The 132,888-nt window shown below is 37.3% G+C and overlaps 1 protein-coding gene across 3 annotated transcripts; it reads left to right on the forward strand.

Moving 5' to 3' along the window:
* Positions 1-16,156: 16,156 nt before the first annotated feature.
* On the forward strand, positions 16,157-98,974 carry SLC30A9 (solute carrier family 30 member 9). Of its 3 annotated transcripts, none has more exons than XM_039226988.1 (18): positions 16,157-16,429; positions 34,935-35,102; positions 47,386-47,448; positions 49,508-49,607; positions 51,558-51,650; positions 52,019-52,101; positions 56,850-56,908; positions 62,852-62,919; positions 65,579-65,681; positions 76,452-76,507; positions 78,719-78,854; positions 81,690-81,729; positions 82,583-82,654; positions 83,120-83,227; positions 85,397-85,562; positions 88,231-88,360; positions 90,170-90,283; positions 97,537-98,974. In XM_039226988.1, the coding sequence occupies exons 1-18, from the start codon at positions 16,318-16,320 to the stop codon at positions 97,579-97,581; spliced, it is 1,716 nt and encodes a 571-aa protein (XP_039082919.1). In that variant the 5' UTR covers positions 16,157-16,317; the 3' UTR covers positions 97,582-98,974. The 3 variants fall into 3 exon arrangements, with proteins under 3 accessions (XP_039082919.1, XP_039082920.1, XP_039082921.1); XM_039226989.1 differs by having other exon boundaries at positions 47,389-47,448; XM_039226990.1 differs by lacking the exon at positions 16,157-16,429 and adding an exon at positions 28,170-28,237.
* The last annotated feature ends 33,914 nt before the right edge of the window (positions 98,975-132,888 follow it).

A 132,888-nucleotide genomic window follows, 5' to 3' on the forward strand; every position in this document is an offset into this window, starting at 1 on the left:
AAAATTATTTTTACTCTGTCATCTATATACTGGGAGTTACCAGATTCTCAAATTTTGAAACATTAGAATCTTACTTTGATTACAAGCAACTGCCCCCTAGTGGCAAATTTTCTGCAAAACTCTAATGGCTCTCATTTTGCATATAATAAAAACACGGGGGAGGCATAACTTGACTCCTGATTTTATTTCCAGTTGGTTTTTACATTAAACACTAATTAAGATTATAAAGGGCTTCTTACAAATGAATTCAACCTTTCAACGCTGTAAAGAGTTTGTAGACTGTTAATCATTGGTTAATAATTACTATAATTACTATTTCAAGATGTCTAAGTGAGCTAATGAATTTTTTCACTATATTTATGAGACAATAGAGACACTACTGTTTAAGTAGTGAGAAACTAAAATTCCTGACTGGTAATTTGTGAAGGAAATCATTAGAATACAACCTTATTCAGACCATGCTCTCTGAATGTGCATTTTTATAGTCTTTATAGTGTAAGAAAGCGCAGCCCATGGCTGTACCATTGTAACGGTTATTCATATAGTTCTTTCTGTTTTAAAATTTGTAGAATAAATCATTCAATACTTAGGAGGTACCTCCATGCATTTGCTATTTGCCCTACCTCAGAAGGTCATTATAGACACTTGTCACAGGTCTTCAGAGTTTTGAGCAGGCATAACAGGAGATATACTTCTAGTGAATGAACATTTTTTTGGGTTATCAGTAATGATTCTCTTACAAATGGATCTCCTGCCATGCCAAAAGAAAAAAGAAAGCATTACATAACCATTTATACCAGATACTCAAGTTTTTTTCCTTGAAATAATGTTATCACTGCCAGACATCAGTAGAACTTAGCACTGGTTATGTATTTTAGTGTCATTTTGTATAATCTTATTGATAAGATTAGCCCATCCCCTGTATTGTTACATTTTGTTGTCATCACCATTACTGGAATATACAAAAAGCCCTTTGAAAATACAAAGCCAGTTTGGGTTGTAATTAACTACTTAGTAAATCTGGTTGTAAATTATGGGGCAAAGTCACATAGAATCTTTTGAAGATTTTTTTTTCCCTGAATGTTGAACAAGGCTCTTAAAAAGAAACAAATGTCCAGGATCCCAGGTTTTCAACAAAGTATTTACTATTCCCCAAAGAAAATACACTGCAAGGATAATGCCACGCATGCCAACATATATAGGAGTTCTGACGAGTTGATGAAGTCGGTGAAGGACTGCTGGGAGAAATGGGAAGACTACACTGAGCAGGAAGGCACCTGGTTCCCCTCAAGGCATTCAAGCTGAAACATTTTAACACTCCCAGTCTTACACTGTGGACCCAGTTCAGCAATAGGCAACCAGCTTGTGGTCTTCTTGGCCAGTACACTCTTTAATAGTGAAAGGCTCTGTCCCAGACCTTCTTAGACTTCCTGCCCTGTGAAATAGGGCCGGATCACATTAACCCCAAGAACTCTTTTTTTTTTTTTTTTTTTTTTTTGCTGAGATCCTTCTCCATCTCTTTCTCCTTTGTTTCATCCTTGTTACAGACCTTGTCCATGATCCACATCCCTTTTGGTAGAGAAAATACTAAACTTTGAGCCATGTGAGACTCATACTCTCTTGCCAACAGTTTTCAGTTTTGACCAGAGTTAGGAAGGGAAAGGAGAATGGGCACCTCTCGAGCAGGGAGAAAAAGAACCTCAGGCCCCTTGTGGCCTAAGGCTTCGTTCCTTCCCCACTAGTCTAAGGTACAAAAAGACAAACCAGGAGGAAGAACTGCTCCCCGAGGCCTAGAGCTCAGCTTAAGTGAAAATCCCCCAGCACCTTTGGAAGCCATATGGATGAACCATCATTCCTCAGATGCTCCTGTTTTTTCCTGTATTCTGAACTTAGTCTTGTCTTAATTTCCATTTTTCTCTAAGTACCTCGAGACCCTTCATGAACCTTTCTTTTGGCAGTGGCCTCATTGTTCTGTTGCATTTACCCTGCAAAACCTCACCCTCCAAAAGTAATACCTCCCCCACTTCTCTCTCATAGCGTTCTCTATTTTGCCTTTACACAGTGTTTCATCTTGTAAACTCTTACTCCCTTCTCTCAAACTAAAAAAAGTAAGTAAAAAGATAGGAACCTAATGGGATGCAGGGGACAGGAAAAGATTGAGGAGAAGGGATGGTTAGAGTGAAGAAGAGGTGGAGAGGCGAGGACCCTTAGAAACGGGATGACTGTCTATCCAGTTTCTTTCTGGTTGATGGATTCAACCAATATACCAGCTCAGTGTTAAAGCATGATCAAGGAGGTGCAAATGTATACATCAGGAATAATGTCAGAAAGTCCACAAGTGTTTATAATCTTTAGATATTCTCTTCGTTTCCCTGGGCCTCTGTTTCCTCATTTGTAGAATGTGACCAACAGAATCGTTTCGAGGATTGAAGTGAGCATATTTGTACACTGTAACAGTTTGTACACATAGCTACATTGTATATGCTTCTCATTTTACTTTTTACTTTTAAGAGACTCTGGGACTCTTAGAATTTAAAAAACTTCCTTCAAGATCCTTCTTGGTGAGTCCGTGTTTAGTTAAAACTTGCCTTATTCTGTTTTAAGTCAACACCTTTCTGGGCAAAAAAGAAGGTGGACCTGTTAGGAGAATCCCCCCACCCCCATCCCATTAAAATACAAAGTCTTATATTGACATTTAGATTATTATTATTATTATTTTTAGTCTTACAATTCCAGGGATATAAAGGCTCTATGCATGGTACAGAAAGTAAAAATGCTGTGACTAGGCAAATTAGATCAGCTTCTGGAATTGTGAGAGCTCTCTCCACAAGTACATCTCCAAAATCAGTAAATGATTAAAAGTTCTCTCTAAAACATGCTCTTTGTAAACTATACCAAATGAATGCACAAGAAGGATGCAAAAATAGCCTAAGAAATGTTCAAAACTAAATTTATCTGTAATATGTAGAGAATGAGGCCCAGAATTACAATTCTTTAAGGAATCTGCCAGAAATTGGGAATGACTTCATTCTTTTATCCCAAGGGAGACACCTAGAAGTCGTGGAGATGAGACCATTATCGTTGGAAGGCAGTAGAGCATGGCCAAGCTCTAGGCCTCTGAAAGCCTGACAGACCTGGTTTCAGTCAATTCTTAGCCCTGTGATTGGTTTCTCTTATAAAATGGGGTTCCTGGGGTCACTGGGTGGCTCAGTTGGTTGAGTGTCTGACTTTGGCTCAGGTCATGATCTCCCAGTCCATGAGCTCGAGCCTCGTGTTGGGCTCTGTGCTGACAGCTCAGGCTCTGGAGCCTTCTTGGAATTGTGTCACCCTCTCTGCCCCTCCCCCGCCTATGCGCACGCGCACGCTCTCTCTTTCTCTCTCTCTTTCTCTTTCTCTCTCCCTTCCCCTCTCTCTCTCTCTTAAAAATAAACATTAAAAGATGTATTTTTTAATGGGGTTACTAAGACCCCATACATTGTGAGATGGTAGAGTGAGCTCCAGCATAGTGTTTAGCACAGTGCTTCACATGTGAGGGCTTAAAACATTTTTGCCATCATTGTCATCATCATCTAGAATTCAGAATAGTTCTGTGGAGTACTTCATTGAATAACTTGAGTAGGTAACAAGATTTCCCACTTAACTATATCCCAGACAGAAAATAACTATAATAATTTTCCAAGTAGTGTTTAGTAATCATTGGTGTTTGTATTAATGACCACCTCCCATTTTCTCACCTACCCAGGTTCTATAAAATTTTCAGTTGTCAAGAGGTTACATGAATTGTGACAAAATGGTACGAGCACATAATCTGGCCAGAACTCAGATTTCAGTAGTAACTGCTTCATACAGATCTTTGACCTTGGGTAATATATTTAACTATACTTGACATCTTCTTTCTTTTGAAAAATAGGGAGTAATACAGGACATAAATCATTAATGTATGTATGATGGGGTAGAGTTTTCTTCCCTGCCGTTCCCTTCCATTTTCTAGAATGTTTTAATTTTTTAAATGTTTATTTTTGAGAGAGAGAGAAAGAGGGAGTGGGCGAGGGGCAGAGAGAGTGGGAGACAGAATCTGAAGTAGGCTCCAGGCTCTGAACTGTCAGCACAGAGCCTGTTGTGGGGCTTGAGCTCATGAACTGTGAGATTGTGACCTGACCTGAAGTCGGACACTTAACCGACTGAATCACCCAGTTGCCCCTAGATTGTTGTATTTTTAGGATACGTTATTAGAAGGGTGTTTTAAAAATAATGTTACCTAACATAGTGAAGGAGAAAAAGTATCAGTGCATTGATGAAAGATCTGATTGTGTTCAATATTTTATCTGGGAGTCAAACACCCATAAGGTCTTTCTCCTTCTGCCTCTTGCACACTCAAGTTCTGAAATCTGCCTTCAATAATAGTAGAAGTAGTTGGAGCAGGAAAGACTGACAGCATCCTTTGGAGGCAGGACCTAAGAAAAACTGGATGGAGCGGAGATTCTAAGGAAAGAGCGAGTATGTAAAAAAGAGTAGGAGGGGTACCTGGGTGATCCAGTCAGTTAAGCAACTCTTGATCTCGGCTCAGGTCTTAATCTCAGGGTTTTGAGTTCAAGCCCTGTAACGGGCTCCATGCTGGGTGTGCTGCCTGCTTTAAAAAGAAAAAAAAAAGACTAAGACTCTATGGAGAAGCCATGGAAATACAATGCAAAGTACAAATGTAAGCCACATATGTAATTTTAAATTTTCTAGCAGCACATTAAAAACAGTAAAAAGAAACGTGAAATTAATTTTTTAATGTTTTATTTAACCCCTCTATATCCAAAATAATATTCAACTATTAATAATTATTAATATATTTTATATTCTTTTTTTCATATGAAGTCTTTGAAATCCAGTATATATTTTATTCTCATAGCACATTTCAATTCAGAATAGCCATATATCAAATACTTACTTTCCATATGTGACTAGTGCCCAGTTTATTGGACAACACAGGTATTGAGGGGATGAAGGAGACTGTAAGGGATTCACTGGTGAACTTGGCATTGGCACATCTTGCTCCCCCAGAGTCTTGGAGTATCACTCCATGCCTGTGAATGGAGCTTGAGGGCCAGCTGAATAGGGTATAAAACAATGACTCTTATCTCTGCTGGCATGTGGACTTTGTGTGATTTGGATTACATGGCCTGAAAATAAAGTTGGGATTGAACATTCTTTGAGGTTTTGTGTGTATGTTAAGTTGGCCAGCATTAAGACTGTTCTAGATTAAATGACCCTTCTTTTCCATAATAGGATGTATTAGTTTAGTCAGGCTGCCATAACAAAATACCATTGACTGGATGACTTAACAAAATTTCTCAGATTTCTGGAGGCTGGGAAGTCCAAGATTAAGGTGCCAGCAAGGTAGATTTCATTCTGAGGCCTTTCCTCTTGGCTTGTAGGTAACCACCATCTCACTGTATGTTCAGATGTGTGTATGTGTAGAAAGCGAGAGATATCTTTGTCTTCCTCTTATAAGCCCACCAGTCCTTTTGGCTTAGGGCTTGCCCTTATAATTTAACCTTAATTGTCTCCTAAGGGTTCTGTCTTCTAATAGAGTCACATTGGGGGTTAGGACTGCAACATAAGAATTTGGGGTGTTAGGGGGCAGGGGAAACACAATTCTATCCACAGCATATGAACTTAGTATTTTGTGCTTTGTAAACTCTAGTGCTATGTAAGTTTTTGGTGATGTTATCAAATTACCATGTCCTACATACAGTAAGCACTGAAACAAAAATTTTTTTGAGCTTTTTAAGTAATCTCTGTACCCAAAGTGGGCCTTGAATTTATAACTCTTGAGATCAAGAGTTGCGTGCTGATCAAGAGATCAGCCAGGCATCGCCACTGAAAGCATGGTTTAAGTGACTTCAGCATAGTAATGATGACGTACATCATTACATCTATCAGATAGTGTTAATGCTAAAGCTCTGTATTAATGTTAGAGGGTTTACACTACTACTACAGTTGAGAACACATATATTTCTGCCTTTTGGTTTCTTAGAACACACATTAAAAGTTATATATGCTAGTTATGTATGTCAGAAGCATTAAGTCATCAGAATATTCCCAAACCAACCTGTCAATAAATGGTGTCAGTTACACCTTCAAAATATGTCCAGAATCAGACTGTTTCTCTTTACCCGTCTCAGTTACCTCCATGGACCAAACCATCTTCATCTCTCACCTCGTTTGTTACAGTAGCTTTCTCACTTTTCTCTTGTTTTCTGCTTTTACCTACCCCGTTCCCATATGTCTGTTTTCAGTGCAGCAAACAATCGTACAGGTCTCCTCTGCTCAAAACCCTGCAGTGTTTCCCCTGCAGTAACCTGCCAGCACCTACTGGATCGCCGTCCTCTCGGTCCTCACCTGCTGCTGCTTTCCCCTTGGTCAGTGTTCCAGCCACACTGGTTTCTTTCTCTTCCTGGAATGTGCCAAGTACTCCCCTGCTCATGGGCACAAGTACCCCTTGTGTCCCTTCTACTTAGAATGCTGACCTAGATACCCATTTGATTCCTTTCTTTACCCCTTCAGATCTTTATTCAAATGTCATCTTGGTCAGACCTTTCCTGACCGCCCTATTTAAATGTGCCACGCCTCACCGCTGGCATTTCTTCTCCTTACCTGCTTTACTTTTCTCAAGGTTACTTCTCATCTTGTGATGCCTATCATGTGGCATATAGCATTATCATATATTTATTTTATCATCTGTCCTACCAGAGTGTGAGCTTTATTAGGATAAGAATCTGTTCTTGTTTGTTTTATTGCTAAGAGCCAGTTTCTAGAACATAGATTGTACTCAGTAAGTACACGCTGAATGTTTGAAACAAAATCTACCCTAGTTAAACATAAAAAGGATCCTTTTTCAAAGGATATTGGATAACCAAAAAATCTGGAAGTGGAGAATCAAGCTTGGAAGCTATAGACCCAGGAATGATGCAGTTTCCATGGGAGACAGTCTTCACTATTGTGTGGTCACTCACCAGAACATCTGTCCCTGCTACCTCTGAAAGCTGCATGTATCTTGGCCTCACATCTCTTCCCTTGCCCCTAATGTATTCCATGAGATGCTTTGCTTTTCCCGTCACTTTTTTCAAATGGACGTCTCTGTCACATCTTTGGCTTCTAGCTGCAAGGGAGCCTGGGAAAGCAAATTCCAGCTTTCTATCCTGGGGAGGTGGACTCACAAGTTTGGAATAATCCCAGATACTGGAATTACATCCACGATATGCTGAGCAAACAGAAAGTATGATAAATGTCTTTTACTAGCACTGAACTCTATCTACCTTAAAAAAATTCCAGGGACACCTGGCTGACTCAGGAGAGTGTGTGACTCTTGATCCTGGTGTCATGGGTTTGAGCCTCACAGTGGGTATAGAGATTACTAAAAACAAAAAACCAAAAAACCAAAAAAACCCTTAAAAATTGCAGAAGAATTTAATAAAAATATTTCCATGTCAAGAGAACTGAATTTAGACAGAAACTTTTATCTTTAATCTAGAATTTGTTTCTTTTCTTTCTTTTTTTAATTAGAAGTAATTCCTAAAACTGCCCCAGCATGGCAAGTAACTGTTCTGTACAAACACACACATATACTTGGAAGGAGCAATCCAGCAAAGAGGTAGGTGTGCTCTAGCAAGGAAGGTCAGGGCCACTGTCAGCACCCCTTCTCCCCTCCCCCCAACCCCCCCGACAGCCCAGGGACCTGTGGGCAGAGCAGGCCAGTGGGCATAGGAACCCTGGGGGTGGGGGTGCTCAGCCAATGACTTTGGGATGGCTGGAATTTAGCAACTGCTAAACGATCTGTTTTCAAATTTATTTTTCTTCATTCCCGATTTTGTTTCTAAGCTGATAGTTGCATATTTTCTCATTTCTCATTTCACATCTTGGTAAATAACAGCCAAAACCCATTGCCTGGAGGATGGTTTCCATCATGAACTTGTACTTCTTGGCTGGAGGCTGTACTTCTTGGAGTGAGTAAACAATCTGATGCTCTACTTATGGAAAAGACAAGATGTGAGCCCCATTATCAGGAAAAACAGTGAGAGCATAAAATCCTGGGCTGCCTCAGAGCTTTTCCTTTGTAACCAGAACTGCTGTCTTCGGCCAGTAGTTTAGGTAGCAGCCTGCTGTCGTGCCCAATTCAAATATATTAGGTTCTAGGACTAGGCTTGATTCCAGTTAACCACTCTTCTTCAAACCACTTTTTTTAAAAATTACTATTTTTTGCAAGTATGGGACAGGAGTGACACTGCCACATTATTAGATATTTAAGTGTAGAATTCACTGTCCTTAGCGCACAATTCAGTTGGTGAACTAACATGTAGCAGAGCCTACACTCCAGGTTAATGAATAATTATGTTTTGTACTCTGGCCTCTGATTGCAGCTCATTTGTCCCAGCTGTGTGGGGCTTGGTAATTATTTTTTTGACACTTTGTAAAATGCTGTTAGCTTTTTAAAAAATTTTTTTGCTGCTTAATTTTTATTTCATTTTTTTTTCAATTTCTTAAATTCTTCCATTTGACTCAGTTCTTTAGAAAGTCTCCTGGCTCTTTATAATCTATTTCTGTTTAAGTATGTAGAAGAATATCAGGGGCGCCTGGGTGGCTTAGTCGGTTAAGCATCCGACTTTCGCTTGGGTCATGATCTCGCGGTTCGTGGGTTCGAGCCCCGCGTCGGGCTCTGTGCTGACTGCCAGCTCAGAGCCTGGAGCCTGTTTCAGTCTGTGACTCCCTCTCTCTCTGACCCTCCCCTGCTCACGCTCTCTCTCTCTCTCTCTCTCCTAGAAATAAATAAAACATTAAAAAAAGAGTATGTAGAAGAATGTGAAAGAATTATTTCTTATTGTGAAGAAGGCAGAGCCACAGTCAAGCTTGTTTACCATTTTATGGGCACAGCTTAGGCCTCGGCTCCCAAGGGCATATTTTCAGCTTGTTACAGAGCATGCTGTGGCTCCCCTTCTCCAAAGTCTGCTCCTCTCTAACCAGAAAACAGGGCAGGGACTGGATTCTCCTCTTCCTTTTTCAATTTCTCTGTAGCTGCTTATGCTCTGATGTGGCATAGCCAAAATGCCAGAATTGATTCAATTCAACTCCTTTTTTTAGGGCTAAAAAACCATCAAGGTCTGGATATTTTTAGAAAGGGCAAATAATCAATGTAAAGTTTCATAGAAATCTGATTTCTCTTTCTCTCTCTCTCTCTAGCTATATAGATATCTATATAGATCTATAGATAGATACCTATAGAGATAGATATACAGAGAGATATATAGATATATAGAGAGATAGATGTCTATATAGATAGAGAGAGATGTCAGACAAAAGTACTTTCGGCAAGCTATCCAAGGACAAGAAAAGAATGTTGGCGGTATTAGGAGAAAGTGTATGACAGCTGGGGAGGACGAAGAAGCTCTAATGAAGCATGTCCATGCTAAGGAAACGTTTGGTGAAAGACGGTTTCACAACAGGCTAAGAATAAAAACAGAGCAAGACTTTGGCCCTTTTCATCTTTTCAGCTTCCTGTCCCCACTTGTATAGCTATTTGAGGCCAGAAGGTAGGAAATATTGTCTCCCATTCCTCTCTCCCTGATTCCCCAAAGTGATGCTGAAGTGGGGAAGTGGCTTCAGACGTGGACAGAGCTGGTACACGGTAAGGCCAGAGTTAGGAGAGTATTTATGGTGAAATGGGAGGAGATGGATGAGGAAATGGAGTGGAGTGCTGGGGACAGAACACGTAGTTCCTAAAAGAGAGGGAAGGGACTCTAGAGGCTAACAGAGCCTTTCAGTAATGTAGCTCAAAGTCACGTAACATTTAAGGGGAAAAAACTTACTTCTCCTAGAAGAATTATGTATATGTTTATTGAGAGGGAAGGAGAGCTGATTAGAAACAGAAGTGGACTGAAAGTTCTCTCTGTGGGGTGGAAGTTGTAGAGATTTTATAGAAATAACCTTAATTCCTTATTTCTCTGAAGAAGCCTATGAACTAAAGGAGAATTAAAAGTTATGTAGTTCTTAAAGTTTGCGTTCACTCACTCACATGCATTATATGTCCCATGCCCTATATTGTACACTAGACACCAAAGCTTGAAGGTGAGTAAGAAACAATCCCTGTCTAAAGATACTAGGGAGACAAACCTGTGTAACCGGTTTGAGAATCTCAACTCAAGAGGCATGTGCCTGAAAGTTTCATATTTTCTGCGCTTGGTACTCTGTCGAACTTCATTGTTTTGAGGTAGAAAAAAATTTAAAAACCCTATTTATTAGACCCTGAATTCCAGGTACTGAGATTTAGTCCTATTCATTTAAAACATCAGTCTCCTAATTTAATTTAAAAACACTCACGCCTCTCCTGGGTAGACTAGACTGTGGTTCCAACTCTGTTTACACACACCTGTTTCGTGTGCTTCCTCCTGTGGTGGTGCGGTCAGGAGCTCAACAAGGAAAACAGGTAATACCTTAAGTGCATGAATGTGGCAAGGTTGCTGTCCCCTTTCTGTAGGTCACGGTGACTCGTCTAGTTCCTTGTCAGTGAGTACACATGGGGATTCCCAACAGGCCCCATTGAGGAGAAATTAAATCCCAAGCAACTTCCTGTGTTTTGATAGCTCTTTCTAAGACTTGCTGTATCCATCAGCTGACTCGGGGCTGGCAGTGGTGAAGTACATTCATCTGATATACTCATATCTGTTGCCCCATGTTCTCTGACAGGTCTACAGGTCTCAATCTCGTTTACTCTCTGTGGTCCCAACTTGAGGTCTGTAGGATCAGACAGGATCCAACTCTATATATTGGAATTCTCTCTGCTCCATGTACCATCTCCTCACCCTCCGCCCAACCTGTGCGCAAAATTGCCTCCAAATTTATAGCACTGGGATAGATCACCAGGCTTGCTGGTTAAGCAAACATCCAAATGGGGATGGAGATATCACTTTCTTTGTCTTGAAGACACTACAAAACTTTACAAGTACCGTAGCATAAGTACAAATTTCTAAAATAGAACACAAAAGATATTAACTACTAATTTGGACAAACTGATAATTTAACATTAAGAACTTGCTTTCCCCAAAGACACCACTAAAAAATGGTAAGACAACTCACAGAGTGGAAGATGATATTTGTAATACATATATCCAACAAGGGACTTGTTTCCAGAATATATATATCAAGAGTTCATACAAATCAGTAAGAAAAACACAGACAACCTAAAATAAAGGTGGGTAATAATCATCTTGAATAGGATATGAACAGGATATCTAAATAGCCAATGTACATTTGAAAATGTATCCAGCTTCATTTATCATCAAGAAATGCAAATTAAAACTACAGTGCTATATCACTCCATACCTCCCATGAGATTAAAAAAAAAAAGTAGATGTTGGTACAGTCATGAGCAAACAGAACTTACCCACACTGTTACTGGGAGTCTGTATCGGTAATTGGTAGAACTGTTTTGGCAAATTGCTAGTAAGTGCTAAAGCTGGAAGTTTGTGTACTGTGTGACCCTGTAATTTTAGTCCTGGGTATATATCCATCAGAAATGCATACGCATGTCTGTGATAATTTGGAATAGTTCCAAACTGAAACTACCAAAATGCTAACCTGGAGTAAAATGAGTAAATGGTAGGCTGTTCACACAATGGGATGTTATATAGCAGTGAGAATGAACATAACACTATTAATCCCACAAACGTAATATTGAGGTAAAGAAACTAGACACTTTCACCTGCAGTATGAAAGAATACATAGTGTACAACATATAAAGTCCCCAAACATGGAAAATTAATCTCTGTTGTTAGGATTCACACCACCTTGAGGGGTGGGAGGATAGTGACTAGGAGAGAAGTTTCTGGGAATAAGGTAATGTTGTGTGCTGGTAATACAGCTTTGTTCCCTAGTTAAAAGCCTTAGAGTCGTGCCCTTAGGATTTGTGCTTTCTTCTGTGTATTATACCTAAATAAAACGTTAAAATTTTAAAAGCCTAATGAGATTTTTCTTTTGGTGAAAATCTGTGGCTTTGGGGAAGAAGTTTACTCTCTCCACCCATGCTGCCCTCCCCAAAAGTACCAAGTCTACAAACTCTCAGTCCCCAGCTTATTTTTCTCAAGGATAAAGATTATCAAACATTTCAGTCTCCTCTGTCCCCAGGAGTATTTAGTAATTTGATTTTCCTAACAAGAATATCTATAATCCCCTGATCACTAACCTCAGGAAAGGAGCCAGGATTCCATGGCGGAAGGTAAGGACTAGGAAGAGAAGAGGGCCCAGGAATGTGGTCAACATTGGAGAAATTCTTATTTCTGGATGGAAGTAGTAAAGGGTGAATCTATTGAATGCAAATGGAGTACTCTATGGTTATTTCATGTAATAATTGTTATTACAATGCTCACACACATACAGATTTGGAGTCAGAGGACTGAGTCTGATTTCCATGTTCAAGCTCATTCTTGCTGAGTGATCTTGGGAAAATCACTCAGCAGCTCTGAAAAATGGTGATGGGGATTAGCAGCCTGGTCAGAAATCTATGAACCTCACATTTTGCTTTCTTATGCAAGTGTTTGCTATACATGCAAAATATATGCAGACTCACATTGCTTCTGACCATGCTTGTACAGCAGGGAATGACACCCTTGGGTGTGGCCAGACAGTCTTCCTTTTATCCACATGTAAAACATTTTCATTTTTAAGTGTCAAGTGGGCAAGCTCCCTCCTCCCTCAATCCTGCAGGCAAAAAGCAACATGATGCCAATAAATATATGTGTTCAAAATTAAACTTGTGTTCTTGGTATGCCTCATGATAGAACCACTCGCTTTATCTTCTAATGGATTATCTAAGTCAATTTTCCACATAAACGGTCAAGTTTGTTTCAGATCACTGTTTCCTAAAGCTATAGGCAAGATGAAACCAAGGAACAGTCGCTTAGTTACAACAAATTTCTGAAGGATGTAGGAACTTCTTCAGAGTTAATGGAAAACCTTGCAGGCGTTGTGTATGGTAATAATCAAATGACACTTCTTTCCTATATCTGTTTCCATCTATCTGACTTAACAGTTACCTATATTTAGGCGTCTACTTATATCTCAAATTCTCATGAAAAAATTTTTTTAAAATGCCTACTTTTGAGAGAGTGTGAGTGGGGGAGGGGCAGAGAGAGAGGGAGACAGGATCTGAAGTGGGATCTGCGCTGACAGCAGAGCAGGGCTCAGACTCAGAAACCATGAGATCATGACCTGAGCCGAAGTCGGACATTCAACCGACTGAGCCACCCAGGCAGCCCAAAACTCACAGTTTATTTTTTTGAAACTTAATACCATGTTGGTCATACATAAAACCTGGGGAGATGCTCTCAACTTATATTTCAGAAAACAAAAGACAATGTTGACATTCATAGCTTGAAAGACCTTGTATTTTCTTCCAAAGGAGAAAACTCATTGACTTAGAAAGTAAAGTGTGGTGCTTAAAAGCAAGATCTCTGGGGCGCCTGGGTGGCTTAGTCAGTTAAGCATCCGACTTTCGCTTAGGTCATGATCTCCCGGTTCATGGGTTCGAGCCCCGCGTCAGGCTCTGCGCTGACTGCCAGCTCAGACCCTGGAACCTGTTTCAGTCTGTGACTCCCTCTCTCTCTGACCCTCCCCTGCTCACGCTGTCTCCCTCTCTCTCCTAGAGATAAATAAAACATTAAAAAAATTAAAAAAAAAATAAGCAAGATCTGTGCCTTAGTTTCCTCATCTACAGCTTACTTAGGTGTTATGAATAAGATAGTGCACACAGAGGGTGTGGCAATTAGCAAATGATTGATATTACCACTCTTATTTAAAAATAAACTCTACCCCCAATGTGAGGCTTGAACTCAACCCTGAGATCAAGAGTCACATGCTGTACCAACTGAGCCAGTCAGGCATCTCTACTAATATCACTATTTGAAATTACATGTTTATTTTAAAACTTTCTATCTCCTCAGATAGGAAATAAGCTCCATGGTGTTGGAGTCTTACCCCGTTTAGTACATATAGGCAGCTGTCGAATGTGTCTGAGGTGCAGCAGTAAGGCAAAGTCTCTTGGTAGCCCTTCGTACTTTGCCTTCCTACTGCAGAGTCTGCAAAGCATGGGATTTCTCAAAGAACTTAGGGTCAGGGGCGCCTGGGTGGCTTAGTTGGTTAGGCGACCAACTTTCGCTTAGGTCACGATCTCGCTGTTCGTGGGTTCGAGCCCCGCGTCGGGCTCTGTGCTGACTGCCAGCTCAGAGCCTGGAGCCTGTTTCGGAGTCTGTGTCTCCCTCTCTCTCTGACCCTCCCCTGCTCGCGCGCGCTCTCTCTCTCTCTCCTAGAAATGAATAATAACAAAAAAAGAACTTAGGGTCAAAGGAGATTCCAGTAAGGAACTCTAAAACTGACATTTCCACAATTTTCAGCACTTGGGGAAATTTTGAAGAGTGTCCAGCAGGACAAGTATGTGATGAAAACGTATCATTGTATATAACACCAAGGTGTAAACACTAAGACAGCTGCAGAAGTATTTTATTTTTTAAGTTAACTTATTTTGAGAGAGAGAGAGAGCCAGTGAGAGTGCACACATGTGCTTGGGCAGGGAGGGGCAGAGAGAGGAGAATCCCAAGCTGTCAGCAAAGTGCCCCTCTCAGTCTCATGAACTGAGTGGAAATCAAGAACTGGAAGCCCAACCGACTGAGCCACCCAGGCACTGCTACGCAAGTACCTTAATCCAAGTCCACGGAGACCTTATTTGATCCAGCACTGTGAGGGTTAAACAAGATAACACAGCAAGATCTGCTTTATTCTTCAAACTTATTTGGCAAGTCAAGGTTTTGGAGGCTTATCAAAATTAATACAGTACCCACGTTAAGAAACCAGGGGCTACTTCATGAAATCCAAAGCAGGTTAGCATTATAGCAAAGGTGAATGGATATTTACATACAATTACTATAAAGTTAGAGTTAAGCCTTTATGTATTTTGTATCATGGAGTTGAATGTTAAAATCTATCGACAAAGAGATAAGAACTTTCCAGTAATCTGATTTTTTAGTAATCTTAAAGTTGTGAATATTTAACCTTAATATATTAAACTATGTTTGCCATAGAATTTAAATTTGCTTATCTTGTGATAAATTACTCACTGTGACCTTTTACTAATCTAGTTATATTTATCTCATTTAGTATAAAAGACTGTAGATTCTCTCAAAATTAGGAACAAACTAATTTACTTCCCTTGGAGAGAGCTATTTTGCAGGAACATAGTTAAGCTACTCAGATTGATTTCGAAACAAACGACCATACTCTTGTTTGCTGTGCCAGCTGTTGTTTTACCCCCTTGGAAACAGCAAGGTAGAAAACCCAAGAATCCATGATGCTTATTTTCTATTCTGATAAATAATTTAAAAAAATAACTTTACAGATACTTTCAAATAGTGATAAGCGTTTTTAAGAAAAGTATACAAGGCAACCGGATAGAGAATAACCAGCCCTACCCCAGCCAGCGTAGTCAAGGAAAGCCTCTCTTGAGTTTGAGCTAAGATCTGAATGAGCACCTCAGAGGTTAACACCGTGGTGAATACTGTTCCGGTCTCTCTAGAAGCCGACTGACTCCTGTTCCCATGTCTGCACATCTCCCTTTACCCATCGTGAACATATGAAAGTCTTTTATTACACTGCACACGAGAATCCGAGGTTCAGAGATTGGTAAGGCAAGTACCTGCCTTCATGTGCTCTGGCTACACAGTGGTGTGTTCGAAGAGAACGACGTACTCGGGCAAGGTTTAAAGTAATGAGTTCGGCACCTTAGCCGCGGCTCGGGCACATCCAAGGCTCCAGAGAGGTTAAACAGGCCACCATCCTTCCTTCCCCCCTCTCTTCCCACGTCCAACAGCATGGCCCAGGTTTGGAGGCTCAGAAAATAGAAGCAGGCAGACGCCTGAAAAGGTCCTGTCACTTCTCCCAACGCTTTCCTAGCTGTTAAGATGCAAACGACTCGCGTTAACTTCCAGCTGACGCGTCTGTAGACGGAGGAGAAACGGGAGGATACCGAAGCCCCGCCCCGCCCCGCCCCGGCCGTTGCGTCACCGTCCACGAAGCCCCGGCCTCTGGATTCGCGCTCCGCTAGACGTCACTTCCGCTGCCTGCGCGATCCGCGACGCTAAATGAGGTTACCATTTCCCGGTCATTGGGGCCGCCTGTGGCGGCGCAGGCGTGGCTATTAGCAGGTGTCCGGTCTATGGAGTCAGTTGTTGCTGGAGGCGTCGCGGAGGCAGGAGGTGGTGTCCGAATAGGGGCCTTCGCCCCGCCAGGATGTTGCCGGGCTTGGCCGCCGCCACTGCGGCCCACAGATGTAGCTGGTCTTCCCTGTGCCGGCTCCGTCTGCGCTGCAGGGCGGCGGCCCACGGCTGCAACGAGCGCCAGGGTGAGTGTACCGGCCCGGCCGCCGGCTCCGCGGCAGCCGGCCTGGAGGACCAGGCCGGGCTCGGCGCTTCGCCTCGGGCACTTCGCCCGCTTGCCCTTCCCCAGCCCCATCGGCTTCTTCCGCGTCGCCGCTTTTGCAGTTAAGCGGCTCGCGGGGGCCCTGGACGGGTCTCCCAGACCCTGGTTTCGCCTATGCCTCTAGCACGGCCCCCGCCGAAACTTGCGGGGGGCGCTCGGGCCCGGTCGCATCCATGAAGCCAGCCACTTTGTACCAAATAAAACGCTCCGTGTGCATCGCGGCGTCCCCCGGCGACAATCTCTTTCCCTTCAGGCAGTGAGAAATTGCTGACTCCCCAGCGTGCCAAGGTTTTTCGAGCTCACCCGTTCCCTTTCATTGAGCGCTTTTGGCCGACTAGATTTTCTTGCCCTGTTCTTTTTCCCAAATTCCCAACTCTTTTTCTTAAATTTCCTGAAAGTAGGCAGGGCTGGTGTGTGTGTGTGTGTGTGTGTGTGTGTCCTCATTATTTACGAATCGTTCTTAAATATGAGCGTATGACCGTGCCACAGTCATTGAATGAGCCCAGTTTGAGACTGAAAAGGAAAAGAACCCTTCAATTCCGTTGAACAACCTTTTTGGTGAAAACGTGTGTACCGGAACTGTAACTCGGAAAAATGTGGTTGACGCGAATTTTTATCCCTCTATTTCGGCACTCATTTCGGACTCAAATTTAAATGGTCCCCCAGTTTCCAAAATAGCATTGAACCTGTAAGTTTTAGTGAGGCTTGTTTTTGCCATAGCTTGACATGCTCCAGCTTGAGAACTGATAGGAACGAAGAGGGAAATCACAGAACCGTATCCACCCCTAGTCTCATTCCTCAGATTCTTGAGTATGCAGAGGACCTACAGAAACATTTCCCAAAAATTCATGTTTGAAGAACTTTGTAGCATGTTTGTGACCTCAGAGAAATTAGAACTTGAGTCCAGTTATTCAGGTTTGTAAGAGTATACCTTAAAGCCATACCTATGCTGTGCAGGTAAATTAGAATATATTAGTATCTTTTATTTGCAATGAATGTATAAGTTGTCTCTTAAAATTTCAGAAGAGTTAATTTTAACATCACTGTTCTTGGGGCTTTTTGGTGGTGATAGAGAAGTTGAGTTTTTCTATATTGGCAATAAAGCTGGTTCCCTAACGAACGAAATGAATCACCTGATTACACCCTTACGCCACAATCCCCAAGTAAGCCTTCTAGCATTAGTTGATTCTATTTGCCAAGCAATTTTGGCATTTTACACTTAAATTAGGTATATTGGCTATTAAATTTAGTCTAAACTGCCCTTTAAGTGTTGGTGGAAAGGATTTGCAGTTGTGTAATTTGTACTCCCTATTCTCTGTAACTGTCATCATGTCCAAAATTATGTATTCTTTGTCTCATCCATCTTTGAACCACAGATAATAATACCTATTTAATCAGTTAGAATGAGTTTGCAAAGTTCTTTGGATGTTTATCACCAGGAAATTAAAATGTGTTTTCACACTTAAAAAATTGTATAAAGGTTTTAAAAATAGCCTTCTTTGTGAAAATTTAGTTCCAGAAATACTGAAACAATTTTTAAAAGGACAATCATTATGGTAAAATTAAAAAAAAAACACATTTAGAAAAAGGGTACTATTTAAGTTGGATGCATGTAAGAATAAAAGGATATTTGAAGAATTTTTGGGAAAAAATTCTAAAAACGTATTTTTCTTTGTCAAGAAAGTTTATGCTTCTAAAATTCCTGTGTGGCGGAGGAAAAACTTACAGAGGATACAGAGAGAAGGAAGCCTTAAGGGAAACAGTTGCCTTATGTGTATACTTAAAAGTGAGAAATGCCTGTATACTGAAGGCTCAGTTTAAAGGTGAAAAGGAAAACAATATTCTGGAGCAGCACTGTCTAAAAGAAAGATAATTGAGCCATGTATCTAATCTTGATTTGTCTCATAGCCATATGTGAAACAGTAAAAAACAGTGTTAATTTTAATATATTTTAGTTCTTGTTTTTTTTTTAATGTTTGAGAGAGAGTGTGTGTGTGGGGGGGAAGGGCAGAGAGAGAAAACAGAGGATTCGAAACAGGGCTCTGCTGCTAGCAGAGAACCCAATGAGGTCCTCAAACCCACAAACCATGAGATCATGACTTGAGCTGAAGTCAGACGCTTAACCAACTGAGCTACCCAGGCACCCCAATTTTAATATATTTTATCCAGGATTTTCAAAATATTTTAATATGTAATCAAGATAAAAATTGAGGTATTTTACATTATTTTTCTGTACTGAATCTTTGAAGTCCAGTGTGCATTTTAAATTTAGCACATCTTAGTTCAGAATAGCCACATTTCAAGTGCGCAATGAACAATGACTACTGTGTTGAACACTGCAATTATAAAGTTAGTATCCCTAATTTATAAAGAATTTTTACAAACCAGTGTATCTTGCAGTAAAGAAAGTGGGCAAAGTAAATGAATGAAGAGTTCATAAAGGAGTTCAGGTGGCCAATAAAAGTGCCAAAATGTACCATACTTACCAATAAGCATAGATATATAAGTTTAAGAATTTGCTACTCATGGCCTGTCACAAATTGACTAAGTTTTTCATAATGATGTCTCATACTGAGGGTACAGGAAAGCAGGAACTCTCTTACTACTGATTGGGACATACAGTTGAACAGTGTTTTGGAAGTTAGTTATTCTTTGTATAAAAAGAATACAAAGGGGGCACCTGGGTGGCTCGGTTAAGCATCTGAAAAGTCTCAGGTCATGAGTTTGTGAGTTCTAGCCCCACATCAGGCTCTCTGCTGTCAGCACAGAGCCTGCTTCAGATCCTCGGTCTCCCTCTCTCTCTGCCTTTCCCCTGCTCATGCTCTCTCAAAAATAGATAAACACTGGGGTGCCTGGGTGGCTCAGTTGGTTAGGTGTCCGACTTCAGTTCAGGTCATGATCTCACGGTTCGTGGGTTCGAGCCCTGCCTTGAGCCCTGTGCTGACAACTAGTTCAGAGCCTGGAGGCTATCTTCGAATTCTGTGTCTCTCTCTCTGACCCTCCCCTGCTCATTCTCTCTCTCTCTCTCTCTTTCTCTCTCTCAAAAATAATAAAAACATTAAAAAAATAAACACTTAAAAAAAAACACTAAGGGTGCCTTTGTGGCTCAGTCTAGTAAGTGTCCAACTTCGGCTCAGGTCATGATCTTGTGCTTCCTGAGTTTGAGACCCTTGTTGGACTCTGTTCTGACAGCTTTGAGCCTCAAGCCTGCTTCAGATTCTGTGTCTCCTTCTCTGCTCCTCCCCTGCTCATGCTGTCTCTCAAAAATAAATAAACATTAAAAAAAAAACAAAACTTTAGGGTTGCTTGGGTGGCTCAGTTGGTTGAGCATCCAGGTCATGGTCTTAAGGTTCATCAGATCCAGCCCCATGTCTTGGGATTCTTTTTTTTGTACTTAAAAAAATTTTTTTATGTTTATTTATTTTTGAGAGAGAGAGAGAGAAACTGAGCATTAGTTGGGGGGGGGGGGGAGAGAGAGAGAAGGAGACACAGAATCTGAAACAGGCTCCAGGCTCTGAGCTGTCAGCACAGAGCCCTATGCGGGGCTCAAACCCACAAATAGTAAGATCATGACCTGAGCCAAAGTTGGACACATAACTGACTGAGCCACCCAGGTGCCTCATTGGGATTCTCTCTTTCCCTCTCTCTGCCCCTCCTCTGCTTTTGCTCCCTGTCTCTCTCAAAATAAACATTAAAAAAAAAAGAACTTTTTATACTTTCTGACTGATTCTATTTAAAATGATTTACTTTAAAGAAAAAAGCAGACAGGTATAAACAGTGTGTACAGAAATTCATTATACATTGTAATAAATTGGTAACATTTTTAGTTATGAAGAGTTGGAAACAAATATATTGGTGCCTTTATTATGCACTGATGATATATACAACATTAAAAAAATCCATTTTGAATGATATTTAGTGATCTGACTACTCTTGTACTACTAGGTAAAGCTAGAAAAAAAGTACAGTAAGAGTATATGCCACTCCCGTGAGTGGGGACAGGAGAGTGGCAAAGACAGATGGAGACAGAATCTCGAGCAGGCTCTGTGTTCTGCATTGGGCTCCATGTGGGGGCTCCATCTCACGCACCATGAGATCATGACCTGAGCTGAAATCAAGAGTTGAATGATCCACCAACTGAGCCACCCAGCCACCCCAAACATAACCCTTTTAAATAATAAAAATGTGACATAGTGTGTATAGTTAATATTTCCTTTTTTGAAAGTTCATCTGACTTTGCATAGAGCACAGAATCTGAAGCAGGCTCCAGGCTCTCAGCCTGACACGGGGCTCGAACTCACAGACCATGAGATCATGACCTGAGCTGAAGTCAGACGCTTAACCAACTGAGCCACCCAGGCGCCCCAATAGCAGTGTAGTTTTAAATAAAAAATTAAATTTTGTATTTTATTCCTGTCTCTAATCTGGTAGGATTTATTACCCTAAGGAAAACAGTGGAAGTTTAACTTATGTTGTGTCCCCTCTCCCGCCTTGAATGTTACAGGAACATTGCCAGCTATAGAAGACCATTTTGGCAGGATGACAACATGGGTCTGTATAGTTCAAGTTTATGAGAGGATGTTTTTAACTGTAAGATGATGCTAATCATACTCTGTGCTTCATAGGTTTTTGTGAGTGAGGTTCAGTTCAGCAAAGAGGTGCCAGGCATTGTAGTTGCTGGCGCTGTAGTGCTGAACAAGACAGATGTTCACTGGGCAGAGTGAGAAAACATATCTCAGTGCTGCAAAAGAAATAAACAGGGTGATGGGCTAAAAAGTAGCTTGCAGAGGCCATTTAGATCTGCCAAGGAAGTGGTGGCTGAGTCAAGGCATGTGACGATCTGGGGTAAAGAGTAATCCGGGTGGAGCAAATAGGAATGCTAAAGCACTGTACTATGTTAAGTAACAGTGAGAGTGGACATCCCTGTCTTGTTCCTGATTGTAGAGGAAAAACCCTTAGGTTTCTCCATTGAGGATGATCTTAGCTGTGGGTCTTTCAGATATGGTCTTTGTGATTCTGAGGTATGTTCCCTCTACCCCTGCTTTGTTAAGAGCAGAATGGATGCTATATATTTTGTCAAATGGTTTTTCTGCATCTGTTGAAAGTATCATATGGTTCTTATCCTTTCTTTTATTAATGTGCTGCATCACATTGATTTGTGAATATTGAACCACCTTGCAGGCCAGGAACATCTCCCACTTGATTGTGGTGATTGCGGAGAATAATTCTTTTAATATTTAGCTGTTGGATTTGATTTGGTAGTATCTCTTTGAGAATTTTTGGATACATGTTCATCAGGGACATTGACCTGTAATTCTCCCTTATAGTGGGGTCTTTGGTTTTGGAATCAAGCTACTTCCTGCTTGTAGAATGAATTTGGAAGTTTTGCATCTATATCTTTTTTTTGGGCCAATTTGAGAAGAATAGGTATTAAGTCTTCTTTAAATGTTTGGTGGGATTCCTGGGGCACCTGGATGGTTCAGTTAGTTAAGTGTCCAGTTTTGGCTCAGGTCATGATCTCGTGGTTCGTGACTTCAAGCCCCATGTCAGGTTCTATGGTGATAGCTCAGAGCCTGTTTCAGATTCTGTGTCTCCTCTCTCTGCCTCTCCCCCGCTCATGCTCTGTCTCTCTCAAAATTAAATAAATATTAGAAAATGTTTGGTAGGATTCCCCCAGGAAGCCATTTGGCCTTAGACTTTTGTTTGTTGGAAGGTTTTTGGTTACTAATTCAATTTCTTTGTTGGTTATGGGTCTGTTCAAATTTTCAGTTTTGGCCATTTATACATTTCTAGGAATTTATCCATTTCTTTCCCATTGCCCAATTTGTTGGCATATCATTTTTCATAATATTCTCTTTTTTAAAATTAATTTTTATTTAAATTTAAGGTAATTAACATACAGTGTAGTATTGCTTTCAAGACTGGAACTCAGTGATTAATCACTTCCATATAACACCCAGGGCTCATCCCAACAACTGCCTTCCTTTAATGACCATTATCCATTTAGCCCATCCCCCCATCCACCTCTCCTTCAGTGACCCTCAGTTTGTTTCTGTATTGAAGAGTCTCTTATGGTTTGCATTCCTCTCTTTTTATCTTATTTTTCCTTCCCTTCTCCTCTGTTCATCATTTTGTTTCTTAAATTCCACATCGGAGTGAAATGACATTTTCTTTCTCTGATTTTGCTTAGCAATGCACTCTGGTTCCATCCATGTTGTTGCAAATGGCAAGATTTCATTCTTTTTGATCACCAAGTATTCCATTCATCGTCTTTATCCATTCATCAGTTGATGGACATTTGGGCTCTTTCTGTAATTTGGCTATTGTTTTTCTTTTTAATTTTGTTTAATATTTTCTTTCTGAGAGAGAGAGAGAGAGAGAGAGAGAGTGTGAGCAGGGGAGGGTCAGAGAGAGAGGGAGATACAGAATCTGAAACAGACCCCAGGCTCTGAGCTAGCTGTCAGCACAGAGCCTGATGTGGGGCTCAAACCCACAGACCGTGAGATCATGACCTGAGCTGAAGTCAGAGACTTAACCCACTGAACCAACCAGGCACCCCATGGCTGTTGTTGATAGTGCTATTAACATTGGGGGGTGTGTGCCCTTTGAATCAGCATTTTTGTATCCTTTGGATAAATACCTACTAGTGCAATTGCTGGCTTGTAGGGTAGTTCTATTTTTAATTTTTTTCAGAAAAAAAGAACTAAAAGGCATCCAAATTCAGCAAGGAAGAAGTCAAGCTTTCACTCTGTGTAGATGATATGATACTCTACATGGAAAACCTGAATGATCCACCAAAAAACTGCTAGAACTGATCTGTGAAGTTAGCAAAGTCACAGGATATAAAATCAGTCTACAGAAATCAGTTGCATTTTTTTAATTAAAAACTTAAAAAAAAATTTTTTTTACATACATTTATTTTTGAGAGACAGAGCCCAGGTTGGGGAGGAGCAGAGAGAGGGAGACAGAATCCAAAGCAGGCTTCTGGCTCTGAGCTGTCAGCACAGAGCCCTACATGGGGCTTGAACCCATGAACTGGGAGATCATGACCTGAGCTGAAGTCAGATGCTTAACCGGCTGGCACCCCCCCCCAATTTTTTTTTTAATGTTTAATCATTTTTGATAGAGACAGAGTGTGAGCAGGGGAAGGAGCAAAGAGAAAGGGAGATGCAGAATCTGAAGCAGGCTCCAGGCACTGAGCTGTCAGCACAGAGCCTGACATGTGCCCAAACCAGTGAACCGTGAGATCATGACCTGAGCTGAAGTTGAACACTCAACCAACTGAGCCACTCAGTCACCCCTCAGTTGAATTTCTCAACACCAGTAGTGAAGCAGTAGAAGGAGAAATCAAGGAATTGATCCCACTTACAGTTACACCAAAAACCATAAGATACCTAGGAATCAACCTAACCAAAGAAGTAAACGGTCTGTAGGCTGAAAACTATAGAAAGCTTTTGTAAGAAACTGAAGAAGACACAAAGAAATGATAAAACATTCCATGCTCATGGTTTGAAAGAAAAAATATTTTAAAAATGTCTATACTATCCAAAGCAGTCTACACTTTCAGTGCAACTCCTATGAAAATAACACTAGCATTCTTCACAGAGCTAGAACAAACAATCTTAAAAATTTGTATGGAACCACAAAATACCCCAAATAGCCCAAGAAATCCTGAAAAAGAAAAGCAAAGCAGGAAGCGTCACAATTCTGGACTTCAAGCTGTATTACAAAGCTGTAATCACCAAGACAATATGGTACCGGCACAAGAACAGACCTGTAGGTCAGTGGAATGGAATAAAAAACCCAGAAATGGACCCACCAACTAATATTCAACAAAGCAGGGAAGAATATCCAGTGGAAAAAAGACAGTTTTTTTTTTTCAGGAAATTGTACTGGGAAAACTGGCTAGTTACATGCAGAAGAATGAACCTGCACCACTTTCTTACACCATACACAAAAATAAATTCAAAATGGATGAAAGAGCTAAATGTGAGACCGGAAAACATCAGAATCCCACAGGAGAAAACAGGCAGCAACCTCTTTGACTTTGGCCACAGCACCTTCTTTCTAGACATGTCTCTGAAGGCACGGGAACCAAAAGCAAAAATGAATTAATTGGGACCTCATCAAGATAAAAAGCATCTGCGTAGTGAAGGAAACAGTCAATAAAACTAAAAGGCAAACTATGGAATGGGAGAAGATATTTACAAATGACATATTGGATAAAGGTTAGTATCCAAAATCTATAAAGAACTTACGAAACTCAGCACCCAAAAAACAATCCGGTGAAGAAATGGGCAGAAGACCTGAATAGACATTCTTGTAAAGAAGGCATCCAGATGACTAATAGACACATGAAAAGATATTCAACATCGTTCATCATCAGAGAAATACAAATCAGAACCAGTGAGGTACCAACTCATATCTGTCAGAATCGCTAAAATTAACAACACAGGAAACAACAGACATTGGTGAGGATGTGGAGAAATGGGAACATTTTTGTACTGTTGGTGGGAGTACAAACTGGTGCAGTGACTCTGGAAAACCGTATGGAGGTTCTTCAAAAATTTAAAAATAACATAATATTCTCTTTTAATTGTATTTCTGTGATATTAGTTGTAATCTCTCCTCTTTCATTTGTGATTTTATTTATTTGGGTCATTCCTCTTTTCTTTTTGATAAATCTAGCCAGGGGTATACCAGTTATATTCATTCTTTCAAAGAACCAGTTCTAGTTTCACTGATCTGCTCTACTGGGTTTTTGTTTGTTTGTTTCTGTACCATGTATTTCTGTACTAATTATGTTTTTTCTTTTCTGCTGGCTTTAGGCTTTATTTGTTGTTCCTTTTTTTAGCTCTTACAGGTGAAGGTTAGGTTGTATATTTGAGACTTTTTTTCTTTTTGAGGTAGACCTATATTGCTGTATGCTTCCTTCTTACGACTGATTTTGCTGCATCTCAAAGGTTTTGGACTGCTGTGTTCTCATTTTCATTTGCTTCTAGATACATTTCAATTTCTTTAATTTCCTGGTTAACCCTTTCATTTTTTAGTTGGTTGATTTTTTTTTTTTTTTACCATAACACACTTTGTATTAACTTCTTTTAGACAGAAGTCTTATAATCCTGAAACAATCTTGCAGTCATTTCAACTCAAGCTGTATGTTACTGTCCTTTAAATTTTTAAGTGTATTTTCCACTTGAGGTTTTTTAAATAATGTATTTATTTTTAAATTTATATCCAAGTTAGTTAACATATGGTGTAACAATAATTTTAGGAGTAGATTCCTTAATGCCCCTTCCCCATATAGCTTATCCCCTCCTCCCCACAACCCCTCCAGCAACCCTTCGTTCTCTGTGTTTGAGAGTTTCTTATGTTCTGCTCCCTCCCTGTTTTTATATTATTTTTGCTTACCTTCCCTCTTTTCATCTGTTCTGTATCTTAAAGTCCTCATATGAGTGAAGTCATATGATATTTGTCTTTGACTGATTTTTGCTTAGCATGATACTCCCTAGTTTCATCCACGTAGTTGCAAATGGCAAGATTTCATTCTTTTTGATTGCCGAGTAATACTTAATTGTGTATATATATATACCACATCTTCTTTATCCATTCATCTGTCAGTGGACATTTGGGCTCTTTCCATACTTTGGCTATTGTTGATAGTGCTGCTATGAACATTGGGGTGCATGTGCCCCTTCGAAGCAGCATAGCTGTATCCCTCGGATAAATACTTAGTAGTGCAATTGCTGGGTCTTAGGGTAGTTCTATTTTTAATTTTTTGAGGAATCTCCATACTGTTTTCTAGAGTGGCTGCACCAGTTTCCATTCCCATTTTAGTATGATGATCTTAACCTCCATGTATTTGTGGTCTTTCCAAATGTTTTCTTGTGCTTGACTTTAAGTTTCATAGCATTGTGGTCTGAAAATATGCATGGTATGATCCCAGTTTTTATACTTGTTGAAGCCTGATTTGCGACCCAATATGTGATCTACTCTGGAGAATGTTTCATGTGCACTGGAAAAGAATATGTATTCTGCTGCTTTAGGATGCACTGGTCTGAATGTATCTGTTAAGTTTATCTGGTCAGAGCCTTTGTTTCCTTGTTGAATTTCTGCTTAGATGATCTGTCCATTGCTGTAAGTAGTGTGTTTAAGTCCCTACTATTATTGTATTGTTATCAACGAGTTTCTTTGTCATTAATTGATTTATGTATTTGGTTTCTCCCAACTTGAGGGCATAAATATCTGTAGTTGTTAGATGATCTTGTTGGATAGATCTCTTTATTATCATATAGTACCTTTCTTCATCTCTTGTTATAGCCTTTGGTTTAAAGTCTAGTTTGTGTGATATAAAAGTATGGCTACTGCAGCTTTCATTTGATAACCATTAGCATAATAAATGGTTTTCTGTTCCCTCAGTTTTCATGTCTTTAGGTCTAAAATAAGTCTCTTGTAGGTAGCATATAGATAGGTCTTAGGTTTTTTCTTTTTCTTTTTTCTTTTGTCCATTCTGATACCCTCTGTCTTTTGATTGGAACAGTTAGTCCATTTACATTCCAAGTGATTATTGATATGAATTTAGTGCCTGTAAATATAATATGAATTGTATTACCTATAATGTCAGTGTTTCTGGAGATTTTCTTTGTTCCTTTCTAGTCTTTGTTGCTTTTGGTCTGTCCTTCCTGCTCAAAGAGTCCCCTTAATAGTTCCTGCAGGACTGGTTTAGTGGTCATGAACTCCTTTAGTTTTTGTTCAGAAGCTCTTTATCTCTCCTGTCCTGAGTAGTAGCCTTGCTGGATAAAGTATTCTTGGCCGCATATTGAATATATCATGCCTCTCCCTTCTGGTCTGCCAAGTTTTTGTGGAGAGATCTGCTACTAACTTTGTCTTTTCTTATTAGGTCAGGGATATCTTCTCCTTTGCTGCTTTTAGGATTCTTATCTTTGTATTTTGTAAATTTTATTATGATTATATCTTGTTGTTGGCCTGCTTTTCTTGATTTTGATGGAAGTTCTCAGTGCCTCTTGGATTTGGGTGTCTGTTTCCTTTCCCAGATTAGGGAAGTTTTCAGCTATTATTTGCTGAAAATTTCCTTCTTATTCTGGAACTCCTATGATACGAATGTAATTATGCTTTATGGAGTTGCTGTGTACCCTACATCTACATATGTGATCTGATATTTTCCTTTCCCTCTTATTTTCAGCTGTATTATTCTCTGTCATTTTACCTTCTGGATCACTTACTTGTTCCTTTGCTTCTTCCATCCAGTCATTTTGCATATCAGTTATAGCATTTTTGTTTCAGCCTGACTAGCTTTTAGGTCTTTTACCTTTGTGGTAAGGGACTTACTGGTTTTATATGCCTTTCTCAGGCCCGGCAAGTATCCTTATGATTGTTGTTTTTAAAGTCTGCTTCAGGCATATATGTGTTTTGATTAGATCCCTGTCTGTGACCTCTTGTGCTTTCTTTCAGGATGAATTCCTCCATCTTGCCATTTTGTCTAGGTCTCTGTTTTCTGTGTGTTAGAAGAGCCTGTTATGTTTCCTGCTCCTGAGAGCAATGGCTGTAGTAAGAAGTCATACTGTCTAGGGCCTGATGCTTCAGGAAATGTTTCTGGTGTATGCTTTGTGTACTTTGCTGTTGTGTTTTAGCTGTTTTTTCCCTCAGGTCAGTCTTCCACACAGTTTCTCTGTGCTGCACTGGGGAGTGTTTTGACCTTGTCTACCATGTGGTAAGTTTTAACTAGGTATGTTTTGGTTGGCTCATTGTTAAAGGAGGCTGGATCCTATTTCCCCTAGAATGAATGAAGCTTTGTAGCACTCTGTGATCAGTAGATTTGTTGTGTGTGGGGGGTGAGAGGTTGTGCTGGTCTTCTGGGAGAGTGGCCCACTGCTGCTCTATCAGGCACACTTGTCCACATTGAGAAGCACTGCAGAGCACAGAGGGGAGGGGCTTGGTGAAAGTGGCTCAAACCTCCACTGTGGGCGCTTTGCTGCTCACTGAAGTCCCTTTGTGCTGAAGGGGGGAGCGGCTCTCTAGTCCCCAGAGAGGGGAGTTCATGCCTTTAGCTGTTCAGGAAACCCTCCCACAAGAGCAAACATTCTCCCCTCGTTTGTCCCAGGCTTCCCTCAGATCTCTGCCTTCACCGTGTCTGGGCTCTCTGTCCACCAGGTGCAGTGTTCCTATCTTTTATGTCAGGTGCACTGGCTGGGTTTCAAAACTCCAAATTTTAGGGACCCAGCAGGGCTGTTGTATGAATGCTCAGAAGCTTGGAGTTTATGGTGAAGTGCAGCAGAAAGCCAGTGTCCATCATAGGTGCCCTGAGCAGCTGCCTCTGCTCTTAGGCTAATGAACAAGGCAGCTCAGTGGTGTCTGCTGACTTTTTTGTCCCCGGAGAGGCAGTGCCACCTCTCCCAAATGCACTCCAAGAGGGGGAACGGTCTCTCTCAGTGTGACCCACGCTGTCTGCACCCAGCTCTGTCCTCCTGCACGGGAGCACCTCTGTGATCCCCAGGCTCCACCCCAGCAGTGGTGAGGACTTCTAAAACCTCAGACTTTAAGCTCTGCTGCTTGTAAAAACTTGGGATTATCAGCCCTTGTCGTTTTCCCCATCAGTGGTTTTGGGGAAGTATTTTTCTTGTGCAGTGTCCTGTGCCCTGCTCACTCTCACTTGCATGTTCTCTCCCTCCCTCCCTCCTCTCCCTCCGTGTCTCTTTTCCTCCTCTACTCCCTCTCCTTGATCAGGGCTCCCTCCCATCCACAGTACCACTCATTCTTTTCTCCCGCAAATCCCATCTCTTCATCTCCTGCCTTCCACAATTTGGCTTCTTTTCTCCCTCTAGTTGCAGGTTGTTCTCTTAGTTCTCACATAGATTTCCTGGGTGTTCAGAAAATCAGGTCCTGCTACTACACTGCCATCTTAACAGCCCCCCTCCCCAATCACATTTTTATTTTTGTTTATTTTGTTATTTTTTTAAAAGTAGGCTTCATGCCCAGCATGGATCCCAATGCGGGGCTTGAACTCATGACCCTGACATCAAGACCTACAGTGCAATCAAGAGACAGGCTCTTAACTGACTGAGCCACCCAGGTGCCCACCCCTAGTCAAATTTTTAAAATGTTTGTTTATTTTAAGAGAGAGAACAAGAGTGGGGTAAGCACAGAGAGAGGGAGAGAATCAATCCCAAGCAGGCTCTGCACTGTCAGCTTGGAGCCTGATGTGAGGATTGAACTTGAGAACTGTGAGATCATGACCTGAGCCGAAATCAAGAGTGAGTGCTTAACTGATGGAGCCCCCCTGGCACCCCTAGTCACATATTTTAAAAGTTGAAATCCTGTGTTATTTTGCTTTTTTAATGTAATATTGTCTATTATTCCACATTCATAATCGTTTTTAATGTATACACAATAAAAATACAGGGGTATTATAATTTAATTTTTGTCTGTTAGGAAACATTTAGGTTTCCAGTTTTTGCCATGATAAATATTATCATGAAGAACTTTTTTTGCAGTCTGTATTGTGTATTTTATGAGCCCAGAATGCTTCTGCTGTTATTGTGTATTTTAAGTTCACACTAACCTCTTTAGAATTCAGTGTAACAATTACTTAGTTTTTGGTACATCAGCCCTTTAAGAATATGGGGGAGAAACTACTGAAATAGTCTCTTAAAGAGACTGATTTCTGGAAGACTTAGGCTACAAGTTTAACTCTATTCCTTAAACTAGCCAGTAAGAAAACATGACAAATTGCAAGAAATTTTTTTTGTTTGTGTTTAGTTATGGTTGTTGCAGAAGCAGCATACACAGTAGACAGAAATGTCAGTTTGCATGAGATCAAAAGAGTGTCTTGTGCTGTGTTGTAGTCTGAAAAAGAAGGCTGATTTCTCTGAAAGCCAGAGCAAGTGCTGGGTGACAAATCAGGTTGAAGAGAGAGGACTAGTAGTTATCGGCAGTGGTTGTTACTATCTTTCTGCCTCTTAGAATTAATGAATTCGATAATTTATTTAAAAATGGTTGTTTATTTTATTTTTTTTAATATTTTTTTTTTTTTTATTTCTAGGAGAGAGAGAGAGACAGCGTGAGCAGGGGAGGGTCAGAGAGAGAGGGAGACACAGACTCTGAAATAGGCTCCAGGCTCCGAGCTGGCAGTCAGCACAGAGCCCGACGCGGGGCTCGAACCCATGAACCGCGAGATCATGACCTAAGCGAAAGTGGGACACTCAACCAACTAAGCCACCCAGGCGCCCCTGTTTATTTTTATTTTTAATATTTATTTATTTTTGGGAGCGAGAGAGACAGAAGTGAGTGGGAGAGGCAGAGAGGGAGACATAGAATCTGAAGCAGGCTCCAGGCTCTGAGCTGTCAGCACAGAGCCCGATGCGGGGCTTGAACTCATAAACCATGAGATCATGACCTGAGCCAAAGTCGGATGCTTAATCCACAGAGCCACTCAGGCACCCCTATTTATTTATTTTAAAAAGGTTGTGTTGCTATTGCTTTGTGTTAGATAAAACTTCCTTTCTTGAATAAAATGTGGTCCTGTATATTTTTTAGAGTATAAAATGTTAAAAGGTGGTAGTGTACTCTGCACATTTTGTGCAGTTTTTGATCTTGTGTTAATGCCAAATGTGTACTTTTAAAGTTGCTGATACCTGAAATTTTTCTGAAGTTAAAAATTAAGGATTTTTCAAGAACAGCTAGCAAGGAAGCTATCAAAGATTATTACTAAGAAACTGTCAGGACACAGGAATCAATTTGAAGAGACCCCTACTGGTCAGAAATGGGACAGCTTAACTATTAATCAGAGTGACTGAAATGGATTGAAATATATCAAATAATACTTAATCTATGAAATAATAATGTTATATACACAAATTAATATGTCACTACTTCAGGATGGTAGGTAGTGAACTCTTTATTGTGAGAACTGATAAAGAGAGAATTAAGCATTTAGCCTGATTTTCCTTTGTGAAATATACTGTTGAATAACCAGTATTTTCTTTTTGTAGAAATATTCTGACTAACAAATGAAGAAGTGATAAATTTGAATATCGCCATTTGTAACCACCTAATGGATAAGTGGTTATGGGCATTGAACAAAGCTGACACTACACAAATAAAGAGTCAACCAAATATTATGTGGCTCCTGATGAAAGAACTCATCACTGCATAATAAGTGGTAGCATCCTAATAGAAAGCAGAATTTAGGGGTGCATGTGTGGCTCAGTCGGTTAAGTGTCCAACTTTGGCTCAGGTCATGATCTCATGGCTCAGGAGTTTGAGCCGCGTGTTGTGGTCTGTGCTAACAGCTCAAAGCCTGAATGAAGCCTGTTTCAGATTCTGTGTCTCACTCTTGCTCTCTGCCCCTTCCTTGCTCATACTCTGTCTCTCTCTCTCTCAAAAATAATAAAATAAAATAAAATAAAATAATAAAATAAACATTAAAAACATTAAAAAAAAGAATCAGAATTAGATAAAGCCTTTATAGCCTTCGATTTATGGAACAGATTAAGCAACACCATGAGAATGAAGTCTGCAAAATTCAGACTGGAAAAATACCGGGACAAAAATTTAGGACAAAACTTTGCTTCTTCAATTTAAAAATTTAAAAATTGCTCTTAGAGGTGCCTGGGTGGCTCAGTCAGGTGTGTGGGCGCCTCTTGATTTTGGCTCAGGTTATGATCTCATGACTCCATGATGACAGTGCAAAGCCTGCTTAGGATTCTCTCCCCTCCTCCCTCTCTCTGTCCCCGCCCCACTTGGGCATGCTCGCTCTTGCGCTCGCTCTTTCTCTCTCTCTCTCTCAAAAATAAATAAACTTTAAGAAACAATAAGGTTTAAAAAAGACATCTTGTAGCTTAAAAGAGACTTAAAAGACATCTGCATCAACCCTAGTATGTGGATCTTATTAGGATCTGTTCATACACACAAAGGTTGTAACAGTTGGAAATTGAAGAAGATATTTGATGATATACAGCATTGTTTGTTTGTTTTTTTTTGTAATGGTAGTTTGGCTGTGTTTTTAAAAAGTTCTTGTCTCTTAGAATACATACAGAAATATTTACGAGTGAAATTATTTTGTCTCAGATTTTCATCAAATTAACATAGAGGTGAAAAGATATAGGTGCAGGTAAGGAATAAGACAAGGTTGACTATGAGCTGATAATTGCTGAAGGTGAGCAATGAATATGTGGACATATATTGTACTGCTTTTTTCTACCTTTGCACATGTTTGAAATTTTCTTTAATGTTTGAGAAACTAAGGAGAAACTTGAAAAACATCTAGGATCAATCACAGAAACATTGTCATCTTCTGAGGATGGATATTTAGACTGTGGAATATTCCCTGTTTAAACATTTTGGTACCATTCCTATAAAAGCATCTGACCACTGGGTGGAAAAAAAAAGTATTGGTGGCATATTGCCTTTGTTAGGTAATAATCACAAGAGATACTTTGAATCAGACTGAGAAATCCAAATACAAGTGGCCTTGGTAATAAACAAGATGCCTTCCTTGAGGGTGAGTTTTTTACGTTTTGCTTTAGCCCTTGCTTCACTAATTTTACTGGTAGACTACATATTTTATTTTTAAATTGTATTTCTTTTAAGAATTTATTTTTTTTTAATTTGTTCTTAAAAATTTTGTTTAACTTTATTTATTTTGAGAGTGTGTGAGGGGGGAGTGGCAGCCAGAGCAGGGGAGAGAGAACCCCAAGCAGGCTCCACACTGCCAGCACAGAGCCTGATGCAGGGTTTGATGCCACAAACTGTGTGATCATGACGTGGGCTGAAAGAGTCTGACGCTTAACCGACTGAGCCATCCAGGTGCCCCTAATTTTTATTTTAGAGAGAGAGAGAGAGAGACAGACAGACAGACAGCATGAGACCGGGGAGAGAGGCAGAGAATCTTAAGCAGGCTCCATGTGTGGAGTCTGATGGGGGGCTTGGCCGCACTACCCTGGCATCATGACCTGAGCCGAAATCAAGAGTCAGATGCTCAACCAACTGAGTCACCCAAGCTCCCTGCTAGTAGAGTACATATTTTAATGTGCAAGAAGATACATTGTTATATTTGCTTTACTTAGCCTTTAAGAAATACCAAATGACCAAAAATATACCGGGCCTTCAGCAGTTACCAAGTAAATGAAAAATTAAGTTGACACCAGGAAATAAAAAAAAAAAAAAATCCACGCCTGAAACTTGAGTGGATACTTATGCTGCTTCATGTTCCTCATACTTTTCAAATTATCTTGAACGTTCACAATAACTTACATTCGTGATGAAGTCCCTGAGCCATTAAAAAAGGTTTATTTTTCCTGATTTCAGAAGGTGTACATCTAAACGTGCACATACATGAATTACTATTTTTGGAAAATCATTATACAATTAGAAAAGTTTCAACCCTTGGAATGTCTGGGTGGGTTAATTGGTAGAACATGTGACTCTTGGTTTCACAATCATGAGTTCAAGCCCCACATTGGGTGGAGAGATTACTTTAAAAAAAAAAGGAAAGTTTGAACCCTTGAAAGCTTAACTCTCCACTAGAGAAACTTGACTATCTCTAATGATACAACTTCATTATTTCATCTGATGCTTTAGAAAAGATGTAAATTATTAACAAGGTTTTCAGGGTTTGAGTACTCATAGTAAAAAAGAGAAAGGGTCACATGAGAGTAGAGACAGATATATTTAGTTTTCTACCACTTCAGTGCAAATGTAGAATATATTTTTCTTCTGTATTTCAGCCCTCTAGAGCCCACAGTCACCCAGATGCAGCAGCTGAAGTGTTTTGTAATTAGTCTTCTATTCTTCCCTCAATTAGAATTCCTGTATACTGAGGAATCTTACCAAATGTTGATCTAATTATCTGATTAAAAAAAAAATCAGTGACTCTGTGAATGACTGATTAGTATAATTCACTTAGTGATTGTGAAATGAAAGAGGAATAAATCTCTAGCTGGCAGAAGGAGGACATGGTAATTTTGAATAGGAAGCCCTTTTGACCTCCCCCCAACCCCTTTAGAGTTCTCTATTCTGAAAAGTACGTTATGCCAACATTTTTTTAGCATGAAACCAGCATACAGAATAAAAGTACTGAATTCCAGAGACCTTTCAGAACAGATGAAAAATCAATAATCAGAATGTCTTATCTGATTTTATATATTTTAAAAGTTTCCATATAAATAAGTTTACAAATTAGAGAAAATAGGGATATTGTTATTTTTTCTTTACAGAATGTGGTTCCCATAAGTCTAGGGGTCAATGAAACACCTCGGTGCAGAGGGTGGGTTAGCATTGTGCATTGGATATTTAGCAGCATGAAAGTTTTATTGTTATTCTGTAAAATTATTATTTTTCTAATTCTAGTAGGTATGTTTTATTGGGTATAAAATCCTTGTGAGTTTGAAATTAATTTTTTTTTCTTGTAGAATGGCAGCATTTAGTGACATTGGGAAGCCTTTCAAACATGGTTCCCTCTAGTCACCCATACATTTGTACACTGAATCAAGTGAAGTCGTACTCTACAGATGTTCAGAAAGAAGGACAAGGATCACAAATTCTCAGAGTGGAAAAAGTACCATCATTTGATGAAACAGGTATGTATAAATCTTTAAAATCATTTTTTTTTCAGGGTGCCTGGGTGGCTCAGTCGGCTAAGTGTCCGACTTCAGCTCAGGTCATGATCTAGCCATCTGTGAGTTTGAGCCCCACATTGGGCTCTGTGCTGACAGTAGAGCCTGGAGCCCGCTTCAGATTCTGTCTGTCTGTCTGTCTCTCTCTGCTCCTTTCCCCACTCATGCTCTGTCTCTCAAAAATGAATAAATATGTTTAAAAAAATCATTTTTTGTTCTACTGAAATAGCTTGAATAAGATTATTTGTCCCTTAAATGTTCCATAGAACTTTTGTACAAAACTTTCTGAATTAGTATTTACTTTGTGGAAAGCTCTTAAGCTGCTGATTTACTTTCATTTAGTTTTTCTGTTTCTTTTTGAGTCAGTTTTGGTAACTTCTGTTTTTTTCTGGGAGTTTCCTGGCTTAAACTAAATTTTTACTTTATTGGTTCAAGTTCATAATACCCTGCCTGTATACTCTGAGCAGCATTTATAGTTATATCCCTTTTTTCATTCCTAATGGTATTTGTCATTTTCTTGATTATTCTTGCCAGAGCTCTGTCCGTTTTATTATTTTCTGAGTAATAATTCTTTCTTTGAACCTTTAAATTGTATGTTTATTTCCTATTAAGTTTTACTTTTACCTTAATTAAATCTTCCTGCTTTCTTTGTGTTTACTCTGTCATTCATTCTTAAAATATCTTCTACTGGGGTGGCTGGGTGGTTCAATCAGTTGAGCATCCCAACTTTGGCGGTCATGATCTCACTATTCGTGGGTTCTAGACTGCATTAGGCTCGCTGCTGTCAGCCCAGAGCTTGCATCAGATCCTCTATCCCCCTCTCCTTCTGCCCCTCACCCGTTTGCACTCTTGTTCTCTTAAAAACATTTTAAAAAAGATTTAAAGTTAAAAAAAATAAATTATCAAGTAGCTGTTTTGCTTATTAGTTCTGAACTTTCCTTCTTTTTTAAAGTAGGCTTTTAAGCTATGATAGCTCTTGTAGTAGAGTTGACAGATTTTCCTTTAATAGTTCTCCTTAAATTTTGCTTTATATATTTTGAGGCTATGTTATTAGATACATATACATTTAGAAATGTTATATAACACTGATGAATTACAGTCATTATTTTTACGTAGCAAATTTTTTTTAGTGATATCTCCACCAGATTTTATTAGTACTTGCCTGGTATAAATTTTCCCATCCTTTGACTGTAACCTTTTTTTGTCCTGATTTGATAATCTTTGTCTTTTATTTGGAAATTTAGTCTGTTTACATTTACTGTTATCACTGATATGTTTGGATATATATCTGCCATTGTATCATGAGCTTCTTGTGTTTTTTATCTTTTTTTTTTTTTTTGCCTTTTAAGGTCTTTCTTTTTTTTCTCATTGCATTGTCCCTGCTCCCCTAAACACACACACACACATACACGCACTCATTTGAGAGTTACATACTCTGTGCACTTCAACATCTAAAGGCAATTGAAAAGTTTACATTTTTTTGTGCAAAATATAAAGAACTTAGAATGCTTTAAATTCTGGTCACTGGGGTGCCTGGGTGGCTTAGTGGGGTAAGCGTCCGACTTTCGCTTAGGTCATGATCTCGCGGTTCGTGAATTTGAGCCCCGTGTCAGGCTCTGTGCTGACTGCCAGCTCGGAGCCTGGAGCCTGTTTCAGAGTCTGTGTCTCCCTCTGTCTCTGACCCTCCCCTGTTCACGCTGTCTCTCTCTCTCCTAGAAATAAATAAAACATTTAAAAAAATAATAAATTCTGGTCACTTTCTCTCCCAACTTATGTGCTATTTATTGGCTAGTATTTTGTGTGTGTTCTGCTCTTTCCCTTCTCTATAGTATACCTTGCTATTTGTTTAAATTTTTCTAAAATCTTTTTAGAAAAGAAACCACTTTTTCTTATTTTTCTGGTCTTTCTGTCTGCTGTACATTCTATAGACGTTCCTTTAGGTGAGGATCTTTTTATGGTAAAGGTACGTTTAAGATATTATTACAGTGTCTTCGCTCCCACTATTGTTATCATGCTTTTGTTCTCATGTCTTTTCTATTTTATTGCTTTTTAAGTTTGATTACCTTTATTTTGAAAGTCTTTACTTTGGTGTAAACTGCAGTTTTACTGTGTATGTATTTCTGCATATTAGGTGTGTATAACTGTGTGTTTATTTTGCTTGAGATTTGTTGGGCTTCCAGGATCTGAGAATTGGTATTATTCTACAGTTCTGTCACTCTCCCTTCAAGTATTACCTTCTCTCAATCCTTTCTCTCTTTCTCTTTTTTTAACTTTATTTACTTATTTATTTTTAAGTAATCTCTTTACCCAGTGTAGGACTCAAACCTTCAACCTTGAGATCAAGAGTCACATCCTCCACCAACTGAGCCAGTGAGCCAGCCTCCCCTCTTTCAGTTCTCTTTTACTCCTTTTGGAACTCTAATTAGAATTATGTTAGATCTTCTTTATTTTTTATGTCTCTAAGCCTCTTTGTCATATTGTATTTCTTTATTTTTCTGGCCTGAATTCTGGGTTATTTTTGTAGGTCTGCTTAGTTTACTAATTCCCTTGTTAGTTGCCTCTCATCTACTGGTTGATAGATATGTTGGGTATTTATTTTCAATGATTATCTTTCATTTCTAGAAGTTATTTCTTTTTCACCTTGCTTGTTTGATCTCTTCTTCTTTAATGTTTTCATAAACCCAGACTTCTCTTTTATTCTCTTTTATTACCATATTAAACATGTCTTATAGTCTGTGAAAATTGTACTATCTGAAATGTTTTGGTTCTAACTATATTATCTTTTTCCTCTGTTCATGTACTTAGTCATGATGCCATATCCTTTTTTTAACTGAGAGTTGTTCATTTTCCATGCAGTTTTATATTTATATTCCAGTCTTTCTGGATTGAAGATGCATTCCTGCATAGAGTTTGATTCTGCCTCTGTTTGCTGCTGGGAAGATAGCTTGGGACCAAATTAAATTAAATTCTTTGCTCTAGACGATTTAGACCACTTTGGTAGCATGAATGTAGACTGCCAACTTGTGTGAGGACTGACATCCCTAGGATTTCAGGCGTTTTTTTCATCTTCACTGTTTAACAGCAAAGTAAAGGCTGATATGCTTTCTTGCTATTCCCTTTGGTGTGTATTTTTTTTCAGTTCAGAGTTATACCGTGTGTTGCTTTTTTTTCTGGGTGTCTCCTGTTAGACTCCCCATCTTAAAAAGAGTGTAGTTTTCATTCTCTGGTCTCTTATTTCCCTAGCAGATATGGAAGTAGAAGCTCGAAGACTATAAGCTTTAATAGAAATCTTGGGGGAAAAGTCAGCTTTGGTGTTCTCACTTATTCTGTGGAGGTCCTGGTTTCCTTTCATTTTTACCCTCTTCACATCATTTTTTGTGAGCTTAGTAATGTGTTTGAAAAAAAATTGCTCAGGGTATCTAGTCTGCTGTGCAGCATAAAAATGAAGTCCTTTATTTGCAGCATAAAAATGAAGTCCTTTTTTTGTCCATTAATTTATTCAGAAAGTATTTATTGAACACTTTTTATACAGCAGCAAATGAGAATGACTGGGTTTATTACTAAAATAGGAAATTACTAAAATAAAACATTTAAAAAAAAAAAAAACCATTAAAAAAAAGGGGCGCCCGGGTGGCGTAGTTGGTTAAGCATCCGACTTTCGCTCGGGTCATGATCTCGCGGTTCGTGGGTTCGAGCCCCGCGTCGGGCTCTGTGCTGACTGCCAGCTCAGAGCCTGGAGCCTGTTTCAGTCTGTGACTCCCTCTCTCTCTGACCCTCCCCTGCTCACGCTGTCTCTCTCTCTCTCTCTCTCCTAGAAATAAAATAAAACATTAAAAAAAAAAAAAAACCATTAAAATAGGAAATTACTAAAACAAAGTTAAGTAAACAAATGTAATACTGTAGAGTAAGTACCATGATAGAGGAAATAGTGTGCTGCAGGAGCACTTGGGAGGGGTACCTAACTGTTGACAAAATTTATCTAATTAGGGACCTAAAAGAAAATTAGGTATTGGTGTGCTGAATGGTAGAGAAAGAAGATAAAACTACAACTAACTTAGTGTGATTGGTTAGTAGATGACCTGGTGGCGGGGTTAGTAGTTTTGAGAGCACAAGGGATGAGTATTAGGAGGTCAAAGTTTTGTTCAGGAATCTGTACTTTGTTTTGTAGGCAGTGGGACTCTATTAGAGTACTTGATTACATTTAAAATTTTAGAAAGATAATTAGCTGAAGACTGCAAAACCTATTGCAAAGGGAGGTGACTGAGAGCAGTAATACAAATGAAGGTCCAGACTAGGTTAATGGCAATACTTTTTTTTTTTTTTTTTACAGTTTATTGTCAAGTTCGTTTCTATATAACACCTAGTGCTAGTGCTCATCCCTACAGGTGCCCTCCTCAATGCCCATCGGCAGTGCTTTTTTTTTTTTTTTTAAAGGAGTAGATGAACTCGAGATATAGGAGCTAAATAATTTGGATTGGGCGGTTGAATTTGGGGAAGAGAGAAGAGGGTCAAGTAAAGCACGGTGCCTGGTTTTGGATTAGGTGATTGTGTAGATTATTTCATTGACTTCTAAAATTGATTTAGTTTTGGACATCTGAATTGTAGGTGTGTCTGTGACATCTTAATAGATGAACTGACTGGTAGGCAGTTTCATATTCTACTTTTCTTTTTTATTTTTTTAGAATTAGGCTAGCCTTTTAAAAAAATATTTATTTTGAGAGAGAGCATGTGTGTTTGCAAAAATGTGTGAGGGGCAGAGAGACGGAGGGAGAGAATCCCAAGCAGTCTCTTATATTGGCATGGAGCCCCACTCAGGGCTTGACCTCACCCAGCCATGAAATCATGTCCTGAGCTGAAATCAAGAGTTTGACACTTACCTGACTGAGCCGCCCATGTGCCTTGGGTGTACTACTTTTGTTTTGTGATACCTCATTATCTCTTGACTGGATTACTGCAATAGCCTTCCTGAGCTCTGTGCTTTCATTCTTTTTCTTGATCATTATGTTTCAGCCAATCCAGCTTCCTTTTGGTTCTTAGAAAATATAAACCTTGTTCTTGTTTAGGACCTTTGCTCTAGTTGCTTTCTGTTTCCAAGGTGCCCTTCTACACATGGCTGACCTCTTCTGGTCATTTACGTCTTAGTTGAAATGCCAACTCTGCACAAAGTCATTCTTTAATCACTTCACCTAAGTAAGTAGCCATCCAGCCTTTAATATTAGCCTAATCTTAATTCTCTGTGTAGGTAGCACTTAATACTGATAGATATTTTCAATATTTATTTACTTATTTCACTTGACAATAGGAACCGCAGTGGCTAGAGCAGTGGTTTGCACATAGTAGTAGTTTAATAAATATTTGTAAATGAGTGAAATGCCAAGTTCTAACTTGGGGAGAGATTTAGGAGTAGTTACTATCTCTACCTAGGAGGTTACTGAAGTCATGAGTATGTTTGAGACAGTACAGGAAGGGAGTTTAGAGTGAGGTGATAAGGTTTTCTAGTACAGAAATCCTCAATAAATAAGGGACAGGTGGAAGAAGCAAAGATGCGAAGAATACTTATGGAGGTGCAGTTTGGAGAGGTAGGAGAAAAATGGAGAATATGATGTCAGAAAAGGAGAGTGAGGAATAATAAACATTTTAAGACACTCTTTTTTAGTTGGGTGTCTTTCACATGGGAATATTTTATAGATTCCTTGAAAAACCTGTACTTACGCTTATAATGCCTGTTTTTCATGCTTTTCCCTAAGCCCCATTCTCTTTTGGGGCTTACTGTGGAGTTTTAGCCAATTTCTTCTTTTTCTTGTGATGATGGAGAACTTCAGGGAGAAATACTGATTGAGAGTTTGATATTAGAAGATGAAGGGATGGAGATTATGATGCATCCCTGAGTTCCAGAATATTTATTGGAACATAGAATGCAAGAAGAGTGATGCCCGGGTGGCTCAGTTGGTTAATTGGCCCACTCCTGATTTTGGCTCAGGTCCTGATCTTGTGATTGTGAGATCGAGCCCTGTATAGGATAGGGCTCCACACTCAGCACAGGGCCTGCTTGGGATTCTCTCTCTCTCCCTCCCTCCCTGTGTCTTTCTCCTGCTCTCATGTGTGCACACATGCTCTTCCTCTCTCTCAAAATAAATAAACATTAAAAAAAGAAAAGAAATGGGAGGAGAAACAAGTGATGAAATAATATAATTAAAGGTAAAATATGTTATAATACTCTTCCGAGGTGAACATAGATTCAGGCAAAAATACTTAATGTTGTTTCTGCTAAACAAAAGCCTTGAAATTGAAATCCATGACCAGGTTTCTTTTTCCTTCTGACAAATAAAAATGTAAGCTTATTTTCTTATATTAGAAATACATTGTTTATTGATGGTTTTATTTTGGGCTCAATTTTTCAGAATTTTCTTAGGCCAAATTAGACATTGTTAGCCATCAGATAGACAGCAAGTAATTGCTTGATTGAAAGATAATTTGTATATTTAAGGGTTTGAGATTGACTTTTGAATAATTCAGATCACATGGTAAAGTCAGGAGCAGCTCATTAAGAGGCAGGAGACTTGCTAAGGAATCCTTAAGTTTTTAAGGAGCATTCAGATGTTTTAAATTTTAGTAAAATTAGTTTTAATTTTGCTAATGGCAGCAGATGTGTGGCAAACAGCCAGGGGTTGAGCTTGAAATAAGTGTCTAGAGATATTCATGGATAGAATGTCTAGTTATTTATTGAAATCATAAAGATGCTACACCAGTGATACAGTACAAGCTTATTAAGGTATTGGTGTGTAAAGTAGGTATTCAAACGTGTGTTTGAACCATTGACTAGAATTTCTTGGTTATGATTCTTAGCACTAAATGATTTGTAACTATAGACAGTTTGTAGTGAGAAAAAGATGCAGAAATATCAGTCCTACAGCAATTCATCTTAGTGGTTTGGTTGAATGACTTTGATTATTGTGGAAAAAAGGGTTGTCTCTGAAACTTTTGACGGTAAAAGATTTTAGTTGTTCATATACTAGGTGAGTATTGAAAGCTTTTCCTTCACTTTTGTCTGTCCTACTCTCTGTTTCCCAAAACAAAATTTTAAGAAATTGATAAATAGATTTTATAGGTAAATATGCTTTAGAATTTGTTTACTGTGTAGCTTAGACAAACATAAAATCATGTTATTTAATTGTCCAGTGTCAGATGTTACAACCTATAGTTATTAATTAAATAGGAGTGCTTTTTCTTTAAGTAATCTTTACACCCAACGTGGGTCTTGAATTTACAACCCTGAGATCAAGCATTACGTGCTCTACCGGACTGAGCCAGCCAGGCGCCCCTAAATGGGAATGTGTTTAAGCCTATCTTTAATTTACCAGTATGCTGTCATAACCTATTTAGGATTTGATGAACAGTTAAAAATAAAGCCTTTTGGATTTTCTGTGCATGTTTAGTTATCAAAACATAATATACCATGTTAAGTCACTTGCCCAGTTGCTTTCACTAAAAAAAACAAAAAAACTCACCTAAGAATGTACTGAAAATTACGTGTGAGATGTTAGCCTTTATTTCAAAAGGAGTTTTGCCTTTGTGAATAGATTGAGTTTTGAGCAATAGAACATGAGGAGAGTGAAAGGATATATATCCTACTCAGAATAAGATTGTAAATTCTAAAATTTAAAAGTATATGAATGATTGGTCATATTGCATATTGCAAATCAACACATTGTACACCTAAATTTATAAAATGTTATGTGTCAATTATATTAATGAAAAATCCTAATTGTAAGAAAGCCAGCAAAAAATATGTATTTATTCTAGATTATATTAAGATAACAACCTGAATTACTTTAAGAGAAGTTTAATACCTTCAAAAGACTAAATGAAGTACTCATATATTTTGAAATATAAACTGTCAGAATAAAACCAGAACAAATAAATCTGGAAAAGAGCAAACTAGAAATCTTAGAAATGAAAGTTACTAAAATAAAAATTTAATAGATTAAATAGTTATCATCAAGTAGAGGATTAGTAAATTGAAATTCACCCTCAGTGCACATAGGAAAGCAAAAAGATTTTCAAGAAAAATGAAAAGGCATTTAAGAAGCATGAAGCTCTGGCCTACATTTAATAGGCCATTTCCGAGCAAATAGAGAAATGGTGCAGTATGTAAAGAGATGGTAAGAATTTTTCAGATTTTGGCAAAACGAGTCTTCAGATCAAAAGTACACTTTGACTATGAAGCAGGGTACGTAAAAAGAAATCCACAGATTTAAAAACAAAAACAAGAAGCAGCCCAACTTAAAAACTTCCAAAGAGAAAAGTAAAGATGCTGTATCAGCTCAGTTGTTACTCTTTTGAGGTGGACTTTTGATCTTTCACAGTATGCTCATCACAGGGGTGAGTGATTCGTAGTAATATCTGTGAAAGGGGAAAAGAGAAGATGAATGAATATTACTGTAGAAATTTACATTGGTCTAAATAGTCTAGAGAAAAGGCAAAATAAAAAGTACTTCACATATAGAAAGATGAATGTCATTTACTATTAACCCACCCACATTAAAGAAGGAAATATATTTGTGTAAGATGCAGAGTAGATCCAGGAGGAAAAAGCACTGGGATAGACAAGACTATGAAGAGCAAGAAATGGATAAAACGTGTTGTTTAAATATTGATAGTACAAACAAAAACCTTCTGACATTTTTAAATGCTAAAATTTAATTTAATTATTTTTTAAAGTTTATTTATTTATTTGGAGTGAGGGAGAGAGAGAGCGAGAGAGGGGGAGAGAGAGAGAATATCCCAGGCAGGGGATTCCCTTTAAATGCTAAAGTTGTAGTCAAGAATAGTAAGATCAGGGGCGCCAGGGTGGCTTAGTCAGTTGAACCCTGGACTCCTGATTTCTGGCTCCGGTGATAATCTCAGGGTTCCTGAATTTGAGCCCTGTGCTGACAGTGTGGATGGAGCCTCCTTGGGTTTCTCTCCCTCTCTGCCTCTCCCCTGCACTCTCTCTCAAAATAAATCAATAAACTTAAAAAAGATGAGTAATAAGATCAAAGAAGCTTTCAATGATTAAAGGTTTTTTTCTTGTTTAGAGGAAAGTTGAGATACTAAATAACTTTGCAGATGATTAGAAAGATTCACAGGAAAGTATGTATGTTAATTTTTAAGTAAAATCATTAAAACAAAAGAAATAGAATTTTATAGATGTCAGACCATCTTAGGGGATGGGCGGGAAGAGGATACAGAAAGCTTTATCACCCTAACAGATGACAAGAAAGGCAAAACAAAGATAAGAGCCAAGAAAAAAAGGACAGTAAACTGGAAACAGTAAGGTGGCAGAAGCCCAAGTGTACCGCTACTCAGGTAGTCAGCCGGATTTCCTGGTGCTGCGTATCATTTCAGTCACTGACGTTCTGTAAATATGTGGAAACAGTTTCTATTTGATTTTTTGTTTTCAGAGGCATGCATTCTGGATCCTCTGCTGTCAGCTGCTCAGGTTCTTTGCTCTTGTCATTATCCTCTTGATGTATTAAACCAACAGTTTCCCCCTCTTCGTCATTCTCATCTCTGTATAAAATAGAATCAGTCTTTCCTTAATTCCATTCTCCTTTGTAGCTCCTGCTGAAATTCCAAATATTGTTTTTACTTGCTCAGTTCCCATTCTCACTTCAGCCTGTTGCTTCTGTCCCCATTCAACAGGCTACCAGTCACCTCCGTGTTGCTAATCCGGTTTTTACATCTGCCCTCTTCCTCCCTGCCATGAAAAATACACGAATATCTACTCGTACATCAAATATTGTTTCAAACATAGAGATAATATAGGAAGTTGATTAAGAACATAGACTAATCAAAATGACTTGGATTTCGATCCTGACTGTGCCTTCATGTTTAAAATACTAGTTGTGTGGTTGTGGGGTAAGTTGAAAACTTCTCTGTGCTTCAGTTTCCTCATCTTTAAGATGAAGATAATAGTCCTTACCTCAGCAATTTTCTTAGGATCAAACAAAATAATGCACATAAAACACATAGTACAGTATTTGACACATATTAAATGCTTAGTAAATGTTAGCTGTTATTAGTAAACAATGTTATTTTATTATTGACTGAGGATATAAGTTTATAAGGGGCATTTTTGTAAGAGTGAGATGTTCTCTCTCTCTCTCTCTTTCTCTCTCTCTCTCTCTGCCACTCCCCCGTTCATGCTCTCTCTCTCTCGCAAAATAAAGAAACTTCCAAAAAATTAAGGTCTGTCAATTTAAAAAAAAAAAAAAGGAATAGCATTAGACATTTATATATATCTTTAATTGTTTAGCTGTTTTTATACTTTATCGTGTGTATGCTTTTGTGATTTACTTTTTTCATTAGATTTTGTTAAGATTTGTCTTAACAGTAAATGTGTCTAGCTCATAAATTATGTGTTCATTAATTTTCATGGAGATAATTAGAGCACATACTTTTGAGGGTTGTGTGAATTAAATGAGTTGATACATGTAAAATACTAATAATAGTGCTTGGCACATAGTAAAGGGTCAAAGAAAGATAGCCACTATTATTTTTTTTATTATTCACTACTGTATGAAATGTAGTATGAACGTAACCTGGTACTTTTTTCTGTTCTCATGCTTATGGACATTTGGGTTCTTTCCAATTTGAAGCAACAGAACACAGTGCTGCTCTGAACATTCAGATATCTTTTTCCTTGTACTCTTGTGCAAGTTTCTGTTAAGGCAAATATATTTTTTTTAATGTTTTATTTATTTCTGAGAGAGAGACAGCATGAGGAGGGGAGGGTCAGAGAGAGAGGGAGGCACAGAATCTGAAACAGGCTCCAGGCTCTGAGCTGTCAGCACAGAGCGCGACGCAGGGCGGGGCTCGAACCCAAGAACCGTGAGATCATGACCTGAGCCAAAGTCAGACACTCAACCGACTGAGCCACCCAGGTGCCCCAAGGCAAATATATTGACCTAGAAGTAGAATTTGCTAGGTCATAAGTTATGCTTGTGTTCAGCTATATCAGATAATGTCAACTTGTTTAGCAAGGTAATTGTGCCTGTTTGTATCTCCACCAGCAGTATGAGTTCCTGTTGCCCCATATCCCTTGCCAACATTATGTGTTGATAGATTTTTTCATTTTTCCTAATCTGATTGTTGTAAAATGCTTCTTGTGGTTTCTTTTGGTTTCCGTCCATAATGAAGCAGCCATCTCTTCGTATGAGAGATGTGGTCATTACCCTTTCCTTCTTGTTCTTCCCTGTTTTCCTAACCATTTGTGTTTTTCTTGTTGATCTGGAGGAATTCCTAACTATTGGTACTTATCCTTTGTCGATCCTATTTGTTAGAAATATTTTCTCCCAAGGCAAACCATGAGAGAGACTTGAATGCTGAGAAACAAACTGAGGACTGATGGATGTCGGGGGGGGGGGGGGGGGGGGGGNAAAAAAAAATAAAATTATTAAAAAAATATTTTCTCCCAGTTTGAGACTTTTCTTTCTTTTTTTTTAAGGTTTTATTTTTAAGTAATCTCCACACTCAACGTGGGACTCAAATTTACAACCCCAAAATCAAGAGTCATGTGCTTTACTGACTGAGCCATCTTTTCTTTTGTTTTTTTTAAGTGGGATATTTTGATGGACAGAGGTTTTGAATTTTAATTTAGTAGAATATGTCCATTTTTTCTTGTTTAAGAAATCTGTCTCTACCATACAAATATTCTCTGCTGTTGTCTGTTAGGCATGTAAATGCCTTCACACTTAAGTTCCTAATCTACCTAGAATTGGCTGTTTATGGAATGAGATGTATTTAATGACTCAGTAGTCATCCTTTCCTCATTATTATCTCTAGAATAGTTTTGAGGGAAGAATTTATAGTGTGTGTCCTTGTTTTGTTCCTTATGTTAAAGAAATGCATCTAATTTTTTGTCATTGAATACATTTGTTGTAGGCTTGTTTTATTTTCTAAGGAAATTCCTTTTTGTCCTAATTTTTAAAAAAGGTTTGAAACTTGAATGGGTATTGAATTTTGGTAAACGCTTTTTCTTTAGCTCTTAAGATGATTCTACAGCTTTTTTCCTTCAGTCTGTTAATGAGGAGAATTAACAGTTTTTCTAATGTTTAACTGTTCTTATACATTCCTAGGATAACTCCAACTTGGCCTATCATATATTATCTTTTTTATACATTGCCAGACTGTTAGCCAACATTAAGTTTATAAGTTTGTATGAAAGCAATTACTTAATATAACTTTTTTTAAATAAACTTTTTAGCAGAAAATATAGGCGCTGAACTCAAAGCTCCACTCATTAAGCAAGAACCTCTCCAAGTAAGAGGTAAATATATTTTGTTTCTATTTTTTATTATAATGGTGTTTTGAATTAAATATATGAAATTAGTTTATATAGAGCTCCTTATAATTGTATTATTCTTACTGTACAGTCCATTTTTTTTCTTTAAATATACTAACCATAAGGATTTATTCTCTTTGTAAGCTAATTTTCTACTGAAATTCATTTTGCATTTTGGTCATAAATTTTGTGGTAATTGTTTTTTCAATAGCCCAAAGAAAGGAGTAATGGTAAATAAAAGTCATCAATTGCTTTATCATTTTTAGAAAAGCAATATGGTTAAAAAACAAGAGACCCAACACCTTTCAGTTAGACCATGTTCAAATCCAGATAGAGTTTGGACATCCTTTTTTGACTTTGCTTTGTAGGAATAGCTGGGTGACGAGGGAATTCTTGTTTGCAGCTCTGCTCTTTGTAAGGAGCTATGACTCTCACACCAAAGCAGCATGTTTTACAGGGACAGTAACTCTGTCGTTAGAGGCACCATGGCTTTCGCATCAGGCACAAATGGATTCATAGACTGGCTGTATGGCCTTGGGCATTTTCCTTGAGCCATAATTTTTGTCCCTGTGAGGTTTTGCTAAATGTGATTTCTTTTCTAGGGTAACCTTGAAGATGACCCATAGTATGCAGTTACAGTTGGGAATAATTAATAGGATTGCAGTATCCTCATCCATAATCTGGGCCAGGACAGGCCAACAGGGATTTCTATGTACTTTGGAGAAATCTTTAAAAAGTAATTTAAAAAAAAAACACTAATCTTTTAAAAGAAAGAAGTAATTTTTCTCTTTGCTCCAGAGTAGCTTATCTGGATTTAGAATTTTAGGATTATTAAAGTAAGGCAGTTTTAGAGACTTGAAACTCATACAAAAAGAAACCCGAATTACCTTATATGTATGTTTTTCAAATAAAGATTTGATTTTTATACTTAACTTTGTTGGAAATGTTCTTATTAAGTATTATTTGTGCATTTGATTTTAATAGTTAATGTGTTATTTTAAGAGTCCTTTTTAGCTTCTGTAGTGACAGGTAATTTTAGTCTTAATATGCTCTTTCCTTTTCAAAATACAATGGAAAACTCATTAATTAATAGATCTGAGAATAGAATCTAAAGTAACCGGGTGACAGTTTGAAATGGAACACGTGACTTCTGTTGTTTTGCCCTTATTCTTTAGATATTTGCTCATGTTACTTATCTACGTTATGTGACCAGAAGTCTCATTTTACAATAATTTATAAACATAGACCCATGTTGAGTGTAATTTTTAATTCTCAGACTATAATTGATGCCAAATTGGTATTTTGTTATCGATATCTCTGGTTTTTTAATGAACAATGTGATACTTGGTAATTATGGGGAAATAATTTAGTAGAAGACAATATTTTACCTATAGTCTATAATAAGCTTTCTATAATTTTGTTAAACTTCCTATAATTTTTAGCTGATAAAAATAATTCTTATGTTTACTTTAGTTTTTGTACATTATGGGAAATAATCCAATGGCTTTCAGGCTTTTCTGACTACAACTCACATAAGAAATATGAATGAAAACATAAGTTTTCACAAAGAGTACTTATTCATTGTATGTAGTACTCTTTGATTTTTTATAAACAGCGTTTGAAAAAATGTTTGAAAAACATTGAACCAGCATGGACTTTTTTTTTTTATTGAAACTTCATTTTCATTTAGACTCTAGACAATTTGAATTTTATTAGTACAATTTAAACAGACCAGTAATACCTGGATATATAATATACATGTATGTATAATATACAGGATGTCCATTAGACAAAGGATTTTGGCATCAATTATAGCTGAACTGTGGAGGTAAAATCTACATTTGGGCTACAAATGGAATTCAGTTCTGTTCTACACTTGGAGACTTTGTTTTTCTGATCCCATTCAGTGCATCAGCAAAAACATCAATTTTCTACGAAATTCATTAGCGAACTCACTTAAGTATCAGCATATGTTTATCTTCTAATGTGATTTACAATGTGCATATTTATTATGTTTTTTTTTTTAATATATTTTTGGTTTTAGTCAAAGCAGTCCTTAAGAAGAGGGAATATGGACCAAAGTATACTCAGAATAATTTCATCACTGGAGTCAGAGCAATAAATGAGTTCTGTCTGAAATCCAGGTATAGTAGGGTTTTTTTTTTTTTAACGTGGTAGTTCTGTCTAATCTAAAGAGCCATTTATTTCTTAGAATGTGTTACTTGCTACCATCCATGTGGAAATTTTCCCATGACTCCTTCCTAAATTGAAGATCTATTTTGTTCAGCTAAAAAATGTTAAAATTGTTAGCTTACTAAACTGAATTCTGCTTCAACATGAGCAACTCCAGTCTTTTGTGGTATCTTAAGAAATTCAGAAAGCCAGGTTCTTGGGGTGCCTAGGTGGTTCAGTTGTGGGGCATCTGGCTCTTGATCTTGGCTCATGTCATTATCTCATGGTTCATAGGATTGAGCTCAGTGTAGGGCTCTGTGCTGACAGCATGGAGCCTGCTTGAGCTTCTTTCTCACCCTCTCTCTGCTCCTCCCTCAGTTGTACTTCCTCTCTCTCACAAAAAAAAAAAAAAAAAGGCAGGTTCTTCAAAACCTCTGTATCTCACAAGAACCTTAGGAGTTTTATTATTGTGTTAAAACATAGCTTATTATCAATAAGATACTTGTGTATTTGTGTGTTTAGCTTTTTAAAGTTTTAGGTTCATTTGGCTGCAGAGTTGAGTAATTTAGTTACATTTATGTTCAAACTCCAGTTATGGTTTCTGTTGAGCATAAATTATTTTTATGGTATCTTTTTGTTATTAATTTTCTGGTAATCCTAGAGATTTATTGAAATATTTATCACAAATTGAAAAGTTATCCCTTGCTTAGCTAAGGAAGCCATATTATGTGGAAGATTTCTTGGCAGTTTAGATGTCAGATTTAGCCTTTTTTCCCCCATGCCTCTCCTGGTCACATCCTCTATATTATAGCATCAAGAAATAAGAATTCTTGTAATCAGTTTTGTGACATACTAAGCTGTTAAAAACAGCATTGTAACATTGTAAAAACAGTTACGGTGATATAAAACAATGTCCTGTTTCACATGGAGCACTTCATTTAGTTCTCACAAGAATTTTGTGAATTAGTGGATTAGGTATTGCGGTCTCCACATTGTAGGCCAAGACACAGAGTAGGGATCAGTGATGACTTAGCTTACTTAGTGAGTCAGCGTCCTGGAACTAGGATACATATCTTTGATACTTAAATATTTTTTTACTAATATGTGATGGTTAGTTGTTGTTGACTTATTTATGTATTTATTTATTTTTTAAAGATTTTATATTTAAGCAATCTCCACATCCAACTTGGGGCCCAAACCCACAACCGTGAGATCAAGAGTCACATGCTCCATTGACTGAGCCAGCCAAGTGCCCAGGTTGTTGACTTATGTTAAACTCCAAGTTTAATTTCTTGGAACTTAATATATTCCATAGTAACCAGATTTTTACTTATAGGTCTTTCCATTGCTTTGTAGAATTTCCGTAGGAAGACCAATAATCAAATTTAGAGTGACTTTTTAGCAGTGACTTGATGAATACATAAACCCTTCAGAGTTTAAGAGAATGGAAAATAAATAACAGAATTGACATATACTCTTTATGACTTGATACCTACAAATAGTATTACCACTTAGTTCCACCAATTAGTATTAATCTGGATATAAACAAGTAGGACTATAAGTTTTAAATTTAAATTCTTAAGTAGAGGATGATATCCTAATCTATATTTTTTCTACTTTTCACTTTTTCTTCATACATCAGACATTACAGTGGAGTGTCCATAGGAGATAAAAAACAAACACTGATGAAGGAGTTGAATCTCTACCTATTATGTTACGTTATCTATAGTGAGCCTCAAGAATAATTTTTTTCACTGTTTCTAGAGAAATTTTTGTGTACAAAATGCCTTCTTTAAACTGATCTGTATAGTCTTTAAAGATCAGGATCGAGGTAGTGGCTTTTATTTGCCCCTAATAATCCTTCTAAGTAAGTCAACTATATGAACCTTGTCTGAATAAATTCAGCATGTTTCTTTCTCCAGTGATCTAGAACAGCTTCGAAAAATCAGACGACGAAGTCCTCATGAGGATACCGAGTCCTTTACCGTATACTTGAGATCAGATGTGGAGGCAAAGTAAGAACATAGTTCTTTTAGAATATATATACAAGCCAAATTTTGGACTAATAAAAACCCATGACAAGTTTTTAAGTGATATATTTAAAAAGCAGAGTATTTTCATATTTGCAAGCTATCTGCGAGTTAATAGTATATACTAGTTAACTAAAAGTCTATCATAATTTATAAGAAAATTTGCTGTTGAATTTACTCTTACTGTTTAGATTTAATTTAGAAAAGTTTCTTAAGTGTTTTATATTTTTCCTAAAGGACTTTATGCTTTGTTGTAAGATTCTCATGTAGTTATTGTTTGTCTAGATTTAAATATGATTACCTTAAAAGTCATTAAAATTGTCCATTGTCAATGGCCATGTGTGTATGCACAGATCTTTGGAAGTTTGGGGAAGCCCTGAAGCTCTTGCCAGAGAGAAAAAACTGCGTAAAGAAGCAGAAATAGAATATAGAGAAAGTAAGTATATTCAGTTTAAAATGGAGTCAATTGAAAAGTAACTTGTTGGTGAAGCTGGGGCCTTTAATAACTGCACTTCCTAGCAGTTGTAGGTCTCTTGGCTCTGGCTCTGTGGGTTCTAGCAAATACCAGTTTCCACTTTGAGAGTCAATTACTTTATAAAAATAGTACCTTTTTTCCCCCTTCTGTGTGGCTCTTTAAAGATGATGAGAGGTAACAAAGCTAGATGTTGGTTTCTATAAAATATGTCAGTATTATAATTTGTAGTCTGATTTGAAGATTATACGTATCTAAAAGTGGTAGTACGTCTTACAGAAAAATCTGTTAATTCAGTTACCACATTTCTACTTTAATTATTTCCTTCAGCACACGTTTATTTAACATTTACTGTGAACCAGAAGCTGTGCTTGATGTTTGAGATCTAGTTGCAAATAACTCTCTGGCACTTAACAATTCCATAGTTTAGTGACAAAGGCACCTTTATAGAATTAGGATTTAGGATTATGTGAAATACATTTTAGATAATTCTTTGATTTATATATGTATGTATTAATGACAAAAGTGATGCATACTTGTGATTTTAAAAAAATACAAAACTATAAAGAATAAAAAGCCCCCTTTCATTTCCTCTAGTTACTGTCTCACTTTCCTGACTGTAGATAACTGTTGTTGGCAGTTTGGTGTATATCGATCTAGAATATTTCTGATGCATTTTCAAGTTTCTATATACATTTTTTCGCTTAAACATACTTGGGTGACACTGTGCATAATGTTTTGCATCTTGTTCTTTATGCTTACCAGTGTTAACTGTAAACGTCTTTCCACATCTATCTATAGAGATCTGCCTCACTCCCATTCTTTTTTAACAGCTGCAAAGTATTCCATTGTAGGGATATAAAAAGCATTATGTTCTTCAATTTTTTACCATTACAAAGAAACATTAGTGAATGTCATATTTTTAAAATATATAATATATACTATTATTATAAACATTTATATGGTATAAATTGTTAGTAGAATTTTAGGGTCAAAGGACATGGGCATTTTAAAATTTGTTAGAATAATTAGTTCTGAATAATTATTCTCCAAAGGAATATTGTATCACTCTATACTTATGGTATATGAGGGTGACTATTTCCTTATACCGTCGACAATGTTGAATGTTACCATTGTTTTAACTTTCTTGTGTATTTGATGGGCAACAGATGGTACCTTTAATTTTGAGTTTCTCTGATTACTACTGAGGTTGGTTATCTTTTAGTATATTTTTCTTAGTTCTTCTGTGATAATTTTTATATCCTTTAATCTTCTGTTGGATTGAGTGTCTTTTTAAATAGATTTTCACAAGTTTTTGGTGGATTTTTAACCCTTAATTTTGTATGTTCTTAATAATTTCTTTTGTTCCTTTTTCATATTTTGTTTTATCTGTCCCCCCCCCCACCCTCCCCCCTCCTCCCCCGTGAATGGTGAGATTTCAGACAGAAGTACAGAGGAAAGTGTAACAATCCCTCAAGAATCCCATCACTAAGCTTTACAGTTATCAACATTTGGCCACGCTAGTTTTATCTGTATTTCCCTTACTAACCCTCACTCTGCTGAATTATGAAACTAGTCCCAGCTATATTATTTCATCTATAAATATTTCAGTACATGTCTCTAAAAAACAGGATTTGTTTTAGTCAGTTCATATGATGGTGATGGCTAAACTGCCTTAGAAAAGCTCACTAACCCCTGCCCTCGATAACCTATCAGTAGGTCTTAATATCCTCTCAGTTGCCCTTTAGTTGAAGATCTAAGGTGTGTTTGTATAGTTTTAATATTGGCAAAGAAAATGAGTGGCCTTCTGTTGGTTATTTCTTTTCTTGACAAAAACTGAAAAAGCATTTTGTCTCTTTCTACTTATCTAGTCAGGAGGAATAAGGACTATATTTGAGGTTCTTGTAGTTCTGGAATATATGATACTAAGTTATCTGTGTTGAGCAAGTATAGATTGTTTTGCAGAATCCAAGTCCTTTAAATTGTAGTTCAGCATTTTGAAAAGTAATAAGGGGAGTCAGTGAGTCCTAGTATCTATGGGATTTTTGCCTCTTAGAAGAAGCAAACATTTGTTGACTATGTATATTCACAGATGTGCTAAAATGAGCTGCACCTAAATTCATAGAGTTAAAATATTTCAGTGAAAGAAATATATGTTGGGGTCAGGGAACCTCAGAATTTTGGTATCACTGTTCAGTTAAAGGCTTCCATTGGGTGTCTTTTCAGTAATACAGATGCTAATACAGGATATGATCAAATGTCGTGCCAGTAGGACAGATTGCATGGGGGAGTTAGATGCTTGCACTGCAGTTATAGTTCTGTTCTGTTACTTTGGGGAACTGATATAATGTGGCAGGATTAAAACAGAGATAGAGGTGCTAGTATCTGAGAAAAATATACACATATTTTTCTTTGACAGGCTTTATTTAGGAGAATCTGACTTCTTGAACTGTATTTCTAAATTCTGTACAGGACCAAAGCTTAAAGGTGACAATATTACCTTCCTCTGAGGAGTTGGTGAAATTTCTAAATGGAAATTGAGAGACAATTATGGTCAGTAATATAGGTAGAAAAGGGATAGAGAGAGCTTCTTGAGAGCATGGGAGTTCAGTATGAAGAGGGAGCAGTGTGATAGGAAGGAGATCAAGGAGAAGGGAAGCAGGGTGAAGAAGATATGCAAGGAAGGAAAGAACAAAGTAGGCAAAGTAGTGGTGCTCAAATTGTCCCAATTTTGGCCAATGGAAGCACCTCAAATTGGTTCCAAAGTCCTTTTGTCATAACCCTTGTGTTGTAGCGTCCTTGCTTTTAGGCTACAATAGGGCTTTTCAGGTTTATCTTGTACATTTCCTACTCCAGACTGGGCATATGTTGGGCATTACCTGTCTCTGAAAGGAACTTCATTTCTTTTTAGTGGGAAATAAAATTGAGAGTCTACTTTGGGCATTAGGGGTACTCATTTGTAGTAGGTTGACATATGTTTAAGGTCTTTACAGTAGACAAAGATAGGAAATGCTTCTTTTTCCTTAAGAGAGAAGATATATAGGCTGTTTTTAAAAACTTAATGTTTCTTTTTCTTTGTTGTGTTTTTTATCTCTTTTCTTACACTGAAAATCTTATTTCTTAATCCATTGATATAATTAATTACATTTTTGGCTTACACATATAGGAGGAATACAGTGTAGTTTCAAATTATAATACTAATACTATTGCCATCAGGATGATTTAAAATTTCTTTACTTCTTTTTTTGTCTTTAGTATATATCCCAGTAGGGATGTATAGTTATATTTCTGTGTTTTAAATTCACTTGAAATTTCTGTCTGTATGGATAAACCTAAATAAGATATACTTTTTGTCCTTGCTTTTTTTGTTGACATTATGTCCTGAGGACTATTCTATAGTAGTAAACAAAGACATTTCTTTATTCCTTTTATAATACTCGCATTTTGGGGGAGTACATCATAGTTTATTCAGTTATTGCCCCATAGATCATTTCTAGTCTTTTGCTGTTAAAATGATGATACCATAAGTAGCTTGTACATACATTAAAGGAAATATTTAAAGTTCACAATTTGAGAAAACATAGTAATAGAAGTTTGCTTTTGTTATGCTTTTAAACTTTGGGCTAAAAAATGAAGAATTGGTTCTTCTGTCAAGCTTAAGTAACTCATTTTTTTAGATCATATTGAGAAGAGAATCTAACATCAAAGTGCCTTTCTGTCACTGTAAGCCAGATTTCTCTCCACCTTTTTTTATTATGTTAAAAAAAAACCAAAAATTTATCATTTTAACAGAGTGTTGTCTTCACATTGTTCTTCAACAAATCTCTAAAAATTTCTTCCCAGAACTTTTTCATCATGTAAAACTGGAACTATACCCATTAAGCAATGGTTCCCCTTTCCTCTTACCTGTAGCCCTTGGTAACCACTATTCTACTTTGTGGTTCTATGAATTTTACTACTGTAAGTATGTCAGATAAATAGAATCATACAGTATTTGTCTTTTTGACTGAGTTCTTACACTTAGCATACTGTCCTCAGTGTTCATGCATGTGACAGGATGTCCTTCCTTTTTAAGTGTGAATAATATTTCATTGTTTGCATATGCCACCTTTTGTTTATCCATTCATGTGTCCATTGACATTTTGGTTGCTTTCACTTCTTGGTTATTCTGAATAGTGGTGCTCTGAATATGGGTATGTAAATACCTCTTTGAGACCCTGCTTTTTAATTTATATTTTGGATGTATATGCAGAAGTGGGATTGCTGGATCATATGGTAGTTTTTAATTTTTTTGAGGAGCCCTCCATATTGTTTTTCATGGTGGTTGCACCATTTTACAGTCCCACCAGCACGCACAAGATTTTCAGTGTCTCCACATCCTTGCCAATACGTGTTTTCTGTGTTTTGTTTTGTTTTGCTTTTGGATAATGACTGAATGTTCTGATGGTTGTGAGGTGATACCTCATTCTGGTTTTAATTTGCATTTTTCTGATAATTAGTGTGATATGTTGGCCATTTAGTGTGTTCGTTGGCCATTTGTATATCATCTTTGGAGAAAGGTCTGTTAGAGTCCTCTGCCCATTTTTTATTCAGCTGCTACCCTGTGGAATATATTTAACATAGTCTTAAAAAGAATAATTGTGTTAACCTATAATATGACTGGTAAGAATATATATGAACTAAATGTATTATGTGATTCTTTTCTTTTAAAGGGCTATTTAGAAACCAAAAAATATTAAGAGAATATAGAGACTTCCTGGGAAACACCAAGGTAAGGTTACCTTTCTGATGTTATGTGTGTATATTTTGCATAGTGAAATTCTAGTGTCAGTCTGTTGTGAAATTCTAGGATATCTGATCATAATTCAGGATTTTCATGAGCATATTGTAACTTAGTGAAATAGTCTGCTTCTATGTGTTTTTCTTGAAATTAAAAAAATGGGGGGGGGTGGCGGAGGGGGTGCCTGGACAGCTCAGTTGGTTAAGTGTCTGACATCGACTCCAGTCGTGATCTCACAGTTCGTGAGTTCAAGTCCCGCATTGGGTTCTGTGCTGACAGCTCAAAGCCTGGAGCCTGCCTCAGGTTCTGTGTCTGTCTGTCTGTCTTGTCTGTCTGTCTGTCTGTCTCTCTCTCTCTCTCTCTCTCTCTGCCCCTCCCCCGCTTGCACGTGCTGTCTATCAAAAATAAACAAACATTTAAAAAAATTTAAAAACTGGGACATGTGTTCTTTTTAAATTCATAATAGTGTTATAAACCATAAATATATATTATAGGTGAGGGAGAAGACTATTTTCTTGGGTTTTTAGCAAAATTGAACTCTTTAATGTACACATTTAATTTTCTTTATCCTCTCTCCTACCCCTAACCCTCATTAAATATTCAAACTGCCATTCTCTGCTTGTACCCAAAGTGTTCAGCCCTTGGAGGAGAAAATTTCACAGCCACTGATTGTTCTTTCTTATTATATGTATATATAAAATCAGTGGACACAATGTTATTTGACAGTCTTACTAAACTTCCAGAGGGCATCAGTCTCTTAGTCTGTAAGACAGCTCTTCCATACTTTTCCTCTGTTCCAAACTTCCTAAAGCCTTACTCTTCAGCTGATGACCTTGCTTCATATTTCATTGAAAAAAATAGTTGTGATCAGATAAAAGTATCTCACTTTCCATCACCAGATTTACTGACTTACCTACTTGTATGCCAGAATACTTCCTACTAGACGGATTGATATTCGGACCAGTACAGAAAGTTTACCTTTATTATCCTACCTCTTATTTTCTTCGAAGTCCTCTTCATTTGGGCTTCTATCCTTACCACTCCACTGAAATGGCTCTTAGCAAAGTCCCCACAACCTCTGAAATACCAGGTAGTCATGTCCAAAGTCAGCTTTGCATTTAAGCCTAGTTGGGAGGTATCCCATGTGAAGAAGTCAGTGTCCTATCTGGAGAAAAGACCCACCGTGCAAATTGTCTCCTTTCTTCTGAGTTACATTTGAGACATTGCTCCCTTTTGGCAGAATTTAAGTTGGCAGTGATGACAACTCTAGTCACATTTTATTTGATATTTTTTCCTTTCCAGTCATTATATTCAAAACTCCTTAATTTCCATATCCCCTTAGAATTTTGTGCTTCTGGCATCCCAGTGATAGATAGAGCCTTTGTGTGCCTTATGAGCAGCCTTTTCAGTTCCCTGAGGTAGCTGCTGCCAGTGCCCATTCCTGTGAGACTGGGGAGACCTGCCCCCAGGGAAGATCTGTTTCTACGTTTTGTATCTGTTTCACAAGGAGGATCATTGTCACCAGACTTTTGAATAGTAGCTTTTGACTTCTGAAATCTGTGTTACTAGAGGCCTTTGAGGATTAATAGTCGTCAACCTTGACATGTTCCAGGGTTTGAATAGACTTTCTTTCTATTACACCCTTTTTTGTAGTAATAGGATAACACTTTAGTATTTAATTTCCCTTTACTGTTCCCATATTCCTATAAGGAACATTCACTCCTCCTGAAGGTGGCTGCTTTCCTTCTCCAGAATATATGGGGCTCATCCTATTTGCTGGAATTAAATGCCTTCTTTACTTTTACTTGTGGTTTTTTCACAGATCAAGACAGTGGTTTTTCTGTAGTATTTTTCTTTGTCTTAGGAAATCCTAGTAGTGATCGATATATTTGAACTTACTGTCTTCTGGGTCTGTCAAAAACATTCTCTCCTCAGAACGATATCTAACTGTCTGATATCTAATTTCTCATTGTCCCTTTATTTTTTTTTTAAGTTTTTTATCTACCTACCTGTTTGTCTATTTATCTGTCTGTCTATCTATCTATCTATGTATCTATCTATCTATCTAAAAGTTTTATTTAGGGGCACCTTGGTGGCTCAGTTGGTTAAGGTCACAGTCGCAAGGCTTGTGAGTTTTAGCCCAGTTTTGGGCTCTATGCTGACAGCTCAGAGCCTGAAGCCTGCCTTGGATTCTGTGTCTTCCTCTCTCTGCCCCTCCTTTGCTTGTGCTCTGTCTCGGTCTCTCTCAAAAATAAACATTAAAAAAAAGTTTTATCTGTTTGTTTGGAGAGAGAGAGTGAGCACAAGCTGGGGAGACGCAGAGGGGAAAGAAAGAATGCTAAATGGGCTCTGCGCTATCAGCATAGAGACCTATGTAGGGCTTGAACTCACAAATTTGTGAGATCTTGACTGAGCCGAAACCAAGAGTCAGACACTTAACCAACTGAGCTACCTAGATGCCTCTCTCATTGTCCCTTTAATATATTTTTCCTTGAATACGTTTCTACTTTCTTGTGCCTTCCCTCAGAATTCTAATTCTGTGAGTTTCTTATCATAGTCCTTTAGAGACTCAGAAGTACCTTTATCTCCTCTTGCAATTATAACCTTAAAGCATCAGTAGTGCTTTGAGTATTTTATGCTGATTTTGCTGGTAATCTTTTTTGAAATATTGCCAAATTTTTTGTTTTTTTGTTCCAGTATTTAAAAAAATTATTATGAGAAATTTCAAATATATGCAAAAGTAGAAAAAATAGATATTTGATGTATCCATCTTCCAGTTTCAATAGTTCCCAGCATATTGGCCATTCTGATTTCTAAGGGATGCTTCTCCCATTGCCTTTGTTATGGAATTTATTGCTAACTTTAACAGGATACTTCCCAAGAGGCTTGTGAATGTTGGCTCCTTGTGGATCAATTGCTTTTCCTTGGACTTTGTCACTATTTCTGATCTAGGGACGACCAACACACAATCACCTTTTCTACAGTCTTTTTTATCAGAGCAGTTTGAGCTCAGTGAATCTGTTTTTCCTTATGATATTCTATTCTGATTTTAAACATCTCATTTTCCTTCTTTAGCTCTCTTACTTATCCCCAGAATCCTTAAACCTTTCTTCTAAAGAAATATTTCTCATCTTCCACCTTAAGCAGCATTTTTGCATTTATTTCTATGCATTTTTTACTATTCCTAAAATAATTTCATGGAGTTTTTGTTTTTTGTTTTTTTTCTTCTCTCTATTCAAAGGATGCAGCACATTCTCATTGTACTAAGACAGACCTACTGTGGTTTTTATTTATCAATAAGCGATAGAACTCAGAAATTTAGAGCCATGGTCAGAATGTATAGTTTGCAAATCTAAGTTCAAGCTGAAGTCATGTGAATAAGGTTTCTCCTTGCCAAGTTCCTTGCCTTAGTCCTGGAGGCAGTTCAAAACAGAATGTGGGGCATCGAATTGCACATTGTTTGTCAAGACCTGACCCTAACACTTTAAATCTAGAAGCTCCTTCTTGTTGTTCTGTGGTCCACAGGGAACTTACGAGGTGCTGTTTAAAATCCTGGTCTGCAGACCTGACTGCAAAACACTGTAAAAGTATGAACAAATTCAAAAAGGCATATTTCTCCCCTAATGTCTGAAATGGACTCACCTCCATTTTCTTGGCAATACCTAGCCAGGGTGCCTCTATGGAATTCACATTTAAGCTGCAGCAGCCTGTCTTCTAGGACCTGCACCTTCAGCGAGGACTGTTTCTACTTACTCAAAACCAGCACCTTCAGTAAGGGCTGTTTCTAATGATTCAAAACCATTGTAGTCTGCTGCTAGGGGACAAAATGCTATAAGCTGTGGTGACTTACCAGCAACTAATTGTCACATGGCATGACCCTAGTAACAACCTAATTTTTTTTTCCTTGTTTCCATCAGCTGTTTCTCAGAGTTCTAAGCCAGTATATTAGATCTTAAAGACTCTTCTTATTTAGACTTACCCAGTAAATTGTAGAGAGTTCTACCCATCTTGCCCAGATAAGTAGCCATGAAAGAACAGAAGAGAATGTGCACCACATCCCAAAATAAAGGAGAGAGCTAATAAGCACGCCTATCATTCTTTCCCAAACTTACCTCCCTAAACTTAGTCAACCTCCAGAGGGCCACTGGGGAGGAGGGGAGGGCTGACTAAATGCAAGAGGCCAATAGTATCACCGGGGGTGTGGGTGTCTTTCCTCCTGGAAATCAGAGGAAGAAGCAAAGTGCCTACCACCAACAGCAGTATTCTGTTTCCTTGGAACACTTTGCTTTCTAGGAGCCCAAGACAGTCTTTCGCCTGGTTTTCCTTCTATTTCATGAATACCTCCGCTTGCTTCATCTCTTCTGCAACAAAAGCTGCATTTTTACTCAATCTTTATATATTAGACATTCATTATAACTTAAATCCCATTAGCAGACCCAACTGTCATTTTCTCCAAAATAGATCTCTAGTATAACTGTTTCTCCCCATGTCTCTTATCGAAACCTTAGTCTATACTATCACCAGCTTTTGCCTGGAATGCCCTCCTAATTGTCTTCTCTACCTTTGCTTTTATCCCCATAATTTATTCTCTATTTTATCAACTATATCTTTGTAAAACATAAATTAGGCTGTGTCAGGTATCGGCATAAAAATATATAGTGCCTTCTTTTTGCCATTAGAATAATGGCATTTATACTCCTTACCATACTCTCCAAAATCCAGTAGGTTAAGGCCCTTGCCTCCTCTCTGTTCTCAACCCCTACCATTTTCCTTGCTCTCTGTGTTCTTAGCCACACCAACCTTATTTTGTCCTTTATACAGCAGACTTATTTCTGTTCCAGTCTTTAAGTGTGCTTTCTCTGCCTGAAACTAGTCTTCCAGATTTTTCATGGTTGCTTGCTTATCATCATTGAACCTCCTTCCTACTCTAGTTAAAGTAAATCTTCCCACATTTAACCTCCCCTTCTCATACATGATCCTCTCCATTGTGTTCGATTTCATTTTTTTCTGATATGTATTTGTTTATGGATTTATTCTCTATCTTTCTGGACTAGACTGAGATCAGTGAAGGCAGGGACTCTTGTTTTGTTTACTCTGGGGTTCCAGCATCTAGAATTGTGCCAGGCATGTAGTAGTCGCACAATAAATATTTCTTGAATAAATGACATGAGGTAGAATATGTGAGGTATTTTAATAGAAATGTGAAGTTCAATAATAAATGTGCAGTGTTATGAGTATTTATTCTCTGTGACTGACCAGGGAAGGCTTTACCTTTTCACTTGGCCTAACATGGAAGAGGATGAGTAAAACCTGGACAGATTGTGGTGGAAGATGATGATAGCATTCCAGGGAGAGGAAAGGGCAGGAGAAAAAACACAGAAAGTATACATTGAAGGAACAGTAAAACTACATTTAGCTCAAGGAAAATATTTTTCCATACTTGGTTTATTTCTTTTGTTTTGGTCTGTTTAGGAATTAAACCTATTATCACTCGAGGTCTTTGATATTTAGAGAGCAGTAAGGAGTTAAATTAGAGAAGCAAACTTGGCTTTGGCTGTTCCTTGTTTAAAAGTTACGAAGTTGCTCAAGAAACGGGAAAATTTTAGAGTATATCAGTTTTAGTTCAGTACATTCTTTATCACTTTATCCGTAGTTTCTATGTAACCAACTCAGATCTTTTCTGGCAATAGGCAGGAAATTAGTCACAAGGAAACAAACAATTCTGGTTTTAGAAAAAGACCTACAGACACTCTCAGTTTCCATCTTCTCACTTTTCGAAGAGGAAATTCTGGAGAAAAAGAAACAAATAAGTATATCTAGTTGTTTAGAGGTTTTGAAAGAAGAGATGTTTTTCTGGTGTACCAGAGTCACTTATAAGCCTTAAACTGCTTCCCTGAGAAATTTTAGAGATTTGTTTGTTTGTTTGTTTTATAGCCACGGTCCAGAACGACATCAATTTTTTTTAAAGGGCCAGGAAAAGTGGTGATGGTTGCCATTTGCATGTAAGTACTGAAAAGTAAGTCATTTTAAAATAGAAGCATGTTGTTTTTAATGTGTATATCCATGAATGTAAACATTTATTACTTCATATCTAGATAGACGTTTATATTGTTTTAATACTTTTTTTAAGTTTATTTATTTACTTTGAGAGAGACAGAGAGAGAGAGAGAGCTGGAAAGGGGCAGATAGAGAGGGAGACACAATCCCAAGCAGGCTCCATGCTATCAGCACAGAGACCAATGTGGGGCTCGAATTCACACACCATGAGGTCATGACCTGAGCCAAAACCAACAGTCTGATGCTTACCTGACTGAACCACCCAGGCATCCCAAAAATTTTGTATTATTTTAGAAGCAAGTTGCATGAGTCTTTGTTAATTATTGTCAGTAAAATGATGGAGGAAGAGTCCACATAGATACCCGTGCTTGTACTGTGTCTATTTTTGGTGTAGCTAAGAATAGTTGCTCTCTGAAAATCCTCTTATTTTGGGGACTCCTGGGTGGCTCCATCGGTTAAACCTCCCAACTTTAGCTCAGGTCATGATCTCACGGTTTGTGAGTTTGAGCCCTGTATCGGACTCTCTAATGTCACTTAAGAGCCCACTTTGGATCCTGTGTCTCCCTCTCTCTCTGCCCCTTTCCTGCTCATGCATGGATTTTCTATCTCTCTCTCCAAAATAAATAAAAACATTTGAAAATACTTACATTTTCATTAGGGTTGATAGAATTTTTTTTTTAAAGGTTAGAATTAGGGGCACCTGGATGGCTTAGTTAGTTGAGCATGGGACTTTTGATTTCAGCTCAGGTCATGATCCCAGGGTTGTGAGATCAAGCTCTAAGTTGGCTCTGTACTGACCTTGGAGGCTGCTTGAGATTCTCTCTCTTTCTCCTGACCCGCTCCCCTTCTCATGCTCTCTCTTTCTCTCTGAAAAGAAAAAAAAATGGTGAATTGGCCAGGTCATTTTTTGAATAACTAAACCAGCGTGGATCATAACTACAGAAGAATATCTACACTTTTGTTTTTCTCCACTTACCTCAGAAGAACATAACTGATATTTGTGCTTTTCTTTTTCCTTCTGTCTTCTTGATTCTTTAAGGGTTGGAGAGGAACTGGACTGGAGGAAGTCATTTACAATAACATAGAGAAGAGATGATGCACTAAATGCAGTAGCATTAATTCTTTTCATCAGTAAAGCAGGGTTGGCAATGAAAGCTTTCTTTCTCAGAAGAATGTGTGTAATACATATAACTGCTTAGCATAATACCTAGTACATAATATTTAATATTTAATAATTCTTTTTTATATTTATTTCTGAGAGAGAGAGAGAGACATGGCATGAGCAGGGGAGGGTCAGAGAGAGAGGGAGACACAGAATCTGAATCAGGCTCTAGGCTCTGAGCTGTCAGCACAGAGCCCAACGCGAGGCTCGAACCCACGAACCGTGAGATCATGACCTGAGTCGAAGTCAGACGCTTAACTGACTAAGCCACCCAGGCGCCCCTAATAATTATTGTAATTATATATTGGTCTGAAGCTCACAAAGGAGAGCTGGATTAGGGATTTAGAGTTGTTAATATAGAAATGATCATTAAAGCCATAGGAGTAGTTAAGATTACTTGGAGAATGTGGAAGAAAAATCCCTTAGAACACCTTCAAGAATGCTAACATCTGTGAAATGGGTGGAGTAAAGGAGCCTGCAGAATGAGACTGAGGAAGAGAAGGGAAAGCAAAGCAGCAATTAGGAAGAAACCAGGATATCATGGAAGCCAAGGAAGACAGCTTTTTAAGAAAATAGTGCCATACACTTCTGTGAGATTAAGGAAAATACTAAATGTTTTCAGAAATTTAATAACAAGAAACCGTTGTGGTGATAAGAATAATGAGGTATCCGAGACATAAGCCATCTTTAAATGGATTGAAGACTTAATGCAAAGTATAGAAAACTGAGACAGCAAGAGCAGACAGAACTCTTGTAATAAATTATCTGACGTGGAAGAGAGGGGAAAGAGTAGCTGGAATGGAATCTGTAGTTTGTCATTTATAGAATGAAGATATTAATGTTTACGTAATAATAGCATTATAATAAAACATAGTAAGTGACTAGTGTAGTGCCCGAGATAAACCATACCAGTGGTTATTGTTGGAATCTGAACAGGCAGCTTCTTCAGAGCTCATCCTGTTTATTTTTAGCATCCATTATCTTCTGGTATGACCTTGAGACTGCTTGGTTTAGATTTGTCTTCCTCTCTGGCATCTGCCTGCTTAATTCAAAAAACTTTCACCAAAGTCTTGGTTTTGACACTGGTCTGCTAGACAATATCAAGTGCAGATCCTCTTTAACCCACCCAAGACACTTAATTTCCTTTGTAATTTTATTTTGTCCAAATATAAAACACTGTCATCAGTTCTCAAAATACACTTGAGTAATTTGTTTACATGTATCATGTTTCTTCACCTGAGTAATGATGCCATAATCTGTGTTTTTCAAATTTGCACTCTTGTTACCTAAAATATAATTAGTTCTTTGAAGGCTAGAGATTCTTTTTAATTTGTTTTGAACAGAATCTAGTATAGAGGTATGTATAGTCAATTAAGTAGGTGGAAATTTGGTGGAAATTTTTATCAAAACCTTTGCTAAATTGTTTTGTCCTTCTCTTCTAGCAATGGATTAAACTGCTTCTTTAAATTTCTTGCCTGGATTTATACGGGTTCAGCAAGTATGTTCTCCGAAGCTATACATTCTTTATCTGATACTTGTAATCAGGTGAGGGGCAAAAGCTTTTTTCTTAATTAGTTTTAAAGTAATTTTTTAAAGACTTTTGTCTGAAAGTCGACTTACTGGAAAATAGAATGATTCCTATAGTTAGCATGAAGAATAAAGTGAAATTATTTTCTTTTTACTTTTGAATGATGAAGTGCATAGAAATATGGTCACAGTATTTTAAAGCAGGTTGCTATGCTTTAAGAACTTATAACAATAGAACATGAAGTATAAGATTAACAGTCACTAAGTGAGCAGAGGCTTTTGTACAAGAGCTTCTTACCATTAGGTAGAAGTTTGGTCTCTGAATATGAATTCTTAGGACTCTAAGAGCTAATTTTCGTTTTTTGAATAAATATATAAAAGAATCATACGTGATTAATGAATTAAAGCCATTTCACATTAGATCGGTATTTTTAATTCCTTTCTTTGAATTTGTAATGAAGAAAGATTTTTATAAAACTAAAACACCTTTTTAGAACCCCTTTGACTGTAGGGATTTTGACTACTAAAAACTTAAGTCTTTTTTAAGAACATCATAAAAATTTCTACTTGTGTAGCATTTCACATTTTAAAGAATTTGGTGTGTTAAGAGAACACCTTTTTAGTGTTTATTTGTTTATACTCCTGTTTTGTAGGAAGAGATTTGGGAGAATTTATGGTAAGAGACACAGGTGTAATAACAATATTTTAGACAAGGTTAAAAATAATAATAAAATGGTAGAGAGCAGGGAGAGCGATCTTAGTTAAAAATTGAACCTGAGAACTCATCTGACTGGCTGTCAAATGAGTTAACACCCTTTGTAAAAGCAAGAAAAGAAGACATTTACTATTAGTACTAGCAGTCTTTCACTTGAATTAAGTTTCAGACTCATGAAACACTTAAAAGCTACTATCTTTATAATATTTTTCCAGTCAGTTGTGGTATGGAATTGGGGGAGAGAATGGGAGAGATATATAACACAATATCTAATGTTGAACACTCGACTGAACATAAAAATAAGTGAAATGTAAAAATATTTGTACATAGGGCAAGAGGGTAGGTATAGATTATTAGCTGTTATTTAAAAAATTGAAGACAACTTTTTATATAGGATTTAAAAAAGTTTTTTTAATGTTTATTTTTTTTTGAGAGAAAGAGCCCAGCTGGGGAGGGGCAGAGAGAGAGGGAGACACAGAATCTGAAGCAGGCTCCAGGCTCCAAGCTGTCAACACAGAGCCCAATGCGGGTCTCGAACCCATGAACTGTGAGATGATAACTTGAGCTCAAGTTGGATGCTGAACCAACTGAGCCACCTAGGCACCCCTGAAGACAGTTTTTAAGTGTCCATAGTCTGCAGTACATTCAGGGGTTTAAAAGACTGTGGTAGATATCTGTGTACTGACCTGGAATAATAGCTAGTATAATTTGAGTAAAAAATTCAAGTTGCAGAACATTTCCTAAGGACCTTTAGCTTCTAGCCATGAGGGAAGTAATGGGGACTGGACTTAGTCTTGTGCTGTAAACAGGACCAAATATATGAAACAGTGTTTTCAGACTTTGGACGATAGCACTGCAGTATGATTTCTGAGAGAAGGGAAACAAACGAGTTGAGCTATATGGTCTGTCTCTTGTTTTTTGCTTGGAGACACATTTGGAATAGTGGAGGAAGGTGGGAGATAATAGTCTCATTGGGTTGAGAAGGCAGAAACTAGAATTCATTAAGGCTGAGGTAGCTAGAAATTATAAGACAGAGTTCCACAGAGGAGGGAACTGTGCAGACAAAAAGCTACAGAAGTTTACATATGGGTTTGTTTGTTTGTTTTGAGTTGTGTCTTTGCTGAATATTAAGAAAGGGTATAGGGTAAAGCTTCATGAGTCTGGGCAAAGAAACACCAGGGAACATTAGGCTAATTACTAGAGTAGAGCTTACACAGATCAGGTAATATTCAAATTCTGACCACCTGAGATACAGTCCTTATTGAATACCCAGGCAAAGAAGGGTCATATCATACTAGTAACGCTGAATGATCTTTGGTGTAAAGGCTGTTTTAGAACCTCCCTAAAAAAGCTCTAAAGGATCAAGCTGATTTGCAAGTAACTTAATTACATGCCACAACAATGACCGACACTCTGTAAGAAGACAACAACATTCAGACACTCAGTATAACAGTCATAATGTTCCATCTAATAAAATTATCAGACAACTAAGAATCAGAAATTTGATTCAGACCCAGTCTGACTGCTGCAAACCGTGAAAAACAGCAAGAGATGAGAAGACCAGAGAAAAACTATAGAAACAACTACAAAACAAGTAACAAAATGGCAAATAAATACATATCCACCGGTAATTACTTTGAATGTAAATGGAATAAACACTCCGATCAAAAGACATAGGGTGACAAATGGATTAAAAATCAAGACCAATCTATCTGCTGTCCACAAGAAATTCATTTCAGACTGAAAGACACTTGCAGATTGAAAGTGATGGGTTGGAGAAAGAAATATCATGCATATGAATGTCAAAGGAAATGCAGCATAGCAGTACTTCTTTTGGACAAAATAGACTTAAAGAGTATAACAAGAGGGGCGCCTGGTTGGCTCAGTCTTTAAGCATCTGATTTCATCTCAGGTCATGATCTTGCAGTTTGTAGGTTTGAGCCCCGCCTCAGGCTCTGTGCTGACAGCTCAGAGCCTGGAGCCTCTTTCAGATTCTGTGTCTCCTTCTCTCAGCCCTTCCTCTGCTTATGCCTTGTCTCGCACTCTCTCCCTACCCTCTCTCTCTCTCAAAAATAAAAAAACGTAAAATCTTTTAAAAATTTAAAAAAAAAAAGTTTTTAAAAAAAAATTAAAAAATATTTTTTAAAAATCTTTTAAAACAAGACACAAAGAAGGACACTATATAATAATAAAAGGGACAGTCCAACAAGAAGATACAATTGTAAATATTTATGCATCCAGTATGAGAGGACTCAAATACATAAAAACGGTTAATAACAAAAGAATTAATTGATATTAATACATTAATAGTAAGGGGCTTTAACACCCCATTTACATCAATGGACAGATTATCCAAACCAAAAATCAATAAGGAAATAGTGGTTTTGAATGACACACTGAGCCAGGTGGATTTAACAGATATAATCAGAACATTCCATCCTAAAATAGCAGACTACACATCTTTTCAAGTGCACATGGAACATTCTCTAGAATAGATCACATATTAGGCTATAGGACAGTCTCAACAAAGTCAGAAGGATGAAAGTCCTATGCATCTTTTCTGGCCACAATGCTATGAAACTAGAAATCAGTCAGAAGAAAACATCTGAGAAGACCACAAATACATGGAGGTTAAATAACATGCTACTAAACAATGAATCAACCAAGAAATCAAAGACGAAATTAAAAATTACATGGAAAAAAATAAAATGAAAACACAACAGGGGTGCCAGGGTGGCTCAGTTGGTTAAGCATCTGACTTCAGCTCAGGTCATAATCCTGCAGTTTATGAGTTCAAGCCCATGTCAGGCTCTGTGCTGACAGCTCAGAGTCTGGAACCTGCTTCAGATTCTGTGTCTCCCTCTATCTCTCTCCCCCTCCCCTGCTCACAGTCTGCCTCTCTTGTCTCTCAAAAATAAATAAACATTAAAGAATAAAAATAAGAAAACAACCATACAAAATCTTTGGGATGCAGCAAAAGCTGTTGTGAAAGGAAAGTTTGCAGCAATACAAGCCTACCTCAAAAAGCAAGAAAAAAAACCTCAGATGAACAGCCTAACCTTATAGCTAAAGAGCTAGAAAAAGAACAATGAAACAAATCAGTAGAGAAGGAAGGAAATATTAAAGATTAGATCTGGAAAAACAGATCAGTGAAACCAGGATTTGATCTTTGAAAAAAAAAATCAAAATTGACAAACCTCTAGTTAGACTTATCACGGAAAAAAAGAGAAAGGACTCAAAGTCACAAATGAGAGAGGATAAATAACCAACACCACAGAAATGCAAAAAATTATAAGACAATATTTTAAAAAACTATATGCCAACAAAATGGACAATCTAGAAGAAATGGATAAATTAACCTACTAAAAAACAAGCAGGAATAAATAGAAAATTTGAACAGACTGATTTCTAGCAAGGAAATTGAGTCAGTAAAACACAAAAAAACAAACTTCCTACAAACAAAAGTGCAGGACCAGATGGCTTCACAGGTGAATTCTACCAAACATTTATTCTTCAATATTTCTCCAAAAAATGGAAAAGAAAGGAAAACTTCTAAATCCTGTTGATGAAGCCAGCATTACCCTAATACCAAAACCAGATAAGGACACTACCAAAAAAGAGAACTCTAGGACAAATCTCTGATGAACATAGATGGCAGAAATTCTCAACAGAATATTAGCATACTGAATCCAACAATACAGTTAAAAAATCATTCACCACAATTAAGTAGCATTTATTCCTGGGTTGCCAGGGTGGTTCAATATTCCCAAATCAATCAGTGTGATATATCAATAAGAGAAAGGATAAAAACGTCATTTTAATAGATGCAGAAAAAGCATTTGACAAAGTACAACATCCATTAATAATAAAAATCCTCAACAGAGTAGGTTTAGAGGAACCATACTTGAGCATAATAAAGGCATTATATGAAAAACCCACAGCGGACATCATACTCAGTGGGAAGAAACTGAGAACTTTTACCCAAGGTCAGGAACAAGATGAGCATGTCCACTCTCACTGCTTTTACTCAAAATAGTATTGGAAGTTCTGTCCATAGCAGCCAGACAACAGTAAGGAAGAATAAAAGTTTCACTGTTTGTAGATGACATGATACTATAAAAAGCCCTGAAGATTCCACCAAAAAAAACTACTAGAGCTGATAAATGAATTCAGTAAAGTCTCAGGATACAAAATCAATGTACAGAAATCTGTTAAATTTTTGTATACTAATAATGAAGCAGCAGAAAGAGAAATTAAGAAAACAGTCCCATTTACAATTTACTAAAAATAATTAAGTCCCTAGGAATAAACAACCCAAGAGGTAAAAGACCTGTACTCTGAAAACTACAAAATGTTGATGAAGGAAATTGAAAATGGCACAGAGAAATGGAAAGACATTACATGCTCATGGATTGGAAGAACAAATATTGTTAAAGTGTCTATATTACCCAAAGCAATCTACAGATTTAACACAATCACTATCAAAGTACCAACAATATTTTTCACAGAATTAGAATAAAGCTAAAATTTTTACGGACCCAGAAGAGACCCCTATAAAAATAGCCAACACAGTCTTGAAAAAGAAAAGCAAAGTTGGAAGCGTCACAATTTTGGACTTCAAGTTGTGTTACAAAGCTGTAGTAATTAAAACAATATGATACTGGCAGAAAAAATAGACACATCGATCAATGGAATAGAATAGAAAACTCAGCAATAAACCTACAGTTGTATATAGTTAGTTAATCTTTGACAAGGCAGGAAAGACTATCCAGTGAGAAAAAGATAGTGTCTTCAATAAATGATGCTGGGAAAACTGGACAGCTACATGTAGAAGAATGAAACTGGACCACTTTCTTAACACTGTGTGCAAAAATAAACTCAAAATGCATTAAAGACCTAAATGTGAGACCTGAAACCATAAAAATCCAGAAGAGAGTATAGGCAGTAATTTCTTTGACATAAATCACAGCAACATTTTTTTAGGTATGTCTCCTGAGGCAAGGGAAATAAAAGCAAAAATAAAGTACTGGGGCTATATCAAAATAAATAGCTTCTGCACAACGAAGGAAACAGTCAACAAAACTAAAAGGCAACCTGCTGACTGGGAGAAGATATTTCCCAAAGGTATATTCAATAAAAGGTTAGTATCCAAAATATATAAAGAACTGATACAACTCAATGCCCAAAAACCCAAATAATCCAATTTAAAAGTGGGCAGAAGACACAGACACTTCTCCAAAGAAGACATCAGAAGACCAAATACTTGAAAAGATGCTCAGCATTACTCATCATCTCATTAGGGAGATGCAAATCAAAACTACAGCAAGATATCACCTCACACCTGTTAGAATGACTAAAATCAGAAACACAAGGAACACAATTGTTGGCAAGGATGTGGAGAAAAAGGAAACCTTGTGCACTGTTTGTGGGAGTGCAAACGTGTGCAGCCATTGTGGAGAACAGTATGGAGTTTCCTCGGAAACTTAAAAATGGAACTACCCTACCACCCAGTAATTGCACTACTGGATATTTACTTCCAGAATATAAAAGCAGTATTTCAAGAGGACACATGCACCCTTTTATTTATGGCACCACTATTTATAAGAGCCAAATTATGGAAGCATCCCAAGCGTCCATTGATAAGTGAGTGTATAAAGATGTGATGTATATATACACACACACTAGAATATTATTCTGCCACAAAAAAAGAATGAAATCTTGCCATTTGCAACAACGTGGACATAGCTAGAGTGTGTAATACTAACCAAAATAAGGGAAAGACCAATACCATATGATTTGACTCATGTGAAATTTAGGGACAAAAATAATAAAGGGAAAAAAAGAAAGAGAAAGAGACCCAGAGACAGAGTCTTAACTGTAGAGAACAAACTGATGGTTACCAGAGGGGAGTTGAGTAGGGGGATGCGTGAAATAGGTGATGGGGATTACGGAGGGCACTTGTGATAAGCACTGGCTTTTGTATGGAATTGTTGAATCACTATATTGTATACCTGAAACTAATATAATACTGTATACTGGAAGTAAAATAAAAATAATTTTTAAAAATTCATCAAATTGTTGCCTCTGATATTGGGGGGGTTGGCTCAAAAAAGGCACAGGAGTGTTTTTTTGTGGTGATTGAAAGGTTTTGGGTCTTGATGGGAACATATGTTATAAGGGTGTGGATTTGTAAAGCTCAGGGCTGTACATTCGGGAATTTTGCATTTCATTGTGTGTGAATTTTACCTCAAAATTTAAAATTTCCACATACGGAAATGTGATTACTGAGTAGATATTTAGTAATATTAAGTGTTAATATTAGTGTTAATTTTTAAAAGCATGATAATGAATGGTTTTCTGACTGTATTTTCTAAAAAGTCTTAATTTTTTTAGTCATTCAGATAAAGATGAAATGGCATGATGCTTAGAATTTACTTCAGAATACTCATGGGGGAATGGGTATGGATTAGAGAAAATAGGTGTGGTCATGTATTTGTGATTGTTGAAGCTGAGTAACAGATGAGTTGGGTTTTATAAAATGTTCTGTTGGATTTTTTTAATTGTTTTATCCATTTCTCTGTATGTTAGACAATTTCCATAATATAAAGTGCGAAAAGATATGATATAGACTGTGATCATATTTTGAAGTACACACACCCCCCTCCCTGAAATACAGCACATATTCGTAAAAGCAACATTAACAGTTACATACAGGTGTATATGAAGATAGTCTGAAATGTACACCAAACTTAAATGATTCCCTCTCCTGTCCTGTTTGATTTCTTTACAATGAGAATGTGTCAGTGTTCCAACTAGAAAAACAAGTTAATTTCTATAAGAGCTTGAGTGGCAACAGAGGTAAATAAAGGCTGAAATCACATGGTATTGGTGCTTTGAGAATCCTTGGTGAAGAGTCTTTCTTAATTAGAGTGGTCAGAAAGACTTTGATGAAAAAGATTTCAGGTGGGCCTTACTGAGTAGATGGAAATTGTATTTCTTACATTCTTTTGAAAGCTTTTTAGACACATAATATTTTTTAAAATTCTAAGGAACTCCTACAACTCAATAGCAAAAAAACCATTCTGATTAAAAAATGGGCAAGGATCTGAATAGTTTTCTAAAGGAGACATACAAATGGCCAACAGGTACATGAAAAGGTACTCAAGTACTCAGCATCACTAATCATCCAGGAAATGCTGTCAAGACCACAATGAGCTATCACCTCACACTTCTGGAATTCTTATCTAAAGGAAACAAAACACTATAGAAAAGATACCTGCACCCTCATGTTCAGTGCACATTATTTACAGTAGCCAAGACATGGAAACAACCTGTGTCCACACCCTCGATGGATGAAAAGAAAAAATGTGTGCATGTGCCTACACATGCACGCACACAAATATCATTCAGCCATAAAAAGAAAGAAAGAAAGAAAGAAATCCTGCCATTTGTGACAACATGGATGGACCTTGAGGTCATTATGCTAAGTGAAATAAAGTCAGAGGTAGATACCGTGAAATCTCACTTATATGTGGAGTAAAACAAAATTGGTGGTTGCCAAGACAGGGAATAAGGAGAGGGTGGGCAAAAGATTAAAAAATGTAGTTATTAAATAAATTTGTTACAATATATTTTTAACTATAGTATTTTTTTCTTTGCCTCTTGAGAGACTAAAACACCTTAACTTTTAAATGAGACCTGTGCCTCTGGCGGTATCTGGGTTTACAGTTTCTCTGACAGTTCATTTTTTAAAACTTTTCTGCTGAATAATATATAGTACATCATTAATTCATATGAATATATTGAGCACCTAGGTTACAATGTAGTGTTTAGAAGAAGACCGTCCTTGTTCTGCCTTTTGTAAGGAGGTCATACACTTTAAATGACTAGAAAGATATTCCAAGGTGACATTTAAGCAGTTGAATGATAGTATGATAATGAAGGAAAACCAAAAATAGGAAGGATGATCATGGAGGGGTAAGCATTAATGCTTCTTAGCCACTAGATGTTAATTTTCATTATGTTGTAAAACAAACAGATGTAGGTTATATTTACATAACTGATATGTAGGTTATATTTATATAACTGATATATTTGTGTACTACACACATTGTAATTGCAGAAAAAGGTCTGGAAGGACATCAGACCTAACTCATGCACCCTACCTTTGGGAGTGGGGATGGACGGGATTAGGGATGGCCTATGATGTCTAATTTTTGTAGAAAAAACTAGTAAATAGTGGTCCATATTCAATATATAAAAAACTTGATGTCCCATACTTCATTGCATGGTCAACTTGAATATTAAGGATTTTAAAAATAATTGAATACCCATTGGCTATTTGGTAAACATTATAAACCATGCACATGTGTATATATATACACACATAGTATGAATTAATGAATATTTCAGTTTTTATGTATAGATTCAAAAGAAGTATATGTTTCTATCTTAATTTACTCTCATTTTCTTGGTTTGATTCACAGAAGAGTCGTCATCTGTGTTTTAAGTAGTTTAACCCTCTTTTTCTTTGGAATCCAGTAGGAAAAAAATTGTAATATTCTGTGTATTTAGGGTCGGATATCCAGTATTAAAACTTAAAAGTCCAGTATGTATTTTTTTTAGCCATTTTCAAGGTGGTGTAATCTCTATATATTTTACTAGAATGTTTTATTAAGTGTCCTTTTGCAGACAGGGAAACCTTATCCATGAAGAATTTGGCTATCTTGAAGCTTTATCTGTCTGATATTGGATACTTTGCTGAAAAAATGGAAAAACCCCAGACTAGGCAGGTAATACCACATAGGGTATTCACTCAGAGGCTTTGTATTTTTATTAAGTAAATAATTTAAATGAGGTAATCTTCTTTAGATTTCTAAATTCACATCAAATTAGAATAGAAAAGACTTACTGAGGGCAAACATACTAATATCAGGAGTTTCCAGTGGATAATTCTTTTTAATAAAAGATGCAATAAAAAAACCAAACAAATAGAAATGAAAGGAAGAAAAGATGAGGTCAGGTGAGAAAGAAGGAAAAGAGAGAATGGTGGTAACCAGGATTAAAGACATGTCATATTTTTGCCGTATTTATTTTACATTTTTGTTTTTTTTGTTTTTATTTATTTTTTTAAACTTTTTAAAAAATGTTTTATTTATTTCTGAGAGAGAGACAGACAGACACCGTGAACAGGGGAGAGTCAGAGAGAGAGGGAGACACAGAATCCAAAACAGGCTCCAGACTCTGAGCTAGCTGTCAGCACAGAGCCTGATGCGGGGCTCGAACCCACGAACCATGAGATCATGACCTGAGCCGAAGTCGGATGCTTAACCGACTGAGCCACCCAGGCACCCCGACATTTTTGTTTTTTTAAAGAAATTAATCTTAGTTGTAACTAGTCCTTCATCTTTAGTCCCTCCTTCTACACCCCAGAAATCACTGCTCTGTGTATATTGATATGTATATATCCAGTACATGGTTTTGAAGTTTTAAAAGAAGTATATGTGTCAGCTATACAAGTTACTTTTCCTGTAAAAAATCAGATATTATAGACTACCCTAATCATTCTTCTCTCTCAGAGCTGTAAACAGTTAAATGTGTGTTCTTCTAGATCTTTTCCTGTGCTTTACGTTATATATAGTCTAGAAAAATTACACAGGTTTTTTTTGTACTTAATACACTGTTCCTAAACTTGTTTTTTTTCCTTCCACTTTAATGGTATGTCTAATGGTATGTCAGTACAGAAAGCTGTATCCCCACTCCATTCTTTAAACTTTTGTAGAAGTAACTTACAGTTTGGCAATACCATCATTTGTTTTGCTATTCCTTACTGATGGATTTTTAGGTTGGCTTTCACATTTTTCATCCTTATAAGCAGTGGTGTTTTGAACCCCTTTGGGTTCATCTTTATTTCTCTAAGGTAAGTACTGGAAACCAGAATTGATGGGCTGTTTTGTACGTCCATGTTAAGTGTTTCTTTGCCATTGTCAGATTGCATACTCCTGATTGGTTTTTCCACACTGTACTCTCCATCTTGCTAATAATTATTTACCCGTTTTTCTTCTTCTCCATAGGGTTTACTAGCAGTGGGCATCAGTAAGTCTATTCAAACACCAGATCCTACTCATCCGTAAGGACATTGTCTTTATTTTGTGTTTTTGGGCAGCAAGTCATTGAAATAAAAGTAACTGAATGCAGGACTCAATGCTGTGTCATAATAAATTTCAAGATCTAATTTGAAAATGAAGTTTAAATTATTTTTTTGCTTTGTAACAGCATAGAAATCTTGTTCTCTTCATATTTGATAATTAATAACAAAGCACATATTTTGATCTTAGAGTTCTATTTTATTTGGTTAAATGAAGCATTCCATATTTAGACTAATAGGCACTCAATCTAAAATTTTAGTGACAGTTTTTTATAAGTTTATTTATTTACTTTGAGAGAGAGAGCACACATGTTCTTGGGTGCGAGGGGAGGGGCAGAAAGCCCAAAGTGGGGCTTGGTCTCATGAAACATAAGATCATGACCTGGGCCAAAATCACGAGTCAGATACTTAACTGACTGAGCCACCCAGTGACCCCTGTAACTTTTATCAAATCTATGTTTAATGTATTTTAATCCTTCTATTGTGATTTGGAAATCATGTTTCTGCTAACATTTCAAAATTATTTATTTGTAATATGAGTATTCTTTTTAGAATATATTATTTTGAGTCACATCAGTTGATATCTTCTTCATTTTACTAACATAGCTAACATAATACTTTGAATTCCCCATATATCATTCAACAAGCTTCAGTAGAATTTGATCTATCTTAAAGGCAAAAAAAAAAATTTCTCTTATTTCTGTAAAGGAGTCTACATCTATGCTTTATATAAATGTGTTTTTTTACTCAAAAGCAAGATGCTACTGTCTTTTACAAATAATAGCGTATTTTGAATATCCTAAGCTATTATAAAGGACAACTAGCTTTCTAATATGCTAATTACACATCATTACAATATTTTACTATGTCAAAAAAATATTTTTCCTGACCAGTTTTAAGTGCTAAAAATTTTAAAACGATAAAATTTTAAAATTCTAGGTTGTGAAGATTTCTTTTTAAGGTATTTTCAACAATCTACTTCTGCTCAATATTGAGTATTCTGCAGTAGTAGAAATATTTTTTAATCTGTCCAGTATGATAGTCTCTAGTTCTAGCTACATGTGGCTGTTGAGCATTTGAAACATGGCAAGTGTGACTGAAGAATTACATTTAAATTTTTATTTAGTTTTAATTAATTTAAATTTAAAGAGCTTTATGTGGCTGATGACTAATATCCGGCAGTGCAGATCTGCGTAGTTAACAATTTCAGTAAGAAACTACAAGATTTTTGAAAACACATAAAATAAAAATAATAGCATTTAATTTAGGTCTTAATTTACTTTAACTGAAATAAATATGTATCCCTTATTACTTTAGGGGGTAAATTTAGAAGAAAGTAGATTTTTCTAAATCAAGCTGGTAGAACATTGTTACATCTATAAACTGAGAATTCCCTATGGCAAGATTACTACATATTTGCAAAAATAATTAAAAAGCAATTTTAATTAAGATCTATTGTTTACATTTGCATCTTCCAGAAGGGTGCCATAGAGTTTGACTTTGGAAGTAAATTTCCCAGGAAATATTTCTGTTAATGAATGGTTCTTTACCTCATATGTTTTTGAACTTCTTAATACTCAGTATTTTATTAGCACATACAGTAATACAAAATAATGTGCATATAGACCAAAGAGTCTTAGAAAATAAATGAAATTTTTTTAAAAATCATAAAAACACCCAGAAAACTGAAGCTCATAGTCCTACTAATAATAGTTAGTTGCTGTGTATTAAACTGTTCAGAAGGAGCAACAAGTATCCAACATCAAATTGTAGGTAATAAACATCAGTGATTGGCTGTGCCAGAGACCATAATATTCAATTAGAAGCTGCATTACAAGGAAACTTAAATGTCATTCTTTTCATTAAATATCTGAATGCATTTTAAACAGATTAATTTTATCAGTATTTGGGGTACATAATAGTAAAGTGCCTCTTATTTAATTAAAAGAGACTATATGGAAAAGGGTTTAGAAAATACCTGAATTCAATCATATTAACTCTGTTTTTATATTTTTCAAAGATCTTGCAGTTCTTTTCATTTTATATATTGATTTTCTGATTTAAGTTTGGCACTTACATTTTACTTAAATATAAAGCTATGACATCTTGATATTGTGAGTTTTGGTTTTCTTTTCCACTGACTCATGAAACATATTTTAAAATAATTTGTATTATATCTTTTTTATTTTTCAGGTATGGATTTTCAAATATGCGCTATATTGCTTCACTAATTAGTGGTGTTGGTATTTTCATGATGGGTGCAGGATTATCTTGGTACCACGGAATCATGGGATTGCTTAATCCACAGCCAATGGAATCCCTTTTATGGGTAATCTTTTCTCCCTCATTTTTCAAGTAATATAAAAATAGTGATTATGTACAGTTAGAATGTTTTGTCACATTGATGTTAAAGGGACTAACACATACCTTTTTGACTGTAATAGAGGGTTATGTATCTGTAGTTGTGTTTTTTAGAACATGACTAGGCATGACCTCTAAATCCATATGATTCAATGATGTTGAACAAGAGTATTTCTGTAGGTACAATCATTAAACACTGACTCCTTAGTTAAACTCTTGGGCAGTTCCATTAATTTCTCCAGTTTCTGTTAAAGAACAAGAAGATCTCTATTCATTTTTAGTCCCAAAAATAATCTATCAGTAATTAAAATATACAGTCCCATACAGTTAGAAGTTGGAATTTTATTTAAAGATTTTTTTTTTTTCATGTGTATAGATAGGAAGCCCGTACTGGGGTGATGGTAGGACGGGAACACAGTCACCTGTATAATCCTGCCCAGGGCTGCTTCCCTTCTCTTCTGCTCCCTAGGTGGCTCTGGCAGCATCAGAGATAGGGGTCGGGGACAGAAACGTAAGACTTTCCTGAAAGCAGCATCATTTTGCAGTGGTTTCTTCTGGCCTTTGTAGATACTTAAAGCTGCCATTTTGTCTCATGGAAACTTCTTGGAGATTACCTGTGTGGCCCCTCTGACTCTAGCTCTCTTGATAAACAGACTGGTCACGTGGCACCCCCTCTCAGCTTATACCTCTTGTGTAGTTCCAGATTGTTTCTACTAGGTTGCCTTGCATTTTCAAGAAGGCTCTTAGGGCTGCTGATCTCTTTTCAGAAGACTCCTACTTAGAATTCTGTGTTTGGGCTGTGTGTTAAAACAGACATCTTTTATATCCTCTCAGTGAGGGTGCGTTTGTTTTTTTTTTATCATAATTATTTACTCTGTTGACAGTATCAGATTTGCCAATAAGATTATTTTTATATGTGCATTAGACTTAGTTCACTGTAATCTCTAAAGTGTAAGGATGCACATCCAGCTTTCTGAGCAATCATAACAGTTAACAGCTTTTTCCAAAGAAATCTTCACTTCGGGTCTTAACCTTAGCTCTCCTTTATGGGCTAGTGGGTGTGGAGCTAGGACTTGTGGAGCCAGTCTTGGGCATACCCTGTTCTGGCCTGAAGAGATGGTTAGAGCACCTCATTTTGGAATGTGGGAGCACTTAGAACCTAGTCGGTTCTCAACTGCAGCCAGTGTCATTTAACATCTTATTACACCCATGTATCTAGACAATCACAAGCCTGTTGAACATCTTATTACTCCTATGTATCTAGACAATCACAAGCCTATTGAACCAGGCTTTTCCTACCGTTTTTATTGATTGAGCAGGTATACTTTAAACGAGCAGGTATATTTTCTCCATTCTGAAAAGGTTTGGCCACATTATAGATACCTCGTTTATCTGATTTGTGTTTTGTGTGTGTGTGTGAGGGGGGTTGTTTTTTGTTTTTTTTTAATTTCTGAGAAAGAGAGAGGCAGCATGAACAGGGGAGGGTCAGAGAGAGAGGGAGATACAGAGTCTGAAACAGGCTCCAGGCTCTGAGCTGTCAGCACAGAGCCCGATGCGGGCTTGAACCCACGAACTGTGAGATCATGACCTGAGCCGAAGTCGGGCGCTTGACCGACTGAGCCACCCAGGCGCCCCTCATCTGATTTGTACAGTACTTCAGAGGCTGAGTGGTTCGTGAAAATTAGTTAATTTTTTGTGTTTTAAAGTTTCTGGAAGCTCTTCTTTCTGTCTTTTTGTAACTAAATGAGGTTCCATCAGACTATGACTCTTGGTTAATAAATAATAGCTTCATCGTATCATAGACCAGTTTACGTTTATTAGATATTGGAATCTAATTGGCTCATGTATACTGCTTGCCTTTATTGGGTGGCAAGTGTATCTTAAATCCTTTCAGGAAGGAGGTAGAAGGCTTAAAAAAATTATTGGGAAGTTTAGCTACTCTTTTAATTATGTTTTAGGTTGGCAGTAGGATTCAGTGGGAATAGCCTAGAATTAAAAATGGAAAATCCATACTTAAGTTTTTCCCTGGTATCATTTTTGTGTACTCAAGCAAATCACATAGCCTTGGGACATCTCAGTTTCCATAATAGAATTATGAGAGTTTTGAACTAGAATCAGAATTTTCTAAACTTCTATTTCAGGGAAGCCTGCAGTTCCAAAAAGGTAATGCTGAAAATTCTACACGTGTTTGGTTTGGATTACATTTAAAATTGTTTACATTTGTGTTGCTAGGTTAACTGTTTCTATACACTTTGGATTAAAGTTTATTGAAATCTTTAGTTAATTCAAGAGTGCTCTGGGACTCTGAGGACGATGGTGTTACTCCCCTCACCCAAACTGATTACTGTTTACAACTGCTTATGTTTCTGAACCAGGATTGGTCCTAGGCATCCAAACAAAATCCAGAAGTTACATGGGTATGGATGTGGATCTTACTGTATCCTGATATCCATACCCCAGATTTCAAATGTTTGTGTTCATTTTGAACTTCAGGAAAATTTTCATATTCATTAAGTAATTTTTTCATATTTTCTATCATGAATTTAGCTTAGGTCATGTTATAACATTCTATAGAGAAGATAAGTTTAAAAAATGAGATGGCCATCAGATTTTTAACCTTTATTTTTTCCTTTTATGAAGATATACCATCTATCTCATTGTCCTCATTTGAGCTATCTCCCATCAAGATCCTTATCTGGCTAGGATTGAATTTATGTTTACATTTTAAACATTATAAACTTTATTCATGAATCATTGTGGTTTTTTAATGAAATATTAACTTACATTTTTACTTATTTTCTAGGCATATTGTATTTTAGCAGGATCATTAGTATCTGAAGGAGGTATGTACTGTCACAGTATCTCTTTATTCTTCATTTAGTAAATATATATTCAGCAGTCGCTGTTATAAATTGCTGAATTCCCTTGATTAAAGAAAAACTGTGGAAATAGGAATCTACTTTGAGGAAGTAAATTCTTTGTATAATGTAGTATGGTTATTCCTATAATGGATGGGGCAAGGGAAAAACAATTTTTTTTGTTTTGAGTATCTTATAATACTCAGAACATTTGGAATGAGGTATAAAAACAACTATATATTGAGTTTTTAAAAATTGGTTTTAGTAGTGTTCATCACAGAAAGCTGTCTCTTTGCAATAAAATATTTCAAAGTTTCTGCAAGTTCCAGCTGTAGCAGTTTTGTGACAGAGAAGTGCTGACATCATGTGGGAAACTGCCGGACTCATTGCTGGTTCATAGGATCCTTACTTCCAAACCCTTGTTATCTGCTATGCATAGCGTTCCCTTCGTGATTGACAGTCTGCAGAGTGGTGGTAACACCACCTGCCTCAAAAGGTTGGGAGGATCAAATGTGAATGTGCTTAGCGTGGAGCCTGCCAACCAGTTGCTGTCCAATAAATTAAGGTCATTAAGGTTGTAGTCACGAAATTAGAATTATTACGGTGTATAAATATGGGAAATACTAGAAATTCATTGTAATGTGATGATTATTGGAGTATTGATAATGACTAGTTAATAGAGAACTTTTCTCTGTTGACAACTCTGGCATTAAAAGTATTGTGCTGCTTCTTTTTTTGTTTTGTTTTTTTTTTGTTGCCTCTCTCTTTTGAAATGCTGTCTTTAAAGTTGGGAGGCATGAAGCTTTTATCCTTGCTGATAGGAATCCTTTTCTTTCAGCAACACTTCTCGTTGCTGTCAATGAACTTCGTAGGAGTGCTCGGGCCAAAGGAATGCCATTTTATAAATACGGTATGTATTTTAGGTGTCCTGTTTCATCTCCTTTATTTTTTAAAATTGCCTACTGCTGTTTCTTTTTTCCTTATAGATGTGTGCAAAATATATCTCAGTGTCTTCCCTGCGTGACTATTATATATGGTCTCTTTTAAAAAGAGAAATGTAGTGTGATATGAATGTTGTATATTTGGATTTTAAGTTAAATGAACTATAGTATTTCTGTACATACTTATATAATAGACACTTATATACTTATATAATACTTTCTCTAATAGAGAAAGTAATTTGACTTTAAATTTCAGTTACTGTCAACATTTAAACCAGTAAATCATGTTTACATTGAACAGGGTTCAGGATCTCATACATTTTTGGCTTAATTTATATCTTAATTTTGAATGGATACTTATTAAAATGTTACCTGAGAGTTTCAAATTAGGATTTCAGAAAATTTCTTTTCTTGTCTGTACCCCAATGATTAAGTAATGGAAAGTCGTGATCCTAGTACAAATGTTATATTACTGGAGGATACTGCAGCAGTCTTGGGAGTAATAATAGCAGCCACGTGTATGGGCCTTACTTCTCTAACAGGTAACTATTTCTTAAATTACAGGTGATTTATTCGTACTACTTAAATAATTGTCTAATATGTGGGTATTTTCATTTATATCATTGAATAATTTAAACCAATAGATTGTTAAATGCTAATTCCATACTAACCATTTATTTGTATAAGACAATTAAGATAGTAAAAGTCTTCAGATTCCTCTCTTAGAAATTTTCTTAGTTTGAAATAAAGACTGTTAATAGAGCATTTCTATAATGTGCTTAACCTTCCTAGCTGTGCCTTAATAAATTATGCAAGTACTCTGAGCTTCATATTGATATTTGGCCTGCTGACCTTGCAGGTTTATTAAGATAATATATGGGAGAGAACTTTAATAAACCCTTAAGTTCTAAATAAATATATATTGTGGCTCTTGTTCGTTTGTCTCCCACTATTAGTGCCAATAATAAGTGCTGTGCTTTCCTCTTTCCTGGACTCTCTAGTTGCTTTTATCCTCATTTTGGTGACTAGTTAAGTGTTTTGAAGACCAATACAGTACAGGCAAATAAGAAGAGAGAAAAATCATTTTTGTTTTCGAAAACAACCATTTAGTATGAAAAGACTTAAATTTCATACAGTTCTCTCTTCCACACTTCTGCAGTGTTTCTTAAAATAGTCTGAAATATGAATGGGTCTTTCTCATTTTGAATGTACATTTTAAGACCAGACCAGCATTCTCTGATGTTCACTGTGATCCAAAATATTTTTATTGTTCTTCCGATTGACCTTTCCATTTTAGCCACTTCTTAGATTATTACTTAGCAAAATTTTAGGCTCAAGGAAAGTGTGACTTGATGAATAAGTCAACTTTTAATAGATTATTTTCTTTTACAAATAATAAAAACCAGTCAGATCAAATTTATGCAAATTTTTGTTTTTAAAGGTTCACATTGTTTTAATTAGCTAACTTCATTTAGATTAAATAACATACCAAGAAATAAATAAAATATTTTCCAACTAATATTTCTGTGTTTTCTGAAGGATGATTTATATATGTATATTTTTAAATAAAAATAATGATGTAAATTTGTATTTTTAAAGAGGAGTTTTTAATTTTGAACTCCGTAGTTACAAACTTCCTAGTGTATTATGTTTTGCAAGTGGATCATTTTTAACACTTTATTATAGATTAGTCATTTTACTTTTTAGTGTTATATTTTGATTAAATATATATATATGAAGTATATATTAAATTTAACTAGTAAAGCTAGTGTGTAAATTGACTTTTTTTTAGTAAAATAAATGTATGTTTTATCAAGCATTAAGAGAGTTAAATTTAATACTGATATTTGATCTTTGGAATAAAAAACTTTGAATCATAAAAGCCTTGTATGTAAAGTTTATTAGGAAAATTTAAAATATATTTATTGATGTCTGACTTATTGATATCTATTGATCAGCTCTTCTCATTGGTTCTGGGGGAGAATTAAGTCCCAACAAACTAAGGCAAACTTTAGAATCAGAATCCCGTGGAGGGCTTGAGAAGACAAAGAATTCTGGTTTCACCTCCTGAGTTTCCAATTCAGTCTTAGGTGAGGCCTAGGGACTTGCATTTTTACCAGGTTCTCAAGTGACGCTGCTGCTGCTGACTAAGGAACCATACTTTGAAAACCACTGCTCCAAGGTACCTGTAGCCTGCAGTGCTTTCACTTCTCTCCTTTGTATCTAGAATGATACTAGCTATGCATCACCCTTGATTGAGAAGAGTGATCCATATCATTTTTTTAATGGCTTAATTCTATCACAGAACCTCCATAAGAATGAGAGACAAAAAAATTGTTATTTTTGTCAGCTTTTGATCTCACAATTATTTTGTCAACATGGGACAAGAAAAGTGCTACTGATATATTTAAAAAAATGGACTATATTATATTATTAATATGTATATGATGTCTCTAATCGAAAATGTCTTGGAACCAGACTCATGTAATGACCAGATGCAAGAAAACAGATCTTAAATAATTAACAGCATGATACTCCTGTGCAGTGTGAAGCACATTGTAGCATCCTTATTTTGTAGTATTAGGACAAAGACATTAAAGGAATTCAGAAAGAATTTTGGGTCCCTTGATTTACTAATTCTGGTTCGTTACTAAAGCTGATTGCAATAATAGAAAATGTTAATTTACTGACTTCTCATGTGTTTTATTTAGGTAACCCACTGTATGACAGCCTAGGTTCTTTGGGTGTGGGCACATTACTAGGCATAGTCTCTGCGTTCCTCATCTACACTAACACAGAAGCACTCTTAGGGCGATCCATCCAGCCAGAGCAAGTACAGCGGCTGACTGAGCTCCTGGAGAACGACCCCTCAGTAAGGTCAGCTTATTCCACTGATGCTGCCAGTAAGGTTTACGAAAACACAGTAAGAACTAGAAAGGCTTGGTTTGTAAATACCGCCAGAAGAGTTTGTGGTTCCCTAGCCTTTAGATAGAACGGTTTAAGCTATTACTTTTCAGACTTGCAACCTTATGAGGAAACAAGTGAAACCATTAGGAAACAACTTTTCCTTTTAGACTCTGTGTATCTTTAATTTTTAGAATAAGAAGTAGCTAGATGATGTAATGGGAACATTCTCATGCTCTTATGTGAAGCCTTCATATTTATATTTGCCTTATAGTTGTAGTATAGTTACAAATTGGTTATGTTAAATTTAAGAAGACTTTTATTCATGGGGAAGTGATTGCCAAATTGAATATAATTTATACTCCTTTTGAAAATAGACTTTTGTTCCAGCTCATTTGAAAAGCTTTTCCTTACAATCTTTATCTTTTAAATGATACAAAAATTAACAACTGAAGGGGCACCTGGCTGGCTCAGTAGGTAGAGTATGACTCTTGAAGTCACGAGTTCAAGCCCCACGTTGAGGGTAGAGTTTACTTTAAAAAAAAAGAAGAACTGAAGACTTAGGAGATAATCAGAAGAGATACAGAGTTCTAATTATACTTAGTGAAACTCAGCAGTATTGTGGTTTCAAAGATATGGAAGGAACAAACCTTTAAAATCCCAATTTTCTACTAGCTACATATATATGTTAAACTTCAAAAGATGTATTTTTCTCCTATGTTATAACCAGAATCCTTAAGTTAACTCTTCTAAGAATGAGCTGTACATCTGAATCAGTAAAACAAGTAAGTTACCTCCCAGTTTGTGTGGGTCAGGAATCTGGGCCTGGGCATGATTTACCTGGATCCTCTACTTCAGTTTCTGATGAACCGCAGCCAGAAGGTGTTGTCTGGGACTAGAGGCATCTCCTGGGGAAGGATCTTCTTCTAAGCCCACTCATGTAATTGTTGACAGGATTTAGTTCCTTCCTACATGGGCCTCTTCAACGTGGCCACTTGCTTCATCAAAGTATGCAAGATGAGAAGGCAATAGATATTGAATGTGGACAAGATAAAGTCACAGATTTGTCATCTAATCTTAGAAATGATAGCTCCTCACTTTGCCACACTCCCTTGGTTAGGACAAGTCTAGCCCACATTCAAGAAGAGAGGATTGCCCAAGGCCTTGAGTACAGAAGGTAGGGATTACCTGGAGCCGTAGGAGAGAAGCTGCTGATCACAAACACTTTTCTATCCGCAGTTCTATATAAGAACATAAAGAAAAAGTATATCTGAATATTTTCATTAGCTGCAATGAAAATATTAGTATTAGACACATAATGACATTTTTAAACATGTTGTTAAGACTGAGGTATACTTTTTTAAAAAGAGTAAATTATATAGTTTCTTCCCAGTCGGGACAAGTTTGGTTTCAATCTGGGCATATATAACTTTATAAATATTAAATAATTCTTACTTTCATCCTAGTTGATAAATACACTTCTTTATTTCTATGGCTAAAGAATTTTAGACTCAGTATTTAGTAATTTGCTCAGGATCACTCAGAAATTAAAATCAAATGTTTTAAGAGTATTTGGAGTGTCATTTAAGTTTGTTTTCCCAGTAGCTCTGTCTATCCCCAGGAGTCAGTGTTTTTTATTGTTTTATATATCCTGTAAAGAAAAGATGTTAATAGTGGTTACCATAGAAAGAAAAGACTTTCCTAGTAGTTTTCTAGGGAAGATTGATTCTTTAGGGTTAGGGCAGGCAGAAGGGATGAAAAGCGGTTATAACACTTGAACATCTGCTTCCCTTGCTGGGAGGCAGAATAGTATAAAATGGAAAGACCACTAGGTTTGGGTACCGAAAGATCCGGAGGGGAGTCCTGTCTCTGCTGTTGAGTAGCTGAATTACTTTAGGCAAGTCACTGTTTTATAATCTGTAAATTTCATCCATTCAATGCCTGCCCTGTAATTGCTATGGTATTAAACATTTTATGTATGTGCTGGTTCATTATTCCCCATCTCAATCCCATGAGGTAGTTATTAACCTCATTCTGATAGTACTTTACAGTTGTATGAAGACTTTTATTTATTTATTTAATTTTTTAAAATGTTTTATTTATTTCTGAGAGAGAGAGCATGAGCAGGGGAGGGTCAGAGAGAGAGGGAGATATAGAATCTGAAACAGGCTCCAGGCTCTGAGCTAGCTGTTAGCACAGAGCCTGACGCAGGGTTCGAACCTATGAACCGTGAGACCATGACCTGAGCTGAAGCAGGACGCTCAACAGACTGAGCCACCCAGGTGCCCCAGTATGAAGACTTTTAAAGAAGTTTTTGAAAAAAAGAAAAAAAGATTATGAGATGAAATAACATGGTAGAAAAGCAATTCAGAGTTGATTTTTTTAATCCACAAACTATGTAATTCATGTATATACAAACTGTAAAATAATGTTTATAAAATTTGTATCTTTGTATGGCATTATGAAAAATAGCTAAATGGGCATATTTTGGATATTGATATAAGGCACTTGATGGTGAACACTCTGAAAGCCATCTTGGTCCATTTTCATCACTGATGGGAAAAGACAAGAATTCTGTACTTTGTGCTATTAAAATACATGTGTGTGTATATAAATTTGTATGCATTGTTATTGATTGCAGGGCAATTCATGATGTGAAAGCCACAGATCTGGGATTAGGGAAAGTCAGATTTAAGGCAGAAGTAGATTTTGATGGACGAGTTGTTACAAGGTCATATTTAGAAAAACAAGATTTTGACCAAATGCTGCAGGTAAGTTTATGTATTTATTGTTTTCTTATATAGCCAAGGGTTATAAAAATTAACTACTTAAGTAAATAAAACTTTTACAGGTCTTAAACTCACTTCAGCTTTCAACTTCCTAGGGTTCCAACATTTGAAAAACCCTTTTATTTACTGTAGGTACATTGGGTCAGAGATAGCAGAATAGCAACTTACTATTCAAGTGCTTGTTACATTCCAGGCATTTTATATATGTTGTCTAATTTACTTTCAGCAGCACTATCAGGTAAAGAAATAATATTTTTGATCTTATACATAGGTACATTGAGACACAGAAAGACTAATTACCTTGCCTAAAATTGCAGAGCCACAGTATGGAGTCAGATATGAATTTAGATCTCTGTGACTCCAGAACCCATGCTTCTTTTCATTAAGAATAAAATTTAGAAGAGAATTTACAGAGGATAATATGAACACTGCAAAGGTTACCACTTGCCTTTGTCAAACCTTAACACTTTATTGTACTGTATTTGCTTAGAATTAAAAAAAAGAAAGAACTTGTTATAAAAACAGGTGAAGCCCTGGTTTTCTCCTTTTAGATCCCATTCTCCTTCCTCTTTTCCTAGAACTAAAAATTATTTTGAATTTAGTACTGTCATTTCCATTCAGTTTTTATACTTTTCAACATATTTTTCTTGACATAGTAGTATTTAAAAATTGATATAAATGGTATCATACTCTCTAATTTCCTCAACAGTTTGCTTAACAGCATGGTTGTGATATTCTTCCATAATAATACATATATATTCCTAGTTAATTTATTTTAATTGCTATATAGTATTCTCGAATGAATCTGTTGTAATTTATTTATCCAGTCTCCACTTGATGAACATTTCTGTCCACAGTGGCACTCTCATGTTTCCTTGTTCACATATGCAGGATTTGCGTTAGAGTAGTGTACAGCTAGATTTAAAATAGGTGGGCTATTGAGTAAACTTACCTTCAACTTCCCTAGGTGTTGGCAAATTGTGCAAAGTGTGTCAGTTTAACTTCCATCATTAGTACATCAGAGTTTCTATTGCTTTACATTCTTACTAGATTTATCGTATTGACAGTTTTTAAATTGTTGTCATTATGATAAACATGAGAATTATAATTTATGTTTAGTTATAATTTATATTCCCCTGGTAGTAGTAATGAGATTAGTAAGCATTGAAATTTATTAACCATTGGGATTTCCTCTACTTGCTTGTTTATTTAGTTAATTTCTGTTCTTCTGACAGATTTATAAACATTTTATTTTTAATATGCTTGACAGTAATCCTTTCTCCGTTGTGTATACTAGTTTGTGATTTACCATTTCCCTTTGTTGTTGTACAGAAGGTTTAATGCATTTTTAAATTTTATGTTAAATTTGTAATCTTGTTCTCTAGGCTTTTTATTTTCTTGCTTGAGAAATCCTTTCTTTTCTCCGTATTATAAAAATATTTTTTTTCTAAAAGTATTTTGATTTGTTTTCTACCCTTCATTTTTTAATTTACTTAGAATTATTTGTTTAATGATCTGAGGTAGGGATTTAATATTTTTTTTTCTATAGGAAAATAATTTCCCTGGTACTACTTATTGAATAGTCTGTTCTTTTTCCCACTAATTTTGTTAAGTTACCTCTGTGAAGTATTACACTCAATCTTTTGTTGTTAATTTTTTTCAGAACATCGCCTGTTACGTAAAAGTTTTTCATTTTCATCAAACTTAATGGTGTTATTATTTTTTAAGAAACCCTCAGTGTACTACTATAATTTTTTTAAAAAGTTGTTTTTGTTTTTATTTTCTTTATAGGAAATTCAAGAAGTGAAAACTCCTGAAGAACTAGAAACCTTTATGCTTAAACATGGAGAAAATATTATTGATACTTTAGGAGCTGAAGTAGATAGACTTGAGAAGGAACTGAAAGTAAGATGTGTTCAAAATAATAATAATGCCAGCTGCTGTTTGTTTGAGCTCTTACGCTGTGTCAGCCACTGCTCATTCCATCACATGTGTACATTTATCTTCTCAGTAACCCCTGGTGTATGACTGGTAGTTGTGAACCAGAAAAACTTCTGGTTTAGAGAAGTTAAGTAATTTACCCAAGGAAGGTAGGGGACTGGGATTTGAACCTTTATCGTTCAGTTCCAAAAGATGTACCTTCAACCGCTATTCTGTACTGCTTGCTTAGTTTCCAAAATAGTCAAAGACTTTTTGTCTTGAAATAAAAAGCATTTTGAAAGTTTCTGGAGAAAGATAGAAGGGAAACTTTAGATTTTGCTCAAAAGTCTGAAAAAATAGAATGTGTCCCTGAGCATATGCATAAATCTTCCTTTTACTCCATCTGTCATTTTATATTTTCTTTTTGCTTCTGTTCAGTTGAAGATCATCACAACATATTGGGTTTTTTACTGAAGTATTACCTGATAAGACCGTCTTTACACGTGTCTCAGTGTTTTCAAATTGTCTTTTGTTGGCTCTTGAGTTCAAGTTTTTGTAATAAATAAAACTTATAAATGATCTTTGACATACATTGCTTGTTGAAGGGAATGCATTTTTCTTCAGCTGATGTTGACCGTTCTTTAGTTTTGTTAAAAATTGAAGGGAAATAGAGGTGTCCAACTGTTGATTTTGGGTCAGGTCTCCATCTCAGGGTCATTTGATAGAGTCCTACATGTGGCACCATTTTGGGCTTGGGCCTGCTTAAGTGTGTGCTCACATGTGCTCACTCTCTCTCTTAAAAAGAAAAAAATTGAAGGGAAGAATTTCTACCACGACTTACTATCTTTTCTTTTAGACTCTAGCTATCTGATCAGATTAATAGAAGCACTTCAAATAATAGTTTTATTTATGTTAATATTATAGTTTACAACATGATTTTCAAGTTTGTAGAGGACCAATTTTCAATTCTTTTGGTCTTAGGATTCCTTATATTCTTAAAAATTATTGAGGACCCAAAGAGCTTTTATTTATTTGAATTATAATATTTATTGATATTTACCACATCATAAATTAAAACTGAGAATTTTAAAAATATTTATTCATTTAGTAATATACTATTCCATGTTAATATAAATAGCATTTTAGGGGCACCTGGGTGGCTCAGTCAGTCAAGTGTCTGACTTTGGCTTCGGTTATCATCTCGCGGTTCGTAGGTTCCAGCCCTGCGTCAGGCTCTGTGCTGACAGCTCAGAGTCTGGGGCCTGCTTTGGAGTCTGTGTCTCCCTCTTTCTCGATGTGCCCCTCCCCTGTTCACATTCTCTCTCTCAAAAACAAACAAAAAAAATGTTTAAATGATATTTTAATGAGAAATAACTATAGTTTCTAAAGTGAAAAAAATAGAAGTGATATTGTTTCACATTTTTGCAAAAATCTAAGACAGCTAGATTCCCATATCTGCTTCTGCAATCATTCTGTTGACATACATTGGTTTGGTTGAAGAATATGAAGAAAAGGAAGTAGCCTTTGTAAGTATTCTTATAGCCTTTGCAGATAATTGTGATATTCTTGTTTGATGTTAAACCCATACCTGACAGCTGGTAGTCTCTTAAAGCTTACTTGCAATTTGGAATCTGAAACCATATCAAAGAACTTTTCAGATACTGTTTGTGAAGTTACAGGGCACAGTTCACAAGATCACATTCCTTTTTGACACTAGTTGCAAAGTTCAAGGGATTCTTCCTATCACCGTAGGTTTGATAATTCACAAAAAGGACTCACAGAAATTACTGAATGCTTTTATACTCATGGTTATGGTTTATTACAATGAAAGGAAGGATTAAAACCAGCAGGAGGAAGACATGCATGGGAAAGAGTTCTAAACACAGTGCAGTCGTCCCCTCCCCATGGAGTTATGGACACTGTTACTTTCCTGGCAATGATGTGTAACAATCTGCAGAATATTAGAGAACCTTAACTGAGCCTTGGCGTCCACAGATCTGACTGGGGCTCCATAGTTGACTGCTTGGGTGGCCAGCCTTTCATCTCTAGTCACTCCAAGGAAGAGCTGACACTTTTCATCTCCATTTCCATCTGGATATATAGCAGATACTGTGTGGCTCAAGATAAAGCCAAAATTATCAGCCAGGACATCCCAAGGGCCCAAAGACCACCTCCCAGTAGCCAAGGGCAAAGGCCAGACCTCTCTTTGGGTATGGTTAGTTATCTACAATACACTATTATAATCTGTTGTTCTGTCTTTGTGCTTTGGATCATCTTTTAGCCCATGCACGATTCCAGAATGTTATGAATTGGCCATTTGGAAAATACTAATTCACTGGATTTATGTACACCTTTCAAATGGTGACACATTTCTAGGTATTGGGACATATTGGGACACATTTCTAGGTGTCAGTGGGTCCTGGTGGTAGATAGAGGTTTTTCAGCATTCTAATTTTCATTTGAAACCTTGCGTTTTAGCATTAGCAACAAATACTGTTGTTTTCCTTGAAGTAACAGATTCATTTCATTTATTTTTTAAGAAGATACCTGCCAAATACCCAAATTTGAATAAGCATAGTTTGTTTTTTTCAAGTAAAAAGGCATTTCTTTAGATAAGCTAACTTTTTGTTGTTGTTAAGTAGGCTCCACTCTCATCGCAGGGCTTGAACTCACAACCCTGAGCTCAAGGCACCCCTACGTGGTGTTCCATAAAGAAGCATCTGATTCAGCTGGTAACTCCAGGGGGCCTTCTCCTTGTGCGTCATCCCTCAGTGTGGAGCAGAAAGGCCTCAGAACACTTCCCATTTTGTCAGAGTATTTTAAAAAGTGTGCTCAGGCATTGAGGTTTAATTAACCAATGTCTTTACTACTTCATGAAGGACATTTTAAAGTGAAACTGGTGTTTGTTTATTTTTAAATGATGTATCTGACCGTAAAGGAACACAGTGACTATCAATATAGTTGGGTGCCAGTTGCCTTGAACTGTGCAAAAATGCCGTCAATTTTATCTACTATTGCTTTTATGTCCTCAGAGGAAATACCAGCTTAGTGAAGTCAAATAACATCCGTGTTATTATGAAAATAGTTTTGACCTTGGAGTCTGCCTTGAAAAGGTTTCAGGACCTTTGTACCACACTTTGAAAATCACTTTTCCAAATATAATGCAAGATGATAATTTATGTGCAGGATAACATGAGAATGAATAAACTTCACTTTTCCATTCTGTCTGTTTTGAACATTTCCCTGGCAAGGATAAAATAATAGGCTTTTAGACCAAATCTTTATTTTAGCCTTACTCTCAAATAGAAACAAATCAGAAGCCAGATTTAAGAATAAGTAACAAATTGGTCATTCTTAACTATATTTACTCTTATCACAATCAGATAAATTTATCGTTTAGCTTTGTGTTTGAATTAGAAGGTATTAAATCTTTCACAGACTGAACCTACTCATATGTGTTTCTGAATTATATAAGTCTTTCAAACTAGGAACCAAAGTTTAACCTATACGTTTCAGGTTGGAAACCTCTCTAAGTTAATAAGACATAATCTTAAGGAAAAGTTCTTAATTGAGGCACTGAACCAGGAGAGGGCATACATGTAATTATTTATTCTTGTTATGAAAATAAGTTGATCATCTTTTGAAAACTAAAACTTTGGCATATTCTCTTGTTTTAGTAGGCATGGTCGCCTTCTAAATTTAAATTTCAGTAATTATTGAATTACTTTGGAAAGTCATATTCAGTGATAAAATTCAGCAGTCAAGCCATCTCTGTTGAGTAATGCCATTGATCTGATAATTTTTAGAATAGATAGTATTTTTGGCTAAAATCTATAACCTGCATAGTTCTTTTTATTTTATTTTATCTGATTTTTAATTTTAGTGAGAGAGAGTGTGCAAGCAGGAGAGAGGGGCAGAGGGAGAGAGAGAGAGAATCCTAAGCAGGCTCTACATTCATTGTGGAGCCTGATACAAGGCTCGATCCAATGAGCCTGGGATCATGACCTGAGCCAAAATCAAGAGTTGGACTCTGAACTGACTGACTGAGTCACCCACTCACCCATACAACCTGCGTAGTTCTATGTAAAAACATTAAAAATAATAGAGACTAATTTATATTATAGAAGTTAATCACATATTATAAATGTGAAATATATTTGAAGTTCTCTGAACATTTAACTAAAATTTTTTGCTTTACCTCTATATTTCAATCTTCTATACCTATACACAATTTTTTATGTTTGGGAAGAAGTAACTCTATGGGAAATTAATTCAGTGGGAAGGTGCCATAGTATTTGCAAATCTCTAAGTAAGTGGTATTCCAGTTAAATGCTCTGCCCTTTACTCTGTCTTTTGCTTCTTGAATTGCGTCCTCCTATAGCATTTTCTTGGGTCTGCAACATTGTAAAATAAATCACACTATTTGGTTTTTATCACTCTAAAATAGGAGTGTTGAAATAAATTTGTCTGTGCTATGTAAAATGTTCTAATTCAAGTTGAATAGTGCCTGGGACATAATAAATCAATAACTATTTGTTGAACAAATGAGTGAAAATTACAAGTTGAACATCAATTATTGATTTTCAGTTCTGTTTAACTATTCAGTTTCTGCTATGCACGTAATATCTTGTAAGGCACTAAACATTGAAACTTAAGATAATTAATCCTATTTTTTAAATTCATTTAGCAAACATACTGTGTTTGTCTTCTTTGTATTTGGCATATTACATCTTAGGAAGTTGATGATTTTCTCTCTAAAAACTTGATTGTAAAACAGTACATCAACTTTTTGGTTCTTTTCTTTTTTCTAAAGTTCATTTATTTATTTTTGAAAGAGAGAGAGGAGGGCACAGGCCGAGGAGGCATAGAGAGAGGGCGGGAGACATAGAATCCGAAGCAGGCTCCAGTCTCTGAGCTGACAGCTGATGCAGGGCTCGAACCCATGAACCGTGAGATCATGACCTGAGTTGAAGTTGGACGCTTAACCAACTGAGCCACCCAGGTGGCCCAGTTTCTTTTTCTTGAGATTAGATTTTATTTAGTACACGTTTGTTATACAGTGGTTTTTTAGACAGACTAATTTTAAACTTTCCATTAATACTTAAACTTTTTAAAGTCATATTGGGATGGGTTAGGGTGGATTGGAAGGAGGAAATAAAATTCAGTTTCATTTCTGTTAGAGGAAATCTTTGTTCTGTATTGGATTTAAGGAATTCTGGAAAAGAGTAAATAGTTTAAGGTAAAGAGAACAAAAGCGTACCCCCATGTTTGGGGGTCCCCAGGCCTCTCTCATATTAGTATCTAAGAGGAAAGTACCCCCAGGTAATCTTGAACAAAACTAGTTGTAAGAAAAATCCCAATGCACATTAATAAATGCTGTAGCTGGAACTAAACTCCAGTATTATATCAGATTTGTGCCTTTATAATTGAATTCCTTTGAGTGCCTTTATAATTGAATTCCTTTGAGTAATATGCAAATGTTACTAGGATATTGTTCTTTAAGTTAGGAATTATTAATCCTGATTATCAGAATCACTTAGAAGAGCTTTCCCCCCATGTTGATTGATTGATTTACTATTTAATAATCTCTACACCCAACAACGGGCTCAAACTCATGACCCTGAGATCGAGTCGCATGCTCTTTCAACTGAGCCAGTCAGTCACCCCTGCTTTTACAATTTTTATCAAGTAATACACAAAGTTTATAAAGTCAAACAGAACTGAAAAGTTTACAAATAGAAGTATTACTTGCCTCACCATCTTCAGTCCTGCTTAAAGGTAACCATTTTTAGTATTTTCTACTTACTGCCATATTTCTATAGGAATGTCTTAAACTGCTTTTTCTGATCTCCACATTTTTTATTTCCTTTTTGATAGATGTAGATTCGTTATATAGTTAGTTTTATACGTTCTTTCTGTCCTCCACTCTCATAATGTCTTTATATTACCTTTTATTACACTTTTAATTCCCCCCCAGATTTAGGTGTCCTTCCTTCTTGTACCCATAAAGATATAGCCCCAAGACCTTTACCTTGCTCTTCAGCAGACTAAGTAAGTGCCTGAGTACTTAACCTGTATTTCCTCACTAGACAGACATTCATTGAAGACAAGTACTGTTTTGTTTCCTGTTCATTGTCGTATACTTCAGTGCCTGGCATAAAATAGGAATGTAATAAAGATACTTTCTGTTGTTGAAGTTCCTTAAGCCGGCATTTAAAATTTTTCACAATCTGGTTTCTGCCTACCTTTGCAGCCTCATCACTAATTCTGCCCTTTTTCTGTGGCTAACTATACCATACAGCCAGCACATCCTTCTCCGGCTGACTTTGCTTGTGCTATTTCCTCTGTCTAGATCCTCTTCATCATCTATCTGGAAAGCTCACTACTTTCAGGCCTTGTTTAGGATGTTCTCAGTGATGTCTTATTCAGTCTCATGAGTTAAAGTAATAGACCTGACAGCTTTGTTCCCAGAGTTAGCATTTCAGCACATTGTAATAGTTAGGATCTTGAGGGCCGGAAAATAATACTGGCTTCATCACTTAGTAGGCTCATAACGTGCATAGGCAGCTTAGTTAATTTCTTCAAACTTCAATTTTCCCATATGTAAAATGGAAATAACTGAATTATGAGGATTTTAAAACACACACATGCACATGAAGCCCCTTACTTAGGATAGTACTTGACATAAGAGTGACTGCTTTATTAAATGTTACCTGTTTTTATTGGCTGCAATGATTTCACTTGTAGATGGTTATTGATACACTGGTCTCGCCGGGTAGACTGAATCCCTCAAGGTCAGGAGCAGTCTTCTTAAGAATTATAGCTCCACTATTTAGCACAGTGCCTGCCACAAAACTATATGGGGTATTGCTAAAATATATAAAATAAATGAGTGTCAGTTTATTCTTTCTGATTTTTATTGTTATATAGTGATTTTCTTTTCACCACAAATGAGCATATTTGCAATTGCAATGAACGTTGCTTTGCAGTGCTTGGCACATACTAGATTCTTCATCCATTAACGCATTAATGAACATATGAACAAACTCAGGGAGATGAGGCTACTTACTGTATTGTTTATAGTGCATAATATTCATCTGTTGATTTTTTTATCTTGCTAATATGCTACAGTGAAGTCATTTGACCAAATGTTGCCAGCGGCTTTAGTGATCTAAAGGAGTAAAAGGAAACAAAATTCAGTTTTGCTATCAATAATGTGGTGGCATTTTTCCTTCCAGAAACGAAATCCTGAAGTTCGACATGTAGATTTGGAGATCTTATAGATTTGATGGAATGAATCACTTTGGAGGAAAGCCTTGGAAACAAGTTCAGTCGAGCCTGCTCTCCCATCCTGAAGGAGTCAGTGCCATTCAGAAGCTGTTGTTTTTTTTTTTTTTAAGATGGAGGAAATCCTTAATGTGAAAGGCAGTTCAGCAATCTACAGAACGAATACTACTTCCTACACCTAAGGACCTGTTACAAGTTGAATCAATTTGGAAATCATGGTTTTGTGTTTCAGTAGAGAACATTTTAGTTCCTTAAATTGTTCATAATTTCTCATTTTACCCTGTCAGGGTGTATTGTATCTTGCGATCATGTTTCCTTTCTTCACGCTGGTAAAAATGATCATCATCCGTAGGATTAGGAGTTTTAATTTTGTTCCCTTTGAAGGTGTCACTCCATCAGAATCTGCCGATCATGCACATTCTGGCTGGATTTCGTTTTTAAATAGTCATTCTGGTTTTTCCTTACAGAATGTGGAAATCATTTCTATGTAATTCTGCCCTGAGCATTAAGAGGAACACTCCTCTCCTTCTTATCCATAAATGTTCATTCCAGAAACGGCTTAGTCACTGAATTGAAGGAAGACATTTCAGTCTGGGCTTTTAGGTTGTAGTAGTTGCCATTTTGTAACATTTCTTATCTCTCCATTGCTTTTTTTCTTTAGTAGCGCATACAAAATAACCCTGGATGTTTCCATAGGCCAGTTTGATGGCTCGTGGTTTTGTTTTGTTTTTTGTTTTTAACTGGCTTCAGTGCCATCATGTGTATTTCCTAGGAGGTAATGCATTTGTACGCATTTTAACATTCTGTAAAATGGACTAGAAATATTTATAACTTTACAGACAGGACAGCATTTTATTTTTAATTTATTTTAAAAGGCACTACTCATGTAAATCTGAACTGTGAGATATTTCTTGCTTTAAGAGAAAGAGAAGTAAATCTCTTATGTGGAAACTTGTGGCCATGATTTTGTATAATATCATAGTCAATAGTGTGTAACATGAGTTTCTTACAGTTATAAATGGGCATTTATCATAATATATGGTTAAAACATTGTTTAGGTAAGTAGCTTTCTAGTGATTGTAAGGTACCATGGTGAAAAAACATACAATTCAGTAATGGAAAATTTAGTGCAAAACTACAGCTGTGTCTCCATTCATCAAAATAACTCACATGCACTTTAAATTGTCCAGGGAGTTGGGGAGCACTGTCCGTGCGGGGGTTGTAGCTGAGTGAGTCTCTGCTGGGTAAGTGGCTGGTTGACCTGAGGACCTAACTACTTGTATGAGGTCAGTGGCTAAAAACTTACTTAGATTGAAGTTTATGAATCACAGCAGATTGTAATGCTGGAAACAAAAAATAAACATTTGATTAAAGGGTTTGTAATGGTAATTTTTTGATCCAAAAGTGTCATGTACTAGAAAATTATGAAAATTTATGTTGGTGTACATTTTTTTTTTTACTTTTACAGAGCATTTTGAGTGTTGCACATTTTAAGTGAAATAATGTCCCTGTCTTATTTTTGAAAATTGTTATACACAGATACACACACACACACAATTTGATTCTGGTTCTTATGGTTTCAGGTTCTTCACTTTTTTTTTAAACTATGTTTTACTCATTATACTTCACTCTATACTGTTTATGTCTTCTTCCCTCCCCTTCCCACTTGCCATTTGTTAGTCCCATGTCACTGCCATATGGGAAGGTACCAAATTATATCCAATTTCCTCCTAGGAAAATTACTCTGAAAAATTTCACATAGCAAAAATAGACAGGAATAATGAACTCATTTAGGAAAGAATGTCAAAGTTGGTATACAGAAGTTATTCCAAACGGTAGGTTTTTTTAAGGATTCCCTAAAAGAAGCCAATTCCGGATATTGCTTTAAGTTTTCTAATCTGATTTTGACTGAGGCCATACTTAAATAATAATCGAAGGCTTCTGTTTCTGCCATTTCTTCCCAGTTCTGTTCTGCACTGATCTTGTAAAGTTTAACAAAATTTGACATAAGGAAGTCCAGTATTATCTATGAATTTGAGTATTTCTATGGAATTAGGAAATGTATGCTATCACTGCTTTTGTTTTTTTCTCCTTTTAAACTAAAGTCAAATTTGAATTTCAAAACCAGGGAATTTGGGCCCTTTTCCTTTTTTTTTTTTTTTTTGAGAGACAGAGCACATGAGAGAGAGTGGGAAAGGACTGAGAGAAGGGGAGACCAGGGATCTGACGGGGGTCTCTGCACTGACAGCTCTGAGCCCAGTGTGGGGCTCAAACTCACAAACTGCGAGATCATCACCTAAGCCGAAGTTGGACACTAACTGAACCAGCTAGGTGCCCCTGGACCTTTAAAACTTAGAGAAGGGGCTTCTGGGTGGCTCAGTCGGTTAAGCATGGATTCTTGACTTCCACTCAGGTCATGATCTCCCGGTTCCTGAGCTTCACAAGCCCCTTGGGCTCTGTGCTGATGGTGCAGAGACTGCCTGAGATTGTCTCCCTCTCTCTTTGCCCCTCCCCTACTTGCTCTGTATCTCCTCTTAAAACAAATAAAAACAAACTTAAAAATAAATAGAGGCTCCTGGGGCGCCTGGGTGGCTTAGTCGGTTAAGCGTCCGACTTTCACTTAGGTCATGATCTCGCGGTTCATGGGTTCGAGCCCCGCATCGGGCTCTGTGCTGACGGCCAGCTCAGAGCCTGGAGCCTATTTCAGAGTCTGTGTCTCCCTCTCTCTCTGACCCTCCCCGTCTCACACTGTCTCTCTCTCTCTCTCTCTCTCTCTCTCCTAGAAATAAATAAAACATTAAAAATAAATAAATAAATAGGGGCTCCTGGGTGGCTTAGTCAGTTAAGCATCCCAACTTTGGTTCAGGTCATGATCTTGCGGTCGGTGAGTTTGAGCCTCTCACATCAAGCTCTGTGCTGACAGCTCAGAGCCTGAAACTTGCTTCAGATTCAGATTCTGCGTCTCCTACTCTCTCTGCCCCTACTCCGTTCTTTTCCCCTCATGAAGAGCAGGAGGAAGGAAGGAAGGAAAGGTTTCATGTTTTTGTATTTTCCAAATTGACACTTTTAGTCCTGATGTATAGAATTTGAATATTTAAGCATGTAAACCTCAATGTTTTCACAGGAAATAGCTTCTGTGGTAGAATAATTGCAAAAGTGATGTTGGACATTGAGAAGGGCAGTCAAGGCCTGTGAGTCCTACTTGTACTAAGTTGGATTCAGGAACTCCAAGGTGAACGATGCTTGCTTTCAGCTCTGGCTGAGAATGGATCTCAGCAGTAAATAGCAGTCACCAAATTATGTAAGGTGGCACATTTTTTAGACCAGGGCAGTGGAAGGATGAGGGATGGAAACTTCTTTTGAAGTGGCCGTCTTGGTGGCCAATAATAATATCCAGTGCCAAGGAGGGAGATTTGGGAACGTACTGAAGAAACTGAGATAGGATTTTTTTTTTTTTTTGAGATAGGATTAGATTGGAAAATTTTCAAATTTTTTTCAAAAACAAAGTTAATCTTTGCATACATCTTCCTACCCACACACCAAATACCCCAGAATAACAAAATGGCATAAGACTTGAATTTTGGGTATGTGATTTTAGTGTTACCTTAATTATCCCATAATTTGAAAAAAGCTTTTTACTAAAATTGTACCATCTAAAGGAAATGACTAAAGTTTTAAATCTGATAACTTTTTGAGGTAGAATGCCAAGAACTACAGAAAATTGCACAGGCATTTAGAATTTATACTATCTTTCTTAGATTGCATTTGTCAGGTGCTGGCATTTCTTCTAAATGTGATGACCCCCAATTTGCCAAACTGTCAGAAGCCAGCGAAGCAAAGAATTGAAGGTAAAATGTTGATTCAAAGATTGTCTCCCCTAAATCCCTCATCCCTGTGTCTGAAATGAGAATTTGGAAGGCATTTATATAGATTTTTTTGTGGCAGCCTTTATATTTGCGTTAAGTTTACTGCATGCCTAGACTTGGTTTTATGGAAAAGAAAATTTTGTTTTTATTATATTGTATTTCATCTGTCTGATTTTGTTGGCAGATTAAGATGGTCCTGATCCCTCAGGATGCTTTTCCCTTAATAAATGTCATACGGCAAGTAAGAGCAGTTCATTTATTAGTTTGAGATTTTTTTCTCCTGGTAAATAAATGTTTTGTCAACATGAATCCTTTTTTACCTCACGTACTAAGAACTAAACAGTAAAATGTAGACCGATCTATTGTAGCTTAAAAATGCCTGCATGTTGGTGGCAGAATGGCTCTCTCTCTCTCTCTGTTTCCCTCAAATAAATGAACAAATTTTTCTAAATGCCTGTGTTTTTTAATTTATTACTCATTGAATATGCTCGTTAGTTTGTAAATTTCCTGGTTTTACAAAACCGAATGTACCAACTCTTAATCATTTTATAATCATTTTTCAGCATAAAGAAAACTTATTTTTTTAAGTTTATTTAGAGAGAGAGCGTGCATAAGTGGGGGAAGGGCAGAAAAAGGGATTTGGGGAGAGAAGTAGGCTCTGCACTCTTGCAGAGTTTAATTAATTAACCGCTATTAATATACAGTTAGGATATCATGTGTTTGATAAAGCAAAAACTCAAAAAGCTTTATCTCTTATTGGTACATAGTATCATTCCATTTTGACAAAACTGGATAACAGAAACATTTAACTAGGTTATTTCTTTTGAGATGTGTCTGTATAACATACTTAGAGGAAAAAATACAAAACACCAAAAGCTGTGGCCTAGAGCCAGCCCGCCCTGAGGTCTGTGTTGAATTCTATGCTAATCCTAATGTAGGAATTCTGACTGTATTTTCTTTTTCACAAGAAACTAAACCAATGATATTACTGAAAATAATATGGTATTTTGAAAGGGCATAGTTCCCTTCCCAAAATCAAAATTTATTGAAAATAGAAGTACAATAATTCAGAATTTGCATTGCAAAATTGAAGAATTGTATCTGTATCTTTAAGGGCTTGGAGAGGTTTTAAAATAGACTTAAAACATGTCTGTTGGTATGATAGCTATCAAAGGAAAATTTGAGTTATGTCAGGTACCATTATACATGTAGTAAACCATCTAATCCTTACAAAGAGCCAGTGAAGTAGAGCTTATTATTCACTTTTTTTGCAGATGAGGGACCTTAGATCCGTAATGTCTGAGGATATGCAGCTGGTAAAGGTCAGAGTTTGAATTTGAACTCCTAAATTTGGCTCTCTACAAGTCCCTCTGGTGAGCAGATGAACCCAAGAAGAGTCACACTGTATAGAAAGTCGAAGGAAAACAATCATTTTATTATAAAATAAGCCAATGAGTTAAGACTCACTAGTCACAACAACAAGCCACATCTAATTCGGACTGCTTGGAACAAGGGGATTGGCATGGGGGAGAAGAGGTGGGACACTGACATTTTACAGAAGCCCAGGAATTGGCTGAGATTATAAAAATTCTGAGTTTTTATTTTAATTATTTTTTTATAGGGGCGCCTGGGTGGCTCAGTCGGTTAGGCATCTGACTTTAGGTTGGGCCACAATCTCGCAGTCCATGGGATCAAGCCCTGCATCAGGCTCTGTGCTGACAGCTTGGAGCTGGAGCCTGCTTCGGATTCTGTCTGTCTGTCTGTCTCTGTCAAAAATAAACATTTAAAAAATTAATTTTATTATTTAGAATGCATGTGGGAGAGGAAACAGGGAAAGGGGCAGAGGGAGAGAGAGAGAGAATCTTAAGCTCCTGATATTTATTTTCAAGTATTACAGGCCATCTTAGAGCCCTACCCAGAAAGTAATACTTAAGTTCAACTGTCAGCCATTGATTTGAACCATATGGAAAGATATTTAGGGAAAGGTATGTAGGTTAGCATTAATCAAAAAATTTAGGGGCGCCTGGGTGGCTTAGTCGGTTAAGCGTCCGACTTTCGCTTAGGTCATGATCTCGCAGTTCGTGGGTTCGAGCCCCATGTCGGGCTCTGTGCTGACTGCCAGCTCAGAGCCTGGAGCCTATTTCAGAGTCTGTGTCTCCCTCTCTCTCTGACCCTCCCCTGCTCACGCTGTCTCTCTCCTAGAAATAAATAAAAATATTTAAAAAAATTTTTTAAATAACCTAAAATTGTATTTGAGTAGAGAAAACTTTTTTATGACATAAAATTAAGAATGTCCAGGGGCACCTGGCTGGCTCAGTTGGTTAAGCATCCAACTCTTGATTTCTCAAGTCATGATCTCACAAAGTTTGTGAGATAGAGCCCTACACTGGGGTCTGTACTGCTTGGGATTCTCTGTACCCCTCGCCCGCTTACATGTCTGTGCGCGCGCTCTCTCTCTCTCTCTCAAACTTTAAAAATAAAAATATTTAAAATTAAGGATATTCAAACATATGTAGGGAACATTCCCACTTCCAACTGTGACCCCTAGTTACCCATTTTCTCAGAGGCAACTAATATTACAAACTTAAGATGTATTCTTACATTGTGGGGATGAGCACTGGGTGTTATATGGAAACCAACTTGACAATAAACTATTTGCAAAAAAAAACATTAAAAACATATAAAAAAAGATATATTCTTACAGATATTTGGTGTATATATACACACAAACGTATATATACATACAAGTTTATAGCATATATTTGTTCTACAAGATGGGAAAATACTCATGCACTAAGAAATCTTATGATAATATAAAAGGAACACAGCCAGTTTCCAGAGTTTTGTGTTCACTAAGAATTATTACATCAAGAGGATGTAACAGTATAGTGCTATACTTTACCATATGGTAGCCACTTGTGACATGGGGCTATTTACATGTAAATTAAGTAAAATTGAAAATTAAATTCCTCAGTTGCATTACCCACATTTTCATGTGCTGTGTAACGAACATGTGGCTAGTGGCTACCATGTTATACAGCGTACATGTAAAACATTTCCATTTCATAGTTCTTCTTGGACAGTGCTAATATGATAAAGTAATTCTAATCTCTTTTTAGTATTTTAGAGTGTCTTTGTAGTGTGCGACAAAATAAGATCTTCCTTAACTTGCGAAGATTTTATGTCCCGATAAACCCATTGTGAGTTGAAAATATCATAAGTTGAAAATGCAGGTACTATACCCAACCTACCAAACATCACAGCCTAGCCTAACCTACCTTTAACATGCTCAGAACACTTACATTAGCCTACAGTTGGGCGAAATCATTTGATACAAAGACAATTTATAATAAGTGTTGAATGTCTCATGTATGCTATTGACTACTATCCTGAAAGTGAAAAACAGAATGGTTTTATCAGGTTCAGAGTGGTTTAAGTATATTTGTTTACTTTGGTGTCTGCAGCAAATGGGAGCTGCTGCTGTCTGCTACTTCCCAGCAGTACGAGAGAGCTACCCACCACAGATCACTAGCTTGGAGAAAATATCAAAATTCAAATTCTGAAGTATGGTTTCTACTGAAGGTAGAAACATCTTTTGCACCATCCTAAAGTCAAAACATTGTTAAGTTGAACCATCACAAGTCTGGGAGCATCTAAAGTGCCTGGTTTTTGTTACTGGAGGAAGGGAAAAGAAATTCTAGCTTAGTTCTTAAAAAAAATGTATTGATGTATAATTATAGGTCTTGGGCTATAACTTAAGGCTACAACTAGTTAGTGTTACCTTGAATATGTAAATTTCTCATCTTAAAAATCTGAACTGGACTTCATCTCTCATTCGAATGCACAATCAACATTCTGAACATTAGAGAATAAGTCAACCCTAAAATAGTGTTCTTGAGTCATCAAAAATTCTTACCCAGGTTGATCAGTTCTTTGATTCTGAGGCTTACTTTTAGTTTAACGTGGTGGCCATGCAAACAGCTCAGTTGGTATGAAACTATCGTTGCCTTTAAAAAAAAACTCTTGTAGTCTTTTTTATTTTATTAATGTTTATTTATTTTTGAGACAGAGACAGAGCATGAGCAGGGGAGGGGCAGAGAGAGAGGGAGAGAATCTGAAGCAGGCTCCAGGCTCAGAGCTGGATCAGCACAGAGCCCGACACAGGGCTAAAACTCATGAACCTTGAGATCATGAACTGAGCTAAAGTTGGATGCTTAACTGACAAAGCCACCCAGGCGTCCCTGTTGTAGTCTTCAATAAATGGCACCTTCATTTTTTCAGTTAGCTCAAATCCTGACTTTAAGCCTAGCTCCATTGCATTTCTCGTACAATGGACAATTCAATACCTTAGCAAGAACCACAGACTCTTTCAAAATATAGTTAGAATCCATTTCTTATCAACTCAATTATTATTTTAATGTCAGCCATCATTTGTATCAACTCAAAGTAGCTTCTTAAATGGTTTCCTCCATAATCCTAGCCTACACACATTCTATTTCAACACCAGCTTGTGAGTTTTTGAAAACTCTATCCAATTGTGTCATTCTCAAAGCCTTCCTAATGGCTTTCCATCTCATACAGAATAACAGACAAAATCCTGACAAGGCTTACGAGCTCTCCATGATGGCATTTCCCCACTCTCTCTCTGACCCCATTTTCTACTCTTCTCTTCCTCACTGTTCCAGCAAGACTGGACTTTCTGCTTTTCATACATCCTAAGGATGCTCTCTGGGCCTTTGCACTGCCTGAAATACTCTTCCCACCACATACCCACACTGCATCCTTCTTTCTTCAAATATATGCTTAAATGCCACCTTATCAAGTGAGGCCTTTTCTCATTGCCCTATAAAAAAAAAATAGGGCAAACCCTCTATTTTCCCCTCCAGTCTCCTAATTTTTCCCCAATTTGTTTTTTTTTTAAGTTTATTTATTTATTTGTTTATTTTCAGAGAGACAGAGATAGTGTGAGTGTGGGAGGAGTGGAGAGAGAGGGAGAAAGAGAGAATCCCAAGAAGGCTCCACCACACTGCCAGCACAGAGCTCGATATGGGGCTTGAAGCCACAAAATGTGAGATCACGACCTGAGCCGAAATCAGGAGTCAGATGCTTAACGACTGAGCCACCCAGGTGCCCCAACTCTGATTTGTTTTTGACCAAAGTATTTATTACCTGCCATACTATAATTTATCCTTGTTTATTTTCTCTGTATCTCCACTAGAATGTAACCTCCGTTAGAGCTGTATCTCCAGAAACTACAATGAGATCTGACACATAGCAGACATTCAAGTAGTTCTGTGTATGATGCTGGTCTGTAGAAGTGTCAAGATAAAAAAGACATAAACTTGGTGTTCTGGCTCACGGTCTAGTTAAATTGACAAGTAGCCCTTACAAATGATTGCAATACAGTGTGATAATGTGCCTATCAAATATCATTGAAGTGAATTGATCTTAATCTTCATCAAAACTATGTTTGTAACACAGGCTCGCTGATACGCTGCTGAGGAAAGTGTGAATTGGGGCCACCTGTTTGTAGGACCAAGAGTCTGGACATGTTTGCACCTTTTTACCTTGTCATTCCACTTGTAGAAATACAATCTAAGGAAATGCAGTTACTTCCATACAATTTTTTTTTTTTAATTTAGGAAAATGGTTCAAGTATGGCATAGATGGTAGACTATAATGCAATCTTTGGGAGCACTTTTTGCAGAACATTTAATAATATGGCAAAATGCTTATGATAGAGAAAAATGTAAAGACACACACCTAACAATTCCAAGTTGTTGCAGCTAAGGCTTGGTCTGGAGTGGGAGTTCCTTACTTTTTATTGTGCATACTAAGAACATTTTTATGAGAAGTGTTTTATAAATTTTAGGAAGTGCTTAAGACTCATTTTTTAGTGGGAAAAAAACCCAGGGTACATGACTATATCCAGAATAGTTCCAAATTTGTGTACATAGAAAAAGGACTGAAAGGAAACACACTAAATACTGACAGTGTTCATACATAGCTGATTGTTCCTTTACTGTTTTTGTCACTTACAGATTTCCTACCTGAGCCTTTTATAATAAGATAATTTAAAAGGACAGTTCTTTAATCTTCTTGAGATAATGGATGTTAAAGTATCTCATATATATGATATAAAAGAGAATGAAATCTTGCCCCGTTGTAACTACATGGATGGACCTAGAGGGTATGATGCCCTTCATACCCTCGAGGGTATAAAGTGAAATAGGTCAGAGAAACACAAACACCATATGATTTCACTCATATGTGGAATTTAAGAAACAAAACAACTGAATAAACAAGAGGCAAAAACCAGACTGCTAAATACACACGACAAACTGGTGGTTACCAGAGGGGAGGTTGGTGGGGGAAGGGGTGAAATCGGTGACGAGGATTAAGAGGAAACTTATCTTGATGAGCACTGAGTAAGGTATAGCTAGAATTGTTCCAGCCCTGCATCGAGTTCTCTGCTGTCATCCCGGAGTCTGCTTCAGATCCTCTGTCCCCCTCTGTCTCTGCCCCTCCCCTGCTCTCGCTCACAAAAATAAACGTTTAAAGTTAAAAAAGAATTTTAATTTTAATACTTTCTTTCAAAAGGAGGTGAGAACCTACAATTTTAAAGGGAAAAGACTTAAGCTCATTTCTATTTTTTAAGTTGGTTTTAATACCATTAGACTTCAAAACTTTCCCCCTGGGATTTCCACCTCTAGTAATAGGGGCATATACTATTGGAAATCAATATGGTGGTAGGCTTAACTCTTGGTTTATATACCTGAAATACTCTCAGCTCTCTCTGTGGGTCATTGTGGGAACAGCATGTTTGTTAGAGAAGACTAGGGTAATTGTTCGGTTGGAAACCTGAAAAAGAAATGTTAAAAACTGAGTCTTTGATTACTGTATACACTCAACAAATACTTTTTTCATTTGGGGTATATGTGACATATTACATTACAGTTGATCCTTGCACAATGCAGGGGTTGGGGGCACCAATCCCCACACAGTTGAAAATTCACATACAACTTTTGACCCCCCAAACTTAACTACCAATAGTCTACTGTTGAAACCTACTGAGAACATAAATAGTTGATTGAGACGTATTTTTAAGTATCTTATATAAGTATATATTTTTATATACTTATATTTTTTATATAATATAATATATATTTTATATGTGTATATTATTATATGTATAATATACTTATATTTTTAAGTATATAAAATGTATCTTATTATATACTGTATTATGTACAGTATTATATACTGTATTCTTACAATAATGTAAGCTAGAGAAAAAAGTATTGGGAAAATCATAAAGAAGTGAGAATATATTTACAGTACTGTGCTCTAGAAAATCTGCGTTATAAGTGCACCTGCGCAGTTCAAATCCGTGTTGCTGGAGGGTCGATTGCATAGTAGTTTCGAGTGTACAACATGATTTGATATTTGTGTACATTGCACAAGCCTGCTAAACATCCAGCACCTTACATAGTTGCAAAAGAAAATTTTTCCTGTGATAACTTTTAAGAGCTGTTCTCTGACTAGCCTGCAGATATGCAATATAGCATTGTTAACTATAAGAGTAACTATGACTATAACCATGCTGTAATTACTTTGCCATAACTTACCAATTTTATAACTGACAGTTTGTACCTTTTGACCCCCTTCACTCATTCTCCCACCCCCCATCCCATCCCCACTTCTGGCAACCATCAATCTGTTTTCTGTATTTAGGAGCTTGGCTTGTTTCTTTGTCTTTGTTTTTCAACAAATATTTTTTGGGTGCCCTGTGTCATTAGGCACCATACTTCCTCCTAATTACCCAGGTTGTGGGGATAGGAAAGCCTCCTTGATTGAGGAAGTGCCCTTTAAGACCAGGCACTGAAAGAGCACGCTGCAGAGTGTTCTCGGCTAGAGAGATAGAATGTGTACAAGGAGATAGCTATTGTCTTCAGTTGATAGCTGTGTCTAATTAGGCTAACACATCTTACTCAAATAGCAATAGAGTACGTTTTCATTCCCGAGAACGCTTTCCCTGAATGCTAGTGCAGATTGTCTCCAGCCTTCAATACTGAGTGAACTCGACTTGGCTACATTTCTGCTGGGGCTGGAGAATCGTAATAGACCCGTCTCATGCCTATTTGGAAGTGATATGTATGGCGTCTCTGGCGGTTTGGTATATTTAACTTGCTTCCTCCTAAGTGTAGCTTCAAGGTATTGTTTCTTGCTGGAGTTCTGAATTGTGATTTATCCGTTCTCAGTCGAAATATTAAATAAATCTGAGAAACCTCTAAAACCCATTTTTATTGTAATTTTTCTTATTGAATTCTAGATGTAACCCTAAGATGATTTAGTAAGACATGAAAGGAGAGGTGGTTGCTAAATGCAGATTGAAGCAGTTTAAAATTTTTACAGGAAGTTCTATTTGGTGCAGAATCTCTCAGTTTATTCCAAATGGGAAAAGTTCGGAACTCCAGAAGGAAAGAAATAGATGTCACAGCTGTGTCCCACCTCATTTGCTCCATGGCCGCCTATCCTGGCCGAGCCCCGCAGGATGTCTCGACCTTCACTTCTCTGGGGCCCAGGACCCTTCCGTGTCCTGAAGACAGGCCTCGTTTTGCAATAGAACTACCCCCCCAAAGCTCAGCAGTGTTTTCAGATGAAAGGGATTCAATTTTCTTACAAGTTACTTAATATTTTTACTTTATTGAGGTACAGTTGATACATAACATTACATTAGTTTCAGGTGTATAGAATAAGGATTTGATGTTTGTATACATTGCAAAAATGATCACCATAATAAGTCTGCTTAACATTCATCGCCTTACATAGCTACAAAAGGAAGTTTTTTCTTGTGATGAGAACTTTTGAGATCTGATCTCTTAGCAACTTTCAAATATGCAATACAGTACTATTAATTATAGTCATTTTGCTATAAATTACTCCCCTGTAACTTATTTATTTCATAACCGGAAGTTTGTACCTTTTGACTTCCTTCACTCATTTCTCCTACCCCTACCCCTGCCTCTGGCAGTCACCCATCTGTTCTCTGTATCTACGAGCTCTTTTGTTTTCTTTTTTCGTTTTCCTTTCTTTTGATTTAATGTTTATTTTTGAGAGATTACATGCAGGGGAGGGGCAGAGAGAGGGGGGGACAGAGGATCTGAAGCAGGTTCTGCACTGACAGCATAGGGCCCGACATGGGGCTTGAACTCACAAACCATGAGATCATGACCTGAGCCGAAGTTGGCTGCTTAACTGACTGAACCACCCAGGCGCCCCAGCTTTCTTTTGTTTTTTGAAGATTCCACAAAGAAGTGAAATCATAGTGGTATTTGTCTTTCTCTGACTTACATCACATAATGCCCTCAAGGTCCATCCCTGTTGTCACAAATGGTAAGATTTCCTTCTTTTTTATGGCTGAATAATATTCCATTGTATATATATACCACATTTTCTCCATTCATTCATTGATAGACACTTAGGTTGTTATCTTCGTTATTGCAAATAATGCTTCAATGAACATAGGGATGCTGATATCTTTTTGAGTTAATATTTCTGTTTTCTTTGGACAAATACCTGGTAGTGGAATGGTTGAATCATAGGGTAGTTCTATTTTTAATTTTTTGAGGAACATCCATATTGTTTTCCACAGTGACTGCACCAGTTTGCCTTCCCACCAACAGTGTACAAGAGTTCTCTTTTCTTCACATCCTCACCAACACTTATTATTTCTTGTCTTTTTGATAATAGCCATTTCTTATATAATCTTAAACAAGTTTTAATGATTACTTTTTTGAGACAGAGACAATGCAAGAGGGGGAGGGGCAGAGAGTGTGGGGAACACAGACTCCGAAGCAGGCTCCAGGCTCTGAAGTATCAGCACAGAGCCCAACATAGGGCTCAAACCTGTGAACCATGAGATCATGACCTGAGTTGAAGTCAGATGCTTAACCGACCAATCCACCTAGGTGCTCCTTATACGATCTTTTTTAAAATATAAATTTCATACAGTTAGTTAACATACCATGTAATATTAGCTTCAGATGTGGAATATAGTGATTCAAACTTCAGTATGGCACCAGGCACTTATCACAACAATGTTCTTAATCCCCATTGCCTATTTAATCCCTCCCCCCTCCATCTCCCTTCTGTTACCCATCATTTCTATATAGTTAGGAGTCTGTCCTTTGGTTTGCCTCTCTCTCTCTTCCTTTTGCCCATTTTTTTTCTTAAATTCTATATATGAGTAAAATCATATGGTATTTGTCTTTCTCTGATTTATTTCACTTAGCCTAATACTCTCTAGCTTGATCCATGTCATTGCAAGTGACAAGATTTCATTCTTCTTAAGGTTGAATAATATTCCTTTGTATATATACACCACATTTTCTTTATCCATTCATCATTCAATGGACACTTGAGCTGTTTCCATAATTTGGCTTTCATAAATAATGCTGCTATAAACATTGGATTGCATGTATTCCTTTGAATCTGTATTTTTGTATTTTGGGGGTAAATACCTAGTAGTGCAATTGCTGTATCATAGGGTAGTTCTGTTTTTAACTTTCTGAGGAACCTCCATACTATTCTCCATAGTGGCTGCACCAGTTTGCATTTCCACCAACAGTGCATGAGAGTTCCCTTTTCTCCACATCCTTGCCAACATCTGTTGCTTCTTGTGTTGTTGATTTTAGCCATTCTGACAGGTGAGGTGATATCTGATTATAGTTTTGATTTGCATCTCCCTGAAGATAAGTGATGATGAGCATGTCTCTTGGCTCTCTGTCTTTTTTAGAAAAATGTCTATTCATGTCTTCTTTTTTAATTGGATTATTATAATAGCCATTCTAACAGGTATGAGGTGGCATCTAATGATTTTGGTTTCCATTTTCCTAATGATGAGTGATGTTGACCACCTTTTTTTTTTTTAATGTTTTATTTATTTCTGAGAGAGAGAGAGAGAGGCAGTGTGAGCAGGGGAGGGTCAGAGAGGGAGGGAGACACAGAATCGGAAACAGGCTCCAGGCTCTGAGCTAGCTGTCAGCACAGAGCCCGACGTGGGGCTCAAACCCACGAACCGTGAGATCACGACCTGAGCCGAAGTCGGACGCTCAACTGACTGAGCCACCCAGATGCCCCTGTTGACCACCTTTTTATGTACCTGTTGGCAATTTTTATGTCTTCCTTGGAAAAATATCTATTCAGATCCCCTGTTAATTTATACATGTGATTTTTTTTTTTGCTATTGAGTTTTATGAGTTCTTCATATATTTTGGATATTAGCCCCTTAATCAGATACGTGATTTACAAATATTTTCTTGCACTGGATAGGCTGCTTTTTCATTTCATTGATGGTTTCTGCTGTTGTGCAGAAGTTTTTAGTTTGTCATCTCACTTGTAAATTTTTGCTTTTGGAGTTTGATCCAAAAATTATCACCAAGATTGAAGTCAAGGGGCTTACTACTCATGTTTTTTTCTAGGAGTTTTATGGTTTAGTTACTTAATTTTTTGATACTCCTCTCTGGCTAACTGAATTTGGCTAAAGTTCTCTTGAAGATTTACATTCTTAAAACTTAACTGTAGAGTTAACTTTCTCCTTAATAAAGATAGTCATCGCTGACTATTCCATCCAAAAAACATTTCCTTATCTTCATTAGTGTTTCACTGGCATTATAACTTATGTTATCTCTTCATAGGTGCAGCTGGAGCTGTTTCTTAAATTTTAACCTGCATATAAATCACCTGGAAATCTTGTTAATGCAGATTTCCTAATTCAGGAGGTTTGGAGTGGGGCTGAGAGTCTCTGTTCCTAACGAGTTTATAGGCAATAATACATTTTAACTTGATAAATGAGCAATGTATTGCAATATGAGTAGTATGTGATGCTGAATATTATATGATCACAACTGAGCCAATGGTTCTTGAAATTTGCTTCAATATACAAATGCTTTGGATTACTAGCATGTTTTCAGAATGAATTATGCTTGCAAACCAAGGTTTTATTGTAATTCTAATTGGGCTGGCTCATGGACCACACTTTGACTATCAAGGACTACGATTATTTTCCAGTATTTGGATATGCAGCCTACTGGCACAGGAATATCTTATATAATAGATGTATCTCCAAAGAAATATAGGTAGTTATTGTGATTGCAAAATTGAAATACTTTTTCCTCTCCGCCATGTTTTTTTCCTCAAAATTGAAATACTTTTTAAAGAAAGCTCATTATGAATTCTCTTATAAAGGAATTCATTTCCTAACTAGTTGATTTCTTGGAGTAAATCTGGAATTGTATCCAAAGTATGGCCATTGGGAGGTGGGTGGGGGATGGGCTAAGGTGATGGGTATTAAGGAGGACACTTGTGATGAGCACTGGGTATTATATGTAAATGACGAATCACTAAATTCTACTCCTGAAACCAGTATAACACTATATGTTAACTAACTAGAATTTAAATAAAAACTTAAAACCTTAAAGAAAAAAGAAAAAAAAGCATGACCATAGAATAATGTCAATAGTATTTTAAATAAATATTAAAGATCAACTAAATATTCCTTTAAAAAAATTCCTTGTGAGGCTATAATATTATTCTAACAATGCTGCCATCTTTAGGACGTGTTTGCAACTCTTGGCTTGGGAGTTAACTAGAGAATTTGTGACCCATTTTTAAAAATAGGCCTGATGAAATGATGGATATCTTCACCTTTTGAGGATAATTTTAATTTTTTGGGAAGCAGTCAAAATTAGTTGGATACAAGACTGGTGAATATATGTGTATATATATGGGTGGATGGGTAAACTGGTTATTATTTTGGGGGGTTAAGAGTAAGGAACACTACTTGGGTTAAAAATTTATGTTGTGTTTGTGGCTTCTTAGTTCATTGTGAAAGGGAAGCCCTAACTGTGTTATGAATGTTATTCATATATGTTTGTGTCCTTTCAAGATAATTAGTAATTTGGAGACTAATGCTCACCTGAAGATATAAATTCTGGTTGGTTGGTTAAAGAAGACAGTTTTGTTATTTTACCATCTTGACTCACTCTAAGTATTCTTCCACAAGCTCACAGGCACTATACTTGGGGGCATCAAGCTGATGTTTGGAGGTATATTATGGTTCACATTCTGACTCTGCTACTTACTGTATGTGCGCCTTAGGCAAGTTGCTTTACTTCCTTTGCTTCAGTTTTCTTATCTATTAAATGGTGCTAACAGCATTATCCAACTGCTTAGGGGTTAAATAAGATATCAGATGTAAGACACTATATTGTTTCATGCCTGGTAAGAGTATAATTAAACTTAGCTGATATTATTACTATTATTATTGAAGCTATTTCAAATAATTCATTGATTAATATAATCACTTATTGAGTGCCTTCTCACTAGGCATTTTAATGTGTTATTTAATTCTCTTAATACATATTCACTTCTATCCCTGCAGCATTAACCACTATGGAAATTATCTTTTGCTGAAAATAACTAGAAAACCAGACACAATACGTGGGGTGAGCACTATTTGAAGACACTGGACAGGAGGCAGAGCAGGGTCCCTTAGAGAAGAGAGAGAAAGGCCGTCTTGACTATGGACCCAGCTTACTGCCTCAGGCACTCTGTAGGCTGAGGCCCAGAAATGGATTGGCTGAACAGAGGCTGAAGATCTTGGTGAGTTGAGATTAAACTGAAGTTCAAGGAAGAGAGAGTCTGTCAAGCACATTATAATAGAGGATGGAGGTCCAGAGAGAGAGCTATGCATATCTGTAATGAGATTCCCTCAAGTCTTTGGTTTAGTAATTACCTCCATATGTATGTGGTAATACTCCTCAAAACAGGGGAAACAATAATTGGAAATCAGTAGACCTGATAATTCCCAGAGTTCACACAAATCTGGGATAGTTCATTTTTCCATTAGTCAGGAGGGAGAAACCTTATCATATACAGGAAATTTGGTAGAGGTCTTAGAAGGGTCACACCTTACTGAGGTTAAAGTAACCCTAGAGTAAAGGCTTCTCTGGACCTACCCTAGCAAAGCCCAGACAAGCCTCAGAAGAATCAGACTGTTCTGCAAGTGACTTCATTGCACGCTAGACCAGAATTCAACACTTTATAAGAGCATACAAGGTCCAGCAGTAAAGATTCACAGTGTTTGGTGTCTAATCAATAATTCCTAGCAGGAGGAGATGACCCATAACTAGGAGAAAAAATCAATCAATAGAAGCAGCCCTGGAAATGACAGAGATGAAGAGATCGCCAGACAAGGACCTAAGGACAACGCTCTAAACACAGACTTGCTGAAGAATATAAATGAAAATGTGGACATATGAGGGCAGATGTGAATGAATATATATATATATATATATATATTCAAGAAATAAAGTGTGTATGTGTGTATGTGTATATATATACACTTCAAGAAATAAAAAAATACTGCATATGAAAAGAAAAATACACTGGATGGGATTAATAACAGATCTGGCACTGCAAAAGACAAGATGAGTGTATTTGAAGTAATATGTGCTCTGTAAGCTAAAGCACAGACAGAAGAAAATAGAGTCCATGTTCCCTGTGGGACAAGATCAGTCTAATACGTGTATTAGTTTGCTATGGCTGCTGTAACAAGTTATCACAAACTCAGTAGCTTAAAGCAACACAAATTCATTATCTTACAGTCCTGTGGGTTAGAGGTCCAACGAGGGTGTCATTGATGTTGATAGAGCTGCATTTCTTTCTGGAGGCTCTAGAGAAGAATCCTTTCTTGGCCTTCCCAGCTTACAGTTCTTGGCTCATGGTCTCCTTCCTCCATTTTCAAAACCAGCAACAGTGAGTATGAGCCTCACATCGCACCACTCTTTCTCTCATGTTCCCTTTTCCACTTTTAAGGACCTTTGCAATGGCATTGGGCCGGCCAAGATAAGCCAGGATCATCTCCCTGTTTAAGGTCCCTTTAGCCATGTAACCTAACACATTCACAGATGCTGGGGGTTAGGATGTCGGCCTCTTTAGGGAGCCATTATTTTGCCCTCTGTGGCATGTAATCAGAGTGCCAGAAGGAGAGGAGAAAGAAGGGTGGACAGAAAATATGTTTGAAGAAATGACTGAAAAATTTTCCAAATGTGATGAAAAATATAAACTCATAGGTCCAAGAAGTTGAACAAACCCCAAGTGCAGTAAATATAAAGAAAAGCAGACCAAGGCATATCATAATCAAACTTGAAAAAATAGTGATAAAGAATCCTAAAACCAGAGGACACATATGTCTAAAGATCCTTAGATTAGAGGTACTTAGATTAAAAATATGGGAAACTTCATGGGGCCCCTGGGTGGCTCAGTTGGTTGAGCATCTGACTTTGACTCAGGTCATGATATTGCGGTTTGTGGGTTTGAGCCCTGTGTCAGGCTCTGTGCTGACATCTCAGAGCCTGGAGCCTGCTTCAGATTGTGTCTCCCTTTCTCTCTGTTCCTCCCCTGCTCACACTTGGTCTTTCTGTCTCTCTCAGAAATAAATAAACATTAAAAAAAATATATAGAGAGGGGCGCCTGGGTGGCTTAGTCGGTTGAGCGTCCGACTTTCGCTTAGGTCATGATCTCGCGGTTCGTGGGTTCGAGCCCCGCGTCGGGCTCTGTGCTGACTGCCAGCTCAGAGCCTGGAGCCTGTTTCAGTCTGTGACTCCCTCTCTCTCTGACCCTCCCCTGCTCACGCTGTCTCTCTCTCACAAAAAAAAAAATAAAACATTAAAAAAAAAATATATATATATATATATATATATATAGGAAACTTCACATTAGGAGTCCCTGGGTGGCTCAGCTGGTTGAGGGTTGGACTCTTGGTTTCAGCTCAGGTCATGATCCCAGCGTCACGGGATTGAACTGCATATCTGGCTCCACACTGTCACTCACAACCTCCCTTTGCCCCCTCCCATGCTCAGGTGCTCTCTTTAAAAAAAAAAAAGAAGAAGAAGAAAAAGAAAAAGCAGCTTCTTTGCAAGCCAGAAGAAAATAGATGGACATCTTGAAAATGCTAACAGGAAAAAACCCTCTCAACCTAGAATTCTATACTCAAGGAAGATCTCTTACAAAAGTGAAGGTGAAATAAAGAACTTTTCAGACACACAAAGCTGTAAGAATTCTTCAAACAGCAGGCCTCCACTACAAGAAAAGTTAAAGCAGGTCCTATGGGCAGAAGGGCAATGAAAACAGATGGAAATCTAGATCGAATAAAAAACACTGAAATAAGTGAGTAAATAGTAAAAATGTGTTCTTATTTTTTAAATGAATGGACAGTCAATGATTTAAAGCAAAAATAATTATATATTGTATTATAGGGCATATATATAGCAAATGTAGAACTAAGATCTATAGCAACAATAGCAAAGATACTAGCAGGGAAAAAACTGTACTGTTATGAGATTCTTATACCTGCAGAAGCATGACATTACTTGAAGGCAGATTGTGATAAGTTGAAGATAGACACTCTAACCTGTAAAGCAAACATTGAAAATGAAAACAAGAGGTACAGCTAATACAAGCTTACAAAAGACATAAAATGGAATTATAAAGTATACACAAAGCGGGGCAGAAAAAAAGGAAAAAACAACAAGGGATGAGACAGAAAAATAAATAGAAATATGGTAGATTTCAAAAGAACTGTATCAATAATCACAGTAAGTATAAAATGGTCTATATTTCAGTTAAAGGCAGAGATTGCCTGATCAGATAAAAATGTTAGACCCAACTCTATGATGCCTGTAAGAAATCCACTGTAATTGTCAAGATTCATATACACCTATATGAGTAATAGGATGGAAGGAGCTATACCACAGTAACATCAATCAAAAGAAAATTGGAATAGGCATATTAATATCAGACAAAGTGGATTCTAGAATAAAAAGTATTACCAAGAATAATGGAAGTTATTTTATAATGATAAAGTGGTTAATTTTTCAAGAGGTCAAAATAGTCCAAACATCTTTGTATTTGAAAACAGAACTTCAAAATACATGAAGCCAAAACTTATAGAACTGAAAAGATAAACCCACACAGCACTCCCCTCACAATAACCAATGGAAGGAGGCCAAAAACCTAGTAGGTATACAGAAGATGTGAACTACACTATCAATTAACCTAACCTATTCAACATTTCTAGAGCATTCTACCCTAAAACAGAAATGCACACTCTTTTGAAGGGCCCTTGGGATATTTACCAATAAAGATCATATGCTTGGCCATAAAAACACATGTCAATAAGGATTTATATCTCTCAAAATGTGTTCTTTGGCCTAAATGGAATCAAATTAAAAACTCATAAAATGTAGAATTAAAACATGTGACAGCAGTAGCAAAAAGGACAGGAAGAGAGGGATGGCGGGGTATTGTTGTATGATCCTTACATGATTCACAAAGTGGTATGACTTTATTTTAAGGCAAATTGTGATAAGTTGAAGACGTATATTGTAAATCACAGAGCAACCAGTAAAACACACATGCGCACACACCAAGAGGCACAACTAGTAAGCCAACAGTGAAGATAAAATGGAATCATAATAAATAGTCACTTCAAACAAGGCTGTAAACAAGGAACAAAGAAGAGACAAAACACATATAAGATGTCAGCTTTAATTCTTATTTTAACTCAAAGAAGTAGATATCATTTTACCAATGAGGGAACTAAAACTCAGAGAGCTTTAAATAACTTGCCCAACGTGACACACACAGCATGTCCTGAGACTACCATGGCACTGTAGCATCGTGTGTGTATATGCATTCCAGCTACTTGTGCGTGTATAATTTGGAGAATTAAACTACATCCTCACCATTTGTGCATATGATTGACATTTATATTTCTAACTAAAATGTATTCTCACTTTTCAAATGACAGTGACATTACATAGGATTATTGCTGGAGTGTTTTCTCCATCGCAGGTCGGGATGGGCTCAGCTTCTCTATAACTGAGGGAGTGGATGAGATGGTGATAGCAGTCTACACCTCTGTACGGCATCGGCACGCTGACTGCTAGTAGGACAACTTAAATTATTTCCCATAAATCTCTTCAAATCTTGGCAAGCTTTTTGCTGTGTTCATCGTCTGTGTATATACATGGATACGATATGAGCACAGTACACTAACATGTTAAAAAATATCTTGGAACTCCATACAATATGCCAGCTACTGTGCTAGGCAAGAAATATGAGAAGATGAAAAAAATTAATTATGTCCCCTGACATCATAGAGCTAAAAGTCTCACGAGGCATACAGACTGCACAAGGAATCACACAAATATGCAATGATATTGTCATAAGTGCTACATAAGCAACAGAATGGCATGATAGGTCACAGAATGACCTGTCTGCTACTCCCCTCCCCCCCACCTCACAGCGAGGAGTATTATGACTCACGCTAATGCTGCTTGTTTGCCTTTCAGATTTCCAGGATATTTCCTGGCTATTTTCTTTATCTTTCATTATCCACAAATTCAATGGGAATAGCCATTTTTTCTTTGGCCATGTGTACCAAAGACTTTGAAAGTATCACTGACCCACCGAGCCAGAAGTTGACAATAAGTAATATAGTTTAGTAATAAAACAATTCTTTCAACTTGAGCGTGCTTGGACCCAAGCGATTTCTTTTTCACAAGATATTTCTAGTACTAGGTAGTCTCTTGAGTACGCAGGGCTGTCGCCTACAATTATTTTGAAAGCTATTCATCCTTTCCTTTCCCCTCCTAAAAGAACAATAACTTAAGAGTAAAGATTCAGCTAGGAATTTTTCATTATAGCACTGGCTTTAACCATAGATTTCGGAAGAAAACGCTTCAGGTACTCCGTTTACAAGTGGGTGTGGACGACTTGCTGTAAGATACACATGTAACCCGCAGCAGGAAGGGGCCCCCTAGATCCTACTGCACTGGCTGTGAGCTGTATCTTGGGAGACACAGCCCGGCTGATGCCCACTTCCTGGCTTGCCAAGACCAGATCTTTCAGCGGCTGTTTCTGATTCCCTTCAACCACAGCCCATTGGCTAGAGCCGTGACCTACGCCCTAGTGTTGGTCTGAAAAGATCACAGCTCTCTTGCTCCATAGCCTATCTTTTTCCCTGGTAATAGGGACGGGAGACCCAAGGGGCAGGGCCTAGGACCGAGCACTAGCACGGTGTCTAGCACATACTAAACAATAAATGCTTCAAAAAGAAAAAGACAAGGAAACAAAATGGGTGTTTGGCTTCAGATAGCTCAAAAGGGAGAAGAAAGAATGAAAGATAGTTTCTGTTGGTTTAGTTGTTGGGTAAGAACCAGAGCAGGAAGAGAAAAGGAGCAATGATGTAAAAAAGCACCGGATCATTATCTGGTTACTTGTTTGTAAAAGTAGCTTTATTTTAGGAACAAATGTGAGTGGCCGGGTTTTCAATATTCTCCCCAAGTATTTCATGGGCAGGCACCTAGTACCTAGCAAGACGAACATCTGCTCGCTGAACAGATGTGACTGCACAGGGCAAAGGCACTCAAACAACTCCATTTGCCTTTCTGCTTAGAGCAAAGGGGAAGGCGGGCGGGCAGGACGCACAGGGACCTGCGTGGGCGGCTGTGTCGCGTGCCCGCCCGCCCGCCGTGTAAGTGGGCAGGTTTGTCTGGCTAACAGAATGGGCGCGGTTGTTTCTAGCACAGAATAATTGTCCTCCAAAAATGTTTCTTTATAAATATTTTTATTGTATACTATAAGGTTTTTAATATTAAAGAAGCCACTATATTAAAGCTTGGCAGAATTTTGAGAAGGTATATACATTCGTTGTTAAGGTCTTGTGGGGAGCAAAGCAGCTTTGCTTCCACAATGCTTTTTTAATAGTGAAATTTTCATTTTGAAAATGACTCATCCATTTGTCTTTCTAATACCCTCTTTCTAGACTAATAATTCGGGCATTTCATTTTAACACTTTAGAGCAGTATATTTTACTCCAAAGTCTTTCTGATGTAGTCAACAGGTGCTATCAGAAGCCATGGAGAACTGTAAGATAAGCTAAGGAAAAGGTGATTCTGGCAGAGGAGAAGTTTCTAGATTAAGAGTTCTTAACATGGAGACCACAGATAAGCTTTAGGGGCTTCAAGAACTCTTGGGAAATTCTTGGAGAATCCTGAGTGTCTGTTCATCTGGGGAGACAGTCCCCCATTCGTACAGGATTCTGACTGGTCCTGACCCAAGAGGTAGAATCACTGTGTAGCAGGAGTCCACACAGACTAAGTCTGCTGCAGGAACAAACCAATCCTGAGATCTTGGGAGCTCAAAGCCACAGTTGGTTCTTATGAAGCTACTTCTCCTTCCAGCTTCTGTCAGACAACAGATACTTGTTCAGAGCTTGCTCTGCTCAAAGGCTCCGAGGTAGGATCGTAGGTAAGATCGCAGAGAGGGAGGCAAGCAGGTCCCCGGGACACCACATGTCCTCTGCTCTGGGCAAGTTCCTCACTTTTCCTTCTCCGTGATTCTTACCCTCATTGCAGGCAGAGAGAGGACAGAGCCCTGGTCGGGAAGCGGCAGTAAGGATGAGGAGAGGTTCCGTGGGTAGGTTGGAACAGATAGTCTGAAACGTTTTTGTTGGCTTGGGGCAGGGGCAGGGCCGTAGGTGACGGGAGGGGGTAAAGGAGGTGTCTTATTTCTGAAGTTAGGTATTGAACACCACTACTGATGTTCTGGGAAGCGTTCTAATGTATTTATTTTCTGGAATTCACCTATTTTCAGATAGAAATAGCTTTCAACAATAAAGCACTGTTACCATGAACATAAGTGTTCCTGACAAGAATATTGATAAATCCAAAGACAAGAACAGAAAAAGATGGTTGATGGTGGCAGAGAATAAGCATCCCAGAAAAGCTGAGCTAAAGGAAGATGTAACTAAGATACAGCTTACCCCTAGGCTTCCTGACAGCCAAAGCAGAAAGGGAGACACCAATAAGAAATTCGGACCAGTGGCTGTCATAACATGGTTTTAGGGGACTGCATTATTTTGATATTCATTTAGGTGCTGCTGGAAATAGCTGCATGAACTTGAGCAAATTATTAGAATTTTCTGGGCCTTACTTTTCCTTAAGTGATGGTAATTGCCTATTGAATCAGAAGATCTTGAAATTCCTTCTTCTTCTTTTTTTTTTTTTACAAATAGTTTATTGTCAAATTAGTTTCCACATAACACCCAGTGCTCATCCCCACAAGTGCCCTCCTCCATGCCCACCCCCCCCTCCCCCCCCGATCCATCAGTCCTCAGTTTTTGTCAGCATTCAAGAGTCTCTCATGGTTTGCCTCTCTCCTCTTGAAATTCCTTCTATCTATAACTTCTCAATTATTAATAATAGACATTTCAGGGAAAGGGCTTGTTTTATACTTTTCACTAGGATTATCCACTTTCTTAACAATGAAAATACACTTTTTCATTAAACAAATGTTTATAGTTCCTTGTAGATTCATGAAAAATTTCCCCATTAAATACCCCGAAAGAGCAATGTGACAGAGTTCCCCAATCTTTACCAATTCTAGAGCTGTCATATATTTCATGTATCATATGCCTGGTTTTGGCTTTGACATTCTTCTGCAGTCACAGAAAAACAGTCTATCCAAAAATACACCAGAAACTGAAAGGGTAATTATTTAGCACAAAATGCTAATAGAAAACACAATACAACCCACAATCAAACACATTATTATGGTTTTTTTTTCAGTTGAATTGTAAATGCTTCTCTGTTGCCAGGAAGGAGAATGAATCATTGTCACTGGGACAAAAAAGAGACAGAGTAGAAGACATTTCATACCTCTGTTCCTTAGGTCTCCCCAGGGCCTGAATTCCTCCTTAGAATCTGGCAGAGGGTGAAGAGTGTCTGTTTTCAGTCTCTTATTGTTGGGAAGAGGACCCTAGGTTTTAAAAAAGCGCCAGTATTTATAGTTACGTGTTCTGGTCCCTGTGCTTCTGTTCAAGCACATAGCCTACTCTTTGTTATATTTCATTTCCATTAGTGGTATTCTTAAATATTTTTGTGCCTTGACGAATTTTGACTTTTATAACTAAAGAAAGTAAATAAAATCAGGATTGATCTAATTTATAACATTTTTGTGAAATGAGAATGAACGTTTATATCTTAAAGCTATATTTCAAAACTCTTGCATAAGCCAATTTATTAAAATTTGACATTTAGTAAGTACAGACACTCAGATTCTATTTTAGATGTATTTCATTTCACCTTATTGATGATTGGCTGATTGAGGCATTGTTTCTTAAACATCAAGACCAATGCAGGGCACCTGGGTGGCCCAGTTGGTTGAGCGCCTGGCTCTTGATTTCAGCACAGGTCAAGATCTCATGGTTTGTGGGGCGCCTGGGTGGCTTAGTCGGTTGAGCGTCCGACTTTCGCTTAGGTCATATCTCGCGGTTCGTGGGTTCGAGCCCCGCGTCGGGCTCTGTGCTGACTGCCAGCTCAGAGCCTGGAGCCTGTTTCGGAGTCTGTGTCTCCCTCTCTCTCTGACCCTCCCCTGCTCATGCTGTCTCTCTCTCTCTCTCCTAGAAATAAATAAAACATTAAAAAAAAATTAAAAAAAAAAAAAGATCTCATGGTTTGTGGGATTGAGCCCTGTGTCAGGCTTGGGATTCTCAAGTGTGAAGCCTGCTTGGGATTCTCTCTCTCTCAATCCCTACCCCTCCCCTGCTTGCTCTCTCTCTTGAAAATAAATACACACACACACATCAAGACCAATGAATAGAGAGGGCTGTTAGCAGAAGCATTGAGACTGTGTCTCTAATGAGGTTTAGTACTAAATCAGAACCAAGACTTGCCTGGGACACAGAAATTGCACAAATACTCATCTGTGCATTCTTTGCAGGATTTCAGGTGGCAGACTTATCAGGCCAAACTGAGAGAGAAATTATAGTTTGACCAGCCAGAGCTGGGTAGAATTAAGAGGTAGTTGCTGTGTTAGCTTAATTGTTGTAACTTTTTTTCTCAGCCTTGAAAGTCCTACAGATACAACCTTCAAAGATGAGTTTTACTGAAGTGGGTAAAACCTGTGCTTCTTACCTGTAGTTGGACCGCCTGGATTAGTACCCTGGCTTCACCACTTCACCACTACTAGCTCTGCAACCATGGGAAGGAAGCATCAGTTTACTCATCTGTAGAATGGGACTATTAGTTCACCTCAGACTCATTAAGAAGATTTAGTGTGATAAGGTTAGTAAAATGCCTAACCTACTAAATAAATATTAACCATTCCAATTTATTAAGAATTATAAGGCCACTTATATAAAGAAGTCAACTCTCAGGATGTCAGTGAGGTGGTACCAAAGAGCTCCATTATCAAATGTGCCTCCCTCCCTCCCTGGATCCTTTCTCTACCTGGCTCGGCGTCCCAGCATGCCAACTTGTGTGGACATGAATGGGTTCCCTGCCTTCTGGTTTCCAGGTGCTTTCAGCTAGAGGGGAGCAGGGGCAGGAGATGTAAAAGAGGAGGGACATCAACATACTGATTTCTCCAGCTCCTCCCTGCAGGCTCTGCCGGGTCTAACCATCTCTCTTACATGGAGATCACATTTCCTGGCGGGGAGCCTTCTCCACATGGTCCCCTTCAGGCCAGCGACAGCACCCTGCGGGTCCTGGGTCTGGACACAATGTCTTTATTAAACATTTCTCAAATTGACTGGGCCATCTGTTTCCTGACAGACTGGCTGAAGCGGCAGGTATACCACTAAGACTGTTTCTAGGAGAGGTCTGAACAACAGCTTTAAGATGAGGGAATAAAGGAAAAAAGAAAAAAAAAAGTAATTCAACAAGGATTTGGGAGTATAATGAATCATATATGAAAAAATCTTTCCCTGACTTGGCATGTACTTTGGCAGAGACAGTCAAGTTGAATTGTCTTGGTGGTAGACACACAGGTTCAGTGGTACTTATTTTATTTCGTTTTATGCCTGATTAAGCTTTTTGTATATAGCTCTATTTGGAGGAACAAGTTGCTCAGTGGAACTTGGGGTTTTCTCATAATTCATAATAGGTTTTTGTCATTTTCCTCCAAACAGGTACCCAGCCATTGGCTGTACTACTTTGGTTCTCGGGATATGGTGCTCGATATAGTGCCAGGCACATCAGGCTTTCAATAAGTAGGCTGTGCGAATGTATAATCAACTTTAAAGGGATTATATCATAATACCTCCCATTCCTTAATTATGTAAACTGTGTACTGATCAGCATGCTCTAAAACTGGCCTACCTAGTATTTTGACTATTCAGAATATTCCATATAAATGGAGCCATATAAATGTGGCCATTTTGTCTGGCTCTTTATAGCATATTTTCAAGGTCCATCCATATTGTAGTAGGTATTGGTATTTCACTCCTTATTTTACAGCTGAATAATATTCTACCATGTGGATACGCCACATTTTTTTAAACACTGTATTTTGTTTATCCATTCATCAATTGACGGACATTTGGGCTGTTTCCACTTTTTGATCATTACAAAGAATGCTCCTGGGAACACTGGCATACAAGTTTTTGTGTAGACAGAACTGCTGGGTCAGATGTTAACTCTATATGTAGTGTTTCAAGCAACTCTGAGATTGCTCTTCAAAATGACTGCAGTGTTCTACATTTCTACTAGCAATCTCTGTATCTTTGCCAACATTCGTTATTGTGGGTCATTTTTATTGTAGCCATCCTAGTGAAGTTGTATTTCATTGTGGTTTGGTTTATATTTCCCTCGTAACTAAGGATGTTGAACCTCTTTTCATGTGCTTATTGGCCATTCATACATCTTCCTTGGGGAATGTGTATTCATTCTTTTCCCACTTTTAAATGAGCTATTTTTTTTTTATTATGAGTTCTATATATTCTGACTACAAGTCTCTTATCACATATATGATTTGCAAGTATCTTCTCCCAGCCTGTGGGTTTTCTTTTCATTCTTCAGTGTTCTCTGAAGCACAAAAGTAATGAAGTCCAGTTAATCCATTGTTTTTGATGTTGCTTATGCTTTTGGGTTTCACATTGACAGATCCTATTCCCCAACCCAAAATCATGAAGATTTAATAGTTTTCTTCTAAGAGTTCTATAATTTTAGCTCATATATTTAGGTCTATGATCCAGTTTGACTCATCCATTTTTTGTATATGGTGTTGATCCACCAGCATTCTTTTTTTTTAAAGGTAACCTGTACTCCAAATATGGGGCTTGAACTCATGACCCCAAGATCGAGTCATATGCTCTACTGAGCCATTCAGGTTCCCCTCCTTTTGGACGAAGAGACGATGTGGCCCCAGCACCATTTGTTGAAAAGACTATGCTTTCCCCAGTAAGTTGTCTTGGCTCTTTGTTAAAAATCAATTGAAGATAAATATGTGTATCTGTTAGCTCTCTTGAGTTCCTTGCATTTCCATATGAATTTAGGACCAGCTTGTCAGTTTTCTGCAAAGAATTCTGTGATTTGGATAGGAATTCCATTGAATCTGTAGATCATTTCCAGTATTGCCATCTTAATATTAAGTCTTCCACTCTATTACCATTTAGATCTTTTTAAACTTCCTACCAATTGATGTTTTGTAGTTTTCAGTGTATAAGTCTGGCACTTCTTTTGTTAAATTTATTCTTAATATATTATTCTTTCCAATATTATTGTAAATGGAATTGTTTTCTTAAATTCATTTTCAAGTTGTTTGTTGCTGGTGTTTAGAAATAGTATTAATTTTTGACTCCTGTATCTTGCAACCTGGATGAATTTGTTCCTAATACTTTTTAAAGTATTTGAATCGGAAGCTTTACCCTGTGTGTCTGGAGTAAATATTCAAAATATCTGAGCATATTTGATTATGTATTTTTTAATGTTTATTTTTGACAGAGAGAGAAAGAGAGAGAGAGACAGAATGTGAATGGGGGAGGGGCAAAGAGGGAGACACAGAATCTGAAACAGGATCGAGGCTCTGAGCTATCAGCACAGAGCCTGATGCAGGGCTTGAACCCACAAACCATGAGACCATGACCTGAGCCATAGTTGGATGCTTAACCGACTGAGCCGTCCAGGCGCCCCTTGATTACATATTTTTAAATTCGTTACTTAATAATCCTATTTTAATGCTTTAAGATAATGAAATAATTTAAATTCCAGTTTAATTGATATCCCAATTCAAATCCAAATTATTTGGATCACATTACTGCTTCATCTGAAACAACTGGTGGAAATGTTGCATCTTCTAGTGAAAAAAATTCACATCTTTGTTTTCCTTAAAATGAAACAAGTGTTTTCAGTTTTTAGTCTGATTTATGAAATAACATTCAAATTTGTTATTCTATAATGGTTGATATGTCTGAGGTATATTTTATGCAGTAACTAAAAGTTGGAAGCTACAACCATGCCACCCTATTTAGCCATAACTATTTTGTTCTTATATTCAGATCGCTGTTCAACAACCATAAATAATCAACATGGGTTCATTTTTAAAGGTCATGAGTAGCAGCTGTAGGATTTTCTCCTCTTTGGTAGAATGGTGCCCTTGAGTAGGAAACAAGTGTGCTTAAAGTATGAAATGTACAAAATGGCAGGAAGTCCTGGATACCACGCCTCTCTTGGATCATCATTAGCTGCCCCTTTCATTCACTAGATCACATGACTTTTCAGGATGATTTTTGGTCAGTTCTCTGACATAACTGGAGTATCTTTTATTTGGGTATTAAGTATGTAATATTTTCTTGGCATTCAGAGACAGGCAGAAAAGCCTTAGTTTCAGGGGGCATAAAGTTCTTAAAACAAACAAACAAACAAACAAACAGAAAAGCTTCTTCAAAGAATTGGGAAAAGATGAAAACGGCAAGTTGAAACACTTAACAGAGACTTGACATTTATTGTGCAATTTTATCTCCAACAGAACATGTGGCATTCTAGAGGTATATGAGGTCATAAAATCAATACTCCAATTAGAACACCTGAAATAATTGGCTCTAGTAACAAATGTTTCTTATAATTAAAAATATTGAATGTTTAAAAAACTCTTATAACATTTTAAGTTCCTAAAAGAAATGTGCCTAACACTTAAAAAACAACTTACTTTTCTATATAAATTGTTCACAAAAAAATCTTGCTATTCTATATTACACTATGCATTTATAGTTTTATTAACATATCCCTAGTGGGTATTAATTCTACACAGTACAATCCAATAGAAATTATTCATAGAGAATCAACAAGACTCCAACAATAAAAATATTAGGATCAATGGATTTGTCACAGTTTCTCCACAAGTGTTCATCATAGAAAATAGAGTAAAGGCAAGTTGGCCCCAGTGTTAGGCTGCTACATGAAGTTCCAGAGAGGAGAGACTTAGAGGCAGTGCTTACATTGGGCAGGGGCAGGCTGGACCAGTGACCTTGACAGTTTCTGGACCAGTCGCACAGTCTGGCATGCCCTGTTCCCAAGAAACACAAGCCAGGCCTGCGTGGCCTTGGCAGGCTCTTGAACTTAAACACAGCCAAAGAGATGTTAAAGCCATAACTACAGGAAAGAATCAACAGATTACTGTATCCTACGAACTCTTCACAACAGTTCTCACAGTGACATCGTAAATTAAATCCCTCTCTTCCAAACCAGACTCATCAATTCTAAGGCTACAAATACAACAAATGTGAAAAGTGAATGAAACATTAGCTCACTGATGCCCAGCGCCATCTCTTAACATCGAGGAGTTCTCAAAGAGTATCACACTTCACTGAGTTCATACTTTTGCTTTTATATCCCTGCATTTTTGTACAGGAGATCTATGAAGCAGATGTGAACAAATTGGCAATTTTAATTTATTCACTACTTTAAATCTGTTTCTAATCTTCAACATGGAATCTTATGTAAGTCAAGAAACTGCAGAACCCGGGCAGTTACCAGAGGATGTATGGTTTATAAAGTCCTATATATAAGCATCAATGTGTTTTAAAAGTGGTTTTTAATAACACAAATATCATCTTTCCCTTGATGCCATAAATTAAACAAAATCCATCCCAAAGGGTTGATGGGATTTGAGAACTTAACTTTGACTACTGGGGAAAACTGAACAGTCACCCTGCATACTAAGCCCAAAGTGATCTTCTTACTAGCTGAGTACCTGAGCAGTGTCCTTCTCAATAAACTGGGATAATAACAGGAACTTACCACTCAGAGGATGGTTATGAGTATTAAAAGGAGACAATGCAGTAAAGTGCTTAGTGAGTAGCTGCGCACAAGAACTCAGTGAGTATCAGCTGCAGTTACTGCTGCTGCTGTTGTTAGTGGTTTCAGATGGGCCTAAATTGTTTTCCAATGTGGCCAAGACCCATGGGGCCATTGGTACTGTGGCAATTATTCTGAGAATGAACAGGTTTTTAAATGAGTCTTCTTGGCAGATGTATTTTCATCACAATTTGGGGAACCGTGATTCATAAACACCTAGACCTTGTATTAGCCAGCTATGGATGGTCACGAGGAAAATGAATGTGGCCATTTTACACAAAGATTTGGTAATTTAGTGGTTCAACAGCCAAACTGACCAAACTGGTCTTAAGTGAACAAAGTCCAGTCCTCTCAATGTTTCTTGCACTTGAATACACTGTGGAGGGTAGAAGCGGTCTCTACTGCGTAAACATTATCAGGAGGCACGTACTGATGGGTTACTTTTGCACTCCACACTGCCTGATATCAGTCTTTCACTCTCTAAAAAAACAACACAAAAAGAAGACCCAATGCCACCAGCTGCCAATGCAAGTAACTTTGCAGAGGGCCATCAGCTGGGTAGCATTTTCCTATGTTATTCCAAGGGAAGAGATTCTTTTTATCCAGTACTTACACAACTGAAAGAAGCCATCACGGTGTTTACAAAAATATATCGTCGTGCTGCATACCGCTGTTTAGACACATTTACATTAGAGTTCTGACTCAAGCGTTCTAGCTGACATGTTTTGCCAGGCAGTTACGGCAAGTGTCGCCACATTAAACATACACCAGCACGGCTGGCACCATATGTGCAAAATCACTCTATTACAGTTCTAGAAATTGGTATGCAAGAGCTGTCAAAAATTACAGATCTGCACTGTGAAATGACATAGCACTGAATGAGAAAAGTTACGTTTAGATCTTCTCTAAAAATTTAGTTGTCCAAGAATGAGATTTTAACGAATGACTGAAATATAAGAAAAAATGGAGGAGGTAGTCAGTGGGTATTGGGTTTAGATTCTAGAACACAGGCTTGATAAAAATCCAAATGAGAGCAAACGTATGTTTACTTTTCTGAAAATAGTGCCTGTTTCAACTCGCAGGACGCTGCCTCTGCCTTCTGAGAGCAGCAGAAGGGAGGACAAGACATTAAAGGGGGCAGGAAAATGAAGAAATCACGAACCTGTGGATTCCCAAGTGTGGATTATGGTCTAGGCTCTGGAAGAACACCTGATATTACAGGAATAGCTACCAGACTTTAAAAACTATTCTATCCACATCTGACACGTGGAGTAGTTAGAGCAAATACACTGTGACACTTTATAACCCTATAATCCTGATAAATCTCTTAGGCCAATGTGTTTATGACTGATGAAGAGCCAAGAAAGATCCAGAATATAAATTCACCCACTTGCTTGACAGTTATGAAGCAGCTACCAAAGGAGAGGGCAGCCATTTTTTTGCAGACACTGTCATTACCCTCCTACATTCCTGATGAAACCTTATGAAACACAGATGGTGATGGTAACCTAAACCCCGAAGTGGAAGTCGGGGGTGTAACAGAGAGATGTCCAGGTTCAAGGACTGGATGAAATATTTTCAAGTAAAAAGGGAAGATACAAACTTTACAGATTTTCTTCAAAGCATTCAGCACTGGGGTTAAACCATGAAACTGTGAACAGCGCATCTTCAAGACACTGTGAGAAATGTGCCTCTAGTAAAAATGCTCACATAACAGTGCTCCCCTCCACGGGTTCCTGGCCTACAACCTCCGATGGGATCACAGGTTATCCTAAGCCCAGCAGAACTGCATCTGGGGGCCAGGTCAGTTTGACAAGTAGGCATATATTCTTTGTTGTAGGATTTTAATTTGGGGAAACACAAGACACATCAAGACACTGTCACTGTTGAGGACTCCTCTGATAATGGGGCTTAGGGGACACACGTAGCATTGATAAAAATGCCAAGTTTAGTCTTTCCCGTCAGGTCAGCCCTGTGACCTCCTTCTCTCATCAAGGAAGTGGAGCACAGCTGCATCCTGAGCTGTTTCAACTCACTCCATTTCACACCAACGACAGAATGACTCAAGGAGGGTTCCACAAGCTAACACGAGACTAAGTGTCTATCCATGAAAGCAATCTGTCCAATTGCCAGAGAGGTAGAATATCAACTCAAGAAAATAAGCAACATCTTCAGGTCTCCAAAGAGATCAACAGAAAGACAAATGGAGCAGTGACTTCTTGGTGGTGAGCTTTTTAAACATGGCTCCACAGAGGCCACACTGGTCTTACTAAAAATAAGTGAACATCCTTTGCAAGCCCTGCTTTAAAATCAGGTGACAATGCAGGCAACCCCCGTGTAGCAGGGGGCATGGACCATACCCGAAGGAGAGGGCGTGGCAGAATATCCAAGCAGAGGCTGTGCCACAGCCCAAGTGACTGTCAGCATGTGGCTAAAGGAACACGGCTAGCAGCTGAAGGGAGTTAACGGGACAACTGACCTGGGGCACATGATCTTAGGGACCAGGCCCAGGAGAGGCACGACAACTGGCTGTGCGATGCTGAGTACGCCAGTCATCTTTCTGGGACTTGGTTTCCTCGTGTGCATAAGAGATGGCCAACACGTAGTTCCAACACTTGGGAATCTGTGAAGCCCTGGAAAGCAGCTGATGGCGAACTAACCCACCTGGGACGGTGTGGGGGTGGAGACCGGGAGTGCCTGTGAAGCAGAGGCTGTGAGCAGCCATGTGGCTCGGGAGGCAGAGCTACCCGGGAGCCTTCTCAGGTGATGAGAATTACAGCCGAACCGAAAGTCCCTGTCACGCTCTCTCACAGCAGTGGTGCGAACCCTTCATCTTTCCGCATGTCAGCACATAAGGCTACAGAGAGTGAGGGCAGAGGCGCTCTCCTCAGCACCCGCACTCCACACCTGTGCGACACAGGGCTCCACCATGACGCGCAGATGTGAAGAGACATGCAGAATTCTGAAGCTTGTAGGAAAAAGGTGTGTTGGAAGTTTTTTTTTTTTTTAAAGTGGGAGTCAAATATTGTTGCTAAAGAAAAAAAAAAGGACATTGCACTCAGCAGTAAGGATAACTGGAACCTAATGCAAAAAGGGCAAAGGTAAGATGGAAATACAGATGATAATTTTCTTCTGGCCAAGATTTCCTCTCACCAAAGAATCTTGTAAGGCACGGACTTCTCAGACCTCTAAAAACTCTTCAAAAAGTCTCTTTCTTCCTGGGATGGCCAAA

The sequence above is a fragment of the Hyaena hyaena genome, unplaced genomic scaffold, assembly GCF_003009895.1.
Source record: "Hyaena hyaena isolate Hyena2069 unplaced genomic scaffold, ASM300989v1 scaffold_24, whole genome shotgun sequence".
Taxonomy (NCBI): Eukaryota; Metazoa; Chordata; class Mammalia; order Carnivora; family Hyaenidae; genus Hyaena; species Hyaena hyaena.

Coding starts and splice junctions, on each gene's coding strand:
- SLC30A9 (XM_039226988.1), top strand. CDS start 16,318: ATGTTGCCGGGCTTGGCCGCCGCCACTGCGGCCCACAGATGTAGCTGG. Junction 16,430..34,934: donor CGGCTGCAACGAGCGCCAGG/GTGAGTGTACCG, acceptor TTTTTCTTGTAG/AATGGCAGCATTTAGTGACA. Junction 49,608..51,557: donor GAGTTCTGTCTGAAATCCAG/GTATAGTAGGGT, acceptor TTCTTTCTCCAG/TGATCTAGAACAGCTTCGAA.